The sequence below is a fragment of the Accipiter gentilis genome, chromosome 16 (genome assembly GCF_929443795.1).
Source record: "Accipiter gentilis chromosome 16, bAccGen1.1, whole genome shotgun sequence".
Lineage (NCBI taxonomy): Eukaryota > Metazoa > Chordata > Aves > Accipitriformes > Accipitridae > Astur > Astur gentilis.
In genome coordinates, this window is record NC_064895.1 from 25,680,097 (window position 1) to 25,787,042 (window position 106,946).

The 106,946-nt window shown below is 41.4% G+C and overlaps 5 protein-coding genes across 7 annotated transcripts; 2 read left to right on the forward strand and 3 right to left on the reverse strand.

Annotated features, from left to right (window-relative positions):
* The first annotated feature begins 11,481 nt into the window (after positions 1-11,481).
* Positions 11,482-32,895, forward strand: LOC126046651 (opsin-5-like). Its single transcript, XM_049819343.1, has 5 exons — positions 11,482-11,515; positions 26,918-27,195; positions 30,457-30,750; positions 31,350-31,681; positions 32,493-32,895. Exons 2-5 carry the CDS (start codon positions 27,123-27,125, stop codon positions 32,838-32,840), a joined length of 1,047 nt encoding a protein of 348 aa, XP_049675300.1. The 5' UTR covers positions 11,482-11,515; positions 26,918-27,122; the 3' UTR covers positions 32,841-32,895.
* A 5,661-nt stretch (positions 32,896-38,556) lies between these two features.
* MMUT (methylmalonyl-CoA mutase) lies at positions 38,557-61,321 on the reverse strand. The gene is made up of 13 exons (XM_049819335.1): positions 61,209-61,321; positions 59,737-60,148; positions 57,220-57,587; positions 56,383-56,540; positions 54,795-54,966; positions 52,290-52,538; positions 50,875-50,986; positions 49,472-49,587; positions 48,701-48,816; positions 43,066-43,197; positions 40,557-40,704; positions 40,273-40,440; positions 38,557-38,974 (listed from the first exon to the last, which is right to left on the reverse strand). The coding sequence occupies exons 2-13, from the start codon at positions 60,113-60,115 to the stop codon at positions 38,846-38,848; spliced, it is 2,247 nt and encodes a 748-aa protein (XP_049675292.1). The 5' UTR covers positions 60,116-60,148; positions 61,209-61,321; the 3' UTR covers positions 38,557-38,845.
* A 92-nt stretch (positions 61,322-61,413) lies between these two features.
* CENPQ (centromere protein Q) lies at positions 61,414-70,568 on the forward strand. Of its 3 annotated transcripts, none has more exons than XM_049819345.1 (9): positions 61,414-61,502; positions 63,014-63,169; positions 63,695-63,749; positions 64,471-64,585; positions 64,850-64,918; positions 66,188-66,317; positions 66,595-66,714; positions 66,987-67,064; positions 67,495-70,568. In XM_049819345.1, exons 2-9 carry the CDS (start codon positions 63,017-63,019, stop codon positions 67,621-67,623), a joined length of 849 nt encoding a protein of 282 aa, XP_049675302.1. In that variant the 5' UTR covers positions 61,414-61,502; positions 63,014-63,016; the 3' UTR covers positions 67,624-70,568. The 3 variants fall into 3 exon arrangements, with proteins under 3 accessions (XP_049675302.1, XP_049675301.1, XP_049675303.1); XM_049819344.1 differs by lacking the exon at positions 61,414-61,502 and adding an exon at positions 61,725-61,973; XM_049819346.1 differs by lacking the exon at positions 61,414-61,502 and adding an exon at positions 61,994-62,130.
* A 4,095-nt stretch (positions 70,569-74,663) lies between these two features.
* On the reverse strand, positions 74,664-84,396 carry LOC126046649 (cytochrome P450 2K6-like). The gene is made up of 9 exons (XM_049819341.1): positions 83,971-84,396; positions 82,012-82,174; positions 80,153-80,302; positions 79,700-79,860; positions 78,662-78,835; positions 77,897-78,038; positions 77,014-77,198; positions 76,668-76,809; positions 74,664-74,986 (listed from the first exon to the last, which is right to left on the reverse strand). The coding sequence occupies exons 1-9, from the start codon at positions 84,154-84,156 to the stop codon at positions 74,799-74,801; spliced, it is 1,491 nt and encodes a 496-aa protein (XP_049675298.1). The 5' UTR covers positions 84,157-84,396; the 3' UTR covers positions 74,664-74,798.
* A 3,626-nt stretch (positions 84,397-88,022) lies between these two features.
* Positions 88,023-104,968, reverse strand: RHAG (Rh associated glycoprotein). Its single transcript, XM_049819022.1, has 10 exons — positions 104,754-104,968; positions 98,033-98,216; positions 96,574-96,724; positions 96,230-96,377; positions 95,428-95,594; positions 94,407-94,544; positions 93,498-93,619; positions 92,766-92,851; positions 92,066-92,139; positions 88,023-90,318 (listed from the first exon to the last, which is right to left on the reverse strand). Exons 1-10 carry the CDS (start codon positions 104,863-104,865, stop codon positions 90,241-90,243), a joined length of 1,260 nt encoding a protein of 419 aa, XP_049674979.1. The 5' UTR covers positions 104,866-104,968; the 3' UTR covers positions 88,023-90,240.
* Between the last annotated feature and the right edge of the window lie 1,978 nt (positions 104,969-106,946).

The window sequence follows — 106,946 nt, forward strand, 5'->3', positions numbered from 1 at the left end:
TTCGAACACTCGGCTGTACCGAGTGCCTTCCTGGGAAACTTAGAATTCTTTAGAGCTCTTTTCTTCCATAATTTAATGTGCTTGTAGTCAACTGTATTATTATTTGCATGTGCTTTGCAGGCAGTGTGTTTATCACTGGCAGTCCAAAAGAATCTGTACTCCTGTTGCTTTAATAAATTGTGCTACTCATTAAAATCTAGCCGTGATAGTTCACTGAACACAACCTAACTCCCTAAGTTTGGCCGTTATAGTTTGTTGAACGTGGCTAAACTGAAAGTACAGTGCACTATTAACGCATACATAATTACGATAGTTCAATATATTGAATGCAACCAGACTTACAGTGTTGAATTGGACATCACTCAGAATCTAAGCCTAGCTGCCCCCAGCCCCTCTGACATCTGAGGACAAGCTGGAATGCAAGGGAGGTTATCTTCTGCCAAACTTCATTAAGCTTTAATGCAATAGGAGTGAAATTCAGAGTGTGTTGTGGAGGGTCAGAGCTCGGAAATTAGTGTACTGCTTTCCTGAAGGACGTTCAGAAGGAGAGGTTTCTTGGTCAGTGAATGGTTTCTCAGGGCTTAAAGACTGCTTTGCCCCACTCTTACTTGCTTGTCTGTGCCATGTCCTTGCCAACTCAGCTTATAATCTGATGAAAAAACAGAAGTCATTGTGTCATTTGGCCCAAACGATTTCACAGAAAATTAAGTAAATTATTGTACTGGGTCTGGCTGTGATAGAGTTAATTTTCTTCATAGCAGCCAGTGTGGTGCTGTGTGTTGTATTTGTGACCAAAACAGCCTTGGTAATGCACCAATATTTTGCCTGAACAGTGTTTGCACAACATTAAGGCCTTCACTGTTTCTCTCTTTGCCCCACCATGGAGCAGGCTGGGGGTGGGCAGGATGTTGGGAGGGGACACAGCTGGGACAGCTGACCCAAACTCCCCACAGGAGTTTGATCCATTGATCCATCCAGGGTCATTCTATACCATATGACTACCTTGTGTGTTATTAACACTGTTTAGTTACAAATCTAAAACGCAGCACCATGCGAGCTGCTATGAGGAAAGTTATCTCCATCCCAGCCAGTGCCAGTGCAGGTGCTGATGGCTGTCTTAAGAGTGATAGGAGATTTTGTTGCTTTTTTGTTTACTGCTCAACTATCCTATGCTCTGTGGCCGTTGAGAGAAAAGACAGCAAAGGAGGGTAAACTGAAATAAAAAGTAAACCAGTAATGAGAGTATCATTGGTCATATTTGCCCAGAAGAGATTGTTCTCAGCTGGACTGATGAGCTCTCAGATGCTGCCAAAACCTTGCAGTCCCTTATAACAAGGTAAGGATACAGCGAATCCCTCATGCAAGGCCCAAGAGAAAAGTGCTAGGGTTTGCTGAATCCAACAGTCCACTAGATGGGAGGCTGCTGCAGCTCCGTGCTCCTTGATCCAGCTGGTAGCAAGGCTGAGTGTGTCCTCCCAAAAGGCACTCACGCATTCATACACCCAGTACACAAATATATATCTATGCATATCTAAATATACATATACACACATGGTCAGCCACACAGATAAACTCAGACGATCCATGTCTTTCTTACGCTGGAGGCCCCAGAGCTGGACACAGAACTCCAGGTGGGGTCTCATGAGAGCCAAGTAGAGGGGGAGAATCCCCTCCCTCGACCTGCTGGTCACACTGCTTTTGATGCAGCCCAGGATACGGCTGGCCTTCTGGGCTGTGAGTGCACGTTGCCAGGTCATGTCCAGCTTTTCATCCCCAGTACCCCCAAGTCCTTCTCCAAAGGACTGCTCTCAATCCCTTCATCTCCCAGCCTGTACTGATACCAGCCAGGGGTTGCCTCGACTCATGTGCAGGTCCTTGCACTTGGCCTTGTTGAAATTCATGAGGTTCTAGAAGCCTTTTTTTTTTAAATAAGGTAGCTTTTCCTAAAGGCAGGATTGCAGCCCCCTTTTAATAGAAGATAATAGGAAACTACAGGACCCTTAGAATGAGTAACTGAAATGCCCATCTTTCTCTCGCCATTATAGATAGAAACATTGGTTCAGTTTGTGAAATTCAGGTGGCATAGTTATATTTTCAGATAGAAGTGGCAACCCTTTAGGCAGGAGCATTGTCAAACCCCTCCTAACTGTGAGTATTAAATTAGGCAAAAATGAGAGGCATCTTGGCTTCTGTGTTTCAGCTCTCAGGGAATTTGGGAATCTCCTACAGAGTTACAAGGCTTGTTGATACTGCAAGCTACGTGAAGCAGATGCTGGAGTGAGCAGGATGTCTTGCCTAGACTTTGTCCTGCCACAGCAATCCATAGGACATACAAAAAAAAACCCTAACAAAAAAAGTTTCCTCCCCCCAGAACCGCCTGGATCTGCTCCACAAGAGGGCTCTGTGGCCACGGGTTTGCTCTGTGCCGGTGCTGAGAAAGGCTCTGCCATGGAAGAACCTGAAAACACGAGATCACAAAAAAATCCTGTCCCCCTTCAGCTGCTCCAGAACACCTCTTGTGGGAAGGGGTGGCAGGTAAGATCTGAATTTCAAGTAGAAATTAAGGGGGAAAAGTACATCAGGCTACAGTTGTAATCATCAAAGCTAATGGAAAGGTAATATCCCACACATTTGTTGTTCCCATTCCATAGGTGACTTTCAAAATGCACAAAACCCAGCTGTTTTAGAGCTAAACTGCAAGAAATCCACTGTGAATAGGATTTCTTTTTTGGCTGTGAGTCATATCTGGATTCTCAGTGATGTATAAACTGATTTCTTGTAGTGATTTGGGTCTCAGCCATTGGCTGAATCTTTTTTTTTTTCCTGAGCTAGTTCCAAATTTGCATCTTGAAAGCACAGGGATTAACGGCTGAAAAGGATGCCACAACAGCTGGTGTTTCTTGTAACCTGGGTCTGCATCTGAGGAAGTGCAGAATATGAGGAAAAGAAAGATTAATATCTGTTTCCATTCTTTCTTTTTTAAAGCATAAAATTTTAAACAGTCTTATTTGAAAAATGTCCCCCCCCCAAAAAAAATCCTGCAAAACTCTGTGCAAACTTTACAAAGCTATAAATGACAAACCTTTTTCCTTGAAAATGAGTATTTCCACTCTGTTTCTTAAAGGAACAAACTATAACTCTCAGCCTAGTTCTCCTTGATGACATCATCCAGCAAATAACATGATCATGCGATGGCTGAAGAATAAATCTGGCCTATGGAAAGTGAGTCTGGGGAACAGTGGAGCTGCCTTCACAAGCCCATTGCACAAAACTATGTTCTGCAAATTCAGCTTGCAGTGGAGTGATAGAAATCTGCCTGCAACAATGCTTGTGCCCACACTCCAGCATGAAAAAACAGAGTTGCAGAAAGTATCTTGTAAGGAATCTCTGCCTTCTAACTCTGTGACAAATCTGAGAGAAAGAGGGCATCTTCAGATCCACTGTTAACTGGAGGAGAAGTTGCCACTAGTTATTAATAGCCAGAGATCTTTATTTATGAGCTTCGATTATGATTATCTGGGCATGTGTGTGTCTTGGACAATGATTGTTCTTTTGATTTCCTAGACAGCAGTGACAGAAACAGGAAAATGCATATGAGATATTACATTTTTGAAAAATGTACTTTGACAAAAAACAGCCCAGCAACCTACAGCTTTCTGTCTGCAAGATAAAAACCAGGCATTGATTTGTACTAAAACTTTGTCTGCACTGATTAACAGTCAAATATGTATCTTGTATTTATGGAAGATAATGAATTTTGAAAAGCAATATGGAAAATATTGGACACTATGAGAAATCGAAGTATCCCCAATAAAATGTAATTATTTGAAGTGTGGATTTTTGACATCTCTGGGGCCAGAATGGTGGCCCAGATTTACTCAACTAACATAAGGTATTGACCTGAAATGCATAACTTGAGAGCGCAGTCACCCTAGGCTGCTTCTAGAGCAGTGTTTTCATCCACATGCATCTACTGCTGTGTGTTGGAAGGGCCTGTGACAGTAATTTCATAAGGATATAACATCAATATGCTTCAGTTTACCAGAAGGGGCTCTGTACCTCCAAGAGGGAACTTTCAGACTCCTGCAAGCTGAAGAAGGTTGAAAACCATTGCTGTCCGGTGAGAGCAGAGGTGAGGTACTCTTCCAGATATCAGCTAGGCTGAATCACCTTTTAGAGTGTGTTTTTCTTGATTATGGAAGAACCTACAGAAGTTACACTCCTAATATGCAAGCTTTGCCTAGAAGACTAAAATGAGGCAGAGTATTTGTAGCCCTCTGCCTCTGTATCTCTTTGCATAGTACCTTGCTTAGTGCAGCATAGTCTGATTACAGCCCTAAGTGCTGCTGCTGTATAAATACTGTTCTTGCAGCACTTGCACACACCACTTTGTATTTTATGCTCCTGATTCCATTTCTGTTAGTGGCTGTGTGTCATTATCACTCACCCAGATACCGGCAGAACCTGTCATTTGTAAATGCTGGCAGATGGCAATACAAGTCCTTTCCTAGGCGTTACAATGTGCTGTTTAAAACCTCAAGACAAATATGGTCATCTGTAGATGCCTTGAGATTGTCATCTGGCCATAGACATCCACTGCCCCTAGTAATTTCAGCTAAAAGTTTGGGGGTTTGGCACGTAACCAAAAAATCAAGCTGGAGATATCTTAGTTGAGCAAAAAGCCTGACACCCCAGGAATAAAAGATAATGTCACTTTTAGACCAGGGAGAGTCAGAGAATTGTTCCTAGGGAAATAATGTAAGAGCAGTTATGGTCTGGCAATTAGAGCAGGAAAAGTGGTAGTGGAGTACAAATCCAGCTGGAAAAGCATAGAAGCAGTCTGAATGAGTTGAAAATGAAACCATTAATCTATCAGCTAATGCAAAGAGGGAAAATATCTCTGGAAGGGTTGGTCAGCACAATATCAGTGGCATTAGGACTGAGAGCTACAACGACTGACAGCATTTTAAGAGCCAGAATGTTGCAATAACAAACCAAGACTTAGTAAGTAAATGGTTTCTTTTATTGTAAAACCTGCTGAGTTGTTGTTTTTCTCTTTTTCACACTCCAACTGACTTTTCTATTTATTTTTTTTTTTGCAAACAGCTTTGCTAAAGGCTGTTCCAGAGGGAAGAGAAGAAAACGCATCAGTGAGGAGCTAGTCATTGACAAAGAGCTGAACAACACTTAGGGACAGAGCCTTCTAACACCTAACGCCCATGGAGAGATGCAGCTGGGGATTGAGAGAGTCACACAAAGTCCCCAGCGCACTCTTCTTTTCAACACTTTCTGCCCCAATCTGATTTCCTTGTCATTAAGTTCACCTTGAATGTTGAAACTGTAAGACTGGGGAAGAAATTCAGTCTTATGGTTAGGGCATAGGAGCCCAGATGTTTGATTTCCACTCCTGATTTTTGTGCAGGTTTGCATAAAGCACTATTGTTTGCAAAGCATTTCAAGTTCTTCACACTGATTTAAGCAAACAGTGCAGTGCTGTTATGTAAGTGCTTGCAGCTCTTGGTAATTGGAAACAGAGTTTGATTTATTGCCATACACAGCATTTCCCTAAATCAGAAGACAAATATATCCAAGGTAGAACTCAGGAAAACCTGGAAATACACAGCCCTTTCTCTGGTAAATTGACCATGGTCCATTCTACTGAATTTGCTCTTTCTCTCTCCCTGCAGTTCTCTTGTGCCTTTCTGATGTGAAAGACAGAGAATCACTGCCAGCAAGTACACCAGTCTGAGAACTTCTGAATCAAAGGGTTGCGTTTTCTAATGCCCCACTTAGATACCAAAGTTCCCATTCTTGCAGGTATGCAGAAAGAACTAGTAACATACTAAAAACTAGATGTTGTTTTCTGTTTTGATCTGAACAATTAGCCAAAAATTCTGGGTTGTGGGGTTTGTTGCAGTTTGAGAGAGGAACAAGAGATGATACCAAATATTTCTGTCATGCAGTCCTGGTCGCAGCTGTTTCCCTAGAAGGGAGAGGGTCCTGTGTCTTAAATACATGCTAAAATGCATAAGCCGTGCACTTCTTTTCATCTCTTGCCCATGTTCTGCAAGAAACATTGCAGAATCTGCTCTTCCCTCTGTTCTTATTTCTATTCTTTTACAGTTTTCTGTCCCTTTTTCTTACCTGCCAGTTTTCTTTCTTCATTCCCCCGATTCTCATCTCTCCTTCTGCTCTCTTTCCCTGTTCTTTCTCTCCTAAACCTTTTAACTCCCACTCTTACCCTAATTTTTCAGAAATCTTCATTTGACTCGGTTCACCCCTTTCTTTGCATGGTAGGGGCTCCGGCAATTCCTTCTGCTCTCTGTATCACTGACCAGCACTTTGGTGACCTGCAGCTTCTTGGAGAAACCTTTACAGGGAAGGCCTTGCTCAGCCCCAGTGATCCAAGGGTGGATGTGCCTAATGATCCAAGGGATGGTGGGAAAAGGAGCTGTGCTGGGAGAAGCTCAGTGCCAGCACACTGGACAATGTAGCTGTCAAACTTCTAAGTCTCTCCTGAGCATGGATAAACTGATTTTTCCAGGGGTTCAGAGCTGTGTTATGTTTGGGAGAACATAACACAGCCAAAGACACAACACTCTCCCCAGGGTTACATGTGTGGCTCGATTTCAAGTTCCTGCTTCAAAGCACAGAAATGCTAGAGCTTTTCAGCAATAGCGTATGACTGATTGTATTTTTTTGTTATTTTACATACACAAAGTATTTCTTAACATTGGTCTTGGTAATGACTGATTTTTTTATTGAACCTTTCTGAAAAATATCAATGTGAAACAAATGTGACAAAGGAAATTTCTGCTTTAAAGTTCCAGTATAGGAAGACTTTATTGTGGAAAGCATGAAGAAATCTTAATATAGGAAATTGGTGCCTTTGCCTTCGATAATAATTTGAAAACTGAACATTAAAATACTGACAGTTTAACAGAGAGTAATGAGCCATCACTTGTCAAAAATAATATTGTAGGAAAAGGTCAGCTGTTTGGGAAAGCAAGTGCCTGTGGATTGACAAGGTTAATCATAAAAATAAGTGTATTGCTGCCAAATTTTCTGTTGCCGGGTAACCCACAGCTGAAGCAAAGTATATTTGCTTAAGGGAAGGAATTTAATGATTTACCATCTGTGTGAAGTTTTCTTCAGTGGAGCGTGTAAGACTAAAATACGTGTTTTACAGACAGGAAGCAACCAGCTTTGCTGGTGGAGTTCAGGTTATGATGAAGAGATGAGGCTCAGTCCAGTTACCTGCACATAGGTAGATGCCTTGGGCTGGTTGAGAAGCCCTACGCTACCCTACTGGTTCTTGCTGCTGCTGGTCTAGAAGGAGCAGGTATCCTAATTGTGTCATATTGGCCAGCCCTGTGAGCGTCTCCCATATCACAGAATATTTAAAGTGGTGCTAGAAGTCCGTCTATGAACTGACTAGAGTCCTTAAAATGAGATTGAGCTGCAGATCAACAGACCTGCACCACATGTGCCTACAGGTGCAGCAGATGTCTAAGCTCCCCTTAGAGAGGGCAGACCCTAGGGAGTAATTAAGCTCCTCAGCCACTCCAGACATGGTTCAGTTGCCTAAACATGAGTGTCTAGTACCACTGAAGTGCCACAGGGCACGTGAGACATCTGTGTGGCCTGGCAGATATGACAGATACAATGTCAAAATGAGCCCTTCTGGAAAAGCAACTGTGGACCAGGCAAGATAAATCAGGGCATCTCATATGGCTCAACACTTTTATTTAGGCAATGCAGTCTACCTGCTACATTTGGTCAGCTAATCCCTCTCTAGACTCCATTGATAACATTGGCTTCAGGCTCAATTCAATTGGTTGAACATGAATAACAACGAAAAGTTCCTTTATTTAGTTTTCACGTATCCCTAATGGACTTAATTTAAAATAATACATCCACACCAGATAAAATAAACTACACATGATTTATTTATGGAAAAGTTTCTTCACAGGCACAAGGACTGAAGACCAACTTGAAAACATGATAAAAAGAACTTAATGACTAATGCGCCTCACTCAAAATGGAGGATGTTCTGCTTGCTTTTGACTGGATATTATTTGATTGTTTAGCTGGTTCTTGACACGGTTTTTGCATGGGCTTTTTTGCTGGTTGGAGGCCTTTTGTTGTGATCTGCTCATGCCCTATTGTGAATTTCTCTTAGCCTCCAACACTGAGTGACTAGATTCCAGTTGCCATTTGGAAATTATCCATCCACCTCTCTGTCCCTGCCAGGCTACACCAACAAATTAAACAGTGACAGACACCTGCACAAGGCAGTAGAACTCAATCTATCTGTATTGTTGAGAAAGTACTGGCCTGGCTTGGGTCCAGGCAAACTAAAACTCTCCTAAGCACTTTCCAGGCGCAGTTTAGGAGTTAGCATGGGGCAGGGACAGTTTCCCACGACAGAGAGCAAGACAGAGAAACAAACAGAAAGAGTGACCAGAGAAGATTAATTTCTTTACTAAATCAGGTGAAAACCCCTAGCACCAGTAAAGTCATCTAGAAACACAGTTGCTACAAAATAAAATAAAACTGGGCCTATCAGAACTGAATCCACCTTCTTTTCTCCTCTTTTGCCAGTTCTTAGAATAATGTATTACCTCACCTATCTACCCTTCTGTAAGACTTCCTTTAAACTAGACACCTAAGGCCCTGCTTATGGATAAAAGAGAAATAGGCACCTCTAGCGTGCGATCTGTCTGACCTTTGGATGTCTATATTAAAAGAAGATGAGTCTTTCACCTGGAAGTACCTGTTTTAGTGTGTAAAGGGAATCTAGACTAGCTTAGATGACTCCCATCCAAATGTACCTCTGTAATTTCCTGAGATGCTTCTGTCTGCAAACTTAGTCCACTAATGCCTAAAGTCTTCAGCAAGAGAGACTAAATGGGTACATGCAGCACGAGAAATCTTTGTTAGAACTTCTGTTCTGGGCTGCTAAAAGGATATTTTGTTTGACTACACATAAAGATATTTTGCCTGACTATAACATATAAGTAACTTTTTGTTTTGCTTTGTTTCAAAGCATTTCTTAAAAAATCCCTCCAAAACATGAACTATATCCTGATCGGATGTGGCTTATGGAATTCTAGTCAGTTTGGTTACTTTTCTGCAGTTGGGAGGAGTGTCTCAATTGAAAACAAAATAGATAAATGGTTTTTCAGCTGTTTTTCAACTTTGTTATGTATTCTGCAGCTGCTTCATAATCATAGCAAAAATCAACTGTATTATTCATGCTGACAAGATTGAACATGATGGAAGATTATGGAAAAGGAGAAGCCAGAGCTTTTCGTGTTTGCAACCTTTTCCCCAGCTAAACATGTCAGGTCCCTCCTAGCCTATTTTTATATTTTCCTTCCAGCTTAGATTATTCCATCCTAAAAGAGTTTAGGTTATACTTTTAATAATGGAAAAACACATGAGGGACATTTTATGTAATAGAAAAATTCTCTCCAGAATTGATTTTCCCCTGCATATTGCAGAGTACCAAGTCTGGCTTCAAGCAAATTCTATTAATGCAAGTACAAAATACTCTTATTTTCCATCATTTTGTCTTGCATAAGTGACAGTTACACAGCATGTTAGAAGTGATTGAGGCTTTCGCCGAGCGGTATGGACTTCTCATTAGAGTAGGATGATTACTAGGGTGACTTATCAGTCAAAAGGCATTATATTTGCAATGGCTATGTGGTAATTAAGCACAGATGAGATCCACAAGCAAGCATTGCTCTGAAAAATACAGTTCATATAATGCTGAATTGAAGGAGCTTTCCAAGGAAAGGGGCTAGGAAGAAAGTTATCATCTGGCACACGTGATTTCTCTGAACTGTCCCAAGCTACTAGCTTGTCGTGCTTCCCCAAAGACCAACCTGTGACATGCTATAGGAAGACACTTCATTCTTTCCCTGGCAGACAAAACCAGCACTTGGTTTTTTTCCTGGGTGTCACTTGCTGTGCCTGCGTTTAGCACGTATTCCAGAAGCAGCAAAGTTCACACTGACAGACTTCTCCCTAGCTGAAGTTACTTGGAGTAGCTGTGGTTCCCTCAGAAACAAACCAAACCGTATTTCTATTAGACAGACTTTTCACCAAAGATATTACAAAGGAGAGAACTCATTTTAGAGATGGAGAAAAGAAAACACGGGGGACTCTCTTGCCTAAACAGAAAACTGGAACACAGTCCCAGGTGCCAGCTCAGAGCTGTATCAATGGGAAAACAAACAGCAATTAATATTGTTTATTGCACTGACAATTCTGCAGCCCGTGCTATCTCCTTGCACCGGTTCCCCTGCCTGATATTGTAGTATTTTGAAACCTTATGCCATCTCTCTAGTGCAAAAGAGAGAAATCCTACTTACTGCCACCCATTAAAAAAGAAATCATTCTGCTCTTTCAAAGGTTAAGTATAGTTTCTACGCACTTTCTGATAGCAAACTCATATTCAGCCTACCTGAAAATCCAAATTGGGCTCAATTTTCAGAATCTGTATTCATGCCTTATCTGTATTTCTCTATAGAATTTTTGAGAACAGTCCGGTTCTTGCCCCAGAGGGAGCTGCATTCCCTAATAGATGATATGAGTCCGTACATCTCAGATAAGTCTGTTAAGTTCACAAATTGCTCTGAGATTTCAAAATACAGCTATTATGGAAATAGCCATTGTTATTCTTGTTTTTAATAGCTGCTGACAATCATGAATATTTTAAGGAAAAGTGCCAAGTTAGAAGCTGTGTTTCTGAATAGAGCTTTTCAAACACGCAAGGACTCTATTATGTTTTGGGTAATTTTGTGAGAAGCTTTATGTTCGTATGTCTGGACTATCATCCGAGAAACATCTGGTGGAAGGGGATCAGACTGACATAACAAAGACTGGCAGTCATACTTACATGTCCCCTTGTGGAGCCAGTTTATGGTTTTGGTTGTGCTAAAGATGTTGTACACTTCATCTTTGCAGGGCTTTACCGAACTTGCTTGAGCTGTCTGAAACTCAGCATTTCCATTTCATGGCAAATGTCAAAGTTTCACAGTATATTTTCATTCTCAGTATGAACAAAACCACAAGTATAAAAACTTTCCTGCCCATTTAGAAAAGTGTTGCTTTAAAAACCCATATATATATATATATATATGTACACAGACAACTTTACTTTGAAATGAAATTGTTACTTCAAAGCTTATTTTGGGCTCTTTTTATCTCTGTATTAGTTCATTATCTCCTGACATAACAGTTCTAGTGGTCCAGGATATGGCACACCTCATCACACTGTATCCTGTCAGGATATGGTCCAGGTAAGGATGTTATTACTGGGCAACCAAGTGGGCAGTTTTCAGCAGATGGGATTCAACTACAATTACCTAATTTTAGATATCTTCTTTGTGTAGTGACAACATTGGAGCTGGTGGGCAAATTCCCGGTTTGGAGAGGGATTTTCTACAGTCAACAGAGCCTTGAGTGTAGTCCAAGTCAGTCTACAGTAGATACCTACATTTAGGTAGGTGAACAGCTTTCCAGTCTCTGTTGCCTGTATTGACTAGTTCTCCAGTAAGTATAATGGGAGCCTAGACTCTGTTGTAGACATGTACATTTAGATTTGCATTTGGTGCTGAATTTCACCCTATACTGTTCACCAGTGGCATGAGAGCTCTCTGAGAACAAAGTAATGGCAATAATTTGAATAATTTTAATATTCTTGTCTTTGGAATATACCTGAGACCATTTTGGACCTGTCATCTAGAACATGTAACCAGAGCAGGGTACATCAAAGGCTAGCTTGTCACTTAAAAACCTTGGTGTGTTTTTAAGCTGTTAATATAAAATCCTACTGAGACAAAGCTCTGTAATTCATGCAAGACAACGCAAAGCTGACTGGGTTTACTGAACCTGTCTCCACTAGGATCTTGTATTGACTTAGCTGTTTGATTTAGCAATCAGATATAAAAACACAACATTTTTGAAGCTTGTCTAATGAAGATGCTTGGAGTGAAATTCTTCTGACCACATGTCAATGTCTGAATCTGAGAAAATTACCTCAGGCTCCCTCTATTGTCAATGGGAAGAAACAGGCATTTAGAGTGTGAGTCATTGACCTATTTTAGATGTCCATTTTGGAGTGATGAGTTGCAGATGAAATGCTGACTTCTCTCCATTGAGTACCAGAGAAGCAGAGGGTGATTAGCTTAGATGTAGATGTCTAATGGGATAGATGAATTCATCCCATCCCCACTTCAGAGTACAATGAGGACATGCTTTGCCTTATCAGCAGCAAATAGCTTTATCACCCAACAAACACCATGGCTGATATGGGATCTGTCCCAAGATTAATCTGCGTGGGGATGAGAACAGCCACTGGAATTGGAGCTCAACTTCTATTCGAGAATGATTCACAGCCCACTGAGGTCAATGGGAATCTTTCCACTGGCTTAAGTGGGATTTGCAAACCCTGGGGTTTCAGCATACATTAATTTAGCAGCTGGGTGCCACAATTTAAGATAAAATTATTCTTCTGGTTTTTATTATTAGTGTTTTGCCAAAGGTCACTGTTCTTGCAGCAGAGCTGGAAGAACAAAGTGAGTCGTAGACTAATATGGGGGCTCACTCAGTTGTCAAGGCTGTGTATTTGCTACCCTGTTAGTATACATTAGCACAGCAATCCTTCCCTTAGAACCTGAGTCTCCTCTGATTTGGTCGATACAGCCCACAGCCTTCATTATCACAGCAATCAATACTTAATCCCTTTGTCCATCTAATCCAAGGTTGCCACAGGTCTGTGGTTTACAAAGAACAGTTATTTCCCCATCCAATCCGAGTGTTAACCGGCTTCCTCAAAAAGCCCCAGCAGTCTGGTGAGCTGGCTCACCAGAGACAGGAGTAAGTTAGGGAGTCTATTTTAAACTGATTACATAGGTTCTTGTTAGGATCTGTGAAGGGCGGGTCACCTCCAGCTGAGGGGAGGTGGGATGATGTTTCATATGGAGCGTCCCTGTCTCTGACTGTGCTCTAAGGGGTGCCTGTGGGCAACTAACATTTACAGAGCTGTAAACAGAATGCGAATCCATCAATAACTGTTTCCCTGACATACAATCTCTATCCTTTTATCATTTGACCATCCTGAAGCCTACATCACAGTAGTAACTGGTGGATTAAGCAAACTACCTCTGGTGATGAGGGGACTGAAAGTACCTTTGATAAGAATTCGAGGTACACAAAACTTTTGGGATAAAACTGCATGTTCTTCCTCTCTGCCAAACAGGCAGAGATGTTGCTTATATGAGGGAGAAATGATAATACGTTATTGAACTGTAATACTGAAGCTGGAAACTTCATTCATTAACAATAAGTAACATGAAAGGACATTGTAGCTTTTGGGGCAAGTGAAGACTTTGGAGAGAAAATATGAGGGTTTAAGGATTTGTCTTACTTTTGTGGCATTGTGGGTGCTTTTGCAATAGTTATACTTTTACTCATGCCACTGCTCCAATCTTCCTTTTCAGTTTCTGGGAAAGATTACTCTTTTGTGCCTGGAGAATGCCTCAGAGAACATGCTATTGTCTTACTAGCAGAGCCTTACAGGTACCAAGAATTTTCTGCAACAACAAAGTGGCAGACCCATGTTCCCCCTGTTGTCCAGGTCAGTGTGATATGACTTTCACAGTCAAACTGGGATCATTCAAATACTAATAACATCATTGTCCTAATCAAGTTTCTACAGGAAGACACTGGTAATGTAAAACCTTTGAGAAAATAATACTAAAGTTGGATGGCTAGAAGACTTTTTAATTTTAAATAGCAGGCAGGATTCATGGCTGTTGCATGGTCTGCAGAATTTCAGATTTTGGTAGTAAAAGAAACAAGGAGAATAGACACAAAGTTTAAAGCCTTAACTCAAGATTCAAGACACCTAGTTTCCAGTTCATCCTTTCCTATAGGTTTCTTGTGTTGCCTAGAATAAGTCTGTCAGGACAGGATTCAGCTCAACCAAATCTAGCCACCTCAAACCAGGTGGCTTGTTTAAGACAACTCTCTGGGCCCCCTGTAATGTCAACAGGCAATTCCAAATGGCAACTGATCTCATTCAGATAAGGTGTGTATTTCTCCACCAAGAGTGCCTGTCTTTCACCATTGACTCTAGAAGTCTGGATGACCAGCTTAAACTAGATCTCAAACTTTTAAATGGTTTAATTTAGCTGAAATGAATTCTGTTCTAATGTTAGGGTTATAAAATCCATTTGAGTACACGTGACAGACAGATTTTAATATATTCAGTTACAAGCCAATAAATAAGTTTTGTTTCTAATGCTAGGGTTGTAAAATCCATTTAAGTACATGTGACAGACAAATATTTTAGTATATTCAGTTACAGGCAAAAATAGATTAATATTGTCCTGTCAACTCCACACATTAAAGTGGTCACAAGTCAGTATCACAGAAACGATGAGTGAAAAAAGCATCATAATTATGGTTCTTTATTTACCTCATGGTTTTTGTGCCTGTTGATTTCATGCTGTCAGAGTTTTCTAAATAACCGTAATGGATAAAGATGGCCTAGAATTTTCCCTTCTGAATGAATACAGAGATTCTCTCCTAATGAGGAAATGGAGTCTACAAACAAACAAACAAACATGTTTGCAACACAGACTGAATAGAAAATGCTCCTGGGGAAGGATTCACCAAGTGACAAGCATCTCTACTTCCAGATAAGACAAAGTGTGCCATGGGAACCTTTGCCCCCATGTGCTGATGTGAGTTCAACAAGACCCCAACAACAAGCCCCTTTTGCCCCCAAGCTCTGTGCTTATGTGAGGAAAACAAGCCATCAACTGTGCTCTGAGCAGCCGGGCAGGTGGCATAGCACAGCTCGGATCTACCTGCCTGAACCTTCTTCCCTCCCAACACAGGAGGGAAACTGCCCAGCAGGAATGGTCCCTGGCACACCGGTACCCTTTGAATTGTGTCCAGACATTGCCTGGGAGAATGCCAGTTTGCACTGTCACGAAGTGTGCTGGTGGTTTAAAGAATATAAAGGAGAAGAAAGCTTTGTTGACATCCATAGTTTCATTTTTGGGGCATTAAGGCACAGAAAGATTTAATCACTTGCCGAAAAGCAGACAGAAAGACTGTGGCAAGGCAAGGAACTGAACCCAGCACTCCCCAGGGCCCTTGCCACAAGACTGGTGGGGTTTTTTTTCAAGGCTAGGTTCATCTCTGTTTTTTCAAGTGTAATTGAGTGCAGAAAGTATTCGCAGTTGCTGTTGCTGTTTTTAAACATGGTCTATTACAGAATAATCTGAACCAGTGTCTTAAAAGAGAGACAATATTTTTTCCAACATACAGAAGATTACCGAAGCAGCAGAGGAATTTGTGTCATACCTATCTAGAGATGGAGAAGGCTGCAGTGATGCATAGGTTTTCTGAGGCCGTTTGTCTTACTAGATTTTCACTGTAGAGTGGCCCTTGGAAGGTAATCAGAGGGATAACACAATATTAGCAAAGCATAGCTAAGCACTGTTTAAACATGGAGGAAATCACTGAAGGTTTCTCTGTGCAAATACAGGGAATATCCATTAAATATTTAACTTACCTCCTGATCCCATTTTTTTTTTCCTGTCAAGTATCAAGAGCAATGAGCAGAGCACCTGACTGCAAGTCAATAACACTTGTGGGAATTATTTTTCGCAACTTAGATGATCTCTTACATCCCTGCAAAGGGCATTTCACACCACTGCAAAGTGGGAGTGAAGTGCCAGGAAGTAAACCCTAAAGAACCTTCCAACACAGAGATGTGGGATATGCTTTTTGAAAGCAACATGTAGCTGCAGCTCAGTTAACTTGGAAAAGTCAAGCAATTAAAAAGCTAGTGCCTAATATCTAATAATATCAAGAAAGTAGTACAGTAGTTTCTTTTCTTTGCCTCACAATCCTATTTTGTGCCATATTTACAGCCAGTTTGAAGCTTGGCAGTTTTGTATAGCGGGAATTAAACACTACTTGGCTTAAAGGGTCAAAAGGCCGTGGAAAGGAAGTCAAGACAGAATAGCTGTGACTTCTCTCACTCACATAAATATAATCTGAAGGCTGAAAAGGAGACCTGGACATGATTTCACAAATTTGATAAAGACCTTGAAAGTGACAGAGGATCCTGAAGTGAGGCTTCTGGTGCCATGCCTGCTGCTCAGGACCCTTAAACTCACTCAGCCAAGCAATACCTTTCACATGAAGTTAAGATCCAGGGAAGTTGTGTTAGCAGTGGGTTGTTGCATTAGCAGTTGCCAGGCGGGCAGCTATGCTGAATGCTGTCCTTAACAGGGTCATTTTAAAAGTACTGTTGGTGCCACCACAGCTTATTGTAGAGCAGAAGTTTTGTCTTCCAAGTTCTACCTAATAACAGATTTGTTACCATCAAGTCTATGTTGCACCTTTGTTCCCCAATCTTTCTGTCTTCTTTCTCCATTAAACATTGTGTTCCAGATTGAACAAGGAAACCTGTTCTTTTCTATCCAAGAGAAGCATCTTCATGAATTTCCACTCATATTTTCCAATATATTTTTACAAGATTCAGTCTCTCATCTATTTTTCTTTTCCAAGTCTCTCTAAATAATAAGTTGTAATCCTGGCATTTCTGAATTCTCAGCGTGGGTCCATTTAGAAATTAGTAAGAGTAAAATTAGCCAAATCCTAATATGAAAGAAAATTGGCCTCCTTCTTAAAACTATTGTTGTTGTATCACAATGGTGCTGAGAGGCACAAGCCAATAATGGCACTGCATTGTTACCAGACACCGAGAAGAAATAGTAGATCAGTCGGACCTTGAAAAATGTACAATCTCAGTGGATAAATCAGAGGCAGAAAGAGGAAGTAAGTGACTTGATGAGTGTCACGCAGTAGGCAACAGCAGAGCCAGAGCAGTACCATCGGGTTCATCTGTAGTGCCATAGGATTGCACCCTTGAACCCTGCTCCACTGTCTGTCTACACAAGCCATGCTTCCTTTGGTATCGCACCCCTGGTCTGCTGTATTCCTGCCTTTGTGGAGAAACTGGAAGAGGGAATAGGAGCGGGTGCGCCTTGGAGCTTCAGTCCTGCAGATAGTGTTTGTAAACCCAAACAGTGTCCAGAGACTCCATGCTGTCAACACAACTAGGTTGCACCATTTGGGTAAAGAATATCAGTATATACTTCAGCTCTGCCCTCAAAGATAGTAAAAATACCTTGATCTCTTGTCTCCCACTCTGGTAACCTTTCCTCTGACTACCCTTAAATAAATCTTAACAAGCTCCCCTCAAAACAAATCCCCCTTTCCCTCCTTCAGTGAAGCATGCAACAGCAACACAAGCAAGAAAGCAATCAATGGAATCGACCAGAGGCAGCACTGGGTGGGTTTTATTGTCCTCATGCCTGTGTTCAAAAGGGTCCTTTAATGCTTGCCATTCCATATGACCCTGCATGCCAAACAACCCCATTTATGGCCATCACCACCACAGCCTGTTTCGTCCTGTCTGAATTCTGCCAGATTCTAGTCCTGCTACCAAAGTTAAGGAACAAAGAGAAGGACCAGTTTTCATCTGTGCTGTTGGGGTGATACTACCTCTCAGCATGGTTCCGGATTTCCCAACAAAGTGGAGAGAATTGAGTTTTGTCATTCAAAAGAGGAAGGAGTGAGTCCAAACCAGCACTAGGTCATATGAAAAAGAGACAAAGAAGGAGAAGAGCTGGGACTAGTCTTAAAGCTGGGGAGACTCCTGAAGAGCTGGCCTTCCTGCTCCGAGTGCTGCTAGAGGGATCTGGACAGGTATGGTCCCAACCCTGCACACTGTGATCCCTTTCTGGGGTCTGACTCCTAGTGGCATGATTCCTATTTTCCTGCTTCCAGGACACTTCTGAGCTTCAGATCACAGGCAGTCAAATCTTTGTTGCCACCATGCTACAGTTACACAGAACTAGAGTCTTAAGTGATTCAGTCTGTTCACCGGCTTTTTGGTGTGTACAGTGGCTGCAATGCATTGCTGCCCAGTTCATCCTTCTCTTTAGCCATGCTCCTGCATGCAGTTTGCCTAGAGATGTGCAGAGGATGATGATACAGAGCTACTGCACAGGAATATTCTTGTGATGGTAGAGTTCTGAGTGGTCCATTCTTCAGATTGTATGATTTTTTCCCATGGTCTGAATGACACAGAGGAACTGTGAATAAATGGAGAACAGGACCAAAATGAAAAGGAAAATTCAGTGGAGCTTGCTACTACAACCTACTGTCAATAAATGGTTGAAAAATTTCTTAAGCTGCAAGCAAGTGACCCCTCATGATTATTTGTGCAATATCCAGCATAACAGGACATTAATTTGTCTTTGAAACCTTGAAGTGAGAGGATTGGTGCTGTTCATACTATTAGTAAACTGAGGTCTAGGAACACTGTCACCGTATTAAATATGAGCAGGTTTGCATTATCAAGTTCCACACCATGGGCAATATATTTTATTCTTCTCTTTTCCTGGCATAATAGTAGTTTTCATTTTATGTTAGCACCTTTGGTGCCATTTCCTTTCCACTCACAGTGTATTAGTGTCTGTCTTCTCACACCTTTGAAAGAAATAGTTATAATATGCTTCATATTTGCATGTTGAATTAACCTTTTCATATCTCATTACCATCTTTCCCTTCCCACCTCATGCTATGTTTCTGCTTTGTCTTGTTTTCATATTCTCAAATTAGTGCCTTTCATTTCATATTTGGGAACTATGAAAAAAATTTTTTAAAAAACTATCCCTGAGTGGGCAGCCTATTGCCCAGTTGAAAAGAGCTGGTTTGCATGTCAGGGACGCGACACATCTTTACTCCATGTGTGCCTTTCCTCACATCTTGTCCTCTCCTTTTCAGAAATGCAGAAAGAGTATCAAGGGCTACCAGCTACAAACAAATGATGACATTGTTGTTTAATAAATGTGAGCTTCTGGCTTTAGTTCCATGATATACTTACTAGTCCTAGCGTGGAAGTTTTTTTTCCTCATATCTCAGTCACGGGTCATTCAGTTAGTCTTAAACTGCTATTTAGTCTCACCTCAAACTGCCAGTTTGAACAACTCTTAAAAGTGAAGAATAAATGTGATGAAAAATTCTTAAAATCATCTTTCGGTCCTGTGCGTACAAGATGGTCTTGGGTTTGGAGTCCATTTTCTGTTCTGAGGTGAAACACTCACTGGAATGACAGCTGCAACTCAGGTCCTCCTGGTGAGTCTCTAACTGCTACGGTGGAGAGCTGTACTCACTTTGACTGAGTTAACCAACAGCCAAATATTATATGTAAAAATGGTTTTAGTGAAAGAGCAAAATTTATTGATCCAAACTGGATTCTTCAAGGCGGCAGCTACCTTCAGTTACTGTAGAGGGAAGCTAAGGAGGTTAGTGTCCCTAGACCAAATTTAGACTTTGTAAATAACCCCTCAGACAATAACATGCAAGTCAGTGCAGACATCCAGAAGAAAACAATTTACAAATTACTATGCTTGAGGTTGCAAATACCAGCTTAAACAAGATTTGGTTGTTGAAAACATACAACTTCATGAGCAGACTCTGAGAATTCAACTTAAATGCTGATTCTGGTTTTCATAAATGGAGGTGAAAGCTAGAAGCTCAGCTAGAGGTCTCAGCTCAAAGATGAACTTCCAAAAGTAAGAAAGCAGAGTAGCCTAATAGTTAAATGGAAGGAAGTTGTAGGAATTCCTGGAGAATATGAAGTCATCCCCTCCAAGGAGTTTGAAAAAGGTGGCATTTGTTAATGAGAAGGCTTGAGTGTGCATCACAGCAGACTTGTTTTGAAGCAAGGAGAAGGCACCCAAAAGGGACTGTCCAAATAGACTGTTTGCAGTAGTTTGCTCAGCTTGAAATCTTGGAGACTTCGCAGAAGAGAGGATCTGGACAGAGCAGCGAGAGATAAACAGCGAGAGATAAACAGGAATAACAAAGCCATGCTCCTCTTTCTAAATGATATATGACTATTTTTGATAGACATGAATTCTGTGTAGATATGGACATAGCTCTCTCCAGATATCAGGAGATATCAATGATATTGATATATGGTACCAAACCAAACCCAATATTCTTGGCCCAAACAGCTCCAAACATTGAGGCAGTTTATCTCTGCAAAGTGAACTACCACATACTGCCAAACTGATAATTCAGACAATTCCCTTGTTCCTGCAGAATCAGCATACTCTGGGTGGTGTTTGTTTGGGGTTGGTTTTTTTTGGGGGGGGGGGGGGGTGGAAAGGAAGAATAAAGTTGTAGGACATTCTAACTTGGTAGCATCAAGTAATTACTAAACCCATATCCTGGTTTATGTCAACAATGGGAACTTGTTTTATATGTATGTATATATTTACATCAAATATGCATATATGGTTTCATGGTGAGTTCATTTTTTGTTCGAAGTTTCACATAACATTTCAGAAGTGAGTAGGTAGCAACTTTATTCTTCCATCTGCCTAATTTAAAGACAGCTTTCTTAAATTGAAGGGAAATTTCACAAAACAATTCAGAAATATGATCCCCCAAAACTGAGTCTGTTAAGATATATAAAATTTGTGTTTTGGTTGTAAACAGATAATCTAGATTGATCTGACGTGCAGAAAGATAATGCTGGGTACAACTTGCTATTGTTAAACGACACATGAATAATGCACTGGATATGGGATCAGTCAACTCTTCTGGTTTTAATCATTTATTTTCTTTTCTTCTATTTCACAACTGAACTGTTGATGTAATCCTACCCCATGTGAATGCTAAGTTCAGGGTTTCACAATAAATGAAATGCCATCTAAACCAGCATGAAATATCCACACAGTGTAATCTAAGGTGCCCACAAAAGTTGGAAGAGGAGTAGGCTCCTGATGTAGTCAATGGGGTCTCCAGGGAATAATTACATTCTCAGCAAAATGTTTTAATCTTGCCTCTGGTTTCTCTTTGCTTGCCGGAAGAAATTTAGTATCTTATTTCAGTAGTGAGAGGATGGACCATGCAACAAGTGGGAAAGCAGGAGATCTGGCTTGGATTGGGTGACATCAGGCACCCTGAACTGAGCCCTCTGTCATGTTTTCACAAAGAAAGGCCAAAAAGAAACATTTGGTGAGCTAACTACGTAGCATAGGCCAGGAAACTTTCCAAAGAATTTTCCTTAATCAGAATTATGAGTTCTATTAGAGCACTAACAAGCCTTTAAAACAGTCACTTCTCATCTAATGACTGCACCTGGAGAATCTGTTTCTCAGCCAAATGTTTGCGCCCAGGGTGAGAGCAAAATCCATGGGTAACATCTATGCCAGGGAACTGAACAGTGTCACTTTGTCTTCAAAACTGATGTCTTCAAACCTTATTGCCTACTGGGAATGGTCCCGAGCCCATGCTAGCTGACCTGTGCCTGGGAATGACCTACGACAGTGGTAGTTGGCCCAGACCAAAGCAGTGCTGGCAACTGTTCTGGGAATTTAACAAGGTGAACAGTTGAATTGCAGCATCTTTGTGGTTATCTGGCATTGTTTAATTTACCAATATTATGGTTTTGTGTGCACTATACTGGATTAATTGTCAGAATGCAGCAATCTTCTACTTTCTGTCACAAGATTTACTGTGTCTTTTGCTGACTCTAGCACATGTTTCTGCCCCAAATTGGGATCAAATGGTAACCTCTCTTTCTTGACCAGACCAGACTGATTTGATCAAGCTATTTAAGACTCTCATTACTAGGCATATTCTTGAGACATCATATCTGTCCTTTTTTAGCCTTTTCTGATAGAAGAACTTCCTTTTTTGTCTTATCTGGTCAGATTTTTCAGGCCAGCAATTTCTGTCATTGAATTAGAGTTTTATAAGCTCTGGAATCATAGAATCATAGAATCATAGAATGGTTTGCATTGGAAGGGACCTTTAAAGGTCATTTAATTCCAACCCCCTTGCCATGGGCAAGGACACCTTCTACTAGACCAGGTTGATCAAAGCCCCATCCAACCTGGCCTTGAACACTTCCAGGGATGGGGCATCCACAGCTTCTCTGGGCAATCTGTTCCTGTGCCTCACCACCCTCACAGGGAAGAGCTTCTTCCTTACATCTAATCTAAATTTACCCTCTTTCAGTTTAAAGCCAATACCTCTTGTCCTGTCACTACAGGCCCTTGTAAAAAGTCCCTTTCCAGCTTTCTTGTAGGCCCCCTTTAGGTACTGGAAGGCTGCTATAAAGTCTTTCTGGAGCCTTCTCTTCTCCAGGCTGAACAACCCCAACTCTCTCAGCCCGTCCTTATAGGAGAGGTGTTCCAGTCCTCTGATCATCTTCCTGGCCCTCCTCTGGACTTGCTCCAACAGGTCCATGTCCTTCTTATGCTGTGAGGCTCCAGAGCTGAACACAGAACTCCAGGTGGGGTCTCACACGAGTGGAGTAGAGGGGGAGAATGCCCTCCCTTGACCTGCTGGTCATGCTTCTTTTGATGCCCAGGACACGGTTGGCTTTCTGCTCTCCAAAGGCACATTGCCAGGTCATGTTTTGCTTGTCGTCAACTGACACCCCCAAGTCCTTCTCCTCAGGGCTGCTCTCAATCTCTTCATCTCCCAGCCTTTATTTATGCTTGGGATTGCCCAGACCCATGTGCTGGACTTTGCACTTGGCCTTGTTGAACTTCCTGAGGTTCTCATGGGCCCATGTCTCAAGCCTGTCAAGGTCGCTCTGGGCGGCATCCCTTCCCTCCAGTGTGTCGACTGCACCACACGGCTTGGTGTCATCAGCAAACTTGCTGAGGGTGCACTCAATCCCACTGCCCATGTTGCCAACAAAGATGTTAAACAGCTCCGGTCCCAATACCAACCCCTCAGAAACACCACTTGTCACTGGTCACCACTCAGACATCGAGCTGTCGACCATAACTCTTTCAGTGCAACCATGCAGACAATTCCTTGTCCAAGTGGTCTATCCATCAAATCCATTTCTCTCCAATTTAGAGACAAGGATGTTGTGCAGGACAGTGTAAAATGCTTTGCACAAGTCCAGGTAGATGACGTCAGTTGCTCTTCCCTTATCCACCAATGCTGTAACCCCATTGTAGAAGGCCACGACATTTGTCGGGCACGATTTGCCCTTAAAGCCATGTTGGCTGTCACCAATTACGTCTTTATTTTCCATGTGCCCTAGCATAGTTTCCAGAAGGATCTGCTCCATGATCTTGCCAGGCACAGAGGTGAGACTGACTGGCCTGTAGTTCCCCAGGTCTTTTTTCCCCTTTTTAAAAATGAGGGTTATGTTTCCTCTTTTCCAGTCAGTGGGAACTTCCCTGGACTGCCATGACTTTTCAAATATGATGGCTTAGCCACTTCATCTGCCAGTTCTCTCAGGACCTGCAGATGCATCTCATCAGGTCCCATGGACTTGTGCACCTTCAGGTTCCTTAGATGGACTTGAACCTGATCTTCTCCTACAGTGGGCAGTTCTTCATTCTCCCAGTTCCTGCCTTTGCCTTCTGTGGCTTGGGTGGTGTGGCTGGAGCACTTGCTGGTGAAGAGTGAGGCAAAAAGTTGTTGAGTACCTCAACCTTCTCCATATCCTGGGTAACCAGGTCTCCTGTTTCCTTCCAGAGAGGGCACAAATTTTCCCTAGTCTTCCTTTTATCACTGACATATCTATAGAAGCTTTTCTTGTTGCCTTTGATGTCCCTAGCCAGATTTAATTCTATCAGGGCTTTAGCTTTCCTCACCTGATCCCTGGCTGCTCAGACAATTTCTCTGTATTCCTCCCAGGCTACCTGACCTTGCTTCCACCCTCTGTGAGCTTCCTTTTTGTGTTTGAGTTTGTCCAGGAGCTCCTTGTTCATCCACGCAGGCCTCCTGGCATTTTGGTTTCCTCTATTGTTGGGATGCATTGCTCCTAAGTTTGGGCAATATTCCTTGAATATTAACCAGCTTTCTTGGGCCCCTCTTTGGTCCAGGGCTTTATCCCATGGTACTCTACCAAGCAGATCCCTGAAGAGGCCAAAGTCTGCTCTCTCGAAGTCCAGGGTAGCGAGCTTGCTGTGCATCCTCCTCGCTGCCCTAAGGATCTTGAACTCCACTGTTTCATGGTCACCGCAGCCAAGGCTGCCCTTGAGCTTCACATTCCCCACCAGCCCCTCCTTGTTGGTGAGAACAGGGTCCAGCATAGCATCTCTCCTTGTTGGCTCCTCCATCTCTTGGAGAAGGAAGTTATCATCATGAATGCATTCCAAGAACCTCCTGGATTGCTTATGCCCTGCTGTATTGTCCTTCCAACAGATATCAGGGTGGTTGAAGTCCCTCCTGAGGCCCAGGGCTTGTGAACATGGGGCTGCTCTTCTCTGTCTATAGAAGGCCTCACCTGCTCAGTCTTCCTGGCCAGGTGGCCTGTAGCAGACCCCCACTATAATGTCACCTGTCCCTGCCCTCCCTTTAATCCTGACCCATAAGCTCTCGGTTGGCTCCTCATCCATCCCCAGGCTTCATGCGCTCCACCTGATCATTGACACAGAGGGCGACACCCCCTCCTTGTCTCCCCTGCCTGTCCTTCCTAAAGAGCCTGTATCCTTCCATTCCAACATGCCAGTCATAGGAGACATCCCACCACATCTCTGTGATGCCGATAAGATCATAGCCCTGCAGCTGTGTGCACATTTCTAACTCCTCTTGTTTAGTCCCCATGCTACGTGCGTTTGCACGTATCTGACTGGAGAAGAGCTGGTGGACTGTTCCATCTCCTAGTACTTATTTATGCCATGAGTACATGCAGACCCCGTTGTGCTTCTGCTGATTTTGGAGCAACGTGGAATGGGTTGGGGGAATTTTTCAGAAACACTTGAGCTGACTATGCGTAAGCCAGCCTCAGTCAAGAAGTAGCTTAGCACAGGGAAGGGCTTTCTGAGGATGGGGATCATTAGGTTGTAGCATCTCTTGAAATCTCCATTCTGATAATACTATGAGCTACAGTGTCTGTTCTCTGATGGAAAAATCGACATTCCCTTTCTGCTCTCTCTGTGATATCTTGCCTACATTTAGTTCCTGGCAGCAGGACTTGGGAACTAGAGCACTGCTGTGGGCTAATGAAACTACCTAACTCTTAGTAGTGCTCAGTCTCTTCTAAAAATAAGATTTGTGTCTCTGAGAGCAGAATAAGTGCTGAATTTTGTTCTCTATTCAGTGCTGGAGGCAGATTTAGTAAGAACAAAACTCCTAACACCCAGCATGCTGACAGTGGGGAATCCTGACGTGGGGCCATGGTCCCAGATACAGGGATTTTGTTTCTCTGAAGTGACAACCATACCCTGCCCAGCACCTCTGTGAGATTGATTCACTTTGAAGCTACAGCTAGTGGTCAGTACTGAACTACCATTATTACCCCTGCATGTTTATTTATGTCATAGCTGTTCATTGTAAAATATATTAACAACTTTTGGAGCAAGGGCTCATTTCAGCATCATAAAGAGTCAGATACCATTTGTTTTCTCTCCCTCCAATCTTGTGACTTAGCTGTGGAGCAATCAAGCTTCAAGTGGAGAGGAAAGCACCTTTCTGTTATGGCATTTTCCTCACCCCAAGGCATCCATAAACTGCAGAATAAAACACTCTTGTGGGAAAAACATGTATTCAAGTCTCTGAAACCAGAGGAGAGAACTGGTTTCTCCATTTCATGGAGGATGGCTAAGCTTTTAGGAAAAATGCGCCCTGAGAAGGCTATGAGTGCTACTGAGCCCTGTGCTATATGTGGTATGTTGCATGTACTTTGTTGCTGAATTAAACTCCTCAAAGACTCCAGTGCAGGGATCCCTGGTGTATAAATCTCAGGCAGCTTCAGCAGGAACAAGCACAGAGACATGCAGCAAAGCTGAAGTGGCAGCATCTCTGTGCATGGCCAGTTTTGCTTTCTGGTGAAACTCAAAGCTTTTAAAGTCTCTCAGATTCCTAAGGATTTCAGAATTTAGGCTGTTACTGCTATACTTAAGCACCTAAATTCCACTAGATTGGACATGAGATGCCTATGTGCTCTTGAGGATCTTAAAATTCCCTATGTCTGAACAGAGTAAAATAGGCCAAGCAGAGAATGATGCTAATGCAACTTAGCATATCCAGGTACCAGAATTAAATAATTTAGGATAGACCAGCTCTTCAGTGTGCTGGCTGGGTGCTGCCTGGGCTAATTGCAACTACAGAGTTGTAAATTGCATGCACCAAATCAAGACCTGTGTATGTAAATCGCTAGACGAACCTATGCAAATCGCTAGATGTAACACATATTTGGAGCCTGGAGCAAAACTTAGCATTGTTTATAAAGACTGGGAGAGCATGATGATGATTTTAGGCTCAGATATTACAAGGAGAAGGTAAACTTGGATGTGAGGCATTGCTCTGGTTGCTTGCCAAATAAAAACACTGGAGTGTCAGTAGGGTGAACTGAGAGCTTGGTCCCGCTGTGGTGCTCTGCAGCTGTGCACACCGGACTGAGCATCCTCCAGTTCTGCCCTGGAGCAGCTCTGAAAGTCCTGCCTTCAGTGGTGTGACTTTGGCCCTTCTGAACCCCTCCAGCAAACAGCTTTCCTCTCATACTTCAACATAGAGATCCCCCTACCCCAACCTCGTATTTCCCGTACACAGCCATAAAGCTGGAAAACGAAACTCCCGACCTTCCTTCCCCTGCCTGATCCCTCAGCCTGGATTTATTTCCCAAGGCTGCTGATGGTTGAATGACAATTGTTTCTGCTCAGCGATGGCAGTCTGAGGGGATTTGCATTGTGAAGTTCCTTGACAAGCCAAAGGAGCGGAGCGGTGTGAGAGGAGGGGGTGGGTGGAGAGATGCTCTGCCAGCCAGGCAGGCGGGATCGCTCCGGCAGTGGCTCTGCTGAGAGCTTTCACTCTGAATCCCCAGGGAGGGAGCCTTTCTCTCACTCCAGGCTTCTCCCCCACCACACGAGAGGGACGGCGAGAGGAGAAAGCAGAAGGGTCCCTTCACGCCGGCAGCACCCAACTGTCCAGCTCGCATCCGCAGCAGGCAAACCATGAGGCAGAGTCTCTTTGCCCCTACAGTCACTTCGCCTTTGATTTAAAACTTTCACCCACTTCCAGAAGGGACAATGGAGGAGCAATACATTTCCAAACTCCACCCGGTAGTGGATTATGGAGCTGGAGTCTTTCTTCTGATCGTAGGTGAGTTCTGCCTTCACAGCCTGCTTGTTTGCTTCAAGCCCAGGAGCGGACACACCGGGGCTGCCCTCTGTGTGCTGTGGTCGGCACCGGCAGCTCCAATGGAAGCTGGAGGGAAATGGTAGAAAATCTGTTTCCACACAGGTTCCTGCTTATTGCCTTCGAGTCGGTTAGATGCCAGGATTAATCTCTGCTCTCAGATTTGCAATCTTTCGTATCGATGCTGAAGATTTGCCAGCATAAGTTTGCCTCTACGGCATCACAAGTATCCAAAATGAGTTGTCCGCCACTTATCCTGGCATCTCAGCCCTGTGAATTTTGAGAGATGAGGCAGCCCATTTCATGAGACTGCCCAGGGGAGAGCAACTTTGGGCTGCTCCTTGCGTGGGAGATGTTCATTATGCATGAAGAGCAGCTGTGTCTTGGTAGGATAAACTGGTATAAAACAGCAAAGGGTTTCCAAATAGCACTTTTGGGTTTTATAATGGCCTGTTTGCCCTGCTGAAGGCAGATTTACAATGAAATACAAGTCTGCTCCAGCTCAGCTTTAGCTAAGTGTTTTCTTCCTTGTCTGTTGCATGTACCCAGGTGATTTGTTTACTATCAGTGTTTACTATTTGTTTACTATCTGATTTGGAGAGGAGCTGAACTGGTTTAGGCGTGCAGTCCAACTGAATTTTGCTGAGATGCAAGTACCTTCTTCCCTTCAGCTCATTCGAAAACCCTGGCTGAGATACATTTAAGAAAGACAAGCATATATTTTTATGTGCTTTAATAGAGAGGCTTTGGGCAGCAAAGCTGGGCTTTAGCATCTCACATCTCACCCCTGTTCCTTCACGCTTTTCCCTGCACTGCACTGTGCTGTCCCCTCAGCTGTGCTGACAGCAGAGAGTACAACTCAGGGTGAGAAAAATCACTATCTGCAAAACAACGAAGAGTTTTTCTTTTAATCCAAGTCAGGATGCCAGCTCCTCTCTCATACAAATGTAAATATGTAGATACAGTTCAGGTAACGGGACGGGGCAGCAACAAAGGGCTGGAGGCTGGAGCTACCCTTGCTGATACTGCTCTTGTGCCACCATGCTACAGTCTCACACCTCTCCTAAAGAGCTTTTAGGCACCTAAGCTTCAGGCATAGCTTCCAGCACTGGATCAAGAGCGTCCTGTGGCAGCCAGGCTCACTACATTGCATAGGGAGTCTCAGAAACGTCCCATATATGAAGCAGTCAGCTTAATTGGAAACCTTGTTGTATTTATCCGTAGCTTTGCCACCCCACTGGGGGCTGCAGCAAGGCCTATTTGTCCCCTGAAATTATGTTTTCATTAGGAAACAACAAGGCCAGGGCACGGGCTGCAGCACTCACCACAAACCTCTGTGCTAGCTGACTACTAGCCCACTCTTGCACAGTTTTGTCCCGTGCCGGCCACAGGCGGTGGGATGGAGGGGAATAGCATCTCTCCAAGGAAAAGAGAGGGTGGGCTTGGATGTCCACTGCTGATGGTAAGACTAAACTTCCCTACCTCTTGCGTAGTGCTTAGGGCTCCCTCAGAAGAAAGTGAACTGGGTTCATTTTCCTCCTGATGTCCGAGGACGTCCCAGCCTGCGGCTGTCGTTTGGCAGGAGAGTGTTCTTCCCACCAAGCCACAGGTTGCTCTCTGTCAGCAAGCGGTCCCGTGCCAAGCCACCGTGGGCATCTCTGTGTGCAGACACACAATGCTTGAGAGCTCAGGGAACTCTTCAGACATATCCAGAGGTGCCAAGTGAATGCATGTGGTTAAAAAGTCAACGAAAGAGGGATGTGGGGTCTCAGATTTGTACCTCTGTTTCATTTAAGGCTTTCTCCTGACATCTCTGCCTATTCTTGGATTTATGCTACTGTATTTGTGTCATTTTGTTGCATGTGCCTTTATTAATTCCTCTGTGGGCACTTTATTACAGGGTATCTGCGAGCAAATGCAGCCTTCCTGCATTCACAGAGACAAGGGAACATGACAGAGTCTCTTCTGGTTTCCTTATTTCACTTCTGACTTTAGAGGACACCTTCTCAGGAAAACCTTTGATCAGAATGTAGCTCCAGCACAATGTTCACTTGAAAGAAAAGAGAAAATGAGTTGTTTGCCACATGTACTTTTGACACCGTTGTCATGAACGCTTTGAAGCCCTATGGCATATCTGAATAATGTATATCTGACGGGTTTTTTTGCAAAGTAATCTCTGGTCTGTTGCATGCCTCTGGCTAAACAATTTCTATGGTCTGTCTCACTGCGCTCAGAGACCACCAGAACAGTGTGGGTGTCTGAACTGCGGCACATAGTCATTCTCAGCCGCTTGACCAGCGAGGACCCTGAGCTGCCCAGCCAGCACATGTCGACTATCAAGGCAGCTCAGAGTCCAGGAGGCTTGTGCTGGGGCTCCAGTGGAAGAGACGTTGCAAAGAGGGACGGTTTTGGGATGTGGGGGGCATCAGATGGGAGGAGGGGACAAGCAGACAGGACAGCTGGAGTTCTTCAGCAGGAAGGAGAAGTACGCAGGGATATTACCAGGGAAAAATGAAGGTGGATAGGTCCATTTTACTTGATAGTGTGTTGTGCCAGATACCGTAAAAGAGTGGAGCTGTTCACATGAGATACGAGCTGTAAGGGAATAGGTGGGATATAGTGCCTGGAGAGGGGGGTGTGACATGGAAATGAACAGCTATAGTGTGGTGATATGAAGGGGCAAGATACGGTCTACTATTCATATGACAAAATTTCCCCCAGTCGGTAAGGCAGGCCAGCACTACAGGAGGCTGTGGACAGAAAACCGACGTGCTCTTTGCTCTAGCAGGTCCGTAGTGGAAACACAGCCTGACTGGGATATCCCTGTCTAGCAGGGAGGCAGGAATTGAAACCCAAAAGCTGGCTGAAGCAAAAGAGTGGATGCTGTGGTGAGGATGCTGAGCTGTGTAGCAGCTCTCAGAAATGCCATCCAGGTGGCATGTCCTATCTGCTATCTAAGAGAACACATTTCCTCGCCACGAGCTGAAGAACAAGGTTTCGCAGCACAGCGTGGCAGATACATGCCCGCGTGTTTTCAAAGCATCAGCACAGCACTGTGTTGGCCTGGGAGGTGCTGAACACTGGCTTTTCTCCCAGTCTGTCCTGTCTTCTAGACTTTAGTCCCAGGCTAAGGACCAGCATTTTTCACATCCTTTGTATAGATAAGCATTTCACAGGTGTGCTGACCAGGGGATATTAATGGCTGTGCTGATTCTTCTCTTTCAGCCATCCTGACAATCCTTGGAAATTCAGCCGTCCTTGCTACAGCTGTGAAACGCTCTTCCCTCCTGAAGTCACCGGAGCTGCTTACAGTCAACTTGGCAGTAGCAGACATTGGAATGGCACTCAGCATGTACCCGCTGGCCATTGCATCCGCCTGGAACCACGCTTGGCTGGGAGGAGATGCGTCCTGCATATATTATGCCCTGATGGGTTTCCTTTTTGGTGTCTGCAGCATGATGACCCTGTGTGCCATGGCCGTGATTCGATTCCTTGTTACCAATTCATCCAAGTCTAACAGTAAGTAATTACATTTCTGGTAACCTTGTAGTGGTGCATTTGGGCTATTATGTTCAGAGAGGTACTTTGCTGAATGGGGCATGGAGTATTAGTTCAGTAACTGTAGGAATAAGACTCAGCTTTTAGTCCAATATCAAACCCTAATGTTCCTAGAAGGATCTGATTAAATTCCTTATTAAACGATGAGGTTTCTCACTTCTCAGTAATACCAAGTGAAAATACCTGAGAGTGGAGAGCTGTTTTGCTGGACCAGACTGTCTTTTCTTCCTATTTATATGCAAGCAGACACACTGGAATTTGAGAGGAAGGAGTATTCTCCTGGCATTCCTGGGCTGGAAGCATGGTACATTTGGGGTCAGCTTGACCTTCTAAAGCTCCCTGACTTCCTAAACTTTAGATCAGTACTGAGGGCTGCACTCAGGTCTCACCCAATCCATGGGCACTCTCTGTTATGTTTTTCAAGGAGACCAAAGGTTAGCAAACTGCCTCAGCAGCCCAGGCATATTTGTAGCCACCATCCTTCTGTTAGAGAAGTTATGGCAAAAACCGTGTGGCTGAGATGAGATCCATTATATGCTTGCTCTTCCCCTTTCTTGCAGGTAACAAAATCCCCAAGAACACTGTTCGCATCTTGATTACTTTCATCTGGCTCTACTCCTTGCTCTGGGCCATTCTGCCCTTGGTAGGCTGGGGTTACTACGGCCCTGAGCCATTTGGCATCTCTTGTACAATAGCCTGGAGCAAGTTCCACAACTCCTCCAATGGCTTTTCATTCATCCTGAGCATGTTCCTCCTGTGCACGGTCCTGCCTGCACTGACCATCGTTGCCTGTTACTTGGGAATCGCCTGGAAGGTTCATAAAGCGTACCAAGAGATCCAGAATATTGACAGGATCCCTAACGCAGCTAAACTGGAGAAGAAGCTGACATTGGTGAGTTATCCCAGCCATGAGGAGAGTCTGCAATAATCAGGAGCTTGCAGAGAACTGGCTCTGCTCATGCATGGCTCATGATGACCCTTCATTGCTTTTGTCTAATATTGACCAAAGATGGAGATGTGGTTTGAGTCTCACCCTCTGCCCTCCTCAGAGGAGCAGGGGGCTCCTGGTATATTTGTCATTTCAGTAGCTTGATCAGGATAATGTATTGTAGGTACAATGCAGCTTGTTAAATCTTTAGGCAGTTGCATCCCAGATTTTCGTGGACATATAGATTTCCAGTCATGCTGGCACAGCTGTTGAATCCTTTCATGTTGTAGCTGGGGTGGAGGTCTTGTTCTGTCATCCTAGGTATTTTTAATTGACTGAGTGGCTATTCTGAGTGAGAGCTACACAGAAATTCTGTATGGAAACAGGATTTTTTAATTTAACCTTTTTTCAAATAAGCACTTCAGCTGGTCATTTCTTGTGGAAAAGCAGAATTGACCCAAGCTTTCTAGAAGCCAGTCTACTGATAGGCTATGCTGTCTGGTTGGGCTGTGTCTCCCATGACATATCGCAGCCAGGGTCAGGGAAGGAGATGAAAACAACTGCCCTATAAGAAACCCACAGTGTAGATCTGCTAGGGGGGGAATAACAGCATATATGCACTGTCCAGTGTTACCTGTGCTCGTGTCACAACATAGCAAGCGTACAGTTTCAGGTATTTCAGCTGGTTCAGGTGTGGTTTCATCCACACACCACGTGCCCGAGTATCAGACGCTGTCAGTGCAAGCTGAGGACTGAAGCCCTGTTTCCCTTTCAGATGGCTGTGCTCATCTCGGTCGGGTTCCTGAGCTCCTGGACACCGTATGCAGCAGCCAGCTTCTGGTCCATATTTAACTCCAGCGATTCCCTACAGCCCATTGCGACGCTGCTGCCCTGTCTGTTTGCCAAATCTTCAACAGCGTATAACCCTTTTGTTTATTACATCTTCAGCAAAACTTTCCGTCGTGAAATTAAACAATTGCAGTGTTGCTGTGGCTGGCGAGTTCACTTCTTCAGCACCGACAACTCTGCTGAAAATCCTGTGTCAATGATGTGGAGTGGGAGAGACAACGTACGTCTCTCTTCAGCTGCAAAGGTGGAGAACCAGGGAGCTGCAACTCACTGAAACGCGGCAACGGTTTCACAACATAGGTTGAGACTTGGGCTCGCTCATGGGTCCAAATGAGTAGGAATGCAGCACGCGGGGTTGCCCCTGCATATCTGATGTCAAATACAGAGGTTTAAGTATATATTTTTAAGCAACTCTCAAATATTGTCTTTAAGCTACACAGCAAAAAAAACCAAACCCGCTATTTTTTCAAGAATTTCCACTTTAGAGGAAATAGATAGATTTATGTACTAAACATAAAACCATGTAAACTAAACTTATTTTCAGGGAAACAGCTATAATTAAAAGAGGATGTATTATTTCTGGGTTTTTTTCTTACGCTTTTGACTTTTTAATGCAATCTATCTGCAGACTCTTGGCTCTATCAGTAAAACAGCCATCAGAGAAAACCGTAGGTTGAACACAAAGTGTTACCAAATAAATACAGCTGAGAGTGTAGCTTTCCAGCTAGAAGACAGACAGAAGACCATATGGGTAGCAAGAAATCTTCACTGCCAGGAAAAGATGATCAAGTGGCTGCTAGCAAAATGTCTTATAGAGATCTACAGTTCCTTGATCTGTCAGAGGTATAGTTCCAAATCCTGAAAACTCAAGCTTGAAAAGGAGTCGAGCAGCCTTAGTCTGAAGAGGTTGGGTGGGAATGTGGCAGTCAGCGAAGGATGCCTTCTGTGAATCACAGATTGCACAATGAGCAGCGAAGGAATCTCTTAGCAAAAGGAACTGTGCACTTAACGCTGCTGCTTGCTGAGGTGTAACAGCTCTTCTGCCATGAAAGCTGTTGGAGCATTTGTTTTCTGGAGGAGCGCTCTGTATAGCACTCCAAAAGACATCCCCAGGATAACCTGCCCGGCAGTAAGTAATCCTGCAGATGCAGTCCTGGCTCTCATTGCTTCACTGGGAGCTCCTCAAATACAGAATTCCCCCTCCCGCTGGAGCACTGACACAACTGCCCCTGAGAGCAGAGTCTGCTGATTCAGTTTAAAGCATACGTACAACCGTGACATCATCCTGCTAGCCAGTTTTGACAAAAAAGATTCTGAGGTGGAAATGAGCTCCTACAGTTTAAATCTCTCTCTGACTTACAGTTTGTGATTTTAAAGGACGTATCTTTAGGGTTTGAAATTTACAAAGTATGGCTTGATAGCTGCAGCAGTTCTCGCTTCCCTTGCTTGTTCAGCGGACCACATCTATCTTTGCATTAGGTTCGGTGAAGACAAGAAGAGTTAAATCACAGGCAGATTTGGCACAGATTTTAAACAACAATCTAAAACAACAGTGAATGGCCTTTGAGTTCTTGAAAACTTCTACCACACTCAAACCCTAATAATTAGTTTCATTTTATAAACTATGGCTAAGACCAAGACAGGGTTAAAAGATAGGCTTAAACACTTCCATGGCTATCAGAATTTCTGTTACTGTGGAGTGTGGATTACAAAAGAACAAACAGAATGAGACATGAGCTGTAACATATACTAAGGCACAAATTAATTAGTCAGGTGTTAGGAAACTTTAAGGAGCTTGTCTTAAGGAGCTGAACTCCTGCCACTGGCAGTGTTGCCAACTCTCAGTAAGTATCTCACTAGATTAAACTAGGTTTATTTGTAAAAAATTGTAAAAAAATTCCTAATTTACGTTGGCCTCCAGGGTGACATTATCTTGTCCTGGGTTGTCACTCACAGACGCTCCCTAAGGAATGAGACAAGGTTCAGTCTTCTCTCCTAAATACGATGAGGTGAAGCATCCTCTGGGAAACAGTCACCTCCGACAGCCCATGGCACAGGGCAATGGGAAAAGGGAAGAGAAATGGGGGGAGCAGGAGAAAATACCTGTTACTGAGAGGGGAGCATGTGAAAGCTAAAGGAAAATATTTGGGAAGAGGCAGGAGAGCGTTAGGCAAGTGTGTTTGTGGGGAGGGCGAGGAGATGGCAGAGGGAAATGCAAAAGGGACAATAGTTAACACGGTGGAAAGGGATATGTTTTGGTAAATGTCAATTATCAGCACTTTTTCAGCTTTAAAAAATAACCTGAAAGGAAAATGAAACTGTATTTTAATAACCACCTCAGAGTTTTTGCTTTTACTTGCTCAGTTGCTTGATGTTTGAAATAAACAGCAAAAAATATATTCCCATCTGCTAATTGCAGATTTGTGAATGGACCAATGACATGCACATCAATGATGTAATGTAAAATGAGCTTCCTCTGTTAAAAATTTAGGAGAAGAACAGGTCCACATCCACTTGTAAAAGCTTTTAAAATGTATGTAATATGAAAAATATGCCACTCTACAATACAGACAAAATCTCTGTAAAACCAGAAGATACGTATATTGTTAATGTTTAAGCATAATGCTTTAATAACCTGATTTATTACCTGTTTATGTACTTCATTTTTAAAAATCAAAGTCCAGGTGTTTGTGTATCAAATATGGCTCAAATCTCTTTTTCATTTTTCAGACTCAGTGAGAAGCAAATCAAAACTTCCCCAGTAGAGACTCTGAATTTTAGATGGTTTTATGTTACATACAGAAAACTTAAAAAGCAGGGCTGCCTTTGACCAGAGAACTAGGAAAGAAAGTATAGCATACTATACAGGGGACTAGTTGTTTTTTCTTAAGTTTCATGAAGTTGATTTATGGTCAAATTATAACTCTAATTTCATGGTGTTCCCTGCCCAGCCCTAGATTGTGCTGTCGGCTAAGTGATCTTCTAAGGCATTGAAGCAGAATGCAAGCACTCACCTCAAGAGCAAATTTGGGCATCTTATGTTTGCAATCACCAGTGCAGTCATCCCAATACAAACAAATATTTAAGGTAAAAACTCCAACAGCATCTAACTCATAACTCGCATACTAGGAGTTATCTCACTAAACTGTGGAAGTTCACAGTGCAGACATCCACATCTGAGCAAGCTGCCTTCATCTCCTGTCTTTTTATTGAGGCTAAATGGAGCTCCCAACTCAGATGATGACGTATAAAGTTAAATAACACAACTAACACTCTGATTTGCATTAAAATAAATTGGAATTCAGTGCCTTACTTTGAAAAACCCTTCTAGGCAGTCTCTGTCTATCTAGGCATAGGAATAACTTAAAGAACTAGATCACTTCTGTTAAGGGTTGATTTTCCCATCTGTAAAATTAAATGTGACTCACTTCAGAACAAAGATCAATTATTTGAGGGAGGTCATTGTTCTAGCAGTTAAGGCATGAAGCTAACACTGCGGAGTCTTGGGTTCCTCCCCATTACTTTGCCAGTAACACTGTGCAACTTTGGGGAAATCACTTAAACTTTGTCTTGCGTTCTTTTAGCCACACAGTAGACACGGTCTTGCCGCTCATCGTTGTAAAGCACCGATTGTTTGATGAACAGCTTAATACAAGTGCAAAAGCACCAATCCTGAAGGCTGCAAAACACTAGGAATGAAAAACGGATTGCCGCTCCCTTACAGAAATCTGTCCTCTGTAGGATCCATCTACCACGCTCAGGAGGTTACTTCACGATTGAAAATCAAGTGGAAAGTTTGTTTCACAGCTAAGGCACTGGCCTGGGACTTGATGCCATGCTCAAGTTCCTGCTTTATCAAAGCTTCTTTCATGACAGAGAATGCATTGCAGTAAGTCAATTCCTGTGTGTAACTTAGGATCTCCACATCTCCAGCCCTTTGTCCTACCTATATTCCTTGCATCTTTGCAAAGCAGGAACTGCCTTAAGAGATTAAAAAAATATCTACTATTTTGGAACTTCCTAAGGGAAATTACTTAGCCTACAGTAACCTGCTGCTACCATGCTCATTCCTATTGGAAAGATCCGAGTGCCTAGTCCCAGTTTATAGTTATAATTTTGTCCTGCAATATGCCAAAAGTACTCATAGTGAAACAAAAGGTTTCAATATATTTGCAGAGTATCTACTTGTTTTTGCAGTAACCCAAATTCTCACTAGCCCGTACAGCAGTGCAGATTTCAAGCAGCCACGTTGATGAGGAGTGTGTGCAGCATCCAAGATTTTAACTGGTAACCATTCACCATCATCAATGAGGGCTGACAATCTGACATCAACTTGTCAGTATGCACTACGTTCATTGCTATGCTGTTCCGGCAGCACAGAACATATGGGGAAAGCATGTTCCATCTTAGCTTGTCATCCCATAAGGTATCTCTACTTAGGCAGTGAACCGATGACTCGCTTGAAGGAAAAGTCTGTTCACTTGAATATTTTTTTTTCCTTAAAGGGACTAATACAAACACTGTGTGCCAGGTGAGAAAACTATTCTTACCCTAGGCTCACCATTTTATTTTCCAGCCTTGGTACGACAACAGAGAATCAATGTACGTTAGTCAGTCCCAGCCTAGAGCTTTAAAGGGCCCTCCTGCAAGCACTGAAGGCCTGGAGTGATTCCAGCTGAAGTTGGTGGGGATTTTTTTTATTGAATTTAAGGGAACAAGATGCAGATTTTAAAGATCATTAGAGTTAAAAAAAAAAAAAAAAAAAGCAGAATCTGTAAGGCAAACACAGGTAGATGACATATTATCATGAAAGAGCAGAAAAACCACAGACAGAAAGAAATGAATGAAATGATTGTCATTACAAGGTTTAGAGGTCACTGACACTTTGACTATGTATTTTTCCAGTCGTCAAGCAAGAAGGCTTGTGAAAACACGTAAAGGAGTATTTTAATTGTTGTCACTTTCTGTAGATCCTGGTTTGAACCATACCAATATTTCGTGGAGGGAATTAGATACTTACAAATAGCTGAGGATAAACACCCAAGGAGTTCTCAAGGCAAAGGTCTGGTTTGGGATCAATAATTTAAACCTTAATTAGAAAGACAGAGAGAAGAAAACAGCAAGGCACTCAACCTTCTTGTTTCTGAGCAGTGAGACTACTGGCAAGTGCCCCATTAAGTGCTTACTTTAAGTAAAGATCTGTTCAACTGCAATCTTTGAAGTGAGGATACCATGCTATTAATTGGATCTGCAATTTCTAGCCAACTACATCAATCTCATTTTGAATAAGGTATGATGGTGCTGAACATCGTAGAAGTGTGCTACAGCCTCTTCCACCATAAGGCAGATACAAGAATTATCCAAGGGAGGCTGCAGTCTCATTTTATGATGGGATGCAATGAGCAACAAGGCAAAATGAAGTGAAGTGGGACAGGGCCATAATGCCAGGGACTGCCCTCAAAAGACTCTCACACTCCCTTTGCCTCATATGGATTTCACAGAGGACTTCTCACATGTATAAAGCAAATTCCTTCTGGAAGGGAGACAAAAATGGTAAGAATTTAGGATCAATTTACCTCAAGAAAGTCCAAGTGCTAAATAGACAGGGATAGCAAGAACAACACGGGACAAAAATACAGAACTAAGTAAGGGAGAATGAGCACTGAAATCAACTTCATTTGAGAAATAATGAAGCATTGGGGAAGGGCAGTGATGCAGACAGAGCGGAAGTGCACAGCTGCTCCTATACACGTTACTGCCAACTACTGGATTTGTATCTTATTAAACAAACCATGAACTCTGAAAAATTACGGTTTATCTACTTACATGTTTCTAAAGAGAGTTAAGTCAGATTAACATCAAAGTGCTGCTGGATTCAATCACATTTCTGCTGAACTTTAGTGATTTTGCCTGAAGACTTCTAGGTCTACAATGCCTGCCAAAAAATTCAAAAGAAATTCCCTGCATGCAAAAGAGATCAACCAAAGAGCTGGAACGGATATTTTATTTATCAGTATATCTGGAAAAAAAACCAAACCCACCTACTCAATTCCCTTCATTCCCTGAAGTCATAGTTCTAGAGATAAAATTTTCTTGTGGGTACATATATAAATAATCTTCAAATAGAACAAGCAGAGAATTTACAACTTTCTTAGAAAGCACAAAACACCAGGCCGTGGGGCAGTGGAACCAAAGGTATGTGGCTGGCCATCCCTTGCTGATGATTACATTCTGTAAGCGATTAGTATAAGGCTGGTTGCGTTGTGTGACATTTCAGCATTACATAGACTGCTGCCTCTTCTCCAGGCACTTCTCAATATCATCCAACACCTGGACTGCTGCTTTTGGAATACGAGTCCCTGGACCAAACACACTGGTAATACCGGCTTCATACAGGAAGTCGTAATCCTGTTACGAAAGAAATTTAAGACCCATAATTAACAGTGCAACAGAAAATTGATAATTGATTTATAATTGGTATATGCTCTATCCGGTATGCTGGGCCTGAGAAAACATATGCAACAAGTCTCAGAGAGAGGCAGCACAGCATCAAAGGTAATGGGAGAAATACGGTAGTTCGAAGGTAAAGAAATATTTTTAAAAATCTACAGGAAAGGTTTTATTTGTTTAGAATCAGACAAATGTCAGATCCTTGGAAAATATTCAAAAGTCAACTGGACATGACCCTGAATAACCTAATCTAAATTTGAACTAACTTCTAATTTTGCAAATACTGCTTTTAAACTAGGGCTTAGACCAGGTAACTGCCAGTGGTCTCTTGCAATCTAAGTTACTCTAATTTTATGATTGTCCTGAAATTTCAGAAAGACCTGGGAAGCAGTTTTGTAGTCTCTCTTACTTCTGTATAGGATATATTATACCTTTTCCATCCACAAGCTAGTAGCATCCCATTGAGAGACTGGACAGAACATAGTTTGCCTCCTAGAAAAATAGTACCGAGTTTTGTTTATTTGATTTGAAAGTCTGAACACTTACCTAATTGGCTCGAAAAGGAAGAAGTCTGGGAAAAGGGAGCAACAGGAGATTTACATGCAAAACCAATTTGAATGTCTCTAGACAGAAGATGACCCTAAAGGTGATACAGCAGGGAAAACCATGGATAAGGAAAATTTTAAAAAAGCACAGATCTGACTGCAAGGGAATCCAACAAACTGTTCAACAGTTTAGGAGAAAGCAGAGGGAATGAGAGGCAACACTGAGGCCTGATGAAGGGGAACATGAGGAGAGGCTAAACAGTGAATGAGGTGTGTAGCCTATAATTGTTAGGACCTGCCAGGTGTCTTAGTCACTTGCTGTGCCTCTTCTGAACTGTTACTGGAAGTCATAAAGTCTCTTAAGACAGGAGCTAGCCTTTATCAGTAATACGCAAGGTGCTGGTAATCGGAAACAACAGAGCGTAAGGAACATCTCCCTGAGGCTAATCTTTTCATAACACAACTTAATATTCCATCCAACAAACAGTGTAAGTTAAACCAGGACATGGTGTACAGAAAACCAGATCAATGAGACCTGACAGCACTCCGCAACCACCTTACAGATCTGTGTTGACCCTGGTGATTGTACGCAGTAGCCTTCAGCGCTGTAAATCACCTCTGACATTAACAGAACATAGAAAATAGCTAAAAACAGCACAGACAGAAATAAAGTAGTCTGCTAGTCTTGATGGAAATGATGTTGACCCATACCTGAGGTGGGATGACACCTCCACATATGACGAGAATGTCTGGCCGGCCAAGGGCGTTGAGTTCTTTGATGAGTTCAGGCACAAGAGTTTTATGACCTGCTGCAAGTGTGCTCACACCAACACAGTGCACATCTGCATCAACCGCCTGCTGGGCCACTTCTCGAGGGGTCTATGTAGAAAGAAGATTATGCGAGAAGTTATAGCCCCAGCCAGGCTGCTGAACAAGCATTAGAGGGAAAAATCGGTGCATTTGAAATATATTGGATACTGCTCAATCAGTCATACCTGGAAGAGGGGACCTATGTCCACATCAAAGCCAATGTCTGCAAATCCCGTAGCGATAACTTTAGCTCCTCTGTCATGACCATCTTGACCCATCTTTGCAACAAGAATACGAGGCCTGCGCCCCTCACGATCCATGAACTTGTTAACTCTGATTGAAAACACATATTGTATCATTGTAAGTCACCGAGAATCACTAGAAGTATTTCCACAAATAAAAAAAAGCACTGGCTGCAACTGTATCATCATTTCTGTACATCAAATAAAAAGATCTTCTCAGTCATAGTTTGACTGTGTAGTCCGCATACTATGTTAATATTCACGTTGTATGATTATTAACTGATTTCTTGTATTTACTAGCCTCAACAATAAAACATTGTTTTTTACAGATAACCACTCCAATACTTTTCTGCTTTCTAACAGACAAAATACTGAATTCTCTGAGGGCTTAATGAGCTGAATTACAACTAAAACACAATTTATAGATTTTAAGAATAATGTGACCAATTATTTCAAAAGTACTTGCATGGGACACAGGCTATAGAGATGGGTCCTAGACATCATACTTTGCATCACCATCATTCAAATGGGAACAAGTCTGTCCAGAAAATGGTTACTGTATCCCCCATTCTGTGCACTCATTCCAGTGCCTCCCTTTTTCTGGTTAGTGGCAGTTCATATTTCTGTTATATTAAAGTGACTGTGTAACCACAGCCTCAGATATTAATCTTTTATCTTACTGCTCATTTTCCATGTACCACCAGTATCTGTCTTTGACTGGGACATTAAGATTACCACTTCTCAGAAATAAAAGTTTTGGGTTTTTTTGTGGTTTGGGTTTGTTTTTTGTTTTTTTTTGTTTTGTTTTGTTTTGTTTGGTTGTTTTTTGTTTTTTTTTTTGGGGGGGGGGGGGGGGGGCGATGTGTGGTTTTTTTTTTAATATTGTACTGTTCTGACCATTCTGCCAATGATGGAGTCGTATGGATTTGGTGCACCTTGAAACCATATGCTGACCTGGCTGGGATGATCACACTATGACTCCAGTGGCTTAGTTTGGGGAAAAGAATGCTCTAGATAAAGCATTTATCAGCACAAAATTGAACAGCCTCAGGAGAGGATTCCAGGACAGGAATATGCATTATGTAAGAGGGAAAAAATAAGAACTCTGACAGCTTAAAAAGGAATTATGTCAAGACAGCCTGAATAAGCAGACTGACAAAGCTTCTGCTTGAGGATGTATAGGAGTTGGGCCTGCCTTCTCTATTCCTAAGGACTGCTGAGAATATCACTGAAGCAAGTACCTGAATTGATTTGCGATATCTTTAAATCCTTTTCTCTGTATTGTTTTCTGTTTCCAAATTTTTGTTTTCTTACTTCCCCACCCACAGGCTCCCTCCCAACAAGAACAGCTCTAGGTGCTCCAAGCCTGCCAGGCTAAAACCACCTGAGTCACTGCAACCCAGGGCTTGGTTTAAGTGTGGGGCAAGTGAGAAACCACATTTTGAGGGCCTATGCAAAGATGACACGTAGTAAATCCAGTTTCGTTACCATGTTTACTAACTGGTACATATGACCTTGGACATAAAGGCAGGTATGTAAGAAAGGGAGCTACATCTTGATTCTTAAGGCATCCGTTCCTTTTCATGTAAATGCATAATTACAAATACTTAAACTTAAAATAAATATTTAAAATAAAAAATGATGGTGACATCCCCCAGCACGACTACTTTCACGTCAGGCTAAACATCACTATTGTGAAGCCATCAAGTAATTCCCTTCTAAGAGATTCTGTAACTCTTTAATGTGTAAGGTCCAACACAGCAGGGACTTATGAGCATCGATTAATATTACATCACCACCCACTACAGCAATTCAGTCTCTTCACCCAAGAGGACAGCAGCAAAGGCAGAAGCTGACAAAAGGCACAAATGGGCACTTTTTTCACACATACTACCATCTTCTGATGTTTTCTCCCTTGTGATACGAGTAAGTAACACCTGTAGACTGGAAGTTGTGTGTGGAAATCCAGACAGATTTTAGCCTTACAATTTTAGGAACAGTAAGAATGAAGTTGCAGGGACACCTTATGGGCAGACCAAGACCAGGTTTTGCAATTATGAATTGCTAGACACATTTGTAGACATTACTATTACAGAGTCTTCAGAAGAAGCAATCCAATGTATAGGGACTTCAGGCAATGTTTCTCAGCTTCTTAATCCTATGCCTGCCTAGTCGATTTGAACAAAATCCTCAAATCATAACACCACCTCAGTGGATTTTGTCTGCAAGCAAATACAAGTTCTATTAAGTTTCAACTATTCTCTTATTGCACCTATTTCTTCTCATTCTGCTTACTTGCTTACAGGCACGAGAATGACTGTGCAGGTCTTTGTTCCCCAAACCTGAATGTCATTTCCAGAACAAAACACTTTTTTAGAGCACAGCAAGTAGCACATATATTTAATGGATTAAATGTGAGGCTGTGTTTGGCTTCCTGGGAAGCTATTCTCACCTATTGATGGCATGAAGAATTTCATCACTTTCTCCAAACTCCTGGCGATAAGCTCCGCTCACCATTCGGTCACTGGCTTTATGCTCCCCAAACACCTTCTTCATTGCATCTGTTATTTCTCCAACGGTGCATCTAAGATACAGAAACAAAGTATTAATGCTATCAGGAGGCTTGTATGAAAACAGAATATAGAAGTCACTGGCAGAGGCCCAACTATTTGCCTTGCTGCAGGACAAATTCAATTACACTTTTCCCCTTTGGTGCTACAACTCTGAACATCTGACTCACCCCAGTCATCCACTAATAAAACGTGCAGAAGTGTTTTTAAGAAAATACTGTTTTGCTGATGTGAGAAGCGATTTTACAAGTGACAAGGCAATAGGGACCATTGCATGGCAAAATATTTCAGGAAATTAAATCAAATTTTCTCAACTGGGAATTTTTTTGGGCTCAGACTGCAAGACCTTGCATTTGGACTCATACTAAAATTCAAAATATAAATCAAGAGAAAAAAAAAGGAAGAACACGCAGAGAAGACTGAAGCCTAACTTTTTAACTGGAATTTGTTTGCCTTTCCCTTGATGTTGATCTTTTAGTATTTCTTCTTCTTCTCTACTCCTGACATAGCTCCTTTATCCACTGAGATGCAGAAGAATCTGGGAAATCCATCTACATGCAAGTTACAAGTGTTGTTTGCTACCGGAGACATGTTAGAAATAATACACATCTTACTGCTGTAGCACAAGTGCTAGAAGCCAAGTAGGCTGTGTTGCCTTCTTGTACAAACATCGGAAATAACAGCCTCTGTCCCAAAGCATGTAAAAATCTCATGCTTAATGGATTCTACCTTTTTGTGTAAAATCTATAATGCAGACTGTACCAAAAAAGACAAGAGCAGTTCAGCTAGTAGCTCCATCACAGCAAGCTTCTTACTTCTGGTATGAAATTAACTGGGAGTCAGTACTGTGTAATGATTTTGAAGGTACACTACTGAGCTCTTGATGAAATCTTTCATCAAAAATATTTTGATGAATATATTTTAGCTTATACTTGAACAGAAAAAGACTAAACAATCTGTGTATATTAAGGAATGAATAAAACTTGCTGCAAGCTTCGTCAAAGGAAAGAAAGAAAAAAAATACTACTCTTACAAAACAGTTTAAAAGTATGCTTACAAATATAGAGACCAAACCCCATCCATTCAGCTACTGCTAAGCATGTTACAAACCCCTGCAAATCCACAATTTCTCCTGTCATATTGCATTTAATTATAACCTACTCTGAGGCAATATTAGGTTAAGCATCCTCTAAAGCTTTGATATAAAATGCTCGAAGGATGTTTGGACAAGATGCAACTTCTTGTCCACATACATTTGGAAGGGGATAGCCAAATTAACTGTACTCAGTTTTCCTTCTGCTGTTTGCAGTTTCAGTAGCTGTTATCTGATTCCTACCTTGTGCCATCTGCCACGCATCCAGTGTAACAGAAGATCGATTTCTGCTGTATTAACTGAATCCTTCAGTAAATTTGAAAGACATTTTACTTCCTATGACCCCCCTAGCTTTTGCTACTCATGTTTTTTATACTCAGCAAACTTAACCATAGTTATAAACCGTAACTACGCTAATGTAAAATGGCAGAAATCCCATCTTCAACATATAGGCAAGATCTGTATAAAGCATATGCCTGAAGCTGCCCTCTTATCTCTAGGTATCACTGTTCACGGTTGGCCTGCTTTGTCTAGAAGACAGTATCACACTGGAACACACATTTTTAACTCACATTATTGACACAGTCTTGACCACTTTTTGCCATCTCCCCTCCCCCGGCTTTCTGGAATTATATTTGTAAAGTTCTTTGCTTTTATCCGTTTTCTTCCTCAGTGCACTAAGGACTTCATATTTGGAATCATGAGGATCATAGTGTAGAAAAGCAGTTAATGCAAACTAATATCAAATTTATGGCTATGTGTGAATACAACTTAGTCTTTGAATTTATTTATTAATAATGATTTAAAAAGCATTAGTTATAAAACAACCTGTTCACGATTGCATCAGAACCCATTGACAACAACATGTAATATGCTTCATTTTTACAGCATCTGTAGCATCTCAGAAAGCTTAGCAAGCACTACCTGAGTTACAACAGTTCTCAGACCTTACTCACTTATATCATCAGTTTTTGTTTTACAGGACATCTAAATAATCTTATTAATATTACTGCTCTGTGATATTAATAACAAAAAATTGAAAAGTAAACTGTGCTAGATTAAGTGACTTCCTCAAGGTTAAAAAGCAAGTTTGCAGCAGACTTAAAAATATTATCTAGAAATATGGACTCCCTCTCAGAGTGCCAGACATCACAGATTGCAGCTTGATATAGATACACCCCATGCATAAACGACTTACTCCTGTGTAAACACTAGAAGTTTAGTGAAGGCTTACAGTGACATAACACGTGTCTTTTCTTCTAGAGAAAACTGTAAGCTTAGATAAATCTTTCTCTTCCTTCTCTTTCGCAGAAGCAGCATCCGAGTATAATGTCAGTATTAAATTAAAGCACAGCACATGTAGATATAGTTGTGCTGTGCTTTTCTGTTCTTCCTATGTAAAAGTGTGAATGGAAGTTTCATGTAACAAGTGAGAAATAAATGATTTGGACTATCAATTTTATTGAAGTATAATCTGGTGGCTGGGATGAAGGGTTTTTGTGTACTGCACAAAAATGAAATAAATTTCTTTCTTCTGTAAATATTGCTTCTGAAATCCCTTTAGAATATTTTGAAAATTCTGCCCCAAGTCTCTGCAGTGCTTTAAATCTAAGTAATAATAGGAGTTTTGCTTTTAAACTACTCATGAATGCTTTCCTACTATTTACCAATAAACACTTTTTTCAAATCTCTGCTTAGTTCTTAGTCCTGCTGCATCAGTGGCTGCCATCTATGCATCCACAGTGGAATAGCTCTGTCTGGAGCCAGGAATACAGCCTCTTCCCTTAACAGGAGAGGAAAAGCATACTTTTAATCACAATTACGCTTTCCTTTAATCAGCTAGCCGTTACACTGGACAGGTTCTTTATAATCTGGATGTATAAAATCCCTCCCATTTCTGTTTATCTTTACAGCAAAGTTTTGTCCTGGAGACAACTGTTTTCATCTCACTATTATAAAAATTAAGTAGCATAAGCAACAATTATCATTAATTTACAGTTTTTTCAATGCATGCTGATAAAAACCTACTAGACAATTACGCAAAATTGATGGAACAGAAGTCACTTTGCCTTCATTGTATACATTTGTGTTTCCTTCATTTGACTGTCATTCACATTTGCCTTGTGCCGAACTGCATGTTAAAATTTTGAAGTGGAGATCAAAAGATAGCTATATTCTCCGGTTTGTGTTTTATTAGCCTATAGCCCTTACAACATGTCTTGTGGCAAGGACAGCATGTTTGTACATAAACTGTAGCCTGCATCCTATGAACTTCTGCACTGCTCAGAATTACTGTTGACCAACTGTGCTATAGCAGAGCCCTCAACTGTTCCGAGATTCCCTGAGCTTCCTCAAAAGCACGGGTTTCCAAATAAGAGGAGCTTGGCTCTTCGCTAAGATTTTGGGCAACTGAACAAGATCAATGGGATGAAATACAACCACAACTGTGATGGCCACAGAGGATATTATTCAATTCAGTGTGTTCTGTCAGGCACAGGATCTATCTCCTTTAGCAATTTGTGCTGTGACTCTCTCCCACTGGTTCACAACCAGCTCTAGAGGCTACGCTGCACAAATACAAATTTGAAGAAAGAAAGTCTATGACCATAATGTGCCTGTTAGGACTGTCACCTTCTGTCTGTTCAGTCTCACACCACTGCCACTGCCTCACTGCATTTCACCAGTAATGAGAGGTAGCACTGTGTCATCAGGTGACAAAGTACCATGAAGACACAGACCAGGCAGACAAAGAAGCAGCACTACATGCTACATTACACTTCATGACTTCCCTTTCCACCACCGATGGCTGGCCCTGCAGCAAATGCAAGTCTGGAGAGGGACAGAAAAACAGCACCGCAGATGAAAGGGATGAGAAAGAACTCAGCATGATCTGTGTCATAGCTCTACCTAACTACACCCGTTGTCCTGTGATGTGGCTTCTCATGAGAAATGAGGCACAGTAGCCCGCCTTATTACTTTGGTTACAATAATAAAATGACTTTTCTACTTCTGCTTGTCAGCACTGAAATCTCCGTATTAGTCCATGGAGTCTTTTCCATAGTTCAACACTGAAAATTCTGTGCCACTCCTTTTATTTCAATTGAATTACATTACTTGTCTTCATGATCAAACCTCATCATTTTCCATTCAGGAGGAGACAGGCATCTGTCACTAATATGCTGGTCATACTGGCCTACTTGTCTACTATTTGTGAAGGATGAATGTGCTTACTTGAAAAATCTTTTCCCATGTTGCCCCTACCAGAAGGGCTCCCCAGAAATGTTCACAGAGCTCACAATCGTCCTTCAAACACTCTTTATCAGATGCCGTGACAACTTCTTTCTGTGGCCACATCACATACATAGTTTTGGGGCAGAGTTAAGTTTTGTGTTTGCAAATTACAAAATGGATCTGCAGTCCATTTTATTATTTTACAAATAATAAAAACAAGGTCACCAAGGAGAGAAACTAGCAGTTAACTGGTCAATTTCGGTACAGAAGATGTGAATCCCTGGTAAATCTAACCCTCTAACCTAACCTAAAATCTAACTCTAATCCCTCTAAATCTAACCTAAAGGTCTACCCTCCTGTGACCTTTACAGTTCAAAGACGTGCTGCTAGCAGAATTGTGACAAGCTCTCTGCGGGAGAAGATGTGCCCAAAATTTGGCTGTTAAGTGTCCAAGGAAAGGGAAAGAAGGAATTTAAGATATCACAGTAAAAACAGGACAGTGCCCCAATAAGGGGTGAATTTGGTTTGATCATTTCTGGGGCATTTAGTTAATAAAGGAACAGACAGATGTGATTTATTCTAGAGACTGACACTTACTTTGAAGCAGGAATAAAACAGTCTTAAAAGCACCCTAGGTGAAAAAAGTAAATGTTCCACTGGACTCTAAAGGATGCCTCACTGCTCTACTGAAGGGCATCTTTTATTCTTTGCCTGGGTAAGTAAACTTGTTTCTCTTTCAATCAAAAAATGTTTTCACACCAATCTGTGGTGCAAGGAAGGATGAAGCAACGGACCATAAGACGACTGTGAATATCCATTTTCACATCTCAGACACTTCTTAAGCTCCCTGACCTATGAATAAGCAGGGTGACGGAGAAACCTAGTTACATCCTGAAACTGGCAAGTCTGAGTTGTAAACAACACAACATGTATGAACAACATAATTTCATACGAGATTCTTTGTATCCATATTCTTTGTGAGAAATTAAAGCATAGCCTTAAGAGACTGTAAAATGTAATAGCCTATCTTACAATGCCAAACTACAGCCATCTTTTACTTCCACCTTGGAAAAAAAGACCCAAAACATCTAAAGACACCAACCTCACTGATGCCATACTCAAGGTCAGTTGAAAGATAAAAATGAACCATTGATTTTTAGACAGCAGTTGGATATTCACCCCTAACCCCATACCTTGAACGTGCTGCTTCCACTGCAAGTGCAAGTAAGTTGCCTTCCCCAGTAGCAGCACACTGCGTTAGAGCAGCGAGACATTGCTGGGCTGCTGCTTGATCTCTACTAGCCTTCACCTAAAGTGGAGGAGAAAAATACTAAATTCAAACAAACTACAAGGTAAACTGGGAAGTCAAGTGTGTAAGACTTTCTGATTTCAAATATTACTTCTGGAGGCATGGAATTGTCAATTGTCAATATATGCTATATATGTCAAAAAGGTGCTTCAGACCTTAAAACGTGTACAAATCCATTAAATAACTCTGAAACCATTCTATCTACATTTCTACTAATTATGAAAGTGGATGTTGATTGCTGGTTCCATAACCCCGTCCCTTAATAGCACTTGACAAGCTGCACCAGAGTCTGAGTGATTAAGTAATGCTACATACTTTTAGAGCAAAACATCGCACAGATATTTTCTATCTTATTTTCAGAAAATGTAAAGTTCTCAGTTTTGAAAGGTTAGACATATTCACAAGACTATCCAAAATACAATGACTAAAACCAAATGACTGTAACAAAAACATTTTTGTTTGGATTCTAACACTGTGTTTCTTGAGATTTTCCATCAGCTTGCACTGAAGTAGAACAGCAATCCAGCTGCTTAAAGACTAGAGCAGATTCTCAGAAATTTGAGGGTCAAATTTCTGGAAAGCCACCTTTCCTTAGTATTACTCAAGTTCTATTTGCAATTACAAGAACTTTCATTTTTAAGAAGGTAGTTCCCACCTTATTGATCTTCTCGATCTGCTTGCTACGGACTGAGGTATTATCAATTGCCAGAACTTCAACTGTCTCCTCTTTTTCCAGCTGATGCTTGTTTACTCCAACAATTACTTCAGACCCTATTTCCAGTGGAAACACCAGAAACTCAGAATACATTTGCAAACTACTGTGAAAAGACACAATATTAATAGGACAAGAAAATTTTGAGCAATATAATGCAGCATTTTTCTTTATAACTATATATATTTCAAATACTTAAAATTTGTTCTTATAGGAAGGGCTTAAGTCTCTATTTTCCATATTTTATGATGAGACACGATTAGATGCATGAACATTCAACTCAGTGAATACTGGGCCAGAAAAAAGATTTAAAATAGAACAATATTTATCTTACAAACTGATTTAATGACTCACTAATATACATTAGCTATTTTTCTCTTTAAGTTTACATATCTGAATATTACAGAATTAAGCAGAAGTGTTGATTTCATGCACTGCTCTGCATTTACATTTCTGATTCACCAGATAAATACGAAAGCAAAGTTCCTACCTAAAACTACTCCATATGAATAAAAATTAATTTTTTCATGTTGGAAAACTGTATTTTAGCTTTCAGCCAGTATGGACTTGACAACCATTTTTATTTGCAGTGCCTGATAACATTACTACACTCTTCAAAGCAACATTAAGTAATTTACCTTGGGAGAGAAAACACAGAACTTTATTGCTTACTCTTTATTGGTCTTAATTAAAGACCTGCTTCAAATTTATCCTCCAAATAAAAAGTTCATATAACTTCTTTTATGTTTGAGTTATCCCTAGTTTCTCTTACTGGACTGCTACTGGAATGCAGACTACAAAAAGCAGAATAGAGATATAAGCACATGTATACACATCTCCACATACACTTACTATATGTATACATATGCATATACATATATGTATCTCACAAAGAGCTGCATCATCCTCTAATCCGAGATGACTGCATTTTTTCTGGTCTTCAGGAAAAGTGTGCAGCTCCCAAGCAAAACCAGGAATTTGGCCAGATACATTCAATATTGCCATCTGCTGGCAGTCATGATTTAGGACTCACGGAATTTAAGCGATTAACTGTTGAAGACCCAACATACTCCTATAAAATAGACTTTTTAGTGCTTTGTCTAATCTAGTCTTAAATATGTCAAACAAGACTGTTTTCACACTGGTACTGTATTTCATACATACTGTTACCTCTTTCCAGAAGCTTTCACTGACATAAAACTAAAATATTACCATTTTATCACTCACAATCTGCTACTCCTAAACTAAGAAGAAAAAAACAACAACAATGAAAATGTGTGTAAAAAACCTTTATATGAAGGTATTCTACTGGAAGTTTTCCCTTCTTTCATCTCCCTGCTCCCTACCAGAGTCAATCCTGGCTTGTCTTCGGGCTGCACACTCTTCTATACGAAGTTTGGGAATCCCCTCAGCAACAGCTTTGGCCATGCCACCCATTTCTTCAATCTCCTCAATAAGCTGCAAAATGAAAAGGATTGAGAAAATGAGTAGTAGCAAGGTTCACAAACATGAGCTTTGCACTTGTACTGCCATCCAAATTTTTATTACATCTACATATACAATCCTGTGCTCTAAAAGTGTGTTTCCTATCCCCATGTCTCTGACTACAGGTCTTGGTATAAATTAAGAGACATGTCAAACAACGGAGCATTTTTATTACCAAAACTCCATTAATTCAATAACAGTGAATGGCATATTGTTCAATCAGTAACACCCATGGACGAAAAGGCTTAAAATTTGAGACCTTGACTCTGCACTGACTTCTGCCTGCCAAGCAGCTCTTATGGTTACATGTATACAAACACAAATAAATTGAAAAAAGCCAGGGTCAGTTCGCTGATCCTGAAGACAAGTGGCATGGCACGGTTCAGCTCTCACACAGCAGAAGCCTATTCAGCTCCAAAACATGCTGACCACATTCAAACTGCCTACTGAAAATGGCCATCAGACCTTGCCTGGCACTGTCTAGAAGTATCCTAGTTGACAAAGACCTAAACCACACGTCAGATAATGTGCCAACAGTGTCTGTACAGTCCCAGGCTAGTGTTTGGGCTGCATTAGCTTATTGATTTGGGACTTCACATAAGAGCAGTAATTTGCTCAAAAGGAGAATCACTGGGTTTAGCTGTAAGCTAGACACATAGGCCTATATCTTTATGTAGGACTGCCACCAGTAAGACTACTCCTGCATAGTACTTTTCATATGCAAGTAATAACTGGCAGCTAAAAACATTATTACAAAAAAATATGCTGATCCAACAGAAAAATTTCTCTTAAATTCTGCATAATATGGCCAGACAATTGCCTGCCTACATGACTGGCTATAAAACTTTGCTTTCAGTAATCCCTAGTTTTAAAGTCTCAAGCAGATCACCACAAGCATGAGTAGGCATGTAACTAAGTAGGTTGCTCTGACTCTTTCTTCTGTTGAACGTTTTTTTTTTTCTTACACATAAAACATGAGAACCCAGCAAACTGGGAGTCTTCAGTGTGCAAGGGACTTCGCAGGGCTTGATTATTTGTTCCACTCTGGGATATTTCCCTTTTGAATGTAGTCTACTGGAAGGCTGAAGTCTCTCTTTCTCTAAATATACACTGTATATTCATAAAGTTAATTTACAAAGAAATCACTGAAGCATAAGTGTAAAACAATTCCCTCTTTAGAAGTTACAAACTTATCAAATAGTCCCTTACAGGACACTTCTCAAAACTCCCATACTTAAAATTTTTCCACAAAACATAAAAGGTTGTGTAAACTGACCTTTAAAGCAGCTTCATAGACATCGTTGGTGAGGCACTCCATGAGGTAAGAGCCGCCCCAGGGGTCCGCCACTTTAGGAATACCTGACTCCTCCTGAATTATGATCTGCGTGTTCCGAGCAATGCGAGCACTCTTCACTGTAGGCAAACCCAAGGCTTCATCAAATGAATTTGTATGCAAAGATTGTGTACCTCCAAACACCGCAGCCATTGCTTCAATTGTAGTACGGATAACATTGTTAAAGGGATCCTGGAAGGAAAAGGAGAGCTCTGAAGCTCAACAGTTCTGCCACGGGGCTGAGGCAAATTAGTCACATGTATTACCACAATGCAATGAATGCAAGATTCCCCACTGAAACACTGTAATCATAACAAAAGCTGAAAAAGAAAACAGTCAATAATAAACATCCAACCAAACTGATGCATCACTTATCAATATCCCGGACAAAAAGATTAATCCATAAAGAAAGCCAAAATTATCAGTGTATGAGTACACCGGTCATGATAACAAAGCAAAGCCTAACATATTTAGTGGTGTTTCAAAGCACTTAACGAATCCAAGTTGGAGAGGATAGAACAGGTAGACCTGATGCCCTCCATTCTCAGATTCCAGAATTCTCAGAGCAGTGAATAGCACATCTGTCAGGCTACTAGTCAAGATCTGTTTTGGAACTAAATGTGCTTAGTATTTTCATTAATGACAGCATTACATAAAGGTAGGAATTACAGTTGAAATTTGCTGGTGCTATGAAATTGGAAGATATCTATGGGAGAACTGGGATATTATCCAAAACAAATGGATAATCTGAAGTACAAGATACAGAAATAGAGTCAGTATTACAGAATATAATCTCAGCCTTTAGGTCAAAATTTTTACCTGCTCTTTTCAGACATCTAGACATTTTAGTTGTGTATATGTGCCTTTACAGTCAAAGAGGAGTTATCATGATCTCCAGGGGGTGACATCTTCTGAGATGGAGTGAAGAATCACACACTGTGATTATTGAGGAAATTCAACAGCAGCTCAGATTGCATACGTAATTCTTGACATGCTTAGTTGGGATGAAATGTATCCAAAATAATTAAGAGCTACCAATATAATAGGACCTTGAAGAAGGCAAAGTGAATCATGAGACCTGTGAATTACACTATCTTCCCTAAAGAAATGGAATTAGTATCACTATTTTACAGGGACGCAGTAATTATACCTACACTGGAGTACATTTCTGGTTCAAGTATTCCATTTAAAGAAGTACAGAAAAATGTGATTTGGATGAGCAAGAATGTAAAACCTAATTTATGAGTGGATACCTATCTAAAGGCAGGGCAAAGGAAAATATATTTGCCCTCTGAAACCTGTAAGGAGTAAACACTGGGCACTGAAGAGGTATATTAAGATAAACAACGTTTAGAGAGGAAAAAAGGCTTATTATCCAGCCAGAAATATATTTACACTGGACACGGGAAGACGGTTGAACATATTTTTGGTCATATTAATAATACCATGCTTTTAATACAAACTTTAATTTGTATTGCAAAGACCACTGTTCAGAAAATTCCATTGGTTTAGTTTACTGTGTTCCTGTAACGTAAGTAAACTTTATGTTTGCTTTGAAAAAAAGAATAAAACCAAGGCACAGAAGACAAATAACAATGGCTGCTATCACAACCTAAAAATAACTCATATTGCGTGACTTTGATAGAGAAGCAGGCCTTGGAATAAGAGCTGGAACCCAGCTCTGACCTCACTTGGGTTTAGTTTAGTTCCAAGGATTTATTTTCTTGTTGTGATGTAACTCAACAGGAAGAGCCGATAGTGCACCCAAAGAACAGACCAGCTGTAACCATTACTTTACTCTTCAGCAGTGAGAATCGGGGACATGAATGACTGACTTTGCTGTTCAAATGGATTCTCAAGCCAGTGGTCCTGAGAAAAAGGTACCTCTACTTCCTCATTCAGCTATGTTTTGAAAGGTAACTTACAGGACAAATCCAAGAGAGAGCTTCATCCTCTGAGTCCTGAACTAACATAAGCACCTCTCTGCAATTCTCTCTCTGCTTAGCAGGTTTGCATCCTACTCTCAGTTCAGTATCCACTAGACTGGGAGCACACATGCTTAAGACAATGATTCCAGAATGAACATGAAGCTAGAGAATGAAAAGCTCGGCACTGAGACTCTGCCTAACACCATACTGGAACCCCTTTTGTAAATACAGTCGCAAGTCTTTAGTTTCTGCCCTTTTACCTGAGCACTACAGGGCAGTCCAGAATACTGAGGTGTTTCATAAACCAGCATTTTGGGAAGAAACGCTGCTGGCACTCAACAAGACTTTTTGTGCTACATAAGCCAAAAGATGTATCCAATGCTAGTATGTGCATTTGTCAGAGTAAGACAGATTGTCTCCTTCTGAAACCTGCACCTTTATGGTTAAAACCTGCAGCCTCCTTTAAGACGTACACCATGAGACATATAATAAGGAAGTTGATGAGAGTCCAATTTCTAACCTGCTCAGTGAGTGACCAGCCCGAAGTCTGACAATGCGCTCTCAGCAGAAGAGATTTGGGATCCTTGGGCTTAAACATTTTTTCTACCAAGTGAGCCCACAGCCGCCTTCCAGCTCTCAGCTTAGCTATTTCCATATAGAAGTTCATGCCAATTCCCCAAAAGAAGGAGAGCCTGTAATAAGAGCACATGAGCAGGATGAAACATTAAACCTTTCTAGTAACTCTGTTTCAGTAAAGGAGAAGTCCTACAACAAGGCCTCCGATTAATTTACTTTTACAGATATATCCCAGACATAAGATGATGGGAATGTTCCTGGACACTGATGCCACTTGCTACAGAATGATACACATTTATGCCAGTAAACTGACTTAGCCTCCAAACAAGGTGACTGCAGTCAAACTCCCAGCAACAGTGGTCCCTGGAACTGCTAAACTATCCCCAGGGACTGTTTTGGGGAGCCCTAGGTCAAGGTGTTCCAGCAAGTCACTAATACAGACAGTGACACTCTAGTGCCAGGGAGGGATGGTGGACACAATCTACTAGCGTAGTTACGTTCACAAACTACTTATAATGAGAATACCTTACATATTGTAAGCATGCTTTCATCCTTTTCCTGACAATTTTAATCAAAATCCAAATCAAACCAGTTTGATGTTGATGTTGAACATCATACTGGATAGCATATCAAGGAACAGACTGATTGATCTACTTTTTCCTACTTAGAGCTGCTATGCTTCATAAACGTAAACATGCATAGTTAAAGCCAGTAAAACTCATCACACTGAAGATGCACTTTTTAAACAATGAATTAGCTACTGAAACAATTTGCCAAAAGCTCTTACAGATTCTCCATCACTAGAAAATCTGAAAATAAGGCTGTATCTTTTTCTACATAATCCACTTTGATTTTGCCACAGATCTCAGAAACAGGTTACTTCAGCTGACTCCTATAGTTTGAATGTGCAACAGGCTACATGAACCATGCCTTTTGTTTTTTGGACGCACTGTATAGTTAGAGAATCTACAAATCAACTAGACCACTGAAACTGTGATTCTGCTTAGTTTGGCAATAACTATGCAAAAGTACAATATTCTGCTTAACATTAAATTTTATTTTTAGGAAATTTGCAACTGTAAATTGAACTACCTGAACTTCCCCTTGTTAGGCATTTTTCCCAAATATTTCAAAATAATACTAATGAAAAAAAATCATTAACACTACAGCATAAAAGAATTGCAAGAGCTCTTGCTGTGTTCTGCAGTCCCAAACCTACAACTGTATTAGATATAACAGCTTAGAGATCTTCTTTCTGACCAAAAGACCAACTGTCACAACAGACCTTGACAATGCTTGGGCTTGTGCATGCACCTTATTCAGTTTATTAGTGTAGATGTAGTCTAAGTGTCTGTTGGACCAGATCTATTTTCCTACCTCTGAAACTGTGTAACAAAACCAAAATAAAACCTATCTGCAATGTGAGCATTGCCAATAATGCTTGTATGTGTAAAAATACTGAATTTGATATTAAACTCTCTAGAGGTTTTACCAAAAGTGAGTTTTGACACTTGCAAATTTCTTTAGCTCACCTTGGTGCAAATTCATCAATGGTAAGGCCAGCTTTAAGTCCAGTTCTGCAGTACTCCAAGCCATCTGCTATAGTATAAGCTAATTCCAGAATGGCATCAGCGCCTGCCTCTTGCATATGGTACCCACTGATTGAAATGGAATTAAATTTTGGCATATACTGTAAAAATAAAAGACAACAGGGTACAACAGCAGAAGGAGGGATCTGATAATTGTTCTATCAATGTTCACAAATAATCTCTGTAGACTGTGAATACAACCCACCTCTATTAAGTGATGTTTGCAGATGCTTACTTCACACGCTTTTACCTTTTAGCACTATTTATTGTGCTTAAACTATCACCCACCTGTTCTCAATTACAGACTGTGTGCTACCTCTCCAATGAAAATGTAACTAAGAAAACAACTGATACTACTTAGCTACCAGTCTTCAGTTCAGGACTTCACTCCTTTCATTACCTCTTTCTCATGCTTAATTTTGCAGCAGAAGTCCTTCAAGTTTTCCCACCTCTTTGCTCCTACTTACAGCTGTATAATGCTTCTAACTGTGGCACTTCTTATTTTCTATGTAAAGAACAGCCTGTCTGTTCCTCGTCTCCAAGGCTCCTGCCATTCTTTCAGACTTAAGCTCATCTTAATCTGACTTTGATTTGGACTTAAAAAATCTTAAAATTTATGCTGTAAGTGATTTGGAATCTTAACTTCTCTTCCTGGCCCTTTCCACAACCACATCATTCTTCACTATGACAGGTCTTCCCATCTTCTGTTGTTCTCCAAAGTGCCTCATAAATAGTTTACTAGATGTAATAACAAAGTAAGTACATTTAAACAATGAATACCTTTGAGGTGTACTGGAAGATGTCAGCAATAATCCGCATCGATGGTTCTGGGGGGAAAATGTACGTATTTCGGACCATGAACTCCTTCAAGATGTCATTTTGGATTGTCCCTGTCAGCTTGGCCTGAGGCACTCCCTGTTCTTCTCCAGTTACAATGAATGTTGCCAACACAGGAATGACTGCCCCGTTCATTGTCATAGAAACTGACATTTTCTCTAAAGGAATGCCATCAAAAAGGATTTTGGTGTCTTCCACTGTATCAATGGCAACTCCAGCCATTCCAACGTCTCCTCGAACTCGTGGATTGTCTGAATCATAACCACGGTGAGTGGCTAAATCAAAAGCAACAGATAATCCCTGCTGGCCAGCTAAATGAAAAAGAAAAAAAAAAACCAAAACCAAAAACTCAACAAAAAACAATAGAGGGAGAGAGATTCAGAAGTGTTGAACAGACTTGCATGAGAACTGTATCTAAATTTATTAATTTTATTTTACATGATCCAGGCTTGGACGACAAACCGATTTTCGATGTTAAACACTGTCCCCTACCCAAACTTGTCCAAGATCTTCTAGTCTTGGCCTTTAAATGAAAAAAGCTTTTAACTGAGGAAAAAAAAAATGCAGTCCTTCTAGCTCAGTCACAAAACCAGCTTACTGTGCTTAACAAATTACTGAATAACAGTTTAGCCACAAGTTATAAATGTGCATAGCTAGACGGTATCAGGGCTTATATACAGAAATTCTACTTAGCTTAGCTGGAAACAAAAGTGTGATAAACTATGTCACATTACTTTCTCTTTATCACAAATTAAACACATGCACACAGGTTGTTACCCTGGCTCTAGTGATGTACGTTGTTTCTTCATAAAGCAAAGTGATGTGTTACTAAATCTACAGTGGGAGAAAATCATTCATATAAAGCAGGGAACGGGACAGTTAGAGCTCTTAGCAGATTTGTTGCTGCAACCTGAAAGCAGTACCTGAAACCCTGCTACCCCTAGGCATTCACCCTCTGACCAGCACTGCTATTCCTAAAGTAAGTCTATCTACTGCATTTGCAAATCCACTTCTCAACAACAGCAGCACTTGTCAGATACTAGCTATCATCTTTGATCTGAAAAGCTAGGTATTAGCTCTGAAGCACAATGACAAAAATTTAAATTTCTGCCTAGTTTCAAGCAATAGAAATTTCAAGAATACTAATAATTATTTCTTTTTCAGCATTTTTCTAATTACAGAGAGATTTTAATTGAATTATTAAAAATGCTTTACAAATAACTAGGTTAGATTCAGGATCTATGCTAAATAATTCAATATTAATACAACCATTAACACAACAAGATAAAATTACAGCATCACAATGTCAAAACCTGAATAAAGATGAAAAATTCCTGGCAGCAAACATTCTTGACTAACTGAGCTGTGCCACCAGGTAACCCAAGTGTTAGCACTCTTGCTTCAGCAGCAACATTCAGCAGTAAGACAGAGTATATTGAGAAAAATCTTTCTATTGAAATGTTTATTTGCAAACCTCTAATAACCTGTATTCATAATTTCTTAACTTACTGAGAATTTTATAAATGGAAAGAGTCAAGAATACTTGCAAGGAAACTGCAGCAGCTGATACTGCTTCATATTAGCTAACCATGATATTGCACGAGGTAAAAAATCCCCAAACGACTCCTCCCTCCCTAGCCTAAACAGTTATGTTTTGAGTAGGAGGGACTGTAAAGTGGGAAATAAAAGTGTCACAGATGTACTACTCAGAAGATAACTTTCAGTGGTGTGTTGTTTTGACTGTTAAGGTTATAACTAGTTTCAAACAATTGCTGAGATGCATGGCTGGTGTAGAACTAATGCTTCAGTCTATCAAAAACAACTTTTTAGTAGTGGTGTTACAATGCCTAGCTCAATAGCGTATCATGATGACGCTCCAGCTATTAGCTAAACAAATTTCTGCAAAGCACAATAATCTGCAGAAATATTGGGACAACTGCTCTAAGGAAAATACTTTTAGGAAGCTGGCTTTACTAATACACCATGAATGACACTATTCATATGAATTTATGAGTTCATTCAAAATGTATAATATGAGATGGAAACCCAAAATGCCAGAACACACTAACACCAGAAGTTTAGCTAAGTGAAAAAGTTCAACTTTTTTTTTTTCCCACTAAAATCTTCTCTCATGGTCACAAAACAAGAGTAAAGTGCTCATGATCTCTGCTGGTTGGACCCTGGCATGCAGCCAAATTATGCTTCTAAAAGTGTTAAGGCAGAATAACTAAAAGTAGCATTTAACACATTCATTTTTCCATCTCAACAGCAAAATGAAGCAAAGGCAGTTTCAGAAATGATCCAACTTCCCAGTAATAAAGAAATACAGTACCACTGGGAAGATCCTATCAGAAACCAAAACTCACAAGGTGGAATAATCACATTTGCCATGTAATTCACCATATGAATGTTCCCCATTGCTTTGCAAGGCAACCTTGTTTCCCAAATCAGCAGTCTTACCTTTAATGTTGTCCTTGTAGAACTTATTGCTCTCTTCCACTGTACTGAAGCCAGCATATTGGCGGATAGTCCACGGCCTGTACGTGTACATGGTTGGGTAGGGTCCTCGAGTGAAAGGTTTCACCCCTGGCAGCTCCTCAGGGAGGTCTTTCGTGTCCCTTTTGGAGTATAAAGGCTTGATGTCAATCCCCTCTGGGGTGTGCCAAATTAAATCCTTTGGATTCTTGCCTTTCAGCTGCTTTTCAGCAAGGGCAGCCCACTCGGGGTGCAGCGGCTGCCTGTGCAGCGAACGCCATGCGAACTGGCAGGCTGGAAGTTGCGCCAGACACGTGCAGCGGTGGGGCCACAGGCGCAGGAGAGCATCCTTGGCTCTCAGCATGTCTGTACCACGGGTTGGCGAGTATGGCGTAAGCTGAAGAAAATAAAAACACCTAATTTGCATTATCATATAAATCCGACATGGGAGAAGTGAGCGTGGAGAGGTCAAGCAGTTTGCTAAAGCCAGAACAATTAGTCAGGAAAAAACTAAGTGTACTTACTCATTTAATAAACACGCCCTCCCCTTGCCTTTCAACCAGACAACGCATAAAACACAGTTCAGGAAAAATCCTACATTTTTCTGTAGCTAAGGAAAACATTCCTACAACTCATCTACATCCATATATGAAATGTGTAACTTTTTTTCAGTGCCTAAGCAGCACCACCATTTATCTGTCACTGAAAAATCAGTGTTACGTATGAAGATGGCATGCCTAGCCTTCCCATCTCTTTCTCACCTACGAATTCCTTTATGTCAAAGGGGGACCTTCACCATCAAAGAGACACTCTGAAGGAAGCGGACTGTCAGAAAACTGCTGACATGTCGTACACTTTGGAAAAGGTGGCTTGGGCTGGATGAAAATCCAAGCTATACTAAGAAAGGAGCAAAAAACCACCGTATGCAAGAACACAGGTATAACACAAATTGCAGAGCTTGTCTCACCATGCACGAGACTAAGATGGTGGATTAGTTCAGTAATTCCTGAAAGCTGTAAGCTCCTCTGCTTCTCCTCTCCGTACCCTACCCCTGCACTTCCTCCCCAAGCCAAAACCTTTACAGCTTGGCTCCAAGGGCCGGTCGCCTCCTCTACGCCTCATCTCCTTCACAACCGCCTGGAAACACACTTCCCTGGCACCTTTATGAGAAAGTCTGTGTAAAACTGGAAAGTGCCCCGTACCCCAAAAGAACCACAAAACCACCCTGCCACCCTCCTCCACACACGCCCCCCCCTCCACAGCACCCACAGCCCGAGCGGGGCAGAGACCCAAAAAACCCACCCTTCACCGCTCACCGCCCCACACCGCCCTGACAGGCCCGCCTGTACGCAGCGCCCAGGGCCCAGCACCCCCCAACCGCCACAACACGGCCCCCTCGGCGGCCAACAGACACCGGGAACCGCTATGGGGGCTACCCCGGAGGGTCGTGGCCCTACCTGCCCGAATGGACCGGGGACACGGACCGAGCTGAGGACGGACCCGAACCCCAGTCCCCGTCGCCCCCCGCCCGCCGCTACCTAACACCCTCGCAGCAGTGCGCATGCGCCCGGGGTGTCAGAGCGCATGCGCAAAGCCCCGTCCCCACGCCCCGCCCTCCTGTCGCAGCCGGCGGGAACGAGCAGCGCGCATGCGCCGTGGGGTGAGCGGAGAGGGAGGGAAAACGGTTTCGCGAAGGGCTCGGCGGTCTGAGGCGGAATCGGCGGGAGCGTTGAGGAGGCGGCGGCGGGGCGGTGAGTTCTCGGGGCGGGGTGAGTTGGTGGGAGGTTTTGTGGAGGTTCCCGCGGTGTTGTTCGGTAACAACGGGGAGAAGGAGTTTGGGCGGTATGGGGGGGGTGAGTGGTGAAGACTACAACTCCCAGCATGCCTTTCGCTCGGTGGGCCTGTGGCGCGGCGGCGGCGGCGGGGAGCGTTGCATGCCGGGAGTTGTAGTCCGGGCCGCGCAGCCTGAGGGACGCTGTAACTTCTGTCCCACAAAATCCGTCGTTCCGGGAGGCGGGGGGGAGGCAGGGCTGGCTTACCTCGTGTCGGTCGCGACTGTCGCCTGGCGAGCCGGGACGGGGCCTTTGCGGGAGGGAAGAAGTGGCCTGAGGGGATGAAAGAGCAACTGAATACACCTGAGTCGTTGTACTCAATAAAGAGCGGGCTGGTGGGGTCCAACGGTTACTCCCTTCTGTGTGACTTCTTTTCCCTCCATCTCTAGAGTGAGTAAGAGAAGAAACTCTAGACTGCAGCAAGGAACGTCACGGTTAGGTGCTAGGGTAAAAAGTTCTGGTAGTAGGATCACTGCACTGAGCTGCATTAGAAAGATAAAGAATGTCTATTGTTGGAGGCCTTTAAGAACAAACCAGGCTCCTCTTAGTGCATTGCTGTGGCTGCTCTTTGGCATGCAGGCATGCTGGCTTTTAAGCTTAGAAAGAAATGTGGAATATGCAAAGACTTGATGTCCTGGGTTTGGCTGGGATAGAGTTAATTTTCTTCCTAGTAGCTGGTATGGTGTTTTGGGTTCAGTATGAGAAGAATGTTGATAACACACTGATGTTTTCAGTTGTTGCTCAGTAGTGTTTAGTCTAAAGTCAAGGATTTTTCAGCTTCTCATGTCCAGCCAGCGAGAAGGCTGGAGGGGCACAAGAAGATGGCACAGGACACAGCCAGGACAGCTGACCCAAACTGGCCAGAGGGGTATTCCATACCGTGGGACGTCATGTCCAGTATATAAACTGGGGGGAGTGGAGCTGGGGGGAATCACCCCTCAGGAACTAACTGGGCATCAGTCAGCAAGTGGTGAGCAATTGCATTATGCATCACTTGTTTTGTATGTTTGAATTTTTTTATTATTCTAGTTGTGACTTTATTATTATTGTTATTTTCTTCCTTTCTGTTATATTAAACTGTTCTTTTCTCAACCCACAAATTTTACCATTTTTTTCCCATCATTCTCTCCCCCATCCAACTGGGTGGGGGGAAGTGAGTGAGTGGCTGCGTGGTGCTTAGTTGCTGGCTGGGATTAAACCATAACACTTGTCTAAAAGGCAAATGGGGATGCTTTTTTAGTAGTCCCGCACTTAGATAAATAAATGTGGAAGATTTAGGCTTTGGGTTAGCCCATATGCAAAAATTTGGGCTCATTTAGCACTAGGTATTTCTGTCATTTTGCTTGTTAATGTGTGGTTTGTACTTTATAGATTATAAGTGCTGGATTTTAATTTTGTTTTTGTTTCCTCCTGTTCCATTTGGTTTACAGGTAATGAAACGCCATCACACATCTTCCAGTAAAATGGGGAAGACCGCTGGTGGAGAATCAGCAAGAAAACCATTTCAATCAGAAAATCAGCAAGGGCCTTCCGGCAAAAAAAAGGGAACAGATGGAGAAGGAGGAAAACAAGGTCAAAAAAGAAAGGTAATCATTATTTTGGATCAAAAGTAACCAAAGGGGAAAAAAAGGGGCATTTGTGTCCATTTTTTTACTGGAATTTATGCAGAATATTTCATTAACTAATTGTAGTCCTCTTGAGAAAATGTCCAGTGTGAACAGCTCTTTTGAGACCCACTGACTTAGCTGCTCCCAGAATTTCTAGTTGCATGCTACTGTGCCTGTGACAAGTAGAGGGAAGCATTGCCTGATCATTAATAGAAAGGCAAGCTGGGCGTGCAGTTTTGAAGAGCTGCATGGCATCTGTTTGACCAGAGTGATGGAGTTCATTCAGCTCAGGTGATGTTTATTCAGTTCTGGAAAATAGTCTCTGCATGTCTCAGGACTGGTCTAGACAGCTTTCTGTTGGAGATGGCTCACTTAAGCACTGAACTTAGGAATGGCATGATCTCAAGATGTGGCTGGATAGCCAAACTTCTTGTGTGTTTCTTATTTCATGACCTCATTCTTGGAATGGGAGGAATTAAGAAGAGTGAATTGCTTTCCTTTCAGGTCACTCAGACAGTCAAAAGGAAAGCTAAGGAACAACGGGACTATTCCCCTGCAGGTAGGATTGTATTCTTTCCTTATGTTTGTCTCGTGCAAATTCAGTGTTATGAAAAAACACTGAAAGTAAAAGTAGTAACTGCTATGTTGAAATCATAGCTGTCTGAAACGTCACTGAAATAAGTTTCAAAGTTTTCTCTCTGAACAGTAACTGAGTATTCGCAGTACAGTCTTAGCCGGTGTATGTTAATATTATATGTGTTATATATGCACGTATTAATCATATGCTTTTGTTTGCAAGTAGTGTTATTCTCTTGTAAAATTCCACCACAAGCACCCAGAACATTTTAACTTTCTCTTCACAGGTCAGGTCCATGTCTTCTCTGTTAACCTTCGGTCTTAAGACTGGCATGTGTTGTGTTGAACTTACAAATGAGATGAGGCCCCTGCTGAACTGAGTTTCTTCTTATGTATATTCCCGCTCTTTTGTTTATTTCATTCTGTGTTTTCTCACTTGTATTGCCAATGATTTTTAGGAAAGTATCTGTTTAGAATGAAATTGCTGTAAGAAAGAACCTTTTCTATTTTGTGATTTTTGAACAACTTGTGACTTGCAAATAAGAAGTACCACCTAGTGTGGATAGATTTGACCTGATAGTTTTGTGACATGGAAAAATCTTAACTGTTACACCTTTGACTATGATCTGACTGAATTGAGTCACGAAGCTTTCTATCCAGGTATGACAAATCATACCTTTTCCTTTTTTCCTTTATGTAAACAGGAGAAAAAGGTTCTTCAAAAAAGGTGAAGCTAACCAGTGCTAAAACAGGATCTTGGCAGACTCTCTCAGAGAGCAGTAGGCAGTTTCTGGAAACTGTTATGGATTCAATAATACTGTAAGTGCCAAATATCCTGGTGGTGGTTCTTGGTTTCCACAAGGAATAAAGTAAAAATCATAGCATTGCTTGAACTGGAAAAGCTTTGGAGCTTTTTTGGGCAATATGGCTGGCTGTGTTAATTTTGTCCAGTATAATGTAAAACTTTCTATCTGAAGTTGGAAATTTTTAGCTAGAGAAGTTCTGACTATGTTCACTTCACTTGATGTGTTCTCTGTGCTTGCAGGGTTCATGATGAAAATTCTGCCTTTATTTTCTTTCCAGATCTGTTTTGTGCCAACGAATTGAAAGAAAAGATGATGTTCAGAGGCACCTCAATTTACTGAAAGAAAGGTAAGAAATTATAATTAAAAAAAAAAAAAGAAGAGGGAGAGAAGGGATTTAGTTTACTCAGTTGTTTTGTACCATGCTTACAGAATTGCTCCTGCGAGCAGTCTCATTTAAGAAATCTTGGAAGGGAGAGTTGATGCAAAAGCAAGGAGGGAAGTACCTCGACGATATGTTGCTTGAAGTGGACAAGCAAGAGTTGTTGAAAGACTCACTTTAACTATTTCTATATGAGTAACAGAACCTAGGAGGTATTCTTCAGAGGTCCTTGAATCAGCTTTGTATTTTTTATATGGGGTTTAAATTTGTGGGCGGCTACTTATTTTGTTATCATTTTATGATAGTGGCGGGAGCAGTTATAGCTAAGCTTTCTTAAATGCTAATTCATTTTCTGACTGCTGAAGTTACTTCGAAGAGAATTGAAATTTTGTGTTGAGGCGTAACTTGTAGCCTTTTTATGTCATTGTGGGAATAATTACGTATGCTTGAGTGTCTGCAAATTTTTGTGTGCATGTGTGTCGGTATACCAGGCTCTTATCAGCATAGAGCCTGAGCCTATGTGTTGCTTTCTTCATTCTTACAGTACTTCAAGATTCAAATATGAGGAGCAGGTTTTTCATAAATGTTTGGGTTTGTTTGTTTGGGGTTTTTTTAATGTTTAGTTTGTGACAATTTTAATTTCTGAGTTGCCAAACTTCTGCAATCTCATGTGAGATGCATGGAAATTGTGGTGGTTTGCTGTGTCTAACGGACAGATAAAACTTCGAAGAATTCAAGTCTTCCTCAGAATCAGAAGGACTTTTGAGACCAAGCTAAAACTCTTCCTCTGGCATAAAACTATATATCATGTTTCACAAAAGCATTTACAAATTTTACTAAAATGGCCTTCGTTTGGAAGCAGTTAAAAATGCTGCTTTTAGAACTTACTTTTACTTTGAAAAACAGAAAGGTCAGAACTGGGAAAATATTAGTTCACATCAGTTTACAGTCACGGAGTGTAGAGGCCAATGGGATAAAAACCACACAGTGTCAGTGTAATAGCAAAGGTTAGAATGGTGGGATTTCTTGTTCCTGGTTTCTTCCTTAGACAGCTATTCCACATGATTTTGGAAAACAATTCAAGACAGCTTTTCTTCCTGTCTGGATCATTTTACTTCACTGGCAGCAATTGGGCTAAACTGAGTTTAGTTTTTCCCAAAGAAGTCATTAGTCAGTTTTCTTTTTGTTTTGCAAAGAACTCCAAACAAGTCATGCTTTCCTTTTTCTGTAATAAAGGGTGCTGAGATTTTTCAAGACTTTAAAAGTGCCTCCGGGGAAGCTGGTCAACCTGAAGAATATCCCGAGCCTTCAAATGGCAGAGAAACAAATGCTTGAGACAAATGAAGAGTCTTTGGTAAAATTGCAGGTATGCAAGGCAAGGAAGGGAAGAAAATATCTTGCCTGTCTGCTGCTGCTCAGTGTGTTGTAACTTTTTAGTAGATGGACTGCTGGCTATGCCTGTGCTGTTGTGGACGAGTTGTCCACTGTTCATGTTTGTCATCCACCTTCACTACAAAGCAATGTATCTTTTTGGATGGTTTTTCAGTGACTCAGCTGATGCTGATTTATCAGTATCTTATACACAAAAGGTCCACCATCTCTAAAGTAAATTTTGTTCTGGTTTGGTGTTTGTTTTGTTTTAGGAAGAAATAAACGAAGCTGAGCAATCAGCAGAACGCATTGAAGAAACTATACAGCAGCTGCAGCACAAAATCCAGGTGCTCAAGAACCAGTTAGAGGAAGATGAAAAAAAGGCCAGGAAGGTATTTCCAAAAGATGTTGCTGCACTCCTCTAACCTAGAGGAATCGGCTAGCTTCCAGAACTATACAATACAAGCTGTTTCTGCAGAGAGTGTCATGTAAGGAAGGACTTATTTGCCTTCAGTTATATATCTTTTCAATCTTTCCAACTTCAGTCACAAAATCAGGAAGTTTAGTATTCAGAAGTCAGATAATGACAACCGGTTTATTTTCCTACATGTGTGCCTGATGTTTGGTTTTGGATTATTTTTAATTTCTCTTTTTCCCTTTCTAGGTATTCCAGGAAAATGACAGTGGAGCACTCTGCCTTCCAGAGCTCCCCAGGCGCAGTTTACAGGCACCTACTTTGCAGGTGAGCAGGGAATATATTTTTAGAGACACCTTGGCTATGAGAAGGAAGGCAACAGAATGTGCTCTTATCACTTAACCTCTGCCAGAGGGGGCAATTCTGAAATACCTGAAAGTTTTCTTTTTTTTTTCTTTTTTTTTTCTTGAGAACTATATGCCTATGTTTTAAAAGCAGAACAGAACCCTAGAAAAACTGCTATTTAAAGGATCACATGTCTTTTCCTAGGAACCTTATGGTCCTAGGGAACATGTAATAATTTCTGAAATTTATCTCTCTGTAACTGATGGAAGGAAGACTGTCTCATTCTGTGTCTTTAAATCTTTTTTTGTTTGAGCTGTATTTAGGTACAGCTAGGCTGCAAGAAAGTGAAAATTCTGTTGGACTTAATGAAAGCTGATTTTTATTTGTTGTCTATTATTCTTTCTTTCTTTAGGAAGAAATTTTGAAGATCAAAAATCAGAAAGGTCTTTTAAAGGATATGAACACTATTCAGCAGTCAGCTGCCTTGAAGAACATGTTAACCCTCATTGAAAAGACCTATGAGAAGGTGGACTTCCTTTGAGAAACCGAAATATATGGAGTCTCCTTTGCAGAAGATAACCTAGGCCAGCACTCTGTGTTAATGTAGAGCAGCAGAATGCCAATCATAGAAACAGTGTTTTCCTCTTAATGGCTTTACTGTTGTGACTGCTGAATTTCTGTTAAAACATTTTCTATGTATATTGGTATATAAGTCTGTAGGTGCTTTCTGAGACTTCAGTGATTTAAGTGATCAATCAAGTTTTTTTGTGAGGTGGGTTTTGGACCTGTGGTGGCTTCTAATGATGATATACACTCTCTTCAGAGAAGAGAGGGAAATGGATCCTGAGTTTATTTGGGCATTTTGATGGACTAAAGCAACCTAGTCCATTATATTTGCACTTGTGTATCACATCTGTAAATCAGTGAAGGTAGTATCAAACTAACTTCTGTTTTGGAGTTAAATCCTCTTTAATCCTGAAACATGTAGTAAAACCATGAGTATCTAATGCTCAGTTGCAAATCCCCTGTTCCAACTTTCATATCATTTTTTTAATAAAAAACCTCCATGGCAGGAAATTGAATAATTTATCAAATCTACAGTGTTTTTTTCATTTTCAAGTTCACCACTTAAACCAGGTGTCTTTTTCCATGTCATTCCTGAATTTGTCTGGGCAAGAGAGCAAAAGAGAGAAAGAGAGAAGCAAGCCATGGGGAGAAGGCAAAGAAGATTTGAGGGGCTAGCCTGTTGGAGAAACAAGGTTAGGCCAGTCTCTCTACTTGAGAAAATGAGCCACGAGCTTCAGGGCAAGGACCTTAGAGAACTGAGCCTACAGAAAGGCTCTGAAGGGACTGGGGGAGGAAACATGGGCCTGATCATTATATTTTCTACCTATTTCTCTTGGTACTGACAGCAAGGGTGTCTTTAGTCCTATATGAAAGCTAAGTAATTGGCTCCATTGCTGTGAAGGTTTAATGCAGAGAGTATATGCCCAGGAGGTGTATTATAGAAAGCAAGAGAGAAAAAAGTGCATTCTACACAGATTCAAGTAAAAAAGTAGATTGGTAATACCCAAGAGACTGTTGCTTCCTCCAAGGTTTGCCTGTCCTCTAAGCTGCTGGCTTGACTTATGTCAACACTGTCACTCAGATCTCCTTTGATTCAGACAATGTGGACTAGAAGCATAGCAGTGGCATATTGCTGGCCAAACAACTGCCAGGGAGCCTCTGAACAGCAGCTGTCAAGCTGCTAAAAATTCAAATAATACAAGTTCTGCCTTCATGTAGTTTCAAAGCTTCCCATAGTACCTAACTGGTTGGCTTGCTAGTATTCTTCCTTGCATCCTTTGGCATCAGTAACAGTGTGATCTAATGGGTTAACTAACAACAGCCCAGGTGCGTGAGAAAGGCGACTAATTTGTGTACATAGACCTTTGGAAGGGCCAGAGTGATACAGGGCTGGATGCCTGCCGGCTGGCAAGGAGGTGATGCTCGACAAATTCACGGGCTAATTCCAGGGTAACTTGATTTGCAGAGTGTACCTGACAGCATGGTACTAATGGAAGCACCTCCCCTTGCTACATCTATGCCTGGAGCACAGTAGGAGGCACATGTCCTTTTAGAGCACAAAGGATTTTGAATTATCAGCAGGTTCTGGACTAAAAAAATTACAAAATTTTCTAAAAGCAGGGCAAAAAGGTGGATTGAGACATTTGATTTCACTAATACTCAAATATTCCATTATTATTTTAGCTTTCTGAGTTTCATACTGTGTTAAATATAAGAACGTCACTTGTACGTGCACTGCCATTTGAGAGACAGTATGTGTATCTGAATCACTCATACAGGGCTGGCAAATTTGGTTTCAGAAAACCAAGCTACGGTTCTACTTCATCAGTTTTAAACAATTGAATAGATTTTTTGAGCAAAGCAGGGATTCCTGGCAGGAGGGAGCTATTGGCATACAACAGAGAATTTCTATAAGACCATAGAAAAGTGAGACTTGCAGGAGACAATAGTGCTTTGTTAGTGCGTGAGCAGGCACACAGATGTATACACTCCTGATTCAAAGGCCAGTGTGGGTTTAAGGCAGCCTAGTGTTTCAGGATAACTGAATATATCAAGATTATAATCCTTGTCTTTCTCAAATCCAGGTAAATTCTGCCATTGCCTTCGATAGGGCCAGATGTCTACCTCTAGATTCTATCACATTCAGCCCAATTAGACTATTTTTACAGAAGCTGTGGAGATCCTACATTTATCAAGAGGGAGAATAATTTCCAGATAACAACATCCAGTGGTTGTTTGGTTTGAAGAGAGAAGATAACCATTTGATAAACAGATACCTCAGCAGAGAGCCTGAGGTGGTCATGCAACATAGGATCCTGTGGTACGAAAGGCAGAATTTCAGGCTGCCTAGGCAAGTAAAGGTCCCGGAGGAAAGAGCAGGGTCAGTTTAGACAAGACTGTTGACTTTTCAGCTGAAAACCCTCAATGTATAGCTAGTGCAGGGAGCTCACTGAAGCACTGAGATGAGCTTTGCTGCTTCTATCTTCTCGCCTTCAGAAAGGTGCTGATGGGAAGAACTTGAAATTCTCATGGAAGTGGATTATCTTCTCCGTCTACTCCTAGAAGTATTGCCAGTTAATGGAAGAGTGTGAGGAGCCATCTGCTATGTGAAGAGAAGGTGGCTTTTCCTTCAGGAAAAAAAAAGTAGCGTACTGGGGTCTACAGATTCAGTACTGGAGCCGGCTGTGGCCACAGTCCAGGCATTCTGATGCCCTTGCAGTGGATTCTCACAGAGGCATGCATGAGCTTGTGCCTCTCCATAACCTCTTTTCTGGTCATACTTTGTATATTAGTCCCAAAATGATAAGAATTCTTCATAACTGGGGTAATCCCTTTTAACTGCCAAAAATATTTTTGAGAGAAATAGGAAATTATATGGTGATGTGATAAAAGGGCACCTACAGTAAAAAGAAAGAATTATGCAGTATTTGAAGTTTTCCTCCTGTTGCACTTTTAGGTGGAGTTTGGTTTAATAATGTCATTCTGCAGCTGGGTTGAAGTCTAGACAGAGAGCACCACCACAAATACTCTGACTGCACGGTGGGACAGTAGGAAAAAAATAAGATTTACAGAAGCAATATCTGGGAAGGCTCCTTCCGATCTGTGATGAGCAGGTTTCCAACGATGTGTAAAGACTTTGTTTTGGGGGAAATTCTCTCTGCAATGTCTATTCCAGAAACTTTCTATTTTTCATAGTCAATAAAATAGTCAGGACAAGCAATAAGCACATAGAAAAGAGGTGACCGTCATCATGCTTGGGGAGGGAAGGGTCCCCTACACACATGGTGGTGATCACTCAGTAAAGGACGACGTTCTTTACGCCAGCCCTCAGCTGATGAGCCCTGATGTGTCTGGATGGCACCCTGAGGATGCTGGACCTGAACCAACATCACCGCTCGGCTCCCGTGCTGCCTCCGGGGAGAGAGCAGACGGGAGGCTTGAAACGGCATCGACCTCGGGCTATTTTGCCTCTCAGTCGATTTTAACTTTCTTATACTGTCGCCAGGTGGGAGCCCTCTGCCAGCTGGAATTTGCAGGCAGTCTTTATGCAATGTTTAATAAAAAGTCTGAAGGTTTATTACAAAAGCACCGGCTATTTTGCCACGAGTGCATGCTTTGTTTACTGAGGGTATCCAGTTATGGAATATCCAGAAAAACTAATGACCCTCGGGACTCAGGTCAACTTGGCTTCAGGTTTTTCTGAGAAGGGATCTGCTGTAACAAGTACACAAGTGCTATTTCTTTGCATATGGTAGGCTGTAGCAGATACATCCATATTTGTGAAAAAAATTTTCAGGGCTGTTTGACTTGTAGCATTCCATCACCAGAAGAAGGTCAACAGAAAATAGCAGGGAAATGAGAGAGAAATAACAATTAAAGAGGAAATTGCCACTCTAAAGATCCAAGCGTCATGTGGTGAAGGGAGAGTTTCTGTTTCTTCTCAGGGTGAGCTGCAGTCAGTCAGCTGGCGTGTCTGACAGCAGTGTACCCAAACTGTCCAAGGCAACTGGGCAGACCAAAAAAGTACTCTTGTGATTATGACTGTGGGCCTTTTTGGCCAGTATTAGATGTGAATGAATGTCCTGTTTCTAGTACAAGTGGGTTCTGCCTTCTTCTGAAGTGTGTGGGTCTCACCTGGAGGAGTTACGGCCTCCGTGATGGTTTTCATCCTGGTGATCTTGCAAACATCGAGCAACGGTGCTATAACTCATCCACAATCTGGCATTGCCGTCTTGCAGATGACGTCCACCCTCTTCTGAATTAGTAAAGACCTAGAAACGGAGGTTTAGCCTCTCCAGGGCTGGTGGCAACTGCTGGCAAGAAGTAGTGAAAAGAACAGGGGCCTGTTTTGCTCATGAAAAAATAATTTCTTCTCATAATTCTGTCTCCAAACCTTCAAGTGAAAAGCAGTGTTTAAATTGAGTGGGTTTTTTCTGAAATGTTAGAACTGGAAAGAGACTAAAAAATCCATTTTAATCTGGTTCTATCTTTGAAGATAAATACTTGGAAAAGCCTCAGATAGTAGGTTAATGGAGGTCACGTAAATCAATATGTACAAAGGTGGTTAGATAAGATTAGCTGTTTCGTACAAACAGAAACTCTCTCAGGAAACCACAGTGCAATCGTATCATCTCCCACCTCTTCCTGCACTGTGGTCATGCTTTCAGTTATCACGTTCTTTCTATGGCTTCAGAGTCTTTTTTTGTAAGACTTTGTGTTACATCAGATTTCTGGTACTACTGGGATAAATACGATTTGATTAAAGGTTAATAGGAGCAAGAAATGCAAACATCTGATTTGTTTTGAGTACTTCGATGATATGAGAAGGAACAGCTTCAGAAAATGAAGTGTGATCACCAGCTTCCAATACCTTTTCTACAGTGATTCCCTTATTCAAACCTTGCCTTCAGTGGAACTCTCCCATATTTTCATAAGTGTTTTTAACATTTAAAATTCAGGGGCAGAGAATGGAAAAAATATTTTTATTCCTGGTAAGGCCAATTAAATTGTAATTTTTCACAGATATCAGCTAACTGATGAAAAACATCACCTTCTCCAAGTGCAAACATAGCTCAGAAAACAGACACACATAAGATTGCAATGGAAATGTCCTGTAAGTTACATTAGTTTTTCTCACAGGAACCCTGGACTAAATAACAACAGAGGCTGTGAGGATCTGGAGGACTACAACTTCCAGCGCAGCAGCTCTGATTTACTAAAGTTGTTCCCCTTGAGATGCAAAATGGTACCCAATAATGAGGATGTACGGTTAGCACAGTCGGCGCTTCAGAGAGGAGAATAATATGAGGATATACAGCTCAGTGAGCACCATGAGATATGTAGGAGTGTTCTCCTATTGTATCTAGTAAGTTTGACCATTCTTCTGCATTGCTTTTCTGGTCTGTCCTCTACTGGAGTGGAGACAATTGTGTGTTGTTTAAAATGGCCAGGCTGAAGGATGGCTTTGGAGACACCTGTAAAAGCTCACAAAAAGTGGAGAAAAAATAGACTCCTGCTGCCGTTACACCTGTATAATCCTCTGTGGTCACAGGAGTCTGTGGATTTATGTATTAGCAAAAAAAAAGACTATCAAATCGTAGTCCAGATCCTAAAATGTCTACTGAAAGGCTAGTGCACCTTACTGTGTTCAGACCTGAAATGGATTCTCCAGGGGCAGGAAAAAACATGAACTTTTTGCAGGAATCTTGTAAAAAACGAAGAGCTCCACATTGGCAAGGTTTTCACATGCACCTGCTCCGCAACCTGGATTGGAAAGTAGGAGAGACACGAGATTAAAAATTTTTTTGCCTCCTGAAATTTGGAAACAAATAAAAACCTCAGCCTTTGTGAATCCAGAAACTAAAATAAACAGATCTAAATGAGAAGTTTACGACTCCTTTATAAAACTGTTTTACAAGGAAATTATTACATTAGACAAATTAAAGAAGAGGGCAAATTTGCTCCTGAAAATAAAAATGATGCAACCACTCCCGCAGTTTTTGGATTCTCATATTTTCACTTTTGCGTCTTTAATCATTTGTCTCTATCTCGTAGTCTACATTTGAACACTCATAGATGTTTGAAGTATCTGCATTACCCGAAACATGCACACAGGGCTCATATGGCACAGGATCTGCCCCCCAGCCTGGCAGCTGAAGGCCAAGCAAAAGATCTGAGGGGATCTAAAATGGTTCTAGAGACTTGGGGATAAAGCAATTCAACTGTGCTCGGTATATCAACTTTAAAATGGATTGAATCTTTTCATAATTATTGAATTGTTTACAGCCTAATGATCAGAATCTTGTTTGGGTAAGGAGACGAAGGCATATGGAGAAGTGTTGATATGAAACCCCCCAAACCAAGGGAATGAGATCAAACGAAAGGGAATGTTCAGAGGAGTGTCTCCTTCAGGGAGAAGGAATGAGTGTCTTGCTTCAAGGCCAACTCTCAGGAGAAATGGCAGAGCAGGGAATATTGTCCTTCCAGTGCCAAGTAAAATAGCCAACCTAAGAAAAGCTGAGCTTTAAGGCACACCACAGGCGGTCAGTACTGATTACTGCCCAGGCAGAGGCAGGGACTGAATGCTCCTCAAGAGCAGAAGAATTAGGGAGAAGAGCCAAGGGGAGAAACCTCAGTGAGGTATTGGGGAACATTGGTGCATCCAACCCAGCTTCAAACCCATCTGCCTGCCAAGACCCAACAGCCCTTCTCTTCCGAAGACCTGAAGCTCTCAACATCCCTACAGAGGCTCTGCAGGGCTTATCTTTAAGCAGGATACTACAAGCTAAGCACAGCTTTGTGGTCCATATGTCTCTTTGGAGAAACCCGGACTCGAGAGCATTTCTGGGGGATATGCTTTCAACAAACACACGTTACCAAATGAAAACTCAAGTAAAAATATGAAAGTTGAGGATCTGTATTATTTAGCCCAGATTCATCCATGAGTCGTCAATTAGTCCACACTTCTGGTCCACTTCTGCCCTCCGCCAATAAATAAATAAAAAAAGAACACCATTTTGGTTTAGAAGTACTGGAAACCTTTATTAAGATGTAATGTTGTGAATCATTTTGGACAACGAATTAAGAAGGCAGATATCATGAAAAAGGAATTTAAACACTTTTTTAAACAAACTGATGCTGATTAGAGCTCTAAGAACGTGTTACAGCACACATTTTATAGGGTTTGGGGCTGATGTTAAATGAAATAGCAGGGCTGAGGTCCACGTCTGAGGTAGAAACTCCAGGGGGAGGGTGGAAGGTGAACTTCTGCAGGAGACTCGTGAAGAAGAGGAAGAGCTCCATTTTTGCAAGAGTCTCACCAGCGCAGATCCTCCGTCCTGAAACAAAATGCAGAAATGCCATAAAGAGTCAGTGGGAGCTGCTTCTTCAATAGTTGGAAGAAACAAAAATCTCTGAGCAGCTCTTATTCTGAGGAAAATCAGCGGGAATCCAGAACATTTGAAATGTCATATCCTAGCTATAAATAAAGAATACAGTAGCTCTTAAAAGTCTATTGAGTACAAGAATCATCTGAGAAAGAGGATGCTTGGTCTTCAGAGGTATGATAACAAAGCCACCTGGTAATTTTTTTCTTTTCCTTTGTCTAAATGCATGCATTTGGGGAGAAATGTATGGAAATACAATCTGAATTTCTGAATTCCAGTTTTCAATAAAATTTGTATTTTTCTTCATTTTCAGATTTTTCCTCTACTCGGTTCAATTTTTGGGTCCCAGACCAACTTTGGCTGGTTTAGTCTAGACTTTGGCTCTATTAGTCTAGTCACAGGCAATTTTTTATATTAAAATTTGTCAGAAAAGACCTTGGAGACTCACAAATGCTGGGTAGAGTGGGACTAAGGAAGAAGGTGGTGGATATATTCTGTGGAGCCCCTAATATAAGCCTTTCTTCAAAAGTGCTGTGAATGTAATTTTTTCTCAGTCCTGGTCAAATCCAGCATCTATAATCTGCCTTAATCAGAGCATGATGATTCAAGGCCAGAACTAACAAAAACCTCAACTAAGATTTGATTTTAACTCCCTTGCATGACAGAAGTGGAAAATGAAGAGCTATTGCATGTCTGTGCTATGAAATAAGCCCTCCAAGGGAATGCCCACACCTGACACCCCCTGGATATGCTTTCAGCTAGGACATCTCGACTTAAATCTGAAAAAGAAGACCTGTGAATTGAAGTATCGCAAGTCCTTCTACGAAAAAAGAATGGGTTTCCTTATGTCGGATGGTGAGTGTCAAATATCATGCAGAATTAAAAATACACAAGGTCTATAAAAAATGCGGTTTTGTGGATATGATAGACAAGTTAGCCAGAGACTAATGTATAGGAACTTAATTGGGCAATGGCAAACAGTGCAGGTGTGTAAGCTTAGGCGAAAATCACGCTCTGTGGAAGACTCAAAAGGCAACCTCTTTCTCTCCTTGGATTTTACACAGAATTTGGGGTTTTGTATAAGGCGACTCCTCTTTGTTGGCACAGTATATGAAGTCTTGATCCCAACCAACATTATCTGCGACTTTTTAGAAGGGATATGCAAAAATGAAACATAGTTCCCCAGGAAAGACACAGAAGCCCTTTCCTGTGTGCTTTGTGTGTGGTCATAGTCAACGCAGCTGGGTATGGTAAGAGTCACAGGCAAAGCAGCCCAGGCCATAGAACAGTTGTGGGCTACAGATTGTAATGCAGAAATGTGTTATCCAAACCATCACGGAATTTGCTGAAAACCTCCCTCATATTTAAGAAGGCACTACAAATTCTTGTTTATAATCATTGAATGCTAACTGGGAAACCAATAACATCCAGATGCTGGAAGAATTTGCAGACATTTGTGAGTACTCTCTCTTATCAGAGGTGATGAGAAATTTGTGAACTATGGATTGTGAAATGGTCTCGTGAAAAAGACAGGGTGGAAGCCAGGCTTCTGTAACAAAAAACCCCACTGGTACAAGTAGTTCTTGTCTAAGATCTGTACTTGCAACAGCAGTACATGGAAAAGAGAAGGCACCTGCTGAAAAAGGCATGAAAGCATCTTTCTTCACAAATTTTCCATTGGCGTCAAGAAAGTGCTCAGGATAGAACATGTCTGGTTTCTCCCATTGCGATTTGTCTTGCAGGACAGAGGCCAATAAAGGGATGATGTAGGTTCCCTGCAAAGTAAGACTAGAATTAATCCGTGGACAAATATCATGGTGGCAGTAATGGCAATAAGACTTCAAGATTGTCGGCCTGGAGGAAGAGATTATTCTGACTGCGGTTATGGGACTTACTTCATTAGAGAGTTCATGTTTAGCACATTAACCAGGTCTGAGAAAAAAGAAATGTTAAAAGAAACAATCCTGTAGGCATCTCACCTTGGGAATGAAATAGCCTTTGAGAGTGACATCTGCAGTAGTCTCATGAGGCAAATCCAATGGCAGGATATTAGCGAACCTCTGAATTTCATGGACGACAGCATCTGTATATGGCATCTGAGTTCGATGATTGATCCGTGGGGGGTTTGACCCTATCACTTGCTCTATCTCTTCTTGGACCTTTCCTGAGGAAAGAATCAACTATAAGAAAGGGACAAGGACTCAGTCATCCCTGAGACATACTGCCCTTTACTGATGCAAAGTATAAAAGACCTTGCGTGAAAACCATAAATTCTGCCAAAATCTTTTTTTCCTTTCAGAAATAATGGGAGGTGGAGAGAACTACACTGTTTATTTCTTTACCAACAAGAAACCTAAAGACTTGTATTTTTCTGCCCTCTCTTCTGCCTAAAGTTTCTTGCTCTGACCAAAAGGTTTCTCAAAAACCTCACTTGACTCCTAACAACGCTGTGCCATAAATTGGAATGGAGATGTCAGACAATTCCCTGAATCTTCTCAGGTATTTAAAGCCTCAGTACAGTCCATTTACCATCTGCACAGGCCTTTGGTTTATCAACAGCCTGTTTCTGAGGGAAACCTGGAACATTTTCATCGGCCAACACAGGACAGCTCTCTCTAATTAATGAGATTTTACAGAGCAAAGGGCCTGGCCCCTATGAACTCTCTTTATAATCTACTGGTAGGCTGACTAGTGTGCCCCTCATTGGGCCTGAACCACAGGGCACAGCGATACCTAGATAAAAATTAGTTGGAAATCTTGGCTTTTTGTAACTTAGTGTATTAGCAGATATGTTGACCCTCCAGGTTCCTGTTCAGTTCCTAATGCACAGAGTGTAACAGCATCTGTCATAAAACCACTTACTCTGAATTTCAGGGTACTTTAGCATCAGCAGAAAGCCCCAGTTTAGTGTGGTGGAAATTGTCTCAATGCCAGCAGTAAACAAATTGATTATCAAGCTTAGCAAGTTGTCATTATGGAAATAGCCATTGGTAGTGGATTTCTCCTGAAAGAAGTGGTTGAGATAAAAGGATGAAAACGTAAAGCTTTCCATGTGAAAATGCAATTTACGTAGCTAAACATTTACTAAGAAATAAATCCTATATTTTACAAAAGTGTGAAAGACAAAGAGCAGCTTTGGGCTTGTACCTGGAGAATAGTGTTGGCATAGGTTTTATGTTTTGCATGATCTCTGCGTTTACTGGGGCCAGCTGCAAAGAAAGACAGCTGTTTTCTCTGTGAAGAAAGTAACCCAGATATTGCAGAGACCCCGAATAAGGATCCCAGTAAAGCCCATGTAGTGCTTTTGTTCTGTAATGCATTATGGCTTTGAAAGAGCCAGAAGGGCTAGGACAACAGAGTGAGCAGATAAAAAGATGCAGCCTTTGTTAATAATATATTGATACAGTCTGAAGAAAAGTATAAATAAGGATAAATGTTTGCCGATTAAAAGGGTTTGGAACTGTAACAGGGTGAAATATCTGTTCAACTCTAGCAGTTCGTTATTGGTGTTTTGTCAAAGATAGATTCCCTAAAGAAATATAGCTATAATTATACAGACTGAAAGCAGATTGTAAATTTCTTCACATAACCATAAAAGTTGGAATAAATAAGAAATGATTCAGTTACCTCCTGCTGTTTAACCAGGAAAGCATCAATAAAATTTCTTTGATCATTTTTGTCCAGGGTTTTGAGACGTTCTATAAAAGTAGCTTCTAGATAAGCTTGGAATTCATCTCTGTGTTGGAGAAGAATCTTGTTAGCCCTTAGGAGGAACCCAAGTTGTGGGAAGGTGTTGTATATCTACAAGAGTGGATTAGAGAGAATTTACCAGCCAGAGGTCTGAAAACACTACAGAAACAAATTAATAATATTGTGCCCATTTTGCAGACATAAAGGCAAAGACTTGACATTAATATTTTGTTCTTTAGAACATGAAAAAGTGACTGGATGAGTTCATGGTAGAAAATCCATCAAAGACCACTGAATACATGGAAAACTCTCAGCCCCAAGTTACTATTTTGCAGGAGTAGTGTAGATGTCAGACTGAAACACCTGCAACTTGCAACCAGGGAGATGGAAATGTTGTCCAGCAACTTCTTTTTTTGTTTCAGCCAGCTCTTCCTCTAAGTTTTTGGTGGTTTTTTTTTTCTGTTTCAAAGCCTAAAGGAACAGAAGTGAATCTGCTGTGCGGCAGCATTGCATGCAAGGATCAGAGAGTATTTATTACTCATTGGGATATTTCAGTGTACTAGAAGTGTGGGAAAACAGATTTTGAATCAAGGCTCCTTGTACAGGTAGACCACATACTCTATAGCTTCTCCCTGCCCTGTGTTCTGAGAGGGTACTGTTATGGCAGCTCACTTTATGTGTGTGAAGCATTTTGGGGGGGAATACTGAGCACTACATGATCTGATTTTTTCCAGTCCAGATTTAGCACTCTTCAAGCTATAGCTTAAATATGTTTTTGAAAGACTGGGAGTTTGATTGTTAGCTTCAAGATTCCCAGACTGTCTCTCAAGCTTTGTTTTGTCCCAGAAAGTGATTGTAAACCTACTGTATCTCAGAGCCTCAGATTTTTCTGTTTAATAGAAACAATTGACTACCAGTATTACTATGTTCCTATAGCATCCAGTAGAAAAGCAACATAAAAATGTTTATCATTACCGTAACCAAAGGTTTCCCAGCAAGCCTCACGTTTTCTTTGATCAAATCTATAAGTCTCACAAATCTGGAGTCTTTGCAATCAAATCGTTTTCCAAGTAATAGTGTCACAATTATGTTAGCAACTGCTGCGTTAATCATTTTACTACCATCAAAGGGCTTTCCTATACGAGGAACAAAAGAATATATTACATTGTGGCAAAAGATGTAATTTGGAAATGTAAATTTAATACTAATTATTGCTATTTATTTGTTATGATTGATTGCTATTATTGATTATCATTCAATGCTAGAATATCATGCCAAGACACAAAAATGCCAGAGGAGCCAATATCATCAAATCGATTTAGCCTGAAGTACATTTCTTGAAAAGATCTGAACTTGAGAACGTTACTGGCAAGCACCTGGGTACTTGAACAAATCCTTAGAGGTTTGAAGAATGAATCATCTACGCACCTTCTTGTGCCATGATACTGTCTGCCAGATACCCGTACTCCTCCACAATGCGGTCCTCAATGTCCCTTTTTCCCATTCCAAAGTCTCGTAAGGTTGTGAGAGTAAATCTTCGCATCACCTTCCAGTTTTCACCATGAGCAAAAACAATCCCTGACACACAGAGAGCATTTCAAGGTGGCAGAAGATTTTAAGTAACTAATTTGTAGGAAAATACTGTAAATATTTAGTAGCAGTCACTTTTAAAACAAGCTAAATTACATCTGGCTGGGGAAAAAACCCAACTTTCCCTTAAGTATTTTCAGGCCTCACCATAGGTTTATTGCACACACAGAAAAAGGAGTGTAAACTATTTAAGAGGTATTTAATCAAGTCTTAAGAAGAATATATATCTCTGAGAGACACTTGTCAGTGAAAGAAAAGGCATTGGAAATTCAAACCACTGATCATGGTACTTTGGAAGTAGAATTGAACTGAGAACTCAAGTCTCTGATGATTGCAGGAGAAACCTGACTGGGCGCAAATATCTTTAAAATTTAGGTAGCATCTTAAAACCTCCTCAATTGGTTTTTCACTGAAATTGTTACACCATGTAACTAACGTCTTCAGTTATATTCTTTTCAAGGAGAAAAAATAAGATGTAAAGAAAGTTTACAGGCAATAAAGTGATCAAAAGATGCAACTGTTAAAATGTTCACAGAATTATTGCTGAATTTGTCCTAGGGTCTTTGGAGATGTAAATATGAAACTTTCATGAGTTTCATGAATGAAGTTTGGGTGTGAAACTCTCATTCGGAACCCAGCTCAGTATACAGTATTTCCCTTATTAAAATAAATGCCCAATTCTGTATGTGTTCCATTCCATTGTCACATTCAGATTTTAAAAGCAGTATTCACCACTTGAAATGAGAAGCATCGGTATAATAGTAATTTCAGGAAAAGGATGTTCTATGATAAGCTCAAAACACCAGAAATCCAGAACCGTACCACAGGAGCTACAATTGCCTTCCCTGGCATGCATGCCCCTGTTCTAGAGCCTGAAAATGTGACACTATCAGTTATCTGTTGCTGTTGTTATTGTTAGAGTTATGGTTGTTTTGTTGTCACTGTCAGTACTTTCAAATTTGAATAAATGCACTGAAGTCAATGAAATTGCTTCCTATTTCCAATGCCTTGTATGGTCTATCCTGGTTTCGGCTGGGATAGAGTTGATTTTCTTCCTAGTAGCTGGTACAGTGCTGTGGTTTGGGTTCAGTATGAGAAGAATGTTGATAACACACTGATGTTTTCAGTTGTTGCTCAGTAGTGTTTAGACTAAGTCCAGGATTTTTCAGCTTCTCCTGCCCAGCCAGCGAGAAGGCTGGAGGGGCACAAGAAGATGGCATAGGACACAGCCAGGACAGCTGACCCAAACTGGCCAGAGGGGTATTCCATACCATGGGACGTCATGTCCAGTATATAAACTGGGGGGAGTGGAGCTGGGGCGAATCACCCCTCAGGAACTAACTGGGCATCAGTCAGCAAGTGGTGAGCAATTGCATTGTGCATCACTTGTTTTGTAATTCCACTTGTATATGACAATAATGTATTATTGTCATGGTATTATTGCTATTACTATCATTATTAGTTTCTTCCTTTCTGTTCTATTAAGCTGTTCCAATCTCAACCCAAGAGTTTTACTTTTTTCCGATTTTCTCCCCCATCCCACTGGGTGATGGTGAGTGAGCGGCTGCGTGGTGCTTAGTTGCTGGCTGGGGTTAAACCATGACAGGTCTCTGATTCAAAATGATGTGGCAGCTTCTGCTCTGTCTGTAGGAAAAAACTTGCCGAATAGCTGATAAGGAGAAATAAAACAAACTTACCATATCCTCCAGTCAAATCATGAAAGATTGGGATTTTAGGTCTTTCTGCAAACGCATCTGCCTGGTTTACGAGAGCTTCCTTCACTGTCTCATACCCAGAAATCACTACGATTTTCCTTAGCCCCATCTGAACACTGAAGACTGGACCATATAATTTTGACAGCTGTCAGAAGAAGATAACAGTGGTTCACAGCTTTTATACCTTACAAAGAAATTCACCACCCTTTCAGTGCTGCTTATTTTCCTGTCCTGCCTCTAAGTTACTAAAACGTTAAATGTTTTCCTAAGTATAGAGAAAGAGAATTGATTTAAATAACATGAACCTGCCAGACATTATGATGGCTAATGACTAAATGGCACAGTCAGGAGTGGAGTCCCATTGCGTTAAACCGAGCAGAAGTGTTAAGAGCTGAAACCCCAAGTCAGTCAAGGATTGTGCTGACAGCTCTGCCTTCCCTCAGGAATCCCTGTAAATTCAATTTTTGACTCATGTTTTCACACTGATCTCTATGTTATTGTGTTTCTTTTGTCTACAGGCTAAACCTGTTTAAACCTTTGCTACCGTTATTGTATAAAAAACCCAGTGTGTTTCTGGGTCTGGATCTAGTATTAAGTAAATTCTCAGTTTTTATATATGACTACATCCACCATGAATCTCTCTCAGACACAATCTTTGGCCTAAGCTGGTACCTTTTTAGCTTGTACAGGCAGAGTTATTTTCATATAACTCAATGTTCTTGATTCTCCTGACCGGGAGTAGGAAGGGGTTTTCCTGACCGCACTTATTTTCTAGTGTGTTTGCACAAAGAAACCGAAGACAACTATTTAGCATCATTATGCAAAATGTTCAGCAACTGGTAAGCAAGTCCAGCCAACTATATGAAATAACGCAGCAGCGGTGACATGCGTCTGAATTAAGAGTAGCTACTTTGATGGTGATGCTGTTATCCCAGACTGCTGTCGCTGTGGCAGAATATGATCTTTCAAAGGGTGTTCTCCAGTAAGGACTCTCCAGTGCTTGCAATCGTGATGCTCAGGATGAGCAAATGGTCTCCAGTTGCATTTACACACTAAGTATGTGTGAATATTGAACTAAGCTCGAGCCAGAGAACCAACCTCCTCCATTAGAACGGAATCACTGAATTACAGCAGAGACACGTTGCTTCTGTTGGCCTGAAAAGAGATGCAGCTTGCTTTTGGCAACACAATTAGGCTGCATTGGATAGCTAAGGTGATTTTCCAGACATTCCATCTGAGCAGTCTTTTGATTTGTGGATGTAACATACATACAGATATGGAGGTGCAAATACCCTTTTTAAAAATCAGCAGCAATGAGGATATGCAATTTCAAAGTCTAAGTAGAAAAAACTCTAAGGCTCGCAGAAGTCTTCGAGTCAAAATCAGGAAAATCCTACAATAAACTAGGTAAAGAAAGCACTAGAGGAAAACCGGAGGATTTATTACTTTGATTTGCTTAGATCTTTGCTGTTTATTCTGGCAACTGTTGGCCCTGAATATTAAGAGTATATAGCTGTCTTCAGCTTTTGGGGAAGAAAGGAGGAAAGAGAGATGCGAAGGGTTGCTAAATCAGTGAAGGCAGGAAGCTACAGTCACATCAGTGGAAGGTGGAGGGAGTTAGACCACATAGCAAAATCACTCCTTATTCAGTTACCTTTTCCTCAAAATTACCACAGAAATTAGGAGAGCACTTATTATTAGTTTAAGAGCTGTTGAAGGCTGAAACCTAATGCATGAAGTTGCACAGAGACAGTATTACAGTAAAGAACAAATCTCGCTACATTCAAAGTTTTCTGCTCAAATAACAGTCTCCTGCTCCTTGCTAAGGATTGTCTGTGGATGAAACATGTTGAGTGCAATAGGAGAAACTCTCTGACACCTTGGACTATGGGGCTTGGTGATATGTGCAATTATGGGGCAAATAGAAAAGATAATGACTACCTGTAGATAAGTCCTGTAGGGTCTTTTCAAATCAAAGAGGTGCAGATTTCCAATGATAGGTAATGCTCTTGGTCCTGGGGGAAAATTCTTTCCCCGGTGGTTATTCCAGAAACCTCTCATTTTCAATATGGATAGAAAAGCCAGGATGAACACTAAACCAATGGAAGTGCAGCTGCTCCAGTCCATCTCTATTTAGCCAAGTATTTGCTACAGAAGAGAAAAGAGAATATGTGGACTCTGGATCTCTGTCCTCCTGCAAAAATTTCCTGTCAGAGACGCTTGTACTAGTCCATAAACCTCTTTCCCAGTGAAGGGTAGGTTTTTCTTGCAGTTGGTGACTGGTTTTGTTCTCTTCCCCAGCGCTTGCTAATGAATCCTCAGTACAGTACAGAGGCAGATAAATGTTTGCTAGCCAAGTGTGTGTGCCCGGGTGAGCGTGTAGCTCACTGTCCAAGCATGAAATTCCAAGAACATGGAGAACCACCGGTCATCAACCTTGTGTTTGGTATAAAAGTCATGAACTCTGCATTTTCTTCAGGTTACTGATTAGTTATATTTTCGTCATTAGTACAGGCACAGCCTTGATAACCTGAGAACTGAAATCAGAATACCAATGCCCAAGTGATTAGTACACAGAGATTTTTTTTTTTTTTTTTAAGTGCTTGGGAGTTGGTATAACTTTGCTTCCATTGAATTCATTGGGAATTTAAAATCACAAATCACAGGATGCCTGCGGTCAGAAGGGAACTGTGGAAGTCATCTGGTCCAAACCCCCTGCTCAAGCAGGGCCACCGAGAGCCAGTTGTCCTAGACTATGTCTAGACAGCTTTTGAGTATCTTCAAGGATGGAGACTCCACAACCTCCCTGGGCAACCTGTGCTGGTGCTTGGTCACTCTCACAGTAAGAAAGTGTTTTCTGTTCTTCAGAGGGAACCTGTTTCAGTTTGTGGCCTTTCTCTCTTGTCCTGTCACTGGACGCCACTGAAAAGAGCCTGGCTCTGTCTTCTTTTACCCTTCTTCCAGGTGTTCATACTCACTGATAAGATCCCCCTGTGCCTTCTCTCCTCTAAACAGTCCCAGCTCTGTCAGTGTTTCCTCATATAAGAGACGCTCCAGTTCCTTCAGCGTCTTTGCGACCCTTTGCTGGACTCTCTCCAGTATGCCTATATCTCTTTTGTACTGGGGATCCCAGCACTCCAGGTGTGGCCTCACCAGTGCTGAGTCGAGGGGAAGGATAACCTCCCTTGACCTGCTGGCAACACTCCTCCTAATGCAGTCCAGGATACCAATAGTCTTCTTTGCGGCTGTAGGGATTGGCGCTCGGAAGATCTCGCGATGTACGGAAAGAGAAGGGTTAAGGGAGGCGGGATGACCGACAGGCAGTATATAAGGGCGTGACGCAGTTGAATAAACGCCATTTGCAGCATCCTCATATTGGTGTCAGTGCTCTGTGGCCCAGGGTATGGTGGACCCTGTGCCGAGTCCCACGGGGTGATCAGACGAATGTCTACAAGTGGTGACCCTGACGTGATTGGACATCGGCGGATTACGCGGGGCGTAATCGAAGGCCTGGCCAGGCATGGAAGGAGTCCTGAAGGTGTTGGACTCGTGCTCTAGAGAGGTAAAAATCCCTATGGGACAAAAAGAAGCGAAAGCTTGCCTAGAGCGGCTCCTGAAAGAGGAAGCGATAGAGCGCCCGGGGGACATATTGTCTCCTGAGTGCTGGCCGAAATGCACCGCGGCTTTAGCGGAACGGGCTATGGCGACGCAGCATGGTCCGGAGTTAAAGACGTGGGGGCGGATTAGGGCGATTTTCAGGAAAGTGCGGGAGGAGGGCTTAACATGGAAGGAAGCAAAGAGATTGATGCACGCGCAGGCGGAGCGGGGCGTGCAGGCGGATGGGGGGGCACGGACAGAAGGGCTGACGGAGGTAGCGGAGCAGACGCCTCTGGTGCTCCCAGTGCAGCCGTCGGCACCGGCCGAACCACCGGGATACCCTTGGGAGGAGTTTGAACGGGAGCGTGAACGGGCGAGAGAGGAGGAGCGGGAGAAAGAGCGACAGTTAATTCAGGAGGCAGAGGAACCCGTGGCTGAGCAAAGGAGACGGGAGAAGGAGAGGCAGAGACTAGAGGAGGCGGAGAGGGCTGTGATGGAGGGATCAGAAAAGGAGCAGGTAGAGGAGGGAGCGGTTCCCCTGTATGATCCGGAGGATTGGGTGCCGGGACGTGTTTTGCGAACCGCGCCACAAGCTCACCCTAAGATGGCGCCGACATCCGCCTTCTCCCCGGATGTCTCTCCGGAGGTCGGGAGAGGCGGAGCACGGCCAAAGGAAGGAGGAAGGAAAGTCAGGACACCCCCTCTTACGCGCGTAGCGGAAGAGGAAGAGAGTGGTCCGGACTCAATCGAGGGGTCGGCTCAACGGTTAGAGGAGGCGTGGCAACTGGTGGGCGGACACCGCTGTCGTCCGCCGCACGCAGCGATAAAACAAAAGGCTATCTCCGACTGTAAGGCGCAGTCGGCAGCAGCCAGTGAAACGGCAACGCCTATGTCTTTAATACCTGTGTCCGACCCAGCTACAGATCCGCTGCAGATGTTGCAGCGAGTAGTAGAGGAGATACAGGAGCAGGTGAAGCAACAGCGGCAGCTGCTACAAGCAGCTGGGGAACAGAAAGGAGTTCCCGATTCACCGAAGATCACGTTGCCAGACTGGAAAATTGTAGCAAAGGAATGTGTTATGGACGGCATACGTTTTGAAGGACCCCCTTTAGTTTGCCCAGTCCGAGCTGGTCCAGGTGGTGTGGGGGTGGAGTGGTCTCCGTTAGATAGCAAGCTTTTGCAACAAGTGAAGAAGACCGTGGATGAATACGGCTTAGGACATCCCATGACAGGCTCTCTGTTAGACGTGGTTTTTTTTTTCAGGTTCACTGACTCCCTGGGATTCGCGACAGTTTTGCAGTATGATTTTGACTCCCATTTTTTTTTGATTTAGAAGGAAGCTTGGACAAACAGATTACAAGCAGCACTAGTTGAGACCCAACAGGAAAGTGGGAAGGAGGGTGGCGCTTGGTGACACAGGGAAGAGGGTATGCTGCAGTACAATCATCAGAGCACCCAGACTCACGTGTGCGCTGGGTGCCGTCACGGTGGTTGAAACCAGACCTCAGTCAATAACGATTTGTTGTGAGTTATTTTGCAGGATGCCGTTCAGAAGATCATCTGAGTACCTGCACTGTGGTCGTTGTGACCCTTGGGTGCTTGTCAAGTATGACCGCTGTGGACAACAACTCTGGAGACGCACCAGCCGAACATCAAAATGGTGTGACCGATGTTTTGAACACCGCAGATCCACTTTACAGCAACCGCTGTGTGTACCCCATAAGCAGGGGACTATGATATGCTTTTAGACAAAGCCAATCAATTACAGGAGGCAGGTGACAGTGGCTTGACAATCTCCTCTCGTCGACCTGGCAATGGCTCCTGTCTTTGATTGACTGAAAAACGTTGACCCTATTTGGAATCCTTTTGGTGGTGGTTATTATGGTTTGTTGTGGGATACCAGCACTGACTGTTTGCGTGCGGAAACTCTTTATACAGAGTGCGGGTACCCACCAGTACACGAATTACTATGAGGTGGTGGGATCACTTATGCCTGTAACGCCAGTTTGTACCGTCGGTCATCCGCCATAGTGAGGGGGGAATTGTAGGGATTGGCGCTCGGAAGATCTCGCGATGTACGGAAAGAGAAGGGTTAAGGGAGGCGGGATGACCGACAGGCAGTATATAAGGGCGTGACGCAGTTGAATAAACGCCATTTGCAGCATCCTCATATTGGTGTCAGTGCTCTGTGGCCCAGGGTATGGTGGACCCTGTGCCGAGTCCCACGGGGTGATCAGACGAATGTCTACAGCGGCAATGGCACATTGTTGCCTCATGTTCAACTTGGTGCCCACCAGGACCCCCAGGTCTTGTTCTGTCAAGCTGCTTTCCACGTGGGTGGCCCCCAGCATGCCCTGGTGCCTGAGGTTGTTCCTCCCAGGAGCAGGACTTTGGACTTCATGAGGTTCCTGTCAGTCCATTTCTCCAGCCTATTGAGGTGCCTCTAGGTGGTGGCACAACCTTCTGGTTTATCAGCCACCCCTCCCAGTTTGGTGTCATCAGCAAAAGTGCTGAGGGTACGCTCTGCCCCATCATCTAGATCATTAATGAAGACATTAAACAGGACTGGACCCAGTACTGACCCCTGGGGTACCCCACTAGTTACTGGCCTTCACATCACCAGCCTCTGGGCTTGGCTTTTCAGCAAGTTTTCAATCCACCTCACTGTCTGTTCATCCAGAACTAAAGGTAAGTATTGAGGACATCATTCTGAAAGATTTACTCACAGTCAGTGGTACTTCCTCCCTCAGGTATTCCTTTGTGGTCAACACTCACAATCAGTGAAATAATTACCTTACAGCTGTAGGTCAATGAAACACCCTTTGAATCCCCCAGTAGGATTTTCAGGGCTGAACTTTATGTATTGAGGATAAGATTTTTACAGTCTGTCTACATATGGAATCTTTTTCAAGTACTTCAATACTTCGTGCTTGTAAATTATGCACAAAATACTTCTAAAATGTTTACATATGCAGTATTTACATTGTTAAATGCCTTCTCAGTTTTTACAAAAATGATTGTGTGAAAGCTTTGAAAGGACAAAAGATGTCTTCTAGCCAACATGGTAGAAAAGAGTCAGTCGTTGCACATCTGCAAAACAGCATATCTGGACTAAAGTGTGTTACAACAAATGTATTTTCATTCATAGATAGAAATCTGACATATATAGCAGTATACAGCCGATATAACATATGGAACAGCCCTGCCTAGTATATTTCTAAAGTTTTTCAAGGAAAAATACATCAGCAGAACCGAAAATATCTGTGCTATTTTATATGAGAAGAGTTTTCCCCTTAAATCTGATAAGTAAGACTGGAAATAAGATGCTAATATAAAAAAGTCTTGAGAGTTCATCCATGGTAGCTTGTCCTTCTGAGACATCAGTAGTAGTTTCTGTGTCTGAATAATGCCTAGAGGCACTGTGATCCTTCTGTTAGATTTTCATCTCCCATCCATTGCCTCCCAGTGGAATATCCCATGTAGGTAGGAACAAATGTGTGACTCTGCTTCCAGCTACCGCCATCTCATAGAATTCCTTCAGATACCTCGATTTTTGTATCTCTTAAATGAGCACGCATTATCATCACTTCTCGGGTGGAGTTAATTTATCTTAATTTAGCCTCAAATTTCTTCTTTCTGCTTTATCTTGTTTTAGGAGGCAGTGACTTCAAAGGTAGCGACTCACCACACAGAAGTTCTCCACTGAGTCTTCTGTAGGTTGAACATAGTTGCTTTCCAATCAGTTCCTAATAACTGACGTTTTTTCTTGGAGCTAGCATTTAGTTCGGTTTATATCTATTGGCATTAACGGTGCTACTATCCACTTATTACTGTTGGACCTAATAAGACATATTATGTAATTACCTGGTTTCATAACTCCTGCTCAATTCCCGTATTGTGTCCTTGAAACAGTCTAAATAAATCTATGCCAATAATGATATTTTTCACCATTTCACTTTCTTCTCCCTTTCAATAAAGATATTAACAAAGAATCTTGATACTCATCTTGCCACTTAGTATACCTCATCAATCACTATATTCTGTGCTTTGCCATGAAAATGATTTTAACATTTTGTTTCCTGTCATAACCAGTCTTCAAAATACAGCACATTTTCTTCCCCATCCAAAAATAGGACAACATACTTTCTTAAAAAGTTAATCTGAGATGCTCTGGTGATAAGCTTGTTAGAATCCAAATAAACGACATCAATCAATTTCTTCTTGATTACCCTTATGCAGTTGAAGGGTGTGATTCTAACTCAGAAATCTTGCAGTTAAATATGGTATCCTGTAATAGGCTTGAAACACAAAGGTTGCTCAATGGCTATATTGACTCAGCGATGAGAAAGGTAAAATACGGATAATTTTGTAGAACAGTTTGGGATGGGTTTTTCTGATGAACAAATATATTGGAAGGGTCTAATTAATTCACTTGAGCTCAGCATAGTGACTAGGTATTCTAAAATCAAGCTTGTTTTATATTACAAAAATATAGCTATCTACCACCCCTTCTTGAAAACCTAATGTGATTAGGACAATACTCGGATGTGTTTTTTTAGCATTAGAGACTGAAAAGAGCATCATCAGGACAAATATTACAGATGAATTCTTTTTCTACATTGTGGCTTCAAATCTGCTGGGCCCATCATAGTTGTTAGCGTGAATTTCATGTAGTTTCTCCTCTTCTGGAACCTGCCATGAAAATCAGAAAAGAGTTCAGTTGATGAGATATAGACTTCCTTTTTCCACAAAAGGAGACTAAAGTGCACTGAGAATGTAATTCTGTTTGTAGATATCATGTGTCTTTTTACTGACATTGACCCAGCCTGACATGAAGCACCAGTTGTGAATTCTAAGGGATGAATTCAGGGTTTTCTTAATAGAAGAATATCATAACACTGATGTTAGCTACAAGAGTGAAAAACTAATATCTGAGATTTTCAAAGAGCTCTAAAGAAACAAGGTGACCATCTCTAATGAAATGTAAATGATGTTGTATACCAAATATCAATGACCCTTCCCATTACCTGATAAAGCTCACTCAAAATAGAATATTTCTGAGCGGTTCTTCTGGTTCTACAGGACTTTCAATTGAACAGGGTTGTATTGTTATCACTGGTCAACACAGGCTGTGAATTCTTCTGCCACACTTCAAAACTTTTATTTTACTGACATTTTTTATCATTTACGTATGACAGCCTATTTCAGGTCTTGCCAAAAACCGGTGCTTTGACTTTCCCGAAGTCAAACAGTGAATGACTTGCAGAGCTGTCATTAAAAGTGTTTTTTTATGATTGCTATTGCTACAGCTGATCTTTTGGCTCAAAAGTGCCCCTTTGACTGCAACTTTCTCTCACCAAAAGCTAAATTGTATGGTTCATACTGGCATTTAATTCATTAAAAAACTAATAAAATCTCCTTTGGGGTTCACAACAATTTATTTACAAGGAATGTATATCATGTATTTCTTCTTGTCTTGCCTTCTTTAGTTTGTCCTGGCATAAAGGATAAAATTCAGATTGTCTAAATTAAGAATCTGTCATCAGTCTCTAATGAAGGGAGATGCAGAAAGTCTACAAACAGTACAGGGAGCTTCTTAAGTTAGCGAAGAGGAAAAGTATGTCTGAGTTTCTGCTCTGCACTTGACTGCAGGCATCCAACTCAGAGATGTGTGAGGGACTAAACTGATCAAATCTAGGTCTCTACATTACAGAGCTCTTTGTTTGGCATAGGCAATGAAAGGTCTTTCATTATCAGTGGGGAATATAAAGACTTTCAAGGTTTTCATTCATGCAACCTAACATAGATCTGGAAGGATTCAAATGAACTGCAATCTAGAGCCAGTTCTTCATTGAGCACAAAGGGAGCTTGGCAGGGCTATTTCAGATGTACTCATTTCTCTGCCCCATTTTTTGTGTTTTCATGCCTAAAACATTAGTGCCATGAGGCCCATCTTCTTCTGATAACCTCAGTGGTCAGATCATTCAACCAAGATGCAGAAGAGCTTCTGCTCAGCCTAAGGGAGACTCACCCTACAAATACTGATGAAGTGCTCTACATTTCATTCAGTATGAAATTCTAGATGACACTAGAAAAGTAGCGACATTTAGCCAAAAATGCAAATATCATGTGTCTGAACTACAAGAAGGAAGAGGATACCTGACACAGCGAGCACTTAGAAGAGACATAAAGAGCTCCACTGAGGTCTCAATTTATTGGCTCTATTTCTGCTTTTCAAGGTTAGTCCAATGTAAATGGCATACTAGCTAGCAAGTCCAAAAAAGATCCTGAAGATGGCCTTGATAAATTCACAGCCTGAGGCAGAGCAATATTTTTGAAAGGTGACTCATGTGTGCAAACCACAGACCCCAGGAGAACAGGACTGCAATGTGCTGTACATCTTTGAACATAATGAAAATAAAGGAAGGTTGTATCTTACCTCCCAATAAACAGAGTCATCAAAGCAGTTCTGGTCAGGTGCTTGTCCCAGGAAGGGCAGCTTTAGAATACCACCTGCAGGAAAAACAGCATCAGAGGTTAGAAAATGGACAAAATGCCCAAATAAGTGTTCCTCAGATGTGCCCTGCGGAGTCATCTAAGTTTTCTGACTCATTTCCCAGTCTACGGAAATGCCCAACCATCTTGGGACTTCAGGTCTCTCATTGTGAGAGGTGCAGGTTTCTTCATGTTGACATGAATAAAGGCTTGGTTTTAATTGCTCAAACCTTTCCCAGGTTTCAGACTGGAATTTTCTATTTCAGCCTGATTTTTTGTTTGGAAAGTATCCATAATCACATGGAAACATGTGACACCTAAATGAATATGTCTTAATCTCAAACTAGTTTCTGTTCAGAGTTTTAAGTGTCTGAATCTGGAGAAGAATTCCATTCAGAACATCTTACTATTCCTATATATACAACCCCGTATCTTTGAAGCGTGTATTCAATAAGGTATTGAGACTGAATTTGAAGACAAAATTGTTGGAAAACTGCTTTTTTATATTTAAGTTTCTGCCATCACGCATTATTTCTATTTTTCTATTTTGTATTATTCACATGAAATTGTTGATATGCTGAAGTTCTCCATGGGCAAACCTCTAAATTCACATATATTTCAGTTGCTCTATGCATCATACTGACCTGTCAAGGCTCCGCCAACCAGTGCAATTCCGATTGTGCTGCCCAGGGCAGCAGCCTGCATGCCAGGAGTAAAGGTGTCACCTTGCCTGAAAAGGGCAGAAAAACAAACCATTCGCAATTAAAAAAATGTTACACTTTGAGACTGATAAGTGGTCTTACAACATTGTATTTACTGTCTTCTGGACAAGATGGCTCACAGGAAAACATCCTGCCATTGCTGTGTACAAGACAGAAATCATTATTTTATTCTGGGGATTTTTTGGACTACAGATGAAAACAAGTTCTTTGAAAGGACTATTAGTGTCTTGTAAGCCTTTAGGGAATGCTCCCCTTTATCAAAAAGACCAGCATTTCATCTTCTTGGAGTTGTTTCAGATAAAGAAATAGTGCATTTTGCCAATTTTCTTGGAAATCTACTCTTACGAGCAGTGTAATTGTAGAATTGTAATAAAGATTCTTCTACATTTGAATGGTTCTGTATGCTGTTTTGTATGATGTTTTTAATTTATTTATTTTTTACTTGAGCTTTTAATTTGGAACAAGATTGGCATATAAACAGTATGTTAAAGGCAGGATACCAAGAAGAGTCCTATTTAAACCAGAACATGATGTCTGACATCAAACCAAAGATGCATTTTCTGAAAAAAAATAATCATAATTAGATCCAAGGAAGGTGGAAAATTAGGATAGATCTTCAAAAATCAAGAAGATCCTTTCTCTCTTCTAACTCACCTAGCTTCGTCTTTTACCGCAGTTACTATGATGCCAGCGATACCTCCCAGTATTCCAGGTAAACCATGTAAATTATGAACTCCACAAGTATCTTGAATGTTCAGCTTGGATGCCAAGAAAGGCTGAAATGAGGGGAAATATGAAGTTTATAGTCAGTTTATTGTCTTCCATTATCTATAGAATGATATGCAAAAGAAAGTAGTGCAGAAGTACAAGAAACAATTTAACTTATTTGATGTACAGAAAGCTTAGCTATAAAACCTTCTATCTTTCCCTTCACGGTGAAATTGTTTCTATGCAGAGAAGACCAAGTATGTATGTATAATGGTACAAATGTCCAAGCCACCACGATAAATATAATGGTACAAAAGATATGATATTTCTAAGCTTTTCAGCAACTGCAGCAAAGGTTGAAAGAGGTGGCTAACACATACACACCTGTTCTGAGTCTGCTAGTCAGGTATTTTCTTCCAGAATGTTTCTCCATCAGGAAATTACAGTTTAAACAGTTTTACTCAGAATATTTTGTCTCTACAATTTGCACATGAAACAATTCCATTTTATACTTTGAAAGTATTTTTTGATTACAGATCTATTTAGAAATTTCAAAAGAGTAAAATGTAATTGGTCCTATTTCACTGAAACATGGGTTTGGAGCAAAATTCTGGCAGCCTCTTGAACAGAAATCCCAACGTTAATGAATTTTAATATGTTCATGATCCTCCTGTCTTTCTAGCTAGTTGAGGGCCTGAAGTTAGCTCATAAGCATATATTTAAATCACAGGGATTTAAAAATAACTTTAGCTAGAGCTTACTCTCTATACCGTATCAGCCTAAAACTCCCTTTCTAGCAAACAAAGGGAGCTCCAGTAAAGCCAGTGAAGCAAGAGGTGGGTCCTCAATACTTACAGTCAGGAAGTGGAACCCAAGGACAGAGATGATTCCAGCCATGCTCCCAATGCACATGGCAACAAAAGGGTGGATGGGCATGTCAGCACAGGTACCCACTGCCACTCCTCCTGCCAGGGTGGCATTTTGAATGAGAACCTGCAAAGAGTGTACAGAGGTGGAGATGAGATATGTGGAACAGAGGCTTGTTTCAGGGCTGAGTGGCTTTGAAGGCTTTTTTTGCACACAGAAGTTTACCTTTTCTTCAGGTGGGATTTTTCCAAAGAAGAATGAACAGGAATTTAAAACAGGGTTCCCTGTTACATGTTCAGAGTGTTGGTTCAAAGCTGCTCTAAGCCAGTTTAACTCGGGCCAGGTTAATGACGTTCAACTTTTGCAAAGTCACTAAAACTCATCTGATCTCTCGAGGAGCCAGGCTGAGCCAGTGAGAACTGCCTCCTCCAACAACAACAAATTCTGCAAGCTCATTGAACTGTGCCTGCTCACGCTGGGCTTAGATAAACACTGCAACTACTGGAAAGAAGTGGGTGAAAACATAGGGCTGGATTTTAGGGCAAGGAGATGAAAGTTGGCAGCCCCAACCTAGTTTGGCTTTGCCTGTTGTGCAGCTGCACTGTGAGATGGCCAGGGAACAGGTTGTTGCCTTCAGAGACCTATTTTGGCTATTGCAACACTGTTAACTCACATAGGATCTTCTTTGGAGCAAGACCCAAAAGTCCACCTGAACGTTGGACTGATGTCTCTATGGCCCAGCGGGTTCCACGGACAAAAGAGAACAAGGGAGCAGGACCATCACTCTGCAGATGGAGTGGTCTCACTGAGGAATCACCACATCACTAAAGCAGGGTGGGTTGCCTCAGGGCTCAATCTTACTTTATAGCTTCTAGAAGCATAATAGCTCTAATTTTGCCCACAGTATGACCAAAGGCTCCAGATAGCTCATGGACATTGGGAATCTGCCTAATCGTCCTTGTTATAGACGGGTGACTCGATTTAACAGGGGTTGCGATGTGATTCTTACCATACTGAATTTGCCTCTTTGATCCACCAGGCTGGAGAGGGCAAATGTTACCACAGTACACGCAGCCAAGGAATAGTAAGTGTTGACAATTGCTGTAAGCTGGTAAATTGGTTCAGGTGCAATGGCAGAGTTAAAACTGGGCCAAAAAAGCCAAAGGAACAGGGTACCTGGATGAATATAAGCCGAAACGAAACAAAGACTATTCAGTCACAAGGGGTATTTCAATGTGAAAGATCCAACACAAGAGAACTAGCTACGAGAAATGAGGAAGATGGTGAGTAAGAACCCCTTGTCATGCCCCACTCGCTGCCAGAGCTCACCACCACTGTGAAAACCATACCATAATAGGATGCATTAACAAGACAGTTCACATGCAAATCCTTTATCATCTATTGATATAACTGATAGTTTTAGCTGGCAAATTGATCTATGAATAGCTCTGGAGGACAAACAGATGTATGGCTGCTAACATTCATTAGCGGGACAGGAACAGATCAATACTTCTAATTATGACCAATTTCTATGCAAATGCTGCTTATAAGAGAAGATTTAACAAAAAGAGAGTCACCACTAAAACAAAGTGAAAATGCATCTTTAATTTCATCTCTCCTTTTTTTTAACCAAGGAAAAACTGTACAAGTATGTGTGCCACTGAAAACTTTGCATGCATCAGACAAAAAAAGAATATGGCTCTAGGAGTGTACTTAAGAAAATGGATGCAGCGTAATAATAAGCAATCATTAAAACATTGGGATGAAAAAGGGATGAACGACTGATTAGCACTCACTATTACTTCACTTACCAATCATGGCAAATATGTCCGAATGATAGGTAGATTCTTCATTTTCATGTTTGTTTTTCAAACCAGGACGATACAATACTAGGGTTACTGCCAAACCAAAATAAGCTCCAAAAGCATGAATAGTCATTGAGGCTCCAACATCTGTGGCCTGTAATAGTGACCCAGAATAATGCCACAGGTTTTATACAGCATGAAGATGAGGATTTGGTGGAAGAGAAGTCTGGATGACTTTAATGGTTTATTTTCTATGGTAGAAACTAGAACCTAGTATATGTAGACTGGAAGTATTACAAAGTGAAAGCATTTGTTATAAACAGAAAACAGTTATTGCTAAATAGTTGTACCTGAAGTATTTCTGTAACTAGATATTCATTTCCTGCAAAGATTGTGACCTCCACAACTGTCAAGATCAGCATCTGAAGAGGACTTGTTTTCCCCAGGACTGCTCCAAATGAAATCAAGGCAGCTGCTGTACTGAAGTCTGCATTTATCATGCTGAAGTTAAGAAAATGAATAAAACCAAACCAAACCAAACCAAAAAACAAAAACAAAAACAAAACAACAACAACAACAACAACAACAACAACAAAAAACACAGGAAAAAAGAAAATCAGTTTAAAGAGACCTGAAATAAGGCTGTAATATCAAACCTGTCTTACCATTAAAATGATAGAGCTTTAACTCTTCAGATACAGAATTATCAAGATCATCTTTGTGGTTGAAAATTAAATCAAACCTTTCCAGATGGGTTTTGTAGGGATGTTACCAGCTACTGAGGAAAAAGTGTGGGAAGGTTACCTCCTTCTTATACCATATATGTGCTTAGCTGGTTGAAATTATAGTAAAAAGTCAGATGAGATGTGTGGTGCGGATATGCAGGGATATTTCCAGCTCTGACTGTCCTTTGAACTCCAAAGATGACAGGGAGCTCTTAGCTTTGGTCAGATGGTTCATCTCGTTCCAAAAGCCTTGCTTGCCTTTCTATCGGTGTGCATCATGTTCACACTAGCTGTCAGGAAGGACCAGTGTTAACAGGTTATGGGGAATGGCAAAGATAAATAAAACCGCAGATTGGTCAAAAACTTGCAGCACTAACTTATGGGTCCCTCTGCAAAATGCCTGTCTGTAAGCATTAAGGAACTACTTACATTATTTCTGCTTGTCCCTCAGTAACATTTGGATGGTGTCCCTTTCAAAATTGCCTACAAGTTTTCTCAGAAAATGGAACTGCGGATGTGGAAAATATTCTGAGACCTTGGTAGAAGCAGGACAGATGAATGGGAGGGGGATTAAAAGTATCTAGAGACATTGCTCTTGAGGTCTCTTATTCTATGATTGGGGTCCAAAACCTACTGCAGTATGGTGCTCATGCAGATCATTCCTTGAGAAGCAGGAGAAAACCTCATGAATGGACAAACATACTGTTCCAGCCTTTCTTCTGTGACCCCATGTGTCATGGAAGGACAGATCCTTTCATGCCTGCTGGATGCAGGAGGTGCTGTGCTACTGCTGGAGGTCTTCCAGCTTCCACAGCTCCAGAGATCCAGAGCAGAGTCTCTCCATCACCTATGGTGCACGTGTAACATAGCACCTCAATTTCATCCCACCCTTTGGTTCCCTTGGCTCAGGGCACAAGATGTTGCCCATTTAGAGGTGAAAGGCAGAGGAATGTTGAGAGGTGGACAGTAAGGTTCAATCAAATTTCAGAGAACTTACAAGTCTGATCCCACAGATGTGGTGGTTTACGGCTTCTCCTGAGATCTTAAGGGATAGAAATGTCAGTTTTGGTAAATTCACAGGTACCTTTTGATATCAACAGAAATTTTCTCTCCCTTTGTGTGCAAGAATCCTTGAATCAGGGTTCCCCACTGGAGACCGAGGGCAGCAATGAGCATGTTGATACCAACACTGCTGAATCCATATTTCTTCAGAAAGGTCATCAGGAAACCAAATCCAACAAATATCATCACATGGACATCCTGAAAGACTGAAGGGAAAACATGTCTGTGTAGTGACTATGAAGGGAGGAAAGCTAGGGGCAAATGAGGATTTAACAGAAGAGTTCCAAACTCATGTCATCAATCTGATCCATCCTTCCCCACTTTGACCAGTCTACCAGTTGAAGACTGAGTCTCTGGAAAATGCAAGACCCAATTATTGATTTTATTCCTTGCTATATCATTATGGAAATAACTCTAGGTCTCTATACTAGGAAATTTAATGGGTGCGGAATGGTTCTTTGCATGTGAAGCTACCTGCAACATCACAGCTTCATGTCCTTACAGAAAAGTTCTCTTCCCCCTCAAATAAAGGTTGTCACATCCAGCGTGTTCTAGCTCACTCCAAAATTGTACATGGGATTTTTTTGATAGAATGCTAGTTGGCCCAGTGAAAGGTACACTTGTGATCCCTAAAAATTACTGTACAAGAGATTGATTTCTTTACCTGTGTAAAAGAAAATGATATTTAAGGTAATGTCTAAACTAGTAAATTAACATTGCTAATCAGCATATACTTAGCCATCCTTTAAACATTCTTTTTATTTTTTTTCAAACATGAATTTTATTAAAATATGGTTAGTTCTTTTTCTACTTTGTTTGAAGTTCTTTTAATTTCCTTTTTTAGGCTTTTTAATACAAGCTGAGTTTATCATCATAACATGGATATTTTATATTTTAAAATATTTTGTTACTCTGAGGTGTTTTATGTAGTTTAATTGACTCTACACCAAACAGGTTTGAGTCCTGTAATTAAAGCTTTTTCTCTGATTTTATTGTTAGTAAGAACCTCAGTATAGATAAACTATTTATTTTCATTTCTACTTCATTGCTTCTTGCATGAAAATACATGGGAAAAGCTTGAGACATTGACCTGGTTAGTATAATATTTGGCTTGAAGTTACATTTCCCAGAAACACACTTTCTGCATTCCTACTTTTTGCTATATGCATTACCATGTTTAGCCAAGAGAGGGCCCAAAAGTATAAGCTGCTGGAGATTCCTAATAAAGTCTTTTATATTTGCACTGTCACATTCCAGCCCTGACCTAGCACTGAAATACATACACGCATGTAGTAAGACCCTTTACATCGGGCTACATGCATCTAAGAAACAGCATAGAAATGCAGGTGGCTCGGAGACATCCCCAATTCTTCTGCTGCCTCTTTAGGCTGGACATTTTCACATTTATTTCCCGACTTCGGTAATGACCAGTGATGGGATTTCTGAGGCCCCTGCAGTCCTTTGGAAGCTACCTGTTTTCCTCCATGTTACTCAGTTTCTAGAACTATTATCCAAACTCCTGTGTTGTGCTTACTAGTTATTTTAAAAGATACATAGTCAACTTAACTTCCTCATTTGGGCTTCTGCCTTTGATATACTTGCATATTTTGCATTGCAGTGCTGTGTGAAAGTAACTGTCTTGCTTAGAGCTCGACATATTCCCTTGCTTCAGAGGACCTGGCAAGACATGAAAAAGATATGTCTGGGGACAACACAAACCGTGCTAATACAACCCTCCTGATCCTACCAGCAGCAAAGTCTGTAGTGTTTTAGTAGATGCAGAACCCAAACCACAGCTTAATTGGCCCAAATTCCGGAGTCGGGGGGGGGGGGGGGGGGGGGCGTGTTTAGGAAAAGGATATTAAAATCCAAGATCATTTGGCAGGTCCATCTGTCTGTGCATCCTCCCAGCTTGCAGCAGCCTGTGCCGCAGGAACACAGAGCTGTGCCTTCATACCTGGCTTGGCTGGTGGTGGTGGATTGCACATCTAGAGCAAGTCTCCTTCAAATGTCTTGGAAAACATGTAGCAGTGGTTAGGGCCGGTAGGAATGAGAATGGAGAGCCTTCCCAGCATTCCTCTAACACCACCCTGATGATCTCAGATACAGGTGATCACCCACCTTTTTTTTTAAAGTGGAACAAAAATATGAGACAGCTCTTCTCAAGTAAGGGAAGGAGTAACACAAGATGTCTTTCCTTCTTTTTTTGAGAATAAATGGAAACTGGATGCTGAACAAGCCTTTTTCTCCCCTTTTAAAAATAATTTTCTGTGAGTGACCATTCACCCAGTAGCCTGTGGGATCAGCACCTTTGTGTTTGAGAAGTAGCCCAGGTTATGTGTCTGACTCTTGTATAACCACTTTATTAAAAATTTGTTAATGTTACCAAAAAAATACAGAACTTGAGGGCAAATCCATAAAAGCTGCACAGCAACATCTACAAAAGTAGCCTTTTTGTTTGACTTTGGCAGAAGAAAATGGAAATTTATTTAATAAATGCTTAGCATGACAAGTCAAAGTGACATACGACTTCAACAGTTTTCAGTTTATATTACATTTGAGTTTCATGCACAAAATGAGGGGTATGTTTGAAAATGACCTACTTCTGTTCTTTTTATTATTTAATCAGCCTATGCCCTGAACTTTCCAATAAAGTTTTAGTTTTGCCCATTCAGGCTAGTCAGCTCCAGGTAACAACATTTTTCCAGTCTCTCAGAGGAGATTATGGTCTGTTAGTATTCAGCATATTACCTGCTCTTGTTTGCAATCTCCTGGTTAAATCATTGCAGACAAAGCAAGTAAATTGTTCTCATCAGAACAATCCCTTTGATGTATACAACATCCCAGTAACGTCTAGGTTAGTAAAAGATCCTTTACTGCTTAAGTAACCTGACTCTATCTGTAAGCAACAGAACAGGTTTGAAAAACACGTTGATGACTTAGGAATTTAATTCTCAGTGCCCATCAATGGGGCTTCTGCATGCTCAGGTCTCTTTTGAAAAGTGCTTTTAGAAATCTTACCCCAGCCTGAAGATTAAAAGCAATTCTGTTTGAAACAAGCAGCTGGTTGGCATGTAATCCTGGGTCCTCCAGAGGGTTAGCCAGGATTCATATAAATGTTTTAAAGCTGTCTGGACTTATTCACAAAAAAAGATTAAGAGTCCTGGTTAAAACTAGGTGAATTCATGGGTGTTGAGGACAAATCTCAACTAGTCTAGCCTATACCTTGTGCTTTAACTGCCTCTTACGCATCCTTTTAAAGAAGAGTAGGTCTGGAATGATTTAAAATGATGGAGAAACCAGCATGATTTGAAATAAACTGTTTTAGTAACTAGTTGTGTTTAACAAAACGTAGTACCTCTGTCTGTGAGACAGGAAAATAAAGATTGGGAAAAATGCTCCAGCAGATCCTGAACAAAACCACTGTATGTGATTCTGCAAGGCTGCCCAAGACCAACAGATTAGTTCCACTGCCAGGTTTCCACATGGTGGTCAGTCTCAACACAAAGATGCTTGTGGCATCTGGGTTTATACTAAAACTGTGATTTTGCTCTGCCTAAAGGAGTAAACCGTAGAACCCTGAACAAAAAGGGCACGTAAGTTTTCCTAAGCCATGAGTTATGGATCAACCACAGTATATTACATACAGGGTACCAGTACTAAAGAAATCCTCCAGGAGTGCTTGCAAAACCATCACACACCTTTGTCCTCCCATTCACGTGGCACGGCACACGTGAAGTTGTCCATCAACTTCACCATGCCTGTACTTGCATCCACCAGAAATAGATGCAATGCAAAGCTATGCTTTGGGAATGATCTCAGCTCAGGCCCCCCCTTACCTGAGTACAAAACTATGGTAATCCTCAATTATTATTTTCATCTTTCTTCCATCCAAAAATACTGAAACAGCTTCGATTCATTGTGCTGAGGTATTTAAGGCATATAAAAGCAGGCCCTACACTGCATTTCTGAGAATAGAAATTGTCCCCTGCATGAAACAACTAAACCTGTGAGGTGGGTTAGCATCCCTGGCGACAGCACGGGAAGCAGTTTGAACCCATCATTTTGTGAACTCAGGGGAAATCCCCGCTCAGGATATGTCCTAAACCATCTAAACAACCATAGCATTAACTTTCTGCCGGGTCTTCAGGCAAACTGTGCTCTCGTATGCACTTTGTAGACAGGAAAGTTTGAGAGGAAGAGGGCCTAAAAGTGAAAATACAGGTATTAGGAAACCCTGCTTTTATTCCACTTTGTTATTGTGAATGAGATCCACCAACTCGTAGGTCAGCATCTAAAAGTCCAACATTACATCTGCGGCATTTGCTTAGTTTATGTCTCTACTGGTAAACTGAACAGCCTAACCAAAAGGCGAATGGCACAGGCTGACACATCTGTAGAGTTACATGCTCTTCTCTCCCAAACACTGTTCACACCTGTACTACTTATGAAGTAGTCCCTTATCTAAGCTATGCCTAAAGCCACATGGAAGAGGACATCAAGGTGCTGGTTTGCATGAGCAAAAACCATGCCAGAAGCTTGCTAGCAGTCCAGTAGTGTGGATGGGGTGCAGGTATCACGTAGTCATACACTGTCTGTGCACGAAGGCATGGGAGACAGCAGGCAATTTCTCCCACATACTTTAGACACAGGAATTAGGGAAGAAATAACTATAGGTGATCCCTAACTGGATAGATTACATTTAAAGGCCTATCTTGTAGCGTTAGCATCTGGTGAGAAGAATTCTTTTCTCTATGATGTTGATGAGGTTCCTGCCCTCTCTCGGACACCTTTTTAAAACAGAGATATTAAATTAAAAAACAGGGCTCCACACAAGGGCTGGGAGAGGGTTTTGTTAAGTGCAAGAACAGTCTACCCCAGGAGCTCCCCAGAGGACACAGTACCCATGGTGATGTGTGTGGCACAGGCAATCTCTATCCAGAAGACTCGAGGTTTACTAAGAAATGCACCACAGTATTGTAAGGGGCCACTGAAGACTATTAAATTACTGGCATAAGCACGAGGATCCCATGCACCTTTCTTCATTTTCCTTGGTAAGGGCAACTCCAAGAAAATGCAGGTCAATTTAGTGCCAGAGCCAGCAGCTATGATATCCAGACTGGAGAAGGTCATTTTCTCTGGTTTTTCAGGGCAAAGAGACCTTAATCTGAGTCTGAAGGACCCATGTCCTAGACAACATCCTTCTAGCTTACCAAATTGTACAATGATGCCCAAAACACTATTGTTCTGTGGCTGTATCTGTTGTTGTTGTTGTGTTTTTTTGGGGTAGAGTCAGAGAAGAGGTAGGTGGACAGGGGTTTTAGGCCATAGCTATGTTAATAAAATAACAGTGCCAGAACAGAATTATCTGTGCTGTCAAATTATTTGTGTGGCTTCTGACATAGTTTTTACCTAGGCCGACTGTCACCTCATGGGTGACAGTGGACCAACGGTCATTCCCAATATAGTGTCTAGATAAGGCCACCTAATTTCGGAACTGGGATAGTTAAATATCATGGACATGACCAAGCTGTGTCTCAGAAAGAGAATGGGCTCTGGCATAGCCTAAGTTACTATCTCCCAGGGATACTGCTGCATCTCAGTGGGGTTAACCCAATTTTGAGTAATTTCCCCCTGATGTTCATCACCTGACTTGCATCTGGAGCTGAATAATGCCGTGCATTCACTGTTCTCTCAACTGGCCAATGCTCTGTGTGAGAATACTCAACACAAGACTACTAGGGAGTGAAGAGACCCTGAGATCACATTCCCCTGTAACAGTCACTGAAAGACCAGTCGGAATGAGACAAAAAGAGGGATACATTCAAAATTACATGGGTACAAGATAACAGGCAAGGAGTTCTGTACTGTTATGATCATCATTAAGAGGTTTGCAATCAGGGCTACAAGTTGTTAAGACATCAGAGCCAAGAAAACGAACAACAAACCTTCAATACGGCCATCAAGACACAGGCTGCTCCTCTGCAGACTTATTCTTCTATTTATTTACAACAGTCTGATCTTTGCATGAGGAGGAGGAGGAGGGTGGGAGAAGTAAGCAACTACTTCTCAGGCTAAAATCTTTCTCCCTAAACTTCATCAAGCATTTGCAGAACAACAGAACAACAGAAACGTTTACCAGCTGAACCATTGCTGTCTACAGCTGAGCCACTGCTTTGGAAAATAGGAAGGGGGTTATTCACCTTGTGACAAAAACTATTGCCCTTTATGGAGTCCAGTTTCTGCAAACGGATTTTGTAATGAAGATGAATATGCTTCCCAATTTCCATGGTCTCATAAGATAACTTTTTGAATCCTGGATAATAGTAATGAAATGTTCTGTTCATTTTCATTATTTGATGCAGTAATCAGGATAGAAGGTCCGTCAAGAAGCACTACCATCCATCTGAAAAATGCTAGAATTGTTCTAAGCAATTCATATTTCTCCAAGTTTTAACCTGCTGTGCAAACACTAGAACTATTTTCAGACCTCTTCCCTCCCAGAACACCTAACTTGTCAGCAGTTAGCTACTTTCAGAATTTTATATGTGCTCAACTTGAATTTGAAACTTTGAAGTCTGCTGCTTTTACACTTCAGAAAAAGTTTGTCTGCCCCAAACCATGCTTTTTTTTTTTTTTTTTTTCTAGCTATATCGGTAGGTCTCGCAAGTTATTCAGAAATTTTGCTTAGGATTAGTTTAAAGAAATTCTAACTTCTATAAATCTTAGATAGCAACACTTACCTGGGTATAAAGTTTCAAAGACAATATGGTCGTCATATTCCACAAATATCCCAAACAAAACAATGATGGACACTTCCAGAAGAAGAGCCAGGATCGAGAACTTGAACCTCATGTTGGTGTCAAGGGCTGAAGGTATTGCAGGAGAGCAGGCGGCTGTGAGAGCTTGATAAAGTATGCTTGCCTTCAGTGGAGCTGCCTAATTCAGTGGATCTGGGTGATATAGCAAAAAAAAAAAAGAAAAAAAAGAAACAGAGAGACAGGCGAACACACCGTCACACCCACTATGGGGGGGAAATGGGAAATAGTGTGGGTCTATTTAGCAATTTCTATTTCCCATGCTATTTCTGTGCATGAAATGCTGGCTTACTTTTTTTTTTTTTTTCAATTTGTAATGAAAACCAGCTCAGTTAGCCACAAATATCATTCTTCCTGTCTTATATTAAAAAGGAAGTAGGCTAAAAGAAAATCTCGCAGAGCCTGGTTTGCTGCACATAGTAAGGAGCACAGTGACAGTCAGTTGTGTTTCCTGTAGTCAATAATGTCTTGAAGTTGTAGCTTTTGTTTTAAAAGGTAAATAATTTTTCATCTTATATGAAACATGGATAATTTCCTATCTCTTCATATAAGATATGATAAGCAAAGAGAAGCTCTTTCAGCAGGCTGAAGATGTTCTTATTTCACAGTGATTGAAGCACTCAGAGCACAAGTTCTCATTGTAAACTTACTTAAAAAGAAAATAATTATACTTCTTCATAAGAAAAAAGGATATTCCTTGTTGTTAATCAATAAAGCTGTGGATTATTAAAAAGAGGAGTTTGAAAAAACAGCTCAATTTTTCAATTTTAATTATTGCTTTTTGCATTTCCCTTAGCTCAGACAACGAAAATAGGTCAGAGACCAAATCTCTTAAATGGTCTTTAAAAAGCTCAGTTTGTAAACTTTCTTATGAAGGAACAAATTAAATTTCATTTAGATTACTGTTGGACGATCACTTGCTCTTGAGATTCACACTGCTTATCAAAATTCGTCTTGACTCTTAAAAGTTTTGTGGATAAAATATTTTATTGATGTGGTACTGAGTAACTTGGCCTCTGTTAATCCAGTATTCAGAAGATAGGCCAAAATTGTATCGTAGGAGCCTTTATTTCATGAAAAATTGTATCTATGAAAAAAAAAAAAAGGATGATACTGCAGTAATAGACTAATTGGTAGTGAAGTAGTAGTGCTAGGATACAGCAATAAAATGCTGTGTCAGTCCATAGGTATAAAAATGAGTATAAACTATAGATGCTGGGAGGTGATGCTACATTGGGCTGCTGCCCTGGTGGGCTACTGTTGGAAAACTGCTCACATGCTATGAGATTTAAAGAACTCTGGGGTTTTTAGGGTCCATCTATACTGGTGTACCAGGCGGTGCCATGGCCTTTTCTCCGGTCCTGAGGCCAATTTACAGATCTGTCAATCTTTAGCTTGCTGAGCAGCGTGGCTGACACGACACTTTTTAGAAATATCCCCTGCTCACGGTAACTGCTGGATTAAATCTGCTTGACACTGCTGTTGTAATCTTAGGGAGGATAAAAGCCCAGGCACTGTTCAGTTTTCTAGTATAAAGATTACAATTAGACCATTGTCCAAACTAAGTTTAAAATGACCTCAGCTTTTTCTCCTTGAAAACGGTCCTGTGGATTTGGAATGGAAACCAAATTATTCAGCAAGGAGAACATAGCGGGCTGTCACAGAGTCAAACTTGCAAGTGGCAAAGTTAAAATAACCACATCCTTTTTTTTGCTTTTGTAATGACTGTATTTCATCTGGACAACTCAAAGAGAGGAAGCAGAGCTTTGTTAAAAAGCTATTACTCATCTGCTGTACCACAAGGATAAGACAGACGGCAGTGGTTTTATTGTAAGGACCTGGGACCTCTTTCATTTGCATAGGAAGTGGTTAAAAAGAACAAAACTACAAGTAAATAACTTGTGTTATTCATGAAGTAGTTTTCCCTAGTGACTATCTCATGACATATGTGCAATCCTTATATTAAGTCCCTTCAGGGGTGCGGAAAAGGCTCCTTGTTGAAATCTGATTGGGGAAAGTGCCTTTTAATAAATGTTTACATTTTAAATGGGTCAAGTCAAGTTCGTTCAATCAGGACTTTCTCTGAGATTATTACATTATTTTTTAAATTGCATGCAG

Coding starts and splice junctions, on each gene's coding strand:
- LOC126046649 (XM_049819341.1), bottom strand. CDS start 84,156: ATGGACTGGAGCAGCTGCACTTCCATTGGTTTAGTGTTCATCCTGGCT. Junction 80,303..82,011: donor TGATTTGACTGGAGGATATG/GTAAGTTTGTTT, acceptor TCTGTGTGTCAG/GGATTGTTTTTGCTCATGGT. Junction 79,861..80,152: donor CAGTATCATGGCACAAGAAG/GTGCGTAGATGA, acceptor TTCCTCGTATAG/GAAAGCCCTTTGATGGTAGT.
- CENPQ (XM_049819345.1), top strand. CDS start 63,017: ATGAAACGCCATCACACATCTTCCAGTAAAATGGGGAAGACCGCTGGT. Junction 64,586..64,849: donor GTTATGGATTCAATAATACT/GTAAGTGCCAAA, acceptor TTTTCTTTCCAG/ATCTGTTTTGTGCCAACGAA. Junction 64,919..66,187: donor CTCAATTTACTGAAAGAAAG/GTAAGAAATTAT, acceptor TCTGTAATAAAG/GGTGCTGAGATTTTTCAAGA.
- MMUT (XM_049819335.1), bottom strand. CDS start 60,115: ATGCTGAGAGCCAAGGATGCTCTCCTGCGCCTGTGGCCCCACCGCTGC. Junction 54,967..56,382: donor ATTGATGAATTTGCACCAAG/GTGAGCTAAAGA, acceptor CTCTTATTACAG/GCTCTCCTTCTTTTGGGGAA. Junction 50,987..52,289: donor TCTATGAAGCTGCTTTAAAG/GTCAGTTTACAC, acceptor TTCATTTTGCAG/CTTATTGAGGAGATTGAAGA.
- RHAG (XM_049819022.1), bottom strand. CDS start 104,865: ATGAGGTTCAAGTTCTCGATCCTGGCTCTTCTTCTGGAAGTGTCCATC. Junction 94,545..95,427: donor AAAGAGGCAAATTCAGTATG/GTAAGAATCACA, acceptor CACTCTTTGCAG/GTTCTCATTCAAAATGCCAC. Junction 92,852..93,497: donor GCGGTAAAAGACGAAGCTAG/GTGAGTTAGAAG, acceptor TGCCCTTTTCAG/GCAAGGTGACACCTTTACTC.
- LOC126046651 (XM_049819343.1), top strand. CDS start 27,123: ATGGAGGAGCAATACATTTCCAAACTCCACCCGGTAGTGGATTATGGA. Junction 27,196..30,456: donor AGTCTTTCTTCTGATCGTAG/GTGAGTTCTGCC, acceptor CTTCTCTTTCAG/CCATCCTGACAATCCTTGGA. Junction 30,751..31,349: donor CAATTCATCCAAGTCTAACA/GTAAGTAATTAC, acceptor CCTTTCTTGCAG/GTAACAAAATCCCCAAGAAC.